Below are 117,687 nucleotides of genomic sequence, written 5' to 3' on the forward strand. Positions count from 1 at the left end.
ATGAGCTGAGCCTCAGGCCCTTTCATTTCTTTCCAAAGCCTGGGATCTGGGCACACAAAGAGGCTGGCTTGAATGGGCGGTGGCAAGCAAGCAGGGGCAGTTGTGTAATTTAAAAAAATGCTGATACTGCAATGGGTCTGTGGGCCAGTGCCCTAAGCTAGAAAAGATACAGGGCTGGAAAGATGCTGCAGGGTCTCTGTTCCAACAACCTATAATGATGAGGCAGGCAACTGCCTATCAGATCATAACAGATACAGTAGGTCCATATGTTGCAGGGTGGGCAATTCATGGTCTTCCATATATTTTGGCCAGTAATTCCAGTATCCAAGGCAGTAATTCTAGATACACCAGTTGCTGTGGGACATGGGCAGAAGGATCCTGTTTCAATTGTGTCTTTTGTGAGTTCCTGGTTAACAGCTGCTTGTCCATTGTGTGAACAGCAGGCTCTTCTTATGTTCCATCATCCCTCACCATTGGCTGTGCCAACTAGGGCTAATGGGAGTTATGGCCCAAAACATCCAGAAGGCACAAGTGGGCCATCTCTAGTATAACTGAAAACAGTCAACCTGGGATGCCCATCCAAGTTGTAGCCCAAAAGCTTAGACGTCAAGGAGGGTGCACCATGGATTTCTGCCTACCAACTAAGGGGCAAGAACCAAGGAGTTACTCCACAAAACTTTCAATGGAAGCAAGCTTCCTTCTTCTCTGCTGCAAAGTTTCCCTATCCAACCCAGTTGTATTTAGAACTTTCACCTTTGCTTATTTCCTCTTTGGGTTTCTGTCTCTTTTCACTGTGTATTACCTCCAAATTGTTGTCTTTCACTCCACTGCCACTGGTTGGCTTTTCTCTTCTTTTAACTGTATTATTTCATTTAATGCCCCAGCATTTGTCAAGCTTTCTCTCTTGCTGTTACATTCCTCCTCAGAGCGTATTTTAAGGAATGCTTTCCTTTGACAGCTTCTGAGTTATTTCATTGGCAGTAAACTGACACACTCACAAGCTTTCCCCTAATATCAGAGAACAATAGTGCAACCCTTTTTGTGGCACTGAAAGCAACATACCAGTCCAATGAAATCAGTTCAAACAATATATTCTAATCTCAGCAAGCTTTTATGCTAGTTACATAATTATACAGCAGTTATCCCATCACTGCAGGGGTTCTCATACAATGGCGTAATGAACCTCCCTAAGTCAAGAAGGAAATTGCTTTAACCTCTCAGAGGGCAACACAAACAAAAGAATGGCTGATTACTCATTTGTCAGTGCTTACTCAGCTAGACAAGAGAAAACAAAGTCCAAAGAAAAGGAGGGCAGGTCCAGGGAGTAATTTAAGGTCCTTTCCCCCAAGGGCATCAGACAGCAGAAGCTGGTACCTTAATTGGCTGATGGGGCAGCCTAGGGCCAAGTGTTGGGCTGACAGGCCACACTCTGTTACTAAGGAAACATTCACTTGCCAACAACAACATATGCTGTCCGTCTCATGGAAACTGTGCCTATCCCTGTAATTCACATACAAGGCCTCTGTCCTTCCTGGTTGGCTGACATGCCAACTACGTCCATGCTTGCGTAAGGTTTACTCCAAAACGGAGGAACTGAGGAAACAGCAGGAGTGACTGTTAGCAATTATCCATGTGTTCACACATATCAATTGTCACTAGATGATCCAAAATTAATAGGGAAATTCATGAGTAGTTGCTATTTTCTGCTGTTTCCGCACCTTTTTCCTAGCCTAGCCACATGCTGGGAGAAGACTTTTAGGCCCAGCTGTTTCTCTGGCTGTTGTATTGGCAGCAGGCAAAAAAGTGGACTGTCAAGGGAGAGGGAAGGAAGAGCAAAGAGAGGGAAATTGGTCTGTGAACTAGCTGGCAGTCAGCTGTGAGCTGAACTGAGCTCGGGAGCTGCTAGTTGGCATTGGCAACCACAGCCATATAGGCTTCCCGTATAGTTAATTGACACAAGAAGGGAGAATCAACTTACACACAATTGTGCATGTGTATGAGCTGTCTCCTGCTAATTCCGAACTGCTGGAGAATCTTCACTAGTAAAGTGAACCACAGTTCCCTCCATAGTCTCCTCTGAAAGGTAAGTGTTAAAACAGCCTTCCTGAAAACATGGTGCCTGAACAACCTTCCTGAACATGATCCAAGCATGACCACTGGAAGCTGTAGTACAACATATCTGGAGGCACCAGGTTGGAGAAGCTTAAATCAACTGTACTACTTCTGTTCTCTTTTAGATCCCTTTTTGGCAACGGTCGCTATAACACCAATGTAGATATTCACATCAAAATCTGAGAGATCACCTTGAAGCAACACCTACAAGTCATTCCCTGCTTCAGGTTATGGAAAGTTTCTGTTGTGCATATGGAATTTCAGGAACATGTGATGCTTTATCTGACCTGATGTATGAAATGAATGTACAAAACTGTGAGATGGTGTCTCTGGAATGGAAAATCACTTAATGACATGTCTCACACCACCAGGTTCAATCACTGAACCCCAAAAGCCACAAGATAGAGCGAATATTAATAACATAACATACAAATGTTATGAGGAAAGCTAGTGTGTCCATGCATAGATCTTGTATCTGAGAAAGTTGTCAAAAAGGTGAGAGAGGTTGTTTAAACTCAAGTGCCGTAATCAAATAAATAAACACAGGTTCCACAGGGTACTCTGGAGATGAGAGATGCTAAGCTGTTGCAAAAACATTAATGATCTCAAATATCTCGTATTGGGAGCTGGGGGAAGAAGAGGGAGGGACAGCTCAAAAATAAAACTGTTTTTGATTCCATGTTCAGAGTCTGTAGACTTCTGAGTACCAGATGCTTAGGACAAACAAGAGATGGTTGGTTGCCTTCTGTTGATCTCCTGGTGGGCTTCCCTGCAGCATCTAGCTGGACACTGTGAGAAACATGATGCTGGATTAGATGTGTTTTGGGTCTGATCCAGCAGGGCTCTTCTTCTGTTCTTTTGAGTTAAATTGTCATTGTCATAATGGTGAAAGCAGAAGGATTTGGCTTATGTAAACAGACCCAACTGGTGGGCAGCCTTATTTCATAGACCCACCATAGTTGCACTGGTGCAAATAGTGACATCATCATCTCCATAAATAAAATAATAATATATCCCACTTTTTTCTTCTTGCAAGGAACCGGAGGATCCTCCTCTCCATTTTATCGTCACAACCCTATGAGGTGAGGCTGAGAGTCCGTGACTTACACCAAGTCATCCAGCGAGCTTCATGGCTGCGTGGAGACTAGAACCTGGATCTTCCGAGTCCCTGTCTAACACTCTAAGGGCTGTATAACAAGAGGCAACATAGCTGATGGCAAATTTATGTACTGCTAGCTGCTGAGTAAGCTGTTTAATTAAAAGCATAGAACCCTGAATTGGAAGTGGCATTCCGTGGAAAAGAGGTACAAAGATATGTACAGTGTTAGGACAATTCCATGCTTGGACTGGCATTCCTGGTCTACCATTTGGACTAACATGGGGCTGGCACGGTTCCTATTGGATATCAAGTGCTCTAAATGAACAAACATTACATCTGAAAAATCTTCAACCTAGAAGCATCCTAATCCCTAATATGATGTATTCTCAGACCTTTAGGGATCCTGAACTACATTCCTGGTGTCTTGCTGGCATGTGGTGTGTGATGTAGTAATCAGAAAATGGGACACATCACTCCAGAGCAATCCCCAGTTCAACCAGAATGGCAGCCATGCTTCGGTCTGTGCTGAAGGAAGAAAAGGTGGCCAATATGAAGCCTCAGGCAAAGCAGGCAATCCTGTGCCCCCAAAGCCATTCCTGTCAGTTCCGGGTAATGAAAACAAGGTCTCCGGGATGCAGAAATTCACCAGGGATTTCGATGGATGGTTGGTGTTTGATGTATGAGGCGAGTTAAATTGGTATCAATAAATACTAACCCTGGAATGACGTTCTTTAATTATCAGCGCAGATTATACATCACTTCAAAGCAAACAAACAGCATGCATCGGGCCACAGAGGAGCCGTGTGCAAAATGCAAAGCAGGGGCTGGAGACAGCAGCGCCGCAGAGCAGCTAAGAATTGCAAAGTGCATGGTTAGGAGGGTGCACAATCTTGAAGGCACTGAACAAAAAAGCCTTAGGTTCAGTCTCCAGATCTATACCTCCGAGATGTTCTTGGTTTTGAATAATTTTATGGGAAAAGACACCGGGGTGGGTGGGGGGAGTGGATTGGATGGGGCAAGGGGGTGGTAATTTCTGGCAGGGAACTGTTTTTCACCTTTCCTTGTGGTGCTTGGCTTGCATGACCTATGTGGAACTACTGCCCTGGCTGTGTGCTTCCTTGCTGCTTGGAGTAGGCTCCAGACTCAATTGCACAGTCTGGCCTTGGAGGGCTTTTATTGGTCCAGCTGTTGAGCAGAGTATTAAACTAGGCTGATTTTAGACTACTGAAGTAGGCAGATTCCTTCCAGTTTTGAGATTATATGACTATTCTCTGAGAGGAGCAATTTGTGGTCATCCCCCCTCCACCCCAACTATTAGCCGAGAGGAAGCTGCTTCCAAGCTAAGCAGAAACTTTAAAGAATTTTCACGTCTGAAGTAAAAATAATGATAAAGAAAGAACAAGTAAAAAATCACTATAAATCTCTGGATAGAAATTCTTTTTTAAAAAATGGTACACTGACAGAGAGGAGAGGCAGGGAAATGGTGTTCCCCTCTGAAATATGTTGCCTGAAATACTGTTTTGTTTTATGGTAGCGTAGGCCTTGCTTATGCTTGGACAATTGCCCCCACCCTCCATGGCACCCAAACAGCAGTGAAATGGATCTCAGGGTTGACTAGAACAGGTATCTGTTGACCCCACAATGAAAGCACTCTCAAGGGGTCATTAGGCCTGTGCTCATGGACCATGAAAAGGTGTGTGTACTGAGCGGGCAGTGCTGGGGCAGATCAATAGGAATCTACAGGCAAAGTAACAGTAGGAAGGCAAAAAAGGAAAAGTAACCTTATTGACCATTAGGAAAAAATCCAACATCCATGTTGTTGTAATACCAACCAAAAAAGATCACCATAAAATCTGCAAGCTTTCGAGTTCCCCATATCTCTTCTTCAGGCAAGAAGTTAAAAAGGGGGAGGAATAGGGAAGGGACAAAAGTTTAGATGGTGTAGTAACAATGCCTGCAAATCCAGGTTAGTTAGTCCCAAGTGTAGTGGGAGGAAGAGCCTACAAGTCAGCACGCCATGCGATGGTTGCAGAACGGCTCTGCTGCCCGGTGGTTATAATGGGAACAAGGAGAGTTGCCGCCTCCATTTTGGGGAATATAAATCCAGCTATTCTCCGGAGTGTTCCGCTTACTTCTCTGGGGGTGTTTTTCACAGTGACAGGGCCACAGGCAAGGGCGATGCAGCGGAATGTACTCCCTACGGCGAGTGGGGGAAGGACGCCAAGGGGGCAGCGCGATATGCTTTGACACAAATGGGGAAAAGGTTGTTTTCTCCGGTCAGGGATAAGCTGGGTTTTGCTTCGCACGTTCTTTTAAAGCCGTGACAGCGGCCTCTAGAGATACAGACTGCCCAGGGGGCGAGGATCGAAGGGCAAGAGCGGCACTGGGAAGCAAAGACCGTGGCCAGCCGGGCTTTACGAACACAGGCGGGGCGGCGCCCTTCCGTGCGGGAAGGCCCCTGCAGCGAGCGGCTCTGCCCAGAAAGCAGACCAGCAAGTCGCGGCGTCAAAGGGCAGCGTTGCCTCGACTCCTCCCCGCTTAGCCCGGAGCGGAGGAAGAGGACGAAGCGGAGTCGCCGCTGCTACTACTGCCGCCGCCGCCGCCTGAATTCCTCCCCGAGCCGCACGCCGTCTGAACTGGGCCGTAAGCGCTGCCCGAGTCGCCGTGGGTTGCTCTCAGGCTCTCTGCCCGTCCTCCGCCATGGCCCCGTTACGCTTTGCCGCCAACCTGGACTGGCTCTTCCAAGAGCAGACGACGCTGCCCCAGCGCATGGAGGCGGCTGCCCGGGCTGGCTTTCGAGCGGTTGAGCTGGGTTTCCCCTACGTCTGCGACGCTGAGGATCTACAAGCCGCGGCAGAACGGGCCGGGCTGGAGGTGGTCCTGCTCAACACCCCGCCAGGTACCTAACCGAGTTGCCCAAGGCTGTGAGTTGCCCCAGCCGCCTCCACCACAGACTCCTCCCCTTCTTCTCATGACCTGCGTGGCAGAGGCCAAGTCCTACATAGGCAACCAAGAGAGCGCTTCCTAGGTGGGGTGGGGTGGGGTGGGGTGGGGTGGAGGGGAGGGGAGGGGAGGGGAGGGGAGGGTGCCACTCCTCCCGGAAAAAGGCTCTGTGCTCACCTACCAAGCAGAAATCAATAGCTCAAGCTTTACTGCATCTCGGTGCAAAGAAATCACGGCGCCTCTTTTGTGCCTGTTGTTACCCAGCTGTTAAACGCACAGATGCCGAGTCAGCCTTCCATCAACATAGCGCCCTCCAGATGTTTTTGACAACAACTCCCAGCATTCCTGACCATTGTTCAAGTGAGTTGATGCTGATGGAAGCTGAAGTCCATAACATCTGGAGGGAATAGGTTGAGGAAGGTTGCTTATTTTTTATTTTTAAGTGGCGATTCTATCCTGGTATCAGTTCAGATTTTCACTGTTTTCTGGTGCTACTCATTTCTGCAGCTGTTGAGCACGAATCAGTTCTACCACCTCTTACCCTGCTCCTCTGTGTCACCCTGGGCACACAAGATAATGCTCAGTATCACTTCCTTCCTGGACAGACTCTGCCATAATCCTTACTGCCTCCTGAGATGGTCTTTTCCGTCAAACTAAGCAGTGGCTGATGGGAGGAAACAGTGACTGATTTTAGGTGCCAAACCTAATGTTTTCCCAATTTCCCCAGTTGGGGGTCACACCAGGCCCTCTTGCTTGCCAAGGACTCTGGAGATAAATTTGTTCTGTACCTCTGTCGCCTCTTCCTGACCTCAAAAAAAATGAACATAGAGCAGTCATTGCACTTATGACAGTAGGTGTCATATTTATTTATTTATTTATTTATTTATTATATTTTTATACCGCCCAATAGCCAAAGCTCTCTGGACGGTTCACAAAAATTAAAACCACAGTAAAACACCCAACAGGTTAAAACACAATTACGAAATACAATATAAAAAGCGCAACCAGGATAAAACCACACAGCAAAGTTGATATAAGATTAAAATACAGAGTTAAAATAGTAAAATTTAAATTTAAGTTAAAATTAAGTGTTAAAATACTGAGTGAATAAAAAGGTCTTCAGCTGGCGACGAAAGCAGTACAGTGTAGGCGCCAGGCGGACCTCTCTGGGGAGCTCGTTCCACAACGGAGAAAGCCCTCCTCCTAGTAGCCACCTGCCTCACTTCCTTTGGCAGGGGCTCACGGAGAAGGGCCCCTGCAGATGATCTTAAGGTCCGGGTAGGTACATATGGGAGGAGGCGTTCCTTCAGATAACCTGGCCCCAAACCGTTTAGGGGTTTAAATGTCAATACCAGCACTTTGAATTGGGCCCGGACCTGGACTGGCAGCCAATGAAGTTGTAAAAGGACTGGCATAATGTGATCTCGCTGGCCAGTCCCTGTTAATAACCTTGCTGCCCTGTTTTGCACCAGTTGAAGTTTCCGGACCGTTTTCAAAGGCAGCCCCACGTATAACGCATTGCAGTAATCCAAACGAGAGGTTAACAGAGCATGGATAACTGTAGCTAAGCTATCTCTGTCCAGATAAGGGCGCAGCTGGTATATCAGCCTGAGCTGATAAAAGGTGCTCTTTGCCACTGAGTTCACCTGTGCCTCATATGTGGTGCATACTTCTTTTCTACCCGTTTCCTTCCAGCCCAGAAGGCCACCTTCTGGCCCAATTGAACCTACAGTCCTTACTCACCCCCACCCCCAATACATTACAGGAGATTATTTATTCTTTTCTCAGGAAACCAAGACAAAGGTGACAGGGGCTTAGGAGCAGTACCTGGCCGCCAACCTGAATTCCGGGAGGCCCTGGCTTTGGCTGTGAAGTATGCCAAAGCTTTGAAATGTCCAAGGTAGTATTTTAATAATATATGTTGAGCCAACAATGGGGTCAGTTTTGTATATAACACAATATCATCCTTGCCTTGGAGTTGTCGTTCAATGCAGGAATAACCAGCCAGCATTTTCTGTATGATTGTTGTGTTATTGAGGGATCATTTACAGGTTTCTTAACTACTGCACATTGGAGGTGTGGGGTGTAATAAGTTGGTGCCTTGCTCCTCACAGATCCATGCAAAAGCAGAGCCTCTTGCTTGGGTAAGACTCAAAGGGTAAGTGAATGTGTCTGTCTATTTCTTAACTTGTCTGGCAGCAGCCTTAATAGCTGTAGTAAAAGAGAGAGAATCAATTGCTTTAGTTCTTGTACCTTGGAAGTGAGGCAGGGCTGCTTTGGAGCTTTGTAGCCTGGACTTCCCCAGTCTGGTCCATGCCTTACCACTAGCCATTCTAACTGAGGCTGATGGGAGTTGAAGTCCAAAATATATGGAGTGCACCAGGTTGGAGAAGGCTGGTCTAGTGCCTTTCTGTAATTCAGAGTCAGTACAGGGCCATCTTTTCCTTGTGCTGTGCTAGCTCACATGCGAGGAAATATGGACATGTTTGCACTGTGATATTACAGGCACCAGTTAATACAGGATCCTTCCACTTCTGATTCACTGCACTGCTGTTGCAAACTCCCTCTTGTTCAGGATAGTTTCTTGTGTTAAATATGTGGTAAACAGCTTGGGTGAGGATGGCCTTTGGAACATAAAAAGAGAGAGGACAAGGGCAAAATAGAGACTAAAGCTGTAAGAGGAAAAATTCCTGTACTATTTCAGGGCGGAGGGAGGGGGGAAATGGGGTTAAGGAGGGTTGAAGGAAGATGGCTTGATGGACAGAAAATGGCAATTCAGTCCAGGCACAGGGAGCAGGAAGACATAAGTAGGAGAAGGAAACAAAGACTGGCAGAAGCAGATAAGCCTGCAGTGAACGCAAAACAGGGAATAAGAGGATACAAGGAAGGAGAGAGATTTCACACAAGTAAATGCTGGAGGTGATAGTGAATATCCAGAGACCTCTTACACAAATTCTCCCCCACTCCTTGTTTAGTGCTTTGACAGCCCAGATGCTGGAAAGCATCTTTGAGAAATATTCTAGATAAAACTAGCTGCTCTCCTGATAAAAGCATACTCATACAGTCACCAGCTAACGATGGTGTCATAAAACACACTTCCCGTTTTTAAAGGTTTTTTTATTTTCTAAAGGCAACACAGTGGCATCTTTATACATGAAAGAGCTGGACGTGGTAGTCATGCCCATCTCAGGTGAGCCTGAGCTGCTGGTGCTGCTGAATGGCGTGCTGAGCAGCGATTTGAATGAATGACCACATCAAGAGGATGTATCAAACTAGGCAGCTCAGTCTAAGTGGACAGCATGGAAGTATTGCTGCAGTTGCTGCTTCTGGCTGAAATGAGACTTCTCTAGTGTCAAAGCTGGTGGAGAGAAAACCTCTTTTTTCCCCACGATCAGTGACATCATCTGCCAGAGGGCTAGGGAAACTGTCAGATACCCCTTGCTCTGGCAAGTGAGTAAGGCGATAATGAGGCTTAAAAGTTTTACTGCTTGTGATAGAGTAGCATAGAAGAAGTCAGAGAATGAGAAAAGTAATCAAGCAGAGGCTGGCTGCTTCTTTCATTTTCTTTGATGGAGCTCCTAGTTCACACTAGCAATTTAAATAGTATCACTTCTTTGCAAGATTGTTCGCATTAGTAATTAAAAGCTAAAAATCTTTTGTTAACGCTCAAAGTGTTTTGTAAATTGAACCTATGTAGTCGGACTGAAATATTCAGTTTATGCATAGAATTGTGGTCATGTTCTGTAAACTGTTTTATTAGTAGCTTGTTTGTTTTGGAGGTCTGTGTTTTATTATCAAGATTTTAACTAGAATGTTAGCTGGACTATAAATAATAGACACGCAGGATCAATTGATCGATCCATTCATCCAGTGGGCATAACTATGGATTCTCCCTGGAGGTGTAGTTGTGGAGGCTGTCATGATGAACTCCTGAACTTAAGAATCATAGAATCATAGAATAGCAGAGTTGGAAGAGGCCTACAAGGCCATCAAGTCCAACCTCCTGTTCAATGCAGGAATCCACCCTAAAGAAATAACCCTAAAGAAATAACCAGTGCTACTGACATATGCTTAGGACATTGCCAGAAGTGCACAACAGCAATTCCAATTTTACACCTCCTCACTAAGCCATCCTGTCTCTAGGATTTTGGCTGAGAAAGCTTAACAAAAGTGCCATTGACTGTTGTTGCCACATCCATGAGATTACACTGTTAAATGACATGAGTTAATCTGGGAAAATGAACACTAGTCTGTTTCTTTAATCACATGCAGAAACATTGGTTTGAATCCCATTTTTATATCTAAACAAGACATGCATGGAAAGGGTGAAAAAACACATCTCTCCTACCAAATTGACTGTGTATGTCCAACATCATGGTTGATGGATACTAAGAGTGGGTGCTCATAAGCTAATAACTTAAGTCAAGTTAGGTGAGCTCAAATTAAATAAACAGACTGTATTGTTCTTGTTACAGAATTGAGATGCTCTTGTCATAGCTGTTCTAGATGGAAGGTAGTAGCCTGCCCCCATTGAGAAGCCTTGTGCAGTGATGTGTGTTGACGGTTCAGTGCTGAAGATCACTTCATGGGTCAGTGCATCTCTTCAAGGCATGATTAAAGCAGGCATGGGATAGCCTTCATTGCAGTCGCATCACACCAGCTGCCTTGATCCAAGGACACATATCCATCAACACTGCTGCTTCCGTCCTTTTAGTCCATGCCAGCGATAGTCGATAGGTAGTAGTCTTCTACCCTGATACAGTCCTATGCTTGTAGGATCCACATTATGGCTGGGCGACTTCCTGTGGGTGCTGAGCGGGAGGCAGTGTCCGCTGAGATGGAAGCCACCTTCATTGAGAACCTCAGATATGCTGCTGACATCCTGGTTCAGGTAAGGGCCGAGTTAGTAGACTGCACGGCTTCTTCACAAGGGTCAGGTACCCACTCAACACTGATCCCATAGGATACTAATAGGCCTTACTGGGCTCCAATAGCCAAAGGGATAGCAAGACCTGCTCAGAGAATGCCCTACTCAGTTGACTAGCCTGGGCAACCAAATCCAGGAGGGTACCCAAAGAGGAAGGATGCTGGTTAAGAGTTTAACATGGGGTAGGGGAGATTCAAGCAATCAAATAGTAGGTCCCAAGGTTGTGATTTTTAGCCAGATCTGACACACTAGAGGGGAGGAGCTTAACTTCAAAACTTTCCATCATGTGCAAACTGGGGTGGTGTAGTGATTAGAGGGTTGGACTGGGGCTCAGGAGATCTGGGTTCTAGTCTCCACATGGCTTAGCCTGCCTCACAGGGTTGCTGTGAGGATAAAGTGGAGAGGAGGGCCATGTAAGCCACCATGGGTTCCTTGCAAGAGGAAAAAAGGTGAGATACAAATGTAATCATCATGATAGGGCTCTGAGTGACTATTCTATTTTCTCTCGGGTGTTGCAGGAAAATCTGCTTGGGTTACTGGAGCCTATTAATAGCCGGATTAGTGATCCCCGCTACTTTTTGACCACCTCACAGCAAGGTAAGTTTACTCTGTTGTGGCTCAGACCCCACCTCTGCCTTGTACTCAGCCTTTGGGGTAGGTTACTTGTTCTTTGTCACAGCTCCCATGGCAGCCATTTTGTAGTGGTGCCCAGGATAGTCCCTCAAATTGCCAAATGTGGCCACAGCCCAAAATGTTTTCCTGCCCCTGTTTTAAAAGCTACCCCAGTACTGGAGGATGGGGACTGGGATTTAGAGATGCATAAATAATGGAAATAGATAGGTCCTCTTGCAGAATCTTAGCCAAACACTTCTGATACTGTAAACCTGCATTCCTTCAGCTGTGGCCATTCTGAAGAAGGTGGGGAGCCCCAACCTGAAGCTGCAACTGGTGAGTCTGATTGGATGTATTCCCTGGTAGAGCTTCTGATCCCACACTTTGGCTGCAAGAGGGAGCATTGAGCCCAGAGTAGCTGTCTTCGTGTTTGGTGCAGCAGCTGATTCCCAGCTAGAGGCCAGGGGAGAGGGTGGACTGCTGGTCCCAATACTGTGAGAGGGAGGGAAAGGAGACAGCAGTCTCTCTGCACCTCTACTTACCTTACACTGAAGGCCTGGTATTCTGTAAATGGTTTGCTCCACAGGATGTTTTCCACTGCCAGATCATGAATGGTGACCTGACTCAGAACTTGGAGACCTATTTCCCAATCATTGGTAAGGTGGTGTTCAACTGTTCCTTAGGGTTCATGTTTGTGACCTGTTTCCCTGCTTTTCCCATTCTTTTGCCTGAACCCCATGCAGTCTTGAAAAGTGGAATCCCTTGCAACTTGGCATTACGGATGTTGGCCAAGAACAAGTGCTAGACTTTGTTACAGAATGGATAGAGCTATAGTTTAAGAGGATGGGTATGGGTGAAGCAGGACCCTAAGCCCAATCCCTCATGTATTTCTGATGCCTACCATCTTCCTCTACAGGACACATTCAGATTGCCCAGGTACCAGCACGGCATGAGCCTGATAGTCCTGGAGAACTGAGCTACCCATACCTGTTTGACCTGCTGGACTCAATGGGCTACAGTGGCTATGTCGGATGTGAATATACACCAAAAGGTGAGTTTCCCTTTATCCTAGGTGAAGAGGAATAGGGATAGGTCTTGCTATATGAAGCTCACTGTTGCAGGTGAAAAACTTGAGGCAGGCCGTGCAACTCACAAGCAGGAGCACTTCTCTGTTGGTACTCATTTCAGAAGACAGCAAACCAGGCTGTGCTGGTACTCATTTCAGAAATCAGCAAATCAGGCCAAGCAGAGGCTTCAGAGCTGCTAAAGCAGTTTAGACTTGTAGGAGCCCAGGATGGCTGTCAAGGCTGCCTTTTCGTTTGATGTATATACTCATGGCTTTCCTTGCAGGACAATGCTGAGTTTGAAAGAAATTGAGACATGCAACATCATATCACTATAACGACAGTGCACATGTGTACGTAACAGAGTAAAGTTACAAAAAACAGGTTCATGAATTGGCAATAAATTGCTGAGCAAGGTAAGACTTTACAGGACTCCAGATTTTACACCTGTTTCGCTGCATCTTCTTCAGAACCTCGCGATAGTTTCTGAAAAACGTAATACAAATCATAACATGATACAAATGAAAATAAATCTCCAAACTGAAGTTACACATATGGAATTTTGTTCGTTTAGCTGGTATTTATATTGCCTTTATCTTACCAAATTCTGTATGTGTAACCTCAATCTGGGGATTTTTCATTTGTATCATGTTATGGTTTGTATAGCGAGGTTCTGAAGAAGCTGCGGTGGAACAGGTGTAAAATCTGGAGTCCTGTTAAGTCTTATCTCGCTCAGCAATTTATTGCCAATTCATGAATACACATACACTGATGTTATAGTGATAGGATGTTGCATGTCTCCATCCTGTTATATTTTTTTTTCAAACTCTTACAAATTATCAGTTATTTTACCCCACTGTTTTGGCTGTCATCTAGATTATTGTGCAGTTGTGTGCTATTTAGCATTGTTCTATGGGGTCACTTGCAACTGCTGCCTCTGTGGTGTTTCCTTGCAGGAGACACGTTGGAGGGGCTGAGCTGGCTGCACTCATACTGCCAGAATCATGGTTTGCTGCGTGGCGGAAGCTGAAGGGTTAAACTCAGCAGCAGAAAAAATGGAAGAAAGAGCACCAGAGGTGGACTGAGCGACAGTGCCCATCGCTACATGACAACAGAGAGAAAAGCCAGGTTGGAAAGGCCACACTTTGGGCACCAGCTCAGCCAACTAAAATATCCCTTTGTTACGTCTCTCTTTGGGCACAACAGTCCACAGCAGGATGCTGTCTCCTAATAAAAGTGACATGACTAGTATGTTTCCTGTTACTCCCCTCAAGCCCCAGAATGGCTAAGGCTCCACTCCGGTGTCACTTTGTGTTCCTGGACAAATAGCATTCTGGCCCACAATTCTCCCTTTGAGACATGCACCCTACCTTGCTGTTCTTTGGAATCCAATTTGTCTGCACACCCTCCTTCTCACTGCAATTATAAGGGCTGACAAATGAAGGAGTGAAAGATTCGGTTTCCACCCATGGATCACATTAAACAATGATGCTCACGGGAGGGAGAAGGCATGTCAAAGAATGGGGAGGAATTTGGTGCAAAGGGAGGAAGGAAAGCCCAGTCTCTCCAGATCTAGCGCTATAGTACCACTTAGTGGCCCCAGCTGAGATTGCTGTGATTTAAGGGATATCGTCTTCCTACTTTTTATCTGCATTCTCCTTGCACAGCACACTGCCGCTTAAACTATTTCTATTCGCACACACACATGCCCCAAAGTACCACCTAGGATCTACTGCTCCATTCTTCAAGGCCTTATGCTGCAGCATAAATCCTGGGCAGATATAAATGACATAATTCACTTGAGCCTGAACCAACTGCCTTAGAAAATAAATTAGTTCTCTTACAAGCCCAGGATAAGATTCTGGCCGTGGTCCCAACCATCATGGCAGAGATGCTGTTTTGGCAAGATGGTGGGAACTTACTCTGCTTCTCTCCAGGGACAATTGCAATAGCTTGTGTGAGAATCAGTGACATTGTATTTTTCGTTATAATTAAATGATCCATTTTATTTAATTTACTGTACATTCGCTTCATATAAAACATTCCCATCATTGTGCAGTACCCTCCTCCCTGTTCCTCAAACCCATCCAGTGAGTCACTCTAAAAGGCCTGGCATAGTCAGCGAGTCTTTCAGCGTCGGCACCAAGAAGCCTAAGGGAAGAGGGCAGGTCCACCCGGGTGCTGCATTGGTAGTTTCTTTGGGAAAGCATGTGCCATCCTTTCAGCTGGGCTGGCCATGCTGTGCCCCTGGCTCCGCGCAGTCCCACTCCCTTTGTGATTCCATCCAGCTCAGTCAGAGTCCTTCAAAGTGTTCTGACCGGTGATTCAGCCAGCAGTAGCTTCACGTCAGGCAGTGGCATCTCCTTCATTCCAGCCCCATGACAGCTGGGCTGTGCAGCATGTCCCAAACAGGAAGGATCAGCCAATATTAGAGCAGCCCTGTCCAGAGGTTGAAGCAAGCTGTGTTTATGACAGATTCCAGATGGTGGTATGTGGACACGAGCTGTGGCAAGGGGCTCTCGCTGTTCTGCGGTTGTACTGGGAACGGCTCCCGAAAAACCACCGTCAGGCTCTGCAAGTGAAAATACCCATGTTTTCAGCACTGCTGGCTGGGAGGTGCAGGAACCCAGTGCCAGGGGTCTGCCCATGTGCTGAGCAAACATTCCTGCAGTTCCCCTTGAGATGGCTTGCCAGTCACACTTGGGGCGGGGCAAAGGCAGGTCAGCCTGCATTGCTACTATCAGCACAGTGCCACGCCCCAAGGGGCAGCTGTGGCACCATAGGCTTTGTAGTGGGTAAAACAAATAGGAATTTATCGTAGGTGTGCAACACACATGTATGTGCGGCTTTATTTTGGTAACGATTGTAGGCCGCTTTCGCTTCCTTTTGTTATTGCTCAAATCACAAAAGGTAAATCTCATCTCAATCTTGCAATTACTGCAAACAAACACTGGATAAACGTCTTGTTCAGCTCTCAAAATAAAAAACTACCCTAGTTCTGATATTTCATCAAAAATGTAATGCGAAACAATCTGCAAAAGTTTCTTCTTAACCTGTGTAGAGATGGGTGTTTTTCCAAATTTGCCATGGTTATTTGTTACAAAATAACAAAAAGTAACCCTAAAATGATAATAGGGTTAATTGTACTTGAAAAAAGACTTGAAACTCCAGGAAACAAAAGTTCCTGTCATGGGCATTGGTTAAACACTGGAAATGCATCCTTGCATGTGAATGTATTAGGCTGACCTGGTTCATGTCTCTAACCTGAAGGAATTACCAAAAGATCAAAGAATTGTTGGTGTTGATGTTGTGTGAGGGGAATTTCAGGTTCTCTAAATGCTTCATATGCCGCTTGTGGCCTAGGGATTACCTCAATTTTACTTTGTGCATTTAAGAGCCAGTGTGGTATAGTGGCTAAAGTGTTGGACTGTGAGTCAGGAGATCCGGGTTCTAGTCCCCACTCGTCCATAGAAACCCACTGGGTGACTTTGGGCCAGGCACAGACTCTCAGCCCAACCTACCTCACAGAGTTATTGTTGTGAGGATAAAATGGAGAGGAGGAGGATTATGTACACTGCCTTGGGTTCTTTACGAGGAAAAAAAGGCAGGATATAAATGCAATAATTTAATAGTCCTAAGGTATTGTATGAATAATTTCTTCCTAGTCCTCCATCATTTAAAGTTATGAGAAAAGTAACATCTAGCCCTGCCATTCCATTATATTGTATGACATGTTGCAGAAAGAGGGCTTCAGCTCCTATAATTACAGGAGCGGGTTGAGCCACTTTTGGCTATCGGAGGAACTTCTCCTTTCATCACTAAGCTTTAGTAACCACAGATCAGGGATACTGTTTTGTCGGTAGTGAATGTTCAGGCTCTAAAACGCCACTTGAGTGAAAAGCAGCTACTCGTCCCACAGCAAAGAAGGGCCGAATCGTGACAGCATTGCTCAAATCCAACACAGGAAGCCAGGAACCTCCTGCTCAGGAAGAGCAGCCCCAGGCAGCAGGGCTTTCTCCCCTCAGAAGCCACAGGAGCTCTAACCTGGCAGATTCATCCTGAAGCCCCACTGCAATCTCCCTTGAACGGCTGGCTTACAGAGGGGAAAGGTTCTTACCGTTTTTCCTGAATGGGAATCAAGGAAAACAAGCACAAAACAGTCCGTGAATTTCTGGTTCAGAACGACCTGCAGAGACAGGAGGAGAGCGCTGCATCAAAAGGAGCCTCCGCACTAATGCAAAAGGCAGCAAGGCAGTGGCCTGGTTCAGACAACACGCTAAAAGAGGCTGCTGAACCACAAAATGGTTAACGGAATGCATTGACCTTAATGCATGGGATAACAAGCAGAAGACCTACAAACAAACACACACCTAAACCTGGGCTGAAACAGCCTTCCATTAAGTGAGGGAACAGCCCTCCGCAAGAGCTGCGTCGTGTAAGGATTTCTTTCCAGTGAGGAGCGAAGGGAGGCTGGCAGCGACTAGTGAAATGGTCAGACTTGACCAGGCTGGGTGATCACCCAAGCTAGGTGATTAACTTATGCCAAAGTGGTTAGAAGGGAGGACATCATTGGGCTAGAAAAACCTTACCAGGTACTGGGTACCAGCATCTGCATTCTGGAAATGGCGACAGCTCTGTGGGAAACGACTTAGTAGCACCTTGATGAGACTCTGGTACCAGGAGACTGTCATGGTGAGGAAGCAGCTCTGTCAGGGAGAGAAAAGGGGCATTCTCAGGAGACAGAAGCCCTTGCAATGTGGCATAGGAACATAAGAAGTTCAACATACCACATTGTGCAAGGGCTTCTCCCTTTACGCTTGGTTCTAAGCTAAACAATCCTAGACACTGTAACTTTTCCTAATAGGGCAGCTGTTTCAGCCTCTTGATCCTTTTGTTTACCCTTTTCTGCACCTTTTCCAACTCTACAATCTCTTTTTTTTGTTGTTGTTTTTGGTGCAGAGACTAGAGCTGTACAATATATCAAATGTGGTCAGTTCCTCAGACTCTCCCAAAAGCATCAATTCAGGCCTGGGAAGCTGCCTACATTTTCTGCAGTGAAGACGGATGAAAAGAATTCATTCAGCTTCTCTACAATCATTCCAACTGTCTCCTTAGCGGGTTTCCTGCCTCTGATATATTTAACGAATTCTTTATTGTTGGCCTTGATGGTATTAGAGATAGGCTCCTCAAAATGCTTTTTTGCATCTTTTATTGTCTGCTTGCATTTTCTTTGTGTGTTGGTGTCCCTTGATGTTCTCCTCATTTGGGCAAGACTTCCATTTTCTGAAGGAAGCCGCCTTTTCTCTAATAGTTTCTTTGACGCTGCTTAATAACTATGCTGGTGACGTCTTGGAAGTGCCTTGTAGGTTGGTAAACCTGCATGTGAACCGCCCAGAGAGCTCCGGCTATTGGGCGGTATAGAAATGTAATAAATAAATAAATAAATAAATAAACAACACTGGGATTTTCTGAGAGTTTTCTGCCCTTTGTGGGCTGTTGCAGGATCTGCAGTATGTCACAAGTGCATGTACACATGCAGGCAAACACACACACACACCCAGCTCAGCTACTCACCAACTGGGGATCGATGTCAGCAATGGATTTCCTGTGCACGGCATCCAGCAGTTCTTCCAGCTCACCAAGCGAGAGCTTGCCCAGCTTCAGTTTGTCAGAGGCAAGGGGCTCCAGCAGGAAGAGCCGCTTCCAGAGGTTGTCACGGCGGCAGTGGCACTTGGCAAGCTGCACCATGTTGCTGAGCTGCTTCTGGGCAGCAGCCACCTCCGAGGCAAGCAGTGGAAACAGTGGGGATGTGTAGAAGAGCCCAGGCCCCACCTTGACCTGAGGGCCGCCGGCATAGAACTCCCCACTGTCCTCCACCTCCTCCCAGGGCTCTGGGGCTTCCTTCCGCTGCCAGCCCTCCTCTGTCGTCTCCCACGCTGCACGTCCCAGAACTGGTTCCAGTGCCTCCCGCTGTAGGCGGGGCAGCTTTTTGAAGCGCCGCATGTCAGCAGTTAGTCGCGGGAACAGCTCCCTTTGGCTTGTCATGATCACGTAAAAGTGCAACCTAGGAGGAGGTGAATAGTTGCCATTGCTGCTCATTGGTAATATCCAATACTAGTCCTACTTCGAGAGTAGACCCACTGAAATAAATGGGACTTAAGTTAGACTAACTCTGGGTGTAGCTCACTCAATGTAACCCCAAGCATCTCCCAGATAGCCTAACTGTGGCCTAGCTGCTTCTAAGACGCAACCTCTTCTCCACTCACATTCACACACAGCCAGTCTACCCCAACAATCTTGTGGCCTCCACCTTCTTGAAATACCAGCCAGCAGCCCAGACTGTTACACTGCCACCAGGCCTCCAATAATTGCACACATTCTGTCTCCACATTTACTACACTGCTTCATGCCTGAATAGTTAAGGCCTCCATCTTCATCCCATGTGCCAAGTGGGCCTACTCCTGCCTGGCTTTACTCTTACCGTAGCATATGTCGCTCTGACTCACTCTGCTCCTCAAAGGGCGCAGCGCTGTGGCACACCAACATGGACACATCAAAGTCATCGTGGTGACGTAGCCCCTCTGAATCCTTGTAGGAACCTGAGCTGTAAGCACAGAATGGCACGAGGGATTTTCCATAGGGTGGATGGATACTAATGAAAAAAAGCAGCTGCAGTCCTTTTGACCATAGCATGGACTACAACCAGAGGGGGCTTGTATTGCAGCAAATAGTTTAACTGAACTAAAAATGTCTCCTGGAAATTACTGCAGTGATGTTACGTCTATGGCTTGACTCACCATCACTGTGTGATTCTGACATGCTGCTCTGTCACAAACTCATGCAACACCTTTTGGTTTATAGCATCATTGCCACATTGTATAATTTGGATTGGGGGGGGATCAAAAGAAGGTAGAAGAGGAAAATCAGACAGGAATAGCTCACTAGGCTTGGAGGTGAAGGAGACCAGAACACCCTAGCTGAGCCCGATGCTGGGGCCATATTATGCCCATAGTTCAACCCAGGAGTATGTGCCCCAGAACTGCCATCCCTACGCTATAATGTCATCCATGTAGTATGACAAACTTTAGATTTGGGTTCTCACGTAATCATGTGTATTTTGTGAATACTGGTAACTGCAGCAACCTGGTAATGAGGAAAGCCACCATTTGCGATGTGCTCCTCTTGTGCCATAAAAGACCTGCACACACTGATATGGTTTATGTAAGTGCAGTAGCCTACATTTGAAAATTCCCCATCTTGCCTCACCCTTGAATGCTCAAACCACCTTTTAATAAATTGCTATATCTTATTTTAGTACAACTGAACTAAAATACTAACATCTCATAAGAAATAGGACTGCTACCTGTTGAAGAGTCAATAGCCCCATTCAGACAACACGCTAAACCATGCTGCTTAACCACAAAATGGTTAATGGAATGCATTAAATTAACCATTTTGTGGTTAAGCAGCATGGTTTAGCATGTTGTCTGAAAGAGGCCAAAATGGGAATTCTGTGGTGTTTCGTATCAAAGACTGGGCAGCAAAGGATTGCAACCAGGAAGGCTTGGCACTTGGGTGCTCATCCCACCTCCAATAGCTAGCGTCCTCCTCAAAGAAACTGCTTAGTGCTTTGAATTAAGAGCCTGAAATGCAGGCAGGCCAAGGCCAGGCTTACTTGTGCCCTTACTGTGAAGTCAGTGGGGCTGCATTACACTGCAAGGGGGGCTGGATATTGAAGAGGATAATTCACCCTGCTGGAATGGGAGCATGGGAAAAGCAATAAAGAAATATGGTACCAAAGAGACAAGAGCAGACAGAATATGAGGAGGGAAAACAGTGGTTTTCAGTGGTTGTAGGTAATCTGAAAGCCAAGTTGCTCAAATGAGATTCTCGAAAGATCAGAGTAATAGTGTTAGGAAGGGGGAACCACACTGCCAATCTCTAGGCAAATGTCATTTCCTCAACTGTTTGCAGTAGTAAGAAGCGGGTGGTGAGATGGATCTTGGTTGCTTTGGACTTCTTGTGAAGAAATATGAGACCTTCCAATAGGTAAAATCTAGCTAAGGATTGGATTAAAGCAACCTTTAGAAAATGTACTATTTACAGTACTATTTACAGGAAGTGTTTTGAATGCTGAAATACTCTACAAGAGAGAAAATTGGCCTGAAGGGTTAAGGATGTAAAATTATCACCATGTTAACTATAGCTGTATTTTGACAATTTCCTTGTTTTACTTTAAAAAAGTAAAAAATAATATATATATATACATACACACACACACACACACACACACACACACACACACACACAGTGTAGTGCTGCTGAATTAGTCTCAGGAAAATGTAAGTAAAGGCTTTAGATTGTAAGCCTAAAGGCAGAGCTTGTGCTATTTTAAATTTCTGCGCAATACCTAGCAATAGTAATTAAGAAATAAATATCATCACCACAGAGCTGTAAGAGATGCTATACCTGATGCCCTTTTGAGTGACTGAAGTGGAGAAGATTGCTAATCAAACACAGCACATAGTAGTCTGTGAGCCTCTAATGACTGGTAATTGGCACTGAAAGTGTAGCAACTCAGAAAGCACTCACCTGTTCCAGATGGAGACTAGGGCGTACTCATTTTGCTCGAGGCCAGGATTCCCCTTCTTCCCTTCAGGGCTGGTCCCTGGCCTGGCCATGCGCAGCGGCTTCATATGGTAGGTGCTGGCATGGTCAGTGATATAGTTGTACAGCTGGTGGGCTGTGATGGTATTGGTAGGCAAGCCCAGGGCACCTGTTGGAGAAGAGGCAAGATATGACACTTTGGGCCTGGAGTCCTATTTGCTCCGTAAGCAAGATGAATTATTATTTCTCGTTCATGAATATATAATTCTTTGTTCTTTTAATCACTGTTCTAGCTTTAGTGATTGACTAATTAACCCAGCATATTGTTGTATGTTTATTTTCTTTTATGCCTGGTTTTATTCTTTTTATGTTTTCATTTAAAACCTTTTGCCTGTTTGAGTCCCGCTTGCTTTACAGTGGTTTTTTTTAAATTAGCTCTGACATTAAGCCCACAGTCTCCTCTCACTTGGATTTTAGTTAATGGGTTATAGTCTTTTATAAGGAGTGGGTGATGAGATTGAAATGCCTTTGTGTTAAGACAGGAAGGGACGTAGACATTTTTTATGACTCTGGGATGCTCATCTGTTGGTGTAAATCTTGACTGATCTTGAATGAAATACATGGTAAAGTTTGGCAGATAACCTGGAATTTGAAACCAGAGTGAAACCCAATTCCCTGTTGTTGATTTTTAATTGTAAGGTCTTGGGGGATAGGGACCTGCCTGGTTTTTGTTTTGCTTCTAAAACTCGAAAGTGCCCTATGCACCACTGAGAACACATTAAGGACAACCGCGCAGATAGAACCCTTGTTATCCCCCAGAATTGTAGCCATAGGATAGATTCAGATGGCCCCATAGAGTGCTAGCTTCTAAAATACCTCCCCAAATGCCCCGGGAGCTCTTACCTTGGAAGATGTGATTGCGTCCAAACTTAGGGATATCAGGGTGCTGAGCAATGAAGTCTTCCAGGAAACTGGTGAGATGATAACCTTGTCGCAGTGCCATGTGAGATCCAAGCAAGTACTGGTGTACAATACGCAGGTGGAAATCATAGCTGAATGAGTGCACGTGCATGAGATCACGTACCTTGTCACACTCCTCCGTGAAGAGCATAGAAAGCTAAGGAGGAGAGAAGAGAAGAATTGGAGCGACAGCCTAGCTGTTGTATTGTACAATGTTGGATGGGTGGGTTTAGGAATGGAGTAGGGATGAAAACAGCCTGACAAGTACCTCTCTTGCCTGGCTACTAAACTGCCCGTTGCACCAACCTTGGGCATGGGAAAAATAGGCACAGGAAAGCAGCAGGGACAATTTTGGGGGGCAAAGAGTAGGATATAAACTCAACAAACAATATGAACCCCAACCCCAACAGTGCCATAAAAGGCAAATTCCAGGGTACTGGCTCCCAGAGTCCCCATTTCAGGAGAATCAGGTAACAACCCAATACAGCTGGATATGGGCCCCTCTGTCCCCCTGAAATGTAACTCTGTATATTTGGAAAAAGAGCACTGAGGCTGTGCAAAATGGGATAAAGATCATACATACGCATCTGGAGCGATGTAACAAAACAACAGAGGGTAACAGAAACAGACCCTTTCTAATACCAGTATCTCCTCTGCCATCAGACTCAGGAAAGACTCTATGGGTCCAGAATCAAGTTCTTAAGATGGCATCACTCAACATACAGGCATGAAAAATTTAACCAGTCTCAGTAGATCTCGTGGAGCAGGAGTGGCCACCTTGTGGCATTTGAGATGTTTTGGCCTACAACTTCCATCAGCCCTAGCCAACACTGTCAACAGTGAGAGATGCTGCGAGTTTTAGGCCAAAACATCTGGAGGGTTACAGGATAGCCATCCCTGCAGTGGAGCATACTTAAAACTCAAAGTAGTCAAAAAACCACAAACTTCTCTTTTATTATTTATTTAGCACGTTTATATCCATTTTCAGCCCTTCCTTGGAGGAACTCATAGGATTATATAGAAGGGTTATGTGAGCGAGGAGAAAAACAAACTTAGACATTGCTGGCTTGATGTAACCTGGGAGGAAAATGCCTCAGTGGAGACAAGCAGCACAAATTTGGGGTGGGGTGGGGTGGGGGGAAGGGACACACCTGCTTTTTGACAAGGTGTTTAAACACAGGAAGGGGTATTGATAAAAGTATTCAATTAATTAATGCAGTTCCCCTAATTACAAATTGGGGTAACAGGTATTTCACACAGTGCCAACTGCAAGCATTTTCATTGCCTCTTCCGCTACGGTTTCTGCCCCCATTCTTAAGGATCCCAGATTTTTGGTGTTTCTTTTTAAGAAGCAAGCTTTTAGCATTCCGAACTGGAAGGATGAGCTTGAAAAGGTAAAGGCAGCAACTCCCAAATGCTCAGAAAACATGGGTCTTGAAGAAACTTCTAATGAGTGTCCAGGATTTAAGTAGCTTTTTCACACAGCTCAAAAGTTCCCCCATTTATCCCCGTGGATCCCAGTCCTAAATCTTCTACCATCTGCCAATATCCCATGAGCCCCATTCCTCCTCTTCCTCCATTGCAATTAAGACAGAACATTGCAACGTGCAGGACTCTTGGTGTGATTAATTCCTGCGGATGGACTGCCTTGTGGATGAAAATGGATTCTTCTGATCAAATAAACTTAACATTTACATAATTTGTTCGGTTTCCAATGAAGTTGTAGCATTTAGCAATTTGGGTTGCAGGTTTTTGGTTTTGGACTTAAAAGGCTGATTTAAAGATAGGAGCCTCTACATCAGAGATGTGGAACCCTTGGCCCTCCAAATGTTGACAGACTACAACTCCCATCATTCCTGACCACACTGCCTCAGACTGATGGGAATTGGAGTCTAAGAACTCCTGGAGGGTTAGAGGTTCCCCACCCCTGCATGGAAGCCACTGAAAAGCATTTTCCCACTTTGTTGCCTCATGCATCAGGTATAACCTCTGAAGGGTCCATGTCTTTGTACATGTACATATATGCTGCATGTGACAGGACCCCTTTAAATGCTCTGCAATCCACAGATGCTACTAACGCTGGAGAAGGCAGTTCATATAGTATAGTGTGCTCTGCCGTCTCCAGAACACTTCCAATGTTATTGACATACAGCCTGTCTTTGGAAGCCTGCAAAGGAAGGGAAAGGCCGAGCGTTTCCCGGACTGGAGAGAAGGAATGACACTCAACAGGATCCGTTTTCTGTGCCCCTGAGCCCAGTGCCACAAACATCTCCCCACAGTGCAGTACGAGACTCAGCAGGAGTGGGGGAAGGTATGACCAAACACAGAACAAACCCGAACAGAAGGGGAGGGTGATCTCTCACACTCAGTCCTCAGCTCCACCTAGTGAGATAACAGAAGGTGGCTGTATGTAGTTGGGCACTTGAAATGCCCCCTGGAGGGCTGCTGAACAGAAGCAGGGACCAGGATGCACCATACAGGCCCTCTCTTCCTTAAACCAAAGCTGCGAACTCCACCAGCTGCAAGAGTACTGTTGCCAGTGTTGCCAGTCCCACCTCCCAGGAAAGGTGCAGGCTAGTGCTTGCAGTCTTGGCCTCCACGCAAGAGATGGGGGAAGCTCCCAGCAAGAAACAAAGACAATCTAGATGTCCAGGAGAAGGCCAAGCCTTCCACTCTTCAGGGATCTCAAGAGACAATGTCCAAGACCTGAATGGATGAAGGGGTCTTAGAGGACAGTGAAGCCCAAACGTGCAGCAGGGATCAGCGTTTCTGCCGGCCCAAGCATTGGATTACCAAGCAGGCACAAGGAGTGGGATTCAGACCCGACCCTGAGCCACAGCCAAGGGATCAGCTGGCCTGACAGAGTCTTCAAACTTGGCCACTACACCCCTCAAGCCAATCCCTGCCCAATTATTTCAGTCTCATCTTCTACCCCTATCCAGTTCTGGCTCCCCAGGCAAGCCAGAACACAGCAATATTACCTGTGAGTTGACAGTCTGGCCCATGGGGATTCGGGAGCACTCCAGCGCATATTGCTTCACACAGAAATAGCAGCCCTGAGGAGAGGAGCAACTAATGAGATATTGGTTTCCATCTGCCCTCGACAGCCTCCCATCGCAGACGCCGGCGTTAAACCACTGCCTAGAAGAGCTAGTTCAATGGAGGCATCGCTGCTTCGGTCAAGGTTGGGCTGTCTCAGCTGGTATTTCCCCCTCTAGATCGCACAAGCTCACCCACAATCTTCCCTTCTTCTGCTGCACTCATAGCTCATCTCTGGCACCTGTGGGTCTATGAACACCTGCAGTGGCATTTCCCACAGCAGCACACTGGTCTGCTCTGCTCCGCTAGCATGGCAGGAGAGCACGGCAGACGGCAGGTTCCACTCACCTGGAAAGCAAGCTCCATTAACACGATGCCTCCAGGCAGAGCTCTCTGCAAATGGTAGACGGTGACCGGAGGGCTGGTGCTCTGGAAAAGAAGCATTCACACTGTTCTGGTGCAGGGAACAGCTCTCGGGGATGAAAGGGCCCCTAGAAAACACGCTCCAGCCCTCTGGAACGGCCCATCCTCCCTCCAAAGAATGGTCCCCCAGGGCTGAAGCTGCTATGCGGGCAGATCCCCCTCCCCAAAGCCAGGCTGGCTCACCTTTGGGCTCCCATCAGCCTTGGGCCTGGTGTAGGAGAAGGAGCCCCGCGCCTCGCTGCTCATTGCTGCCAGAGCTCTGATCCGGCTGGTGCTGCTAAAAACCGGAAGGGACAGAGGGAGGGGGAAGATCAACCATCCGCTATCCCCACTTCCTGAGGCCAGTGCGATTAAACAGACTTGAAGCTCTATGAATGAACCCACCACCACCACCCCTCCTCTTTGAGACCTCCCTCAAAGCAAGCACGCCTATGCCATGCATCTGCTGCTGCTCCCCAAAGCAGGAACATTTCCTGCCTTCGATTCTAGCCACCCCACTTCCCCCCACCCACCCCGGCTGATTCCCACTAACCTGCGGGTGGGTGAGGCAGGGCGCACCTGCACCAGGATGAAGCCCATGCTCTGCAGGTACTGGATATATTGCTGCAGGAAAGTGTGGCACAGCTCCAGCAGCCAGGCCTCATCCTTGGTCCGACAGGGCAACCCCTCGGCAGAGTCACAGCTGTGGCTGCGGTCCCGGCTGGACGCTGTGGAGTCGTTCGAGCGGTGCCGCTTCTGAGTGGCAAACGAGGAATGGGACAAGGATGTTTTCCTCAGAGAAGCCATTAGAAATGGGCTCAGAGGGACACTCCGGCTTTGGCCTTGCACCAAAGCTCAGAAAAAAAAAGCTATGACAACTAGGAGATAGCCACGGGGCAAGTCTAGCTAGCCCCGCTGGTTAGGACATGCTTTCTTCAGTAAGACTCCCAACTCCATCACCCAGTTCGGCCCAAAAGAATGAGCTCCCCACTGAGGCCCACCTGGCCCCAACACTATCATCTTTTTGGCACCAAGTAAAAACCACCCACCACTCCCAGGCGTTTAATGGTATATTATGAGGCGTCTATGTCTGCTGTTTTAGAACAGGCTTATTAAAAAGAAAACAGTGTTTATTTGTTTTTTGCTGTTTACATTGTTTTAATTTTTCTATGTCAATTTTTTTTAGATTATTTTTTATTAGGTTGCATTTTGTATTTTTATCAATTGTTAAACTGCCCAGAGAGCTTCAGCTATACGGCAGGATAGAAATGAAGTTATTATTGTTAATAATCACAACAACTACCAGCGGGTGGAAAGGCCCAACTTCCATAAGCAGAGTTAGGCCTCTTATTGACCCCTGGGCTGCCTTGGCAGAGCCAAAGAGAACAGAAAAACAGGGGCGGAGGAGCGGTTTCCCTCTCCCCACACTTCACCTTTCCTTCCGGCTTGCTTTGTTGGTCCGCCTGAATCTGCTGCCGGAAACTGGGATCGAAGAGTAGCGGAGTGGCACAGTAATGGACCAAGCGCGACGACTGCTTCAGGGTTTCCAGATCTGCAAGCTGCACACATACAGCCATCACACATACCTCCCGGCCTATTCCCTGTGGTTATACTGCCTAACAGAATCAAACACCTGGAGACTAGAAGGGGAGCTGCCATAGACACAGTCACCCTGAGCTCCATTCCCAAGGCTTTTGCTCCTGGCCACAGGGGCAAGTATGACACTGACCACCTGGTCTACAGAGCTCAGAGAACTGAACCTGCAGGCTTTTGCATTGGTGCTTATCTTTTTATTTCTGATCACCTGACATTAAGTCCCCTCCCTATTCACATGCTTGCTGAGGCTATGGGCATGGCTAGACGAGGGTTTATCCCGGGGATCGCACCGGGATCATCCCTGTGTGTCCACATGACGCACAGGGGATCCCGGGGGCAGGGAGGGATGATCCCTCCATTCCCCCAGGATATGGCCCTACAGTTTAACGCCGTTTTCCCCCACGGTCCCAGGCTTGTCCCGAGACCGTGGGACATGTGGCCGGGTGTAACCGCGAGGAGCCAGGACCTCAGGAGCTCTGTGCCCATCGGGGGTGGGGGGAGCAAGGATTTTTTTAAAAACACTCCTCACGTTTTGAGGTCGAGCACTCATGCACTCCTTCTCCTTTAAAAAACAAAATGGAGTCTGCGATGTCCTCTTCCTCCTGGGACATCTAGCGCCATGTGTCGACAGGGGGAGACCTCACAATAACCATATCGCGAGATCCTCCCCCCTCCGTCGCGCCACACCCGGGATGTCTAGCCATGTCAAGCGCCCGTCGCCTTAAGCACAATGACGCCAGCCTGCTGCTGCCTCAGAGTGAGGGAGGACGGTCTCTGCCAGTGCACTTCGTCCTCTTCATTTTGTCCTCCACTGACCCCCCCTTTGCATATCTGTAGTAACACACTTGTGCAAAGAGCCAAACAGGAACGAGGGATAAATATGAAGCAGCAGGGCTAATACACCGCACAGCAAACAGGTTTACTCACAGGTAGGTCTCCAGACTGCCATTTCAAGCAAACTGACAATGCTCATCATCCTATCTGCTCAGACATGGCAAGAAAACATGGCAAGAAAATTAGTACCTCTTCGTTATTTAACGAGGTACTGATTTCTTCCACTATGAACCTGGCAGCTGAGCCCTAATCAGAGATATTGTCCCTGTTCAGACAACACGCTAAGCCACGGTGGTTAATCATTTTAAGCTAAACATTATGGCTTAGTGTGTCGTGTGAACCATTTCTAACCATGGTGGCTATATAACCATGGTTTAAACACACTCATTAACCATTTGCTGCAAAAGGGTTAGTAGCCTAAGCACGGCCCATTGTTTGGACCAGGTGAAGACTGTAGCAACTGCTCCAGGCACGTCCTTGGATATAACTCAGGAAAAAATACCTGGTGCAGACATGACTCAAGTCTATCATATCCCTGGGGCAGGAAGTCCGTGACAAGATATGCCATGGTTTGTTGTAGACCACCTTGAAGTTTCAGGGATGGTGAAGAATTAATTTATTAAATAAAGCTTCACTTCACACCCATTTTACAAAGACTGCTAAGAGAACGCACATTCCAGCTTCATCCGTCTACCCCTGTATGCTTCTCTCATTATATTCAACGCTCACAATCACTTTAGAAGCAAAATGACATCTCTTAGCCACCCCACTCTAGATAGTCCTATCCCATGAATCTAGGTGCTAGAATAGCATCTGAGGCACCCTGCCTCATGTTCTTCTCTCACATCAGGCACATTTCTCAATGAAAAGGGATACACAGCCATTAGGAGAGTCAGCAAGGTCCAAGGACCAATTCATACATGAATGGCTATCATGCTACTCCCTGAACACAATGAAGCATGAAGTATCAATCTAAAATTATTTTGTTGCCACCTTTGAACGGTGGGAACCTCTCAGGCTCTAAAGGAGAGCATTGTGAACCAATCTCCTCAGATATGTTCCTGCTACAGTTTCCGCGATAGCAATGGCACTTTTTGGAGCTGCTGTGGTCCCAGATACTACAGCAAGAGTGCAACGCACGACGCCTGCACCTGGGAACAGCTATGGGATAGTGGGGAGGGAAGGAGGGATTGTGTGGAGGGCATTCACATGTGTGAACTAGCCCTCAGGTTAATATCATCAGATTGACCCATTTGTACTGAGTAAAAATGAGTTTACAACCACATAACTTGAGCATCCTTTTCAATGGGTGTGAAGACAGTAGGAATGGAAGTTATTTCCAGATGAGTGTGATCCCATAGGATTTCTGGGTCCCACAGTTTAGTCGTAAAAAGCCTTTCCGTGTGGAAGAACTTCCCTCTGTCTCACCTACCCAACCTTCCCTCTCACTCATCCCCAAGGACAAGGCCATCCACATCTTACACAGAAGTGACATCGAGTGCCTCATCCCAGTTGACATGGTTGACATCCCAGTCCTCCTGCCTGAACTTACACTGATGGGCATGTTGGACTGCGCAGATCGCTGTTGCCATGTCACAAAGAGGTTCTCAATCTTCATCTGTTTCTCCAGCTCTGTGGAACAAGAGCAGGAGCTGAGACCAGGACCAGAGCCTCGGTCCTTCATCAACCAGGTCCTCCTTTGCTGAGAACTCAGGGGCTTTCAGGGCTTGATATCTCGCGCACACCCACCCACCACAGCCTGGAGAGCTCCAGGAGAAGGAACCAATGTTGGCCCTGTTCTATGCAGTGCCAGGCCTTCCCTTCCCTTCCCGACACCTCATCACCACCTTGCAGACAACTGCCTTACTACATTCCTCCTTGGCCGCTGCTCAAGAGCAGTTTTTCCGGACATCCCAGTAATGTCAGGAACCCCGCTCCTTGCCACAGCTCCTGGGACACCCTCCCTTACTCCTGCCCCTCCACTGACCTTTCCGCTCAATGTTCTTGATCTCCAAGAACTGAGCTCCATGCTGGGCTACACGGTCGAGGGCAGCTGGCTCTGGGCTGATAATGATGGGCCGGTTGACCGAGACATCCCGAAGGGCTTCATCAAAGGGCACCATGTCGGGAGGAAAGTGCAGAGGCGGCAAGGTGCGTGCGGAGCTGCTGAGCCGACCTTGTTCTTTGCTGGGAGGGACGCTGGAGCTCCGAATCAGGGTGTCCACATCTAGGGTGGAGTTCAGGAAGGGATTTGGCTCCTAGAAACGAAGAGAGTCAGTTGGGGGTAGAGAGAGAGAGCTAGGTGAAAGGTCCATGCAGGAACCATGCAGGAAAGGTCCATGTGGAGCCAGGGGTACCTGTTTGCTGTCCTCGTGCCACGGAGTGTCCATGTAGCAGTAGTGGTGGAAGAGGCCCAGCTTCTGGCTGAGCAGGCAGTGCACCACATGGGCACGGGCATTCTGCCACTGCAGCAAGCGCGTCAGGGAGCTGCTCAGGGCGCTGCCCAAGTCCACAGACCAATTGTAGGTGTAAAGCACCAGCTGGAAGGGAAAGGCAGCCCAGTCTCAGCCTGCTGACCTAGGCTGCGAGCGCTCCCAGGTTCTGACTGAGCCCAGGAATCCTGCAGAGGCCAAGCGTTAGCCCAGCCTGACACACACGCACCTTTTTGTCAATGATCTCCATGAACAGGAACCTTTGCCGGGGGGCTACATCACAGCCCTTCTCTGCAGAGCCAAGCTCAGCGGCCTCAAAATGCTGGAATCCTTTGAGGGCTAAGGAAGGCACAGAGGAGATGGCAAAGTGGAGGTCAGGTCTTGAGGGTCTTGCCTGGACCCAGAGGCAGGAACAGATGCGCTGCCCAGTTCTGCCCACTTCCCCGTCACTCACCTTGTTCTGTGCTGCAGCGCCATTGGTGGAAGCTACGCCCCAGCAGGGTGAAGTGTCGAACCACCGCTGGCCGAGCGCTGGTGCTGGGTGTCAGGGAATAGGGCACGAAGGACATCCCTTGGGGACCACTAGAGCAAAGGGAAAGGAGCTACACTAAGGTGCATCCATATCCACCTGAGCAGGCGTGGAGTGTCTCGGGCTCAAATCTGGCCCTCCGGGGTTCTCTGGAAGGCCACCCCCTGCCCCTTCCCATGGCCTCACACTGCTTCCCCCAACCACTGATCTCGTTGGGTGGCCTCCCAGCTATGGTGCAGTCTTTTCCCTTCTTCTGAAAGGCCGAAATGCTTCTCCAAAGACTCAGTTGCTGGCAGTCAGAGCCTGAAGCTAAAATATGCGGGTACCTTTTGTAAGTTTTTGCATTTTTGGCCCCACCTCTTTTTGCCTCCAGCCCCGCCCACCATTGGGATGTGGCCCCAGAGAACTGCTCTGGAATGGAACTCAGCCCTTGGGCTGACAGAGGTCCCCCCACTCCTGCCAAGTCCCCTTCTCCCGCGCGACCGATTCCCTGCCCAGCAACTCAAACGACGCCTTCCCAGCTAATCTACCAAGCCGATGGTCAAGGCAGTCCCAGCACCTACCTGACCTTCTCAAACACTTTGACGGAGGTGTCATTTGCCAAAGTGGTCACTAGGTTCACGAACTCAAGCATGACGGAGGAGAGCAGGAAGCGGGACACGCTCTCCGTGGCACATTGTTGCACAGAGGGACACCCTGCACAGTGGGAGGAAACACCAAGCGAGGGAGGATTTGGGAGAAGTCCCCCCAAGAACGTTTGCTGTAGGGCAGCATGTATGACATATAGGGAAATAAAATACCCCCTTCCCTGCCAGCAAAACACTTTAAAAAAAAAGGCTGGGTGTGAAAACCATCAGTTACACCCATTCATTTAGAGAGAGGCTAAGGGCTGCTTGCTGTCCTGGGTCAAAATATCCAACACAGAAATAAGAGACAGAGACCAAACTCTCCCCTCCCTCAAAAACCCCAGTACCCAGCGCAGCTGTGCTCATACCATGTATGGAAAGGAGGAAGCGGCACCCACAGAGCTCGGTAGCAACATGCATACATACATATATTATATCATGCATTCTCCCAAACACTCTTGCTTTTCTGTATTATTCTCGGTCAAAAAGCTATAAACTCTTGTGCTCGGAGAAAAAGAGCCAAAACAAAAGAGTTTATATAAAATGTGTTCTGGTCCCAATACTCAAGTTATTAACGTTTTAAACTATTTTGGAAAAATGCAGGCTATGGTGGGGAAACAGGCAGGGAAGTGGGTCACTGAGGAAGGCGAGTTCACTCAACAGATGTACATGGCCCAGCCACATCTGTTTGGCTTTATGCTGGTTTCTGAGCTTTCATCGGCAGCAGACTTAAGGACTTACCCAGGCGGTTCATGAATGCCATCCAGGACTGGCAGGTCTGACTGAAAATTGGGTGCAGGATTCCTACGTCTCCCTCCTCGAGTTGGCAGGCCCAGCGCCTGTGAAGAGGACATCTGTTACTCAAGGTCAAAATCTGGGGTGGGGTGGGGGGATGGGATGGCAGAGGATAAGCAGAGCCCCAGAAACAACCAGGCCAAAAAGGAGATCCCCACTTGAAATCCTACACAATCTGCACATACCAGTACTAACATAGTCCTTGTTGTATGCAGGGCAGGCTCACTATAGGGTGGGAAGGGGGGGGGCAGGAGCTTTGTATGCAGAAACGAATGAAAAGGCCGGGTTTTGCACAGAGGAATTGCCCCTTCCCCGTTTCCCTGGAAGGAGAGGTGGGGGGAAAGCGGGGCTACCGCGCTTGCCTCTGGCTCTGGCCCTGCTCAGCAGCTGCAGCCATGCGCTCCTGGCTCGAGGGCTGCTGCTTGACGCACTCGGTCTTGTGGCGGCGGCGGGTGCGGCTCTCCTCAGGCCGCTCCAGCACGATGTCGTCGGTGGTCTTGGGGCTTCCTTGCTCTACCATCTCTGGTTTGCTCTGAGAATCAAGGAAAGGAACTAAATAGAAAAGCCTGGGCCAACATGCCGACGCCCCATGGTCTCAGAGGGCTTCGGGCCCTGGCTCCTGCTTGTCTAGCGTGCCTTTGCACGGCACCAGTTTGTACTATACTTAGTACAAACTGGTGTACTAACTGATACTAACTGGTATACTTAGTACAAACTGGTGTAATATATAGCACTTTCTGCATGCTTGAAGGAGTGCATACACTATCGCAATAATCCAGCCATACAGCCTTGCAAGGTGGGTTTGTATTACCCCAATACATTATTTGCAAGGGGGAGATTCTGTGGCTACCATCCGAAGTACACTGAACGGGGAGCGAGCCATAAGTACAGGATTGCACCGTCAGGCGAGAGCTCTGCCGCAGAGTTCATGACAGAGCATTTCATGGCTCACAGGTCAAACTCTTAGCCACTAGGCCAGACCTGCACAACTTGTGACCCACCAAGCTGGAAAAAGGGCTACCTGCCCGGGACTGCAAGACTGGGATGGGAGGGCTTCCAAGTATCTGGCAGGCAGCACAAAAGATGACTAGCGTGGACCATGTTTGGCTTAAGCGGGCCCCACTTCATGCCAGCCAGCCTGCCGTTTGTTACACTGGGAGCTTTAATCCAAAGTGCTTTGCTGGGACTCTCTCCTCTCCCACACCATGTGGCCCCATCATCACCCTCTTCCCCCAGAGTCATTACCAGCATGTCCCAGAAGCTGCGTCGCCCCATCCTGTTGGTGGGTGTGACTGGCTCGCCAACGGCGGCAGCAGCACCAGCAGTGGGCCCAGCGAAAGGCAGGGAGGGAGGACAACCCCTGCCTCCGGCAGGCCGCTTCAGCCCCTTCGATTCAGACATCGTCCGGTGCAGACTTCCTGAAAGCACAGTGCCCGTCAGAACCACAGTTAAGATCCACTCTGCCCCAGAAAAACCTACCCCAGGAACTTCTGACCGCCTTTTCTAACCCCCCAGAGGAGACATTGGTAGTGGCCATGGACCCTGCCTTGGGAAGAATTGCCTTCTGCCTCCTTGCTTTCATGAGCTTTGAAGCAATACGGCTCCTGGTGTCTTTCGGAGGCTGCTTTGGCCCCTGTGGGTTCTTGTTGCTCCATGTGTCACCCAGCAAGCTGGGACTTCACAAAAGACAACGATGCCTGTGGAAGAGGACCGCAGCTCGGCGGCAGACGTATGCTTTGCATGCAGAAGGACCCTGCTTCCACCACTAGCACCTCTAGGTAGGGACGGGAAAGACAGACTTCCAAAGACCCACCTCCAGTCAGTGTGCGCAGACAGTGCTGGGCTAGATGGATTAAAGGCCCGATGTGGTATCAGGCAATTCCTAGGAAACCACCACCCAAAGGCTGGTAGGGACTTAGGGCAAGACTTCCACAGGATGCCATGACTCAGGGCACAGCGGCTGGAAGCCGTGCCAGGGCCACACCAGGCTCTTACCCACATTCCCTGGATCCTCCAGCTCAGCGGACGGCTCAAAACACAATGGATTGGGCAGGACACGGAACTCCATGAGGGCATCGCAGAGGGCATGGCGCAGAGCACTGCGCAGCCGCTCGGAAAGCTGCAGCAAGCTGATGTTCCCCTTCTCCCAGATGTCGAGGCGCACCAGAGGACAGAGGGCTGCGGAGAAAAAGCCAGCATCCCGAGAGTGTCGCTTCGGAAAGCCACAGGCGTTGCTGTCCATGCCCAAGTTAACCCTGGAGGCCACCTGGGCGCCCTGACGTGCCCACCCTTGCCCTGCCCATAGATCCCCATCCTTCCCAGAGAGCAGACAGAAGTCCTGCCTCCCCACCTGGCTTCGATGGGTCAGGCTCAGCCTGGTGCTTGCTGACAGCAGTCAAGCTCTCGAAATCTGCCTCCTGCAGAAACGACGTGCTCAGCAGGGCTGTGGCGGGCTGCACCCAGCGAGCCAACGAGATCGGATTGCCACCGTCGTCCACAAAGGAAAGGGCAATGCACGCGATGCCTGTGGGGGCAGCAAAAGGCCTGCTTGAGTCCCAAAGGCCCCCAGCCCTCCATGAGCGCCAAGCTCCTCGGAGACCTTGTTACAGACACACAGCCATCCTCGGGCGCAACTCAGGGAGGTGAAAAAGAAACGGTATGCAGAAACAAGGTCGTGGGCAGGAAGGAGGGGTGGAAACCAAGAGCCAAGGAAGCCAGCACACACATGGAGAAGGAAGGGACCTGCACCCACTGGGAATGGGCTGCAAGCTTTCGCCTGCAGGAAGGGGACATCATCACAGGCTCAGCAAAGCCCAACCAGCACAAGCATCAAGGGAAACGGAAGACAGGTCGCCCCTCCCTCTCTCTGGGCATCATTTCCTAGTCCAGAAAAGAGCAGCAAGCAAGCAAGCAAGCAGCTCATCGCCTGCACTGTGCCAAGAGGAGGGTCCAGCTTGTGCCGCTGTGCAGGGCCTTGACAAGGGCCAGGAGTCCCTCTGGAAAGTGGGAGATCAGGTTCTGTGGGGCCAAGGAGGGGACGCCACTTGGGCTCCTTCCTCCTGGGCTGCATTGGATTAGTGAGAAATGGGGGCAAGGTGGTGGGGCTAGGAATGCCACTCAGCAGGCACAACCCCTTCGTGACGCTGTCATGGCATTGCCCATAAGGAGGATGCGCACGGATTCAGTCCACAAGCGGCACCGGCTGTCCACCAACACCCTTCTAGGCATCCAACTGGGAAAGCAGACGCCAGCCATAGGCAGAAGCAGGCAGGGTCTCCTGTGAAGCAGGAGGTGCGCCCTGCCCTGGCAGAGGCGTTGCATATACACCCTGCTATTTCATTCAAGGCTCACAACACGCTCCAAGGCCCCTATCTGCTCTTCTTCTGCCTGTTGCAGAATTTGCAGGGGAGGAAAAGGAATCCCAGCAGCAGTGCCTGCGAGATCACACCTGCCGAAAGGAGAAGAAAAGAAGCCACCTCCACAGGTGCAAGCCTCCTTGCCTTCAATGAACTCAGACTTCAGGCACCGCTGGAGTGGAAGCGTGTCCAACACGACCTTACTGCAGCCTTCCCCGACCTGGTGTCCTCCCAAAGTTCCGGACACCCACTCTACCATTCCTGACCATTGGCCACGAGGGCTGGGGATGACAGGAGTTGGAGTCAAACTCATATGGAGGGCATCACGTTGAGGAAAGCTGCCTCACTGACTCAGCAGCCGGACGAGAACAGAGGCCAAGGAACAGCTAGCAGTGGCCAAATCCTACGGCTGGAAGGCATCAGGTGGTCACAACGTTCACCTGTCTAAACAACTACACAGTAGTCCACATATCTACACTTCAGTCATAAGCCACAAGTAAAGATCCTGCCCCAAAAGGCACCTGACCAACAGGTAACGCTAGCCGGTGCAAGTGGGTCAATTCCCATACTACTGAAGGAACCAACCCGCTCCCTCAACCTCAGCTTAAGGCCCTAAGCAAACATGTCATGGGTGGGGGGATTTTCTGCCTGATCTCAAACTTGCCAGTTACTCAGTCCCGGAGCATGAAAGCAAAACCCATTCATTTATTTAGGGGTATTCAATTAATGAAAATCCCAACATGTCCAGCAGGGTCAGAAATCTCAACCTGTCATTAACTGCGACAGGAACTTCTCCCCCCAAAGTCCAAGATTGGCTGGAAGGAAAACCTTATCAACCCTGAGCTACAAAATAAGGCATCACAATAGATTACGCTCCATAAATTTATCCAACTGTTCTGAAATTTACAAGACTCTTTACTCCAACAACCGTTTCTAAAAATGCTATTACAAGGGTTTACGCACATTTCACTTTTTTATTTTATAAACATAGGGGGAAAGGGTCTACAAAGGGAATTGATTCCATATATTAATATAAACTACTTTTCCTTAGAAATTTAGACATGTCTAAGAGAAAAATAATTCTTCTATTCTCCATCCAAAACATAACAGCAAATATGCAGCTATTAATTACTATACCCACTGTGAATTCTTTAACCTAAGCAACTAATATGCTCCTAAACAACTCCAGCTGGGATTTCCTTAAAGCCAGGAGAAAGGGTGGGAGCTGGGAAGCCATCTGCTGGAAAAGTTCTGGGTGGCAACACAGAGGAGAGAAAATGTGGGTGATACAGTCGGCATCGGAGCAGAAGCCAAAACCACAGCAGGCACAAGATCAGGATGAGGACGGGAGCAGCACTGGGGAAGTTCAGTGGACCACTGGAATCTACAGGAAACTACCTTGAAACTGGGAAGGTGGAAACAGGTGCTGCACGAGATCCAACATGGAACCTACATGATAGAAGAATGTTCAGACACACTTTCGAGGTGGTGTGTTACCTGCACAACCAGACCACAGTGCAGGTGGAAAGGGAGGCAAGTGTATGGCAGAATATACACGTATGCATGCACACAGACACACGCACGCAAACAGATATAACACAAACCAGCCACAAATTGGTTGTATCAGCCAGTGACAGTTTCTAACAGCCCATGGGCTACCAACTAGAAAACCCCACCCCCACATGCAACCATATTAGATCCTGTTTGAACCCTGCCTCTCTGTTCAACAACGAAGTGCCCTCACCTACAGGTCATTTCATTTTTCTCCCCCTTGCTATGGCTTAGCTCCAATTAATGTGTAATTGGCACTGACCAGCAGCCATCATCACTGTATAATTCAGACTGGGTTCACACAACATGCTAGCCCATAGTAGTTTATTTTCCAGAAAAACTCATGATAGCTTAGTGTGTGGTGTGTGGTATGCCTCCCACACACACAGTGGGTTAACCCCCCCCCCAAATACTCCACTCTGAGAAACCAGTAAGGGTTATTTTACCTACGGTGGGTTAGCATGTTGTCTGTCACTCCAGTGTGGATTATGGAGATTGGCTAGAGAGCTGCTTGGCAAGAGCAGCCAAAAACGCTGCTGCCACTCTACTCCTCTCAAACAATCTCTATCCCCACCCAAAGGAAGCTGGGATACCTGCCCCACTGAGCAGGAGAACTACAGGAGGAGGAGGGCAAGTGAAATAAACTACTCTGTGTAGCTTGTTTGCCTGATTGTCTGACAGGAGCACAGTAAGTTGCTTGAATAACCATCTACCCAATATAACTTGTCACCCACCATGGGTTAGCATGATGTGTGAACCCAGCCATCAGGTCTTCTGGGGGAAGAACTCATAAATCCAGAAGCTCCTCTCCACCCCACCAGGGACAGAGCAGTATTAGACAGCTAGGAGCACACATGTCACAACATTTGGCTCCTATGGATCTAGTAGCAAGTCGATGACTCTTCAGAGCATCCTCTGGCTCCTGAGGAGCCTCCCTAGCCCATGAGCACACCCCAGGCTGCTAATGCCCGTGGAGAGGATGCCTAGGACGCCTTCCGCCTATCGATTGCTCCATCTGTGCAACAGGCTCAGGCTGTAGAACAGAGTGATGCTCGTTACCTTTGCCACCCGTGCCCTGGCCTCCAGGCTTGTTGTACAGGTAAAGATCCTGGTCGGGGCTACTACTGCTCTGGTGAAAATAGTGCTGAAAAGCAAGACAAGAATTGGTAATCAGACTATGGTTGGGATATGCCTTCTCATCAAAATGGGGAGTGTGGAGGAACCCTGAAAAGGCAGGTTCCCTCTAATCGGGATTCGTTGAGCAGCGGCGAAACATGCTAAGACACGGTTTCTCTCATTTTAGAAAAAGTTTATTACGAGCAGTGCTGCAGCGCTGCAAGGTGGCAACCCTTAGAGGACCTGAGGCAAAGCTAACATACTTATAGGGTAACATCCTCAGAAACAACAACAGAACCTCCTCATATAATAAACCAATCATAATACAGTAATAGGTAAGCTTTTCAACCAATGATAGGCAAGGATTGATATGCATGTGCAGAGTTCTAAGGACAGGAAAAACAAGGCGCGGATGGGTATTGCAACCTTGGAACATCTGTTCCTTGCGGTTACTACTCTTCCTGTCCTCACCGGGAGCTCACACTCTGACTAACGTGACAACATTTCTTGTTGGTTGAGCAAGTGTTACTCAGTATATTTTTGGTTACAGCTTGGATCAAATTGCTACAGAACTTAATTCCTAATAGAAGGGGCTTACAGCAAAACGGTGGGCACAGACAAAACAGCCCATTCACCCATTTCCTCGACGAGAGCAACCTTGGGAGTACTCTGGCTCTTGAGCACACAGCACCAGGCACAGGCAATCGCCCACTCACCTTGAAGTGGTTCCCCACGTTGCTGTCTGTGTACTTGGGTGTGTGCAGGAAGATCAACAGGTTCTGACGTAGATAGCAGGCCACAGCTGGGAGCCAGGGCAGGCAGGAAGGGGGGAGAGCAAACTGCAGCACTTCAGTGGGCGGGCTGCCAGGCGGCTGTATGAACTGCAGGGAGAAGATCCCGTCATCGGTATCTGACATGCTAAGCACACACAGCCCAGGGGCCTGGGGAGTTTAGCCAACAAATAAACTTGTCCGGGAAAAAGAAATGGTGGGAGCAGGACATGGCTTCCTTCAGTCCGACTGCAGCCACAGGAATTACCTCCACATCAGCCGGGGTGAGTTTGCAGTTCCTCACGAGCATAACCGTGATGATATCCAAGGTGGCCTCATCCAGACGCCTGCGTAGAACCTTCACCAGCTCATCTGTGATCTCAGGTCCTATGTGAGCAGAAGGACTACAATAAGGGGTCTAATTGCGACGTAAAAGACGCTGAAACAGGGAGGTGCGTCCCTCTCCAGTGTGATCCATTCACCAACAGCTTACAAAGCCAGACGACTGTTCCTGAGCCTACCCTCCTCCTCTGCAGCTTTCACCTCCCATTTGTTTGGCTTTGCAACTGCTAAGACAGCTACAGTTTCAGATCAAGGATCTCTGTGTGATAGAGTGAATTGTGTCACAACAGTATGGCCAGGCTTTCCCATGCATGGCTGCAGTGTATGTCCAGAGCAAAAGCCGGACGCAGAGAAATCCCAAGGGAAAAGAACAGGAATCGTATTATTAAGTTACTAATGAAATCAAGTATTAACAGCTTCTGGGAAGGTTGGTGATGGATAAAGGATGGCAATCAAGTAAAAGGCAACTCCCCTGCCCCTCCCAAGAAAGGGTTACAATGCAGAATCTTTAAAAAATCCTTAAAGGCAGGGGTGGGGAACATGCAGCCCCCACAGGCCCCAGTGCAACCCCACAAAATTCATGGGACTCCCTCCAAATTATTATTATTGTTATTATTTAAAGGTGGGTTTTTTTTGTGTTTTTTTGCTAACAAAATAGCGTTTGGAGCAGCTATGCAGTGCCAAACAGGTCAAAATTAGCTTGACTGCAAGCTAAATTTCACACTCTGGGCACTCCCCGTAGCAACTCCAGATGCCATTTTGCTTTCTGTTTTGTTTCTTTCTCCCCCTCCCTCCATTTGCGGCTCCCAGGGGGATGCAGTGTCTCGGGGGTGAAAATGCTCCCTGGACTTCCTGAAGTTGCCCACCCCTGCTTTAAGGGGCCACAGCTACTAAATCCAGTGTCAGCCTTACCTTGCAATATCACGGAACAGGGAAGTTTCTGGCAGCAGCAAATCTCTGCATGCCTCTCCCAGGACTTTCTCTTCTGTTCTCCGTGATAATTCTTGAAGGAACGTGTGACCTACCTGCCTGTGCCACTCCGTGAACCACTAGCTGGATGTGCCTGTCCACCTGGCTCACGGGCCGGGCCGAATCCACACTGCGGCAAGAGGCTGTCTCCAAGGACGAGCGAGAGCCCTAGCAAGAAGAACCAAAGCCACTTGAGAAGATGCAATGGTACACCACCTGCCCTAGAAAGTGAGCAGAGCTCACATGGTGTGCAGCCTACACACACAAACAGGCACAAACACACTCTCGGCACTAAGGGTGACTCACAGTCATGTCCTCAATGTATATGGGCTCCTGGCTGCGTGAAAGTGCCAACGAACGACATGCAAGGCTCTGAATTTCACCTTCCCCGCCTTTCCCACCGGCGGTGGTTTCGGAAAGTCTGCAGCAGAGTGACAAAGAAGGGAGGGCAATCCATGGCTGCTAGACGTGATGGATACACATTGCCTCCTGCTCCTGACAACTGCATACCAATTGCTGGGAACGCAAGCAGGAGGATGCGGTCGCACTCATGTCCTGCTTGTGCAAACAGAGAGGCCTTCGGTCTGATCCACCACGGCTGCGCTTATGTTTTTAAGGCAGACGGCATTCCAAAAGGCACAAGAGAAACAAGAGCACAGGGGAGATGAAGGGGCCGTGGCTCAGGCTGGCTCCTTTGCTCGTGGGGTGGGGCTGGAGAAGCAGCAACAAAGACAAGCTTTGAGAAGTAGCAAGGGGGGAATGTGCGAGGGCGCTGGGAACTTACCGTAAGTAGAAAACAGACTTGGTTGAACGCTCTTGGTAAACAAACATATTCTTCCTGTTAACAACTGAAAAGGCATTGAGCACAGAGCGCAGCGCTTGGATGGCTGCAGGAGAGAAAGACAGAGAGAGAGAGATGGTTGACAAGTGTAAAATTTGGCCCAATGCATCACTGACCACTCTCTCTAAACACCAAGCTGTACCACCCTTCCCCTTTCCATGTTATATCCAAGATATTAATCCAGGCTGTCTTCATAACCACTGCATTTCCCATTCCTGCCATACCAGCTTTATATATATATATATATATGTGTGTGTGTGTGTGTGTGTGTGTAATTTTCATGATGTTCATAACAGGTACTGAGTGTCTCTAACTGAAAAATATCAAACACCAATATTTTTCAAACCAACGTGTTCTTCATCAGGGAATTGCCATAGAATTGGTTCAAATACATGGCCTTCTAATAGATGGTAGGTAGCCTGTATTGTTTATTTGTTTTTAAAGTTGAATTTGATTTCTTGAAGTAAGTTAAAAATAATACAGCTCTTTCTGCCATCTTGGTAATGAAACCTTACTTCACTCAAATATCTTCTAATAAATCAGCTTCCTCAGATTTTCATAGTAAAAGCATTTTCCCCTATCAGGGAAGCCCCTTCTTGAAAAATTCTCTCATTGTTTTTGATTACATGAACTCACCCTCCCAGCTCATCTTACCTATTTCCATCATCTAAAACCAAAGGAGGAAAGCATCTAAGTCAGGTGAAAAGAAGGGAGGAACAGGTTCTCAGGATGCAAAGGATTTATTGATACAAAGCCTAACGTGTTTCGGTCGTGTCTTTTCAAAGGCCTTCTTCTGGGGGTTGTCAGAAGAAGTCTGCAGATTTTCTGCGTCATCTGATACTTGGTGCTGACGCAGCCTAGTGTTAGAGGAAAATCTGCAGACTTCTTCTGATAACCCCTGGAAGGAGGCTTTTGAAAAGACAGAGGCCAAAACGTGTTGGGCTCTGTATCAATAAATCCTTTGCATCCAAGAATCTGATTCTCCCTTCTTTTCACCTATTTCCATCATCCCCACATTTGTAGCCCATCCTTCCTGTAAGTAGAGTGAGGCAGCACCACCTAGACTGTATCCTAACTTAGACCCTCCTCCTATCTATTTTTATTTTTATCGTTATTTAGTAAATCTACCCTCTACCTCTTTTGCCAACCTATTGCTAGCCCCAATCCTAAAGATTAATTTATATCATCTGTGGGCTGCGTCTAAGGAGGCACTAGGACAGCCCAGGACTGGAGGACCTGGGGATACCAGGATACATCCCAGGTAGGAGTCCTGTGCACCTCCCCACCAGCCAGCACTGTCTGCACCCAGATACCTACCACGTGCGACACCCATATTGGGCCCCATCTTGAGCCGTGAATGTACATGGATGGTGGTGCTCCAGACTGCATCACAGGCAAAGTGTCCAGGGATGAATTGCATAGTGGCTGCAAGATAGTCACGGGACTGGTAGCTCTCCTCTCCAGGGTAATCTGCACAGGGAAGAAGGCTGTTCAGCAAGCCAGCTCTCCAGAGCTGTCCATCAGCCCAACTACCCAGCAGAGAGACTAACCATCATTCCCCTTCCTTCCCTCAGCGGTATGTACTTGTGTGTCTCAAGATCATAAAGCAAATACACACCTCTCAAGTAGACCAAACAGGGAACCTATTGGGCCAGTGCTGAAAGGCATGGCAGTACAAGACCAGCAATGGGGCAATAGTAGGGTAACCCTATAGAAAGGAGGACAGGCCCCTGTATCTTTTAACAGTTGTATTGAAAAGGGAATTTCAGCAGGTGTCATTTGTATGCATGCAGCACGTGGTGAAATCCCCTCTTCATCACAACAGTTAAAGCTTCAAGAGCCTTGCCCTCTTTTGTATCTGGTCATGCTAGGCAGGGCTCCTGCAGCTTTAACTGTTGCGATGAAGGGATTTCACCAGGTGCTGCATGCATAGAAATGACACCTGCTAAAATTGCTTTTTAAATACAACTGTTATAGACACAAGAGCCCTGTCCTCCTTTTCATATGGCCACCCAAGGCAATAGGTTCCCTATTTCAGTGAAAGGGATTCTCTACTCAAGGTACTGCAGGTCATGAACGGCAAAATAGAAGAGGAATCTGTTTCTGTGTTTTGTAAGAAGCCCAAGTGACTAATGCAAGTAGGGTATTGCAGACTGTCAATTACAAAGGTTCTCTTAGTGACAATGGGAAGGCAGATACTGCAAGCAGTAAGGCTGAGCATACTGGCAAGAAACAGCATTGCCATGCATATGCATGCAGGGATGTCTCATGAAGTCCTACCATCAGGCCCAACGCGCTGCCGATAGGTGTACGGTGTTTCGCTTTTCCAGATATCCTCCTCACTCTCAGCCACCAGCAGAGAATTGCAAATGTGACTGTCGTGCAGGTCTTGTAGCAACAACCGCTGCAGACGGAGGAAGCACACAGCAAAGATGTGTTTAATGCTGGCTTAGACCAGGTAGTCATAGCCATAGTTTTCTCTCAGTTGCCACAAACCGACGGTGGAGTTAGGAGTCTGTACCTGCCCCATATTCAAGGACAGCATATTCCCTGCAGGTTTGTAATCCTATGTTTTGCAAGGATTTGCAGAATCTGGTGCTGTTATCCAGCACCTGGGAAACCTAACTTTCATCTTTAAAATCTTGACTTTCCTATCTTCGTGATTAAAGTGAAAAGACATATTCATACATTTTGAGATCTCATGTATGCATATACAGACTCTCATTAGAAAAGGTCTGGGAGCTGGTTCTAGCATTTCTAGTGACAAAGGCTTTTTGAAGGCACTCATTATTTGCATAACTTAGAATTACATTTATAAGTTCGCACAACTCCCACTGGGAACTATTAGGGAGATACCTCAGCTTGATAGCTTCAACGTGCCCCTAGTTACCTGGTTAACAATGCGGCAGATCTCGCCAATTTTCTTCACCACATTACGGTGAAGATGTACACATTCCCCTTCTTCGTTCTGTGATGCTTTCACTGCACTCAAGCTGCTGCTGTGTAGAGAGGAAAGGGAGAGGTCTCAGGAGGGCTCTTGAGGGAGCTCCCATTTCTGAGCGCAACGGGCTATGTGAATAATACCTTTCCCTGCTGCAGGGCTAATGGAACATGGAAAAAACAGGGATGGGTTGGGTAGGAACCAGAACACCAACAGGTGCTAGAAATGTTTTGGCACTGGGAGGAGGAAATGCGGCTGGCAGGACCGGAACTTGGTTCAAGGGTATAACCTCGTCATTCTTTTCCAGCCTGAGCACCAAACTAGCAGTGACACAACCCAGCGAGCCCCATGCTGGAAAGAGCAGGGGAGAGTACAAGTGAAATCAGGAGAGCTCAGAAGCCAGTTGCAACTTTAGGCTCAGTCAAGGGAACGGGGGAGATGGTGCGGAGCTCTGGGCAAAAGCCACAGTCACCATTTAGGGAGTCAGAACCCCTGCCAGGGGAACAGGAAAGGGGAGGTTACCGTGTATGGGAATAGACTTCCACCCGGTCCTGGTGGATCTTTATGATCAGCCAGAAGTCAGGCATGAGGGGGCACTTGGGTTCCAGGTCGCTCATCACTGCCTCCTCACATTCAGAATCACTGCTGCCACCGTCATACCCTGGAAAGAGAAATGCCCCCCCACCCTCTGTGAGTGGCTCAGCCGATCCATCCTTGACAAGAGGCGAAGTGCAGTAAAGAGGCTCCTGGAAAGCCTGGTTATTCTCTTGCAATCCCATGTCCATGAAGGGCCAAGTGCTTTGGACCTTCATCAGAAGAATCCTATACCACAACCACATTCCCCTTCCTGAGGACAGACGTTTCTCTTCCTGCCACACAAAGACTGCCCAGCTCACCCACTTACCTAGGAGATCAGAATCCATACTGCCTTGGCTCGACACCAGGCTCTGCACCCGACTGGGACGTGGCTTCCCACAACCTGGAGGGGAAAAGGAATGGTCAGACGCTCTTGAGAGACTTCTCCCAGGACTCCAGCCCCCCCCCCCCACCCAATTTCTTCTTAGAAGCCAGAGATCCTTCTCAAGCCTTGACTGGAAATCTGCAGCCCAGGCATTAAGAAACAAGCCTAGAAAGAAAAAGGGTGTCAGCATGACACAAAGCAGTACGGCAGCTTTTGTTTTTGTTTTAATCCTGGCTGCTGCATAGATTGTTTGATGTAAGAAACTAAGCAAGATTGACTTCATAAAGAAACCCGAAAGTAAGGCATGTGGCAGCCTTTTAGGGCTTTGCAGTCTCATGAGCCCAACAGCACTAAAGTGATTTTGATTACAGAAAAATCAATATTGGAGCCGAGCTACAAGGAAAAGCACTTTAACAGACACCCCTAGGAGAGGAAGAGTGAGGGGGAACCGTTGCTGTTACAAGTCAGGCCTGGGGTGACTATGCCAACTTTAAGTCACCTGTTCTCCCAAGTACAGCACAGCATATGTTACGTTTGTTCAAACAATCCCAAAAAGCAATTTAAATACTAGGGAGTATTGCAAGGCATGCAAATATAGCAACAGCACATGGCGTACATCATGGAAGGCACCAAATGCCCTCTCAAGAACAATGAAGTAGGCAAAACCAAAGCGCCTTTAGGATAAGTAAAGGCATTTGTGAATTAAGAAGCGGCTTGTTACTTTCCATTCCAGAGAGACTGGTTGACCCACACAAAACAGAACCCTGGAGCAAGCCCTGACAGAGTGCCAACCCCCCTCCCCCCATTAATAAATGAGGAAGTTTATTAAGAAGAAGAAAAAAAGCCCCCCAAAGGGCAAAAATGGAGCACCAGGGAGAACAAATTCATTCAGGAGTATCACATACACAACCCCTCTACGTTTACTTAACTGCCTTCCAACCTCCAGCCTCCAAATACGGATTCACAACTGGGAAAGGCTCAACTGAAGGTCATTGAAGAAAGGAAGGGCAGAAGGGCCACAGGCGTTCAATACAGAGAAGCCCCATTCAGAAGACACCTTAAACCATGGCTTTAACCATGGTGGTTAAGGCAAAAAGCCAGGCCGTGTTCAGAAGACACCTTAAACCACAGCTTTAACCATGGTGAATAGAGCAAAAAGCCTTATTCACCGTGGTTAAAGCCATGGTTTAAGGTGTCTTCTGAATGAGCCCACAGAAGCCCATCAGTTTCAGAAGAGTCACATTCAGAGCCCCGTTCCCTACAAAAAACACAACTCCTATTGCACTTCATCTGTTGGCAAAAGTTTCAACAAATATGCCCTGCCCTTCTGCAGCTTTCTAGTACTATCTAAAGATGAGAATCCATCTTGGTTTATCCTTCTAGATAGGCCGCTGTCAATCACCTGCAGCCTTCCATCCGAGGCTGGAAACATTTGTTCCTTGAAGAAGCTGTGTGCTATCTATCTCAAGGTTCTTAAAAGTCTTTTAAATATATTCATGGATATATTCTTTGAAAACTCCTATACTGGTTCTGCTATATTATCACTATTTATTTACTTATTTTATTGCATTTATATCCCGCCTTTTTTCCTCCACGGAACCCAAGGCGGCGTACATAATCCTCCTCTTCTCCATGTTATCCTCACAACAACAACCCTGTGAGGTGGGTTGGGCTGAGAGTCTGTGACTGGCCCAAAGTCACCCAGTGGGCTTCCATGGCTGAGTGGGGACTAGAATCCGGATCTCCCGACTCCCAGTCCTGGCCACTACACCACAAATGAACAGAACATTGATTGAACTTTTTGACTACAGGTATTCTCGGGCACCAATCCTTGTTTTGTCCCATTCCAGACTGGTTTTACACTATTGTTTGTAATAACGTGGTCTATTTGGCCCAGAAGTAGAAAACTGCAGAATGTTTATTATCGTTGTTGAAATAGGAACAATGTGGGGGGAAAGCATGAAGACAAAAGTAGTTTGGTGGTAACCTAGAGAAGTATGGAAAGAACACCTTGCAAAGAACAGGAACTGCCAGGGGGTGGGAGGAAGAGGAGCCAGGGAAAGGAACAGGCCTGCTTGCACATGAAACATAAGGGAGCACTGCAAGACCCAGCTACAAGAGGACACTCGCCCGGACTCTCTTTTCTCAAGCAGTCCAACCAGCCATGCCTCAAAACTACTAAGCCTGCAAGGTGGTATCAAGAGACGCAGGGTTAGTCTGAAACAGCCTTGGCCAACATGGGCCCCCAGATGTTGTTGGACTACAATTCCCACAATCCCTATCCACCATGGCCAATGGTCAGGAATGATGGGAGCTGTAGTCCAACATCACCTGGAGATCCAAGGTCGAGAAAGCCTACCACCTAGCACAGCTCCTGTGCCATCATACGCTGTCTCAGACCGCTCGGCCCCTGCTCCAGATGTTTGGCTGGAGATGGCTCCTGCCCTTCCCTACCTGGGGTCACAGAGTCTGCCAGGCTGGCTACAGACGCTGCTGCCGACGGGTATTTCTCAGTGTTCCACTTCTCCGAGGAGCAAGGCAGAGGCTGTGGCTGGATCAAAGTAGCTTCCTCATCCAGGGAGCCACGCTCCAAAGGAATGGCCTGATCCTGTTGTGGAATCTCGTCCAACATCTGCATTGCAGGAAAGAGGCGGCAAAGCTCACTTCCAAAACGGAAGGCAACCTAGGCTGTCCCCTTCCCAATCGTCTTCCTTGCAGCTCAAGAACAGATGACTACAATGTATCTCAGATGCCTCCAGCCACCTACCTCACCATGCACGTGGCTGCTTATGCCCAGGAATTCTCCTGACTCCAGCCCAGCCTTGTTCTCACTTGCTGGCCATGCCCAGAGACCATGAGCATCCTCAGGGGGAGTAGAACAGGGCAGAGAGCCTTCTGTTTTGTTGCTGCTTTCGCACCGACCTCCGGTCATAGTGCTCTCAAGAGTGGCTGAAGAGCTGGGCCCACCTAGCGGGCCATGCAGGCGACTGACAGAAACGTAGTAAAAATCATTCCCCTCAGCATTAAGTAAGTAGCCAGGGAGAGTCATTCTCTGGAACTCCTGCAACGAAAACCATGACGTCTCAGTGACGAGGCGCAAGCAAACGGCAGCTACAGAGGTGCAGATTTTGTAGACATAAATCAAGACAGAGTAGCCAAGAACAGAAGTTCCATCGACAGCTCTTGGAGGTTGAGGTGAGCTGTAGGGTGTGTCGTTCAGATCTGAGACTTCATGGGCAGTGAGCAATCGAAGTCATTGGGGGGAATAGCAAAAGGAACAGTAAGGACGGAGACTCACTTACCTCACGAAACCTTTCCAGAGAGCTCTCAGGCCCAAACACAAACTGCAATGGGACAGCCTCGCAATGGCAACTTGGACGGCCTTGAGAACTTCTAACATGGGCAGCCACCCGGCTCAAAGTGTCCACGGTGACTGGACGTGAGTGGCGTAACGCTGACACAATCTCATCGTCCAAGAGCCAGCGGATCTGAGATAGTAAAAGTCTCAATCAGAAGCCCAGTCCAGAGCCAAGTGTAATACAGACCCCCGTTGCAGGCCTGCTGCTAGCAGCTGCTTCCCTCACACAGCACACAGTTAAAACTATGGAATTCGCGACCACACATTGTGAAGGCCACCAAGCTGGATGGCTTTAAAAGAGGGTTAGACAGATTCATGAGGAGAAGGCGGCTATCACTGGCTACGGTCGTAATGGCTCTATGCTACCTCCAGTATCAGAGGCAGTAAGCCTATGTACATCAGTTGCTGGGGAACATGGGGGAGGGGAGGGTGCTGTTGCACTCATGTTCTGCTTGTGGGTTTCCTGTGGGTATCTGGTTGGTCACTGTGTGAACAGCATGCTGGACTAGATGGATCTTTGGTCTGATCCAGCATGGCTCCTCTTACATTCCTGTTGGGTTTCTCTCCTTATGTTCCTACCATGGCTGCTGAGCCTGGCCCTTGGCCATGCCGCACTTCAGGATTGGGACATGGGGCATAAGAAGGGGTGCAGAGAGGAGGCATATTCCCTTCGCCTAAGAACAGCCTCATTCCAAGGACAGAAGAGACAGACTCACCTCCGTCATCGTGGCTTCAACAGCTTGTCTGTGCACTCCAGGAAGATTGGAGAGTGCGGGATGCCTTGAAAAGAAGGCAAGAAGGCAATGGTCAGGCATACTGGCCCGCTATTTGTATGGCCAACGTAAAGGTGATAAAGAAAATCAATACCCATCATCCACAGTTGATGGCAGCCTATCCAAGGTGTGTATAAGCTCCTCATCTGAGCGGAAGGAGGAGGGCCGCCCTGGGGAACGGGTGAACGAGACACTACTCTCAGAGGTGTACCTGTAGGAAAGAGAGAGAACAGTGACTGGGCTTCCCCCACCTTGGCTCTAGCCAATCTCCTCTGCCTATTGCAGCCTTGGGTGGCTTCAAGACTCCCCTACCCACAACCACCAGCCACCACAGCCATTCCAGCCGGCTGTAAAGGGAGAACTGAGAGAGCAAGGGAGCAGGGCCGTTCCACCAGCCTTGCTAGAAGAGTTAATTCCCTCCCCTTCTTCCCTCCCCATGCCTTTTTCCTTGTGTTTCAGGTCTTTTCAGATTGTAGGCCTGATTCAACTGATTCTGTGTCAGCTGTTCTGGCTCAGGGGCGGCATAAAAAATACTTTAAAATAAACCAACCAACCCACCCACCCACCCAGGGGCCGTACCGATTGTGATGCAAATCGTTCACCATTTCGATATCCAGGGGAAGGGTCAGGACAAAAATGTCAAGGGTCACGCAGAGGTCGGAAAGGTCGATGGCGTGCAGCGCCTTACAGCTCTCCAGGCAGCCCAGCACCTCTCCTACGAAGAGGGACAGGCATTGGACTTGCGCCCCTTGGCCAGATGCTCAAGGAGGCGGCTGGGCCTCAGCCCTGGCACCTCCCCCAGCGAGGTCAGGTCGTGCAGTTCCCAGCAGCCCGTGCCCCCACCCCCACCCCCACGTCCACTTGCTCCCATTCACCCAGGCAGGTGGGCAGCGAGCGAACGGGCATGGAACTGTGCTGGCTGCGCAGCTTCACGGAGCAGGTCAGGTGCACAAAGAGGGGCGGCATGTCCTGCTCCAGCAGCTCCTGCTCTGCCAGGGAGTCTCCCAGCACGCTGAAGGAGTCCTCGTCCTGGTTCACAGTGTTGGAGTCCGACAGGGAGTCTGTCTCCAGGAACTCGTGGTCCAACCGCTCCCGATATTCCACCTCCAGCTCAGGGTCGCTCTCAGTGCAGATGCCGCAGGCGGACGCATTCCCTGTTGTAAGAAGTCACAGGTCAGGTTCAAAGTGCAGAGGAAAAGCTGCCTTCAAAGACATGACGGAAGTGTACAAAATCATGCATGGTATGGAGCAAGTGGATAGGGAGGCCTACAATCTGGGGCCATGCCATGAAGCTGAGTGGTGGGAGATTCAGGACAGAGAAAAGGAAGCACTTCTTCACACTCCACATAGTTAAACTATAGAATTCGCTACCACGAGACATAGTGACAGCCGTGAACTTGGCTGGCTTTAAAAGGGGGGCTAGACACATTCATAGGGGAGAAGGCTATCAATTGCTACTAGTCTTGATGGCTCTATGCTGCCTCCAGGATCAGAGGCAGTGTGCTTATGTACACCGCGTGCTGAAGAACATGGTCAGGAGATGCTGGTGCTAGGTGAACAGATACCATCGACCATGGTATCCTCCTGGATCGACTCCGTGGGATGGGCATCGGAGGCGCTGTGTTACAGTGGTTCCGGTCCTACCTACGGGGTCGTTTTCAGAGAGTACCATTGGGTGACCAGTCCTCGGCCTCTTGGCAATTAAGCTATGGAGTGCTGCAGGGCACCATCTGGTCCCCAATGTTATTTAACATCTATATGAAGCTGTTGGGAGCAGTCATTAGGGGATTTGGAGCTAAATGCCATCAATACGCTGATGACACGCAGCTCTGGGAATCTCCCTGTGACAACTGAATCAAGTGAGGCTGTGCAGGTCCTGAACCAGTGCCTAGACTCAGTAATGGGCTGGATGAGGGCCAATAAACTGAGACTGAATCCTGGCAAGACGGAAGCCCTGTGGGTGAGTGGTTCCCGAGTCCGGGAGACAGGTTCATTGCCTGTTCTGGATGGGGTTGCACTGTCTCTGAAAGAACAGGTTTGTAGTTTGGGGGTACTCTTAGACCCATTTCTGTCATTGGAGGCTCAAGTAGCCGCCATGGCTCGGAATGCCTTTTACCTTCGGTTGGTTCGCCAACTATGGCCTCTCCTGAACAGGGATAGCTTGGCCATGGTGGTACAGGCATTGGTAACCTCAAGATTGGATTACTGCAACGCGCTCTATGTGGGGCTACCCTTGAAGCTGCTCCAGAAGCTGGAGCTAGTGCAGAATGCTGCAGCTCGGCTGTTGTCTGGAGCTGCCCCTTTCCAGCATGTAACTCCTCTGCTGAGGGAACTGCACTGGCTGCCTATTTGCTACCGGGCCAGGTTTAAGGTTCTTGTACTTGTGTACAAAAAGCCCTAAACAACTTGGGACCAGGATACCTGAGAGAGCGCCTTCTCCCTTACCAACCTGCCCAGGAGCAGGCCCTCAGAGGTCATCCGAGGGCCTGCTCCTGGTGGTTCCACATAGATCCATCCTCCGATTGGAGTCCACCAGGGGAAGAGCCTTCAGCGTGGTGGCCCCCCCCTCCTGTGGAATTCCCTGCCTCTGGAGGTCAGGCAGGCGCCAACCTTGTACTCCTTTTAGCGCCTCCTGAAAACGTCTTTATTCCAAGAAGCCCTTCCTTAATATGCAGCCTTGAATCTCTGTTTTTGCTTCTTTTAAATTTTGTTTTAACGGTTTTATTCTGTTTTTATTTTCATTTTATCTTGTACACCGCTCTGATATTTTTCAATGGGGAGCGGTATATAAATATTCTAAATAAATAAATCAATAAATTCCACCAACCAGATGCACAAGTGATTGGCACCACTGGCTGGCAGAGTTTCTGTAATGACTGAAGCCAGTGAAAGTACATACCGGTTGTCAGTTTCAGAAAATCAAGACATCTTGTGGGAGTATTTTGTCAGGAACATATTAAGTAATTTTATTATTATTATTATTATTATTATTATTATTATTATTATTTATTTATATAGCACCATCAATGTACATGGTGCTGTACAGAGTAAAACAGTAAATAGCAAAACCCTGCCGCATAGGCTTACAATCTAATAAAATCATAGTAAAACAATAAGGAGGGGAAGAGAATGCAAACAGGTACAGGGTAGGGTAAGCAGGCACAGGGTAGGGAAAAACTAACAGTAGAAAGTAACAGTAGAAGTCTGCACAACATCAAGTTTTAAAAGCTTTAGGAAAAAGAAAAGTTTTTAGTTGAGCTTTAAAAGCTGCGGTTGAACTTGTAGTTCTCAAATGTTCTGGAAGAGCGTTCCAGGCGTAAGGGGCAGCAGACGAAAATGGACGAAGCCGAGCAAGGGAAGTAGAGGCCCTTGGGCAGGCGAGAAACATGGCATCAGAGGAGCGAAGAGCACGAGCGGGGCAATAGTGTGAGATGAGAGAGGAGAGATAGGAAGGAGCTAGACCGTGAAAAGCTTTGAAGGTTAACAGGAGAAGTTTATATTGGATTCTGAAGTGAATTGGAAGCCAATGAAGAGATTTCAGAAGCTCTTCATTTTATTAGATTGCATTAGATATAGCTAGCTAGCTAGATGTTCAAGTGCACCTGAGGGCTGTTTAGTCACGCCTACATCAGAAATGTCAAGCTAGCTGGCCATGAATTAGTCATTAATAAAAAATATTGCGACAAAAGATTGTATAATTTCTTGGATAGGCATTTATTGCAGTATCGGCTCATCAATTATCTACAAAAGTGGATTTGATTGAACTCTAAATTTAGGCTAGTATTCATTACCACTTCTTTTTTAAACCAAAAACCAAACAAACCTTTTCCCATTTCCTCCTAAAGAAGGCAAGTTGGCCCATGTATTTTTTCTGTAATACTAGCTACAGATCTATAATTACAATGTGCCATAAAGCATTGCTAAAACTTCCTTCCAGATCATCCTGCACGCTCTGCTGCCGACCTCAACTGTCTTGATTGGTTAGATCTGAACCTTTAAGTATTCTTGCAAACAAGTGGGCTGCCCGGTTCTACATTTGCAAGGTTCTCTGTAAAAGGGGGCCTGGCGCATGTCCTAGGTGTCCTTAGGTGGCTGTTAGCTCAGTTCTAGTGTCAGGTTTTAGCATGTTTGTTGTTTATTCGTTCAGTCATTTCCGACTCTTCGTGACTTCATGGACCAGCCCACGCCAGAGCTTTCTGTCGGCTGTCGCCACCCCCAGCTCCCCCAAGGTCAAGTCTGTCACCTCCAGAATATCATCCATCCATCTTGCCCTTGGTCGGCCCCTCTTCCTTTTGCCTTCCACTTTCCCTAGCATCAGCCTCTTCTCCAGGGTATCCTGTCTTCTCATTATGTGGCCAAAGTACTTCAGTTTTGCCTTTAATACCATTCCCTCAAGTGAGCAGTCTGGCTTTATTTCCTGGAGTATGGACTGGTTTGATCTTCTTGCAGTCCAAGGCACTCTCAGAATTTTCCTCCAACACCACAGTTCAAAAGCATCTATCTTCCTTCGCTCCACTTTCCTTATGGTCCAGCTCTCGCAGCCATAGGTTACTACGGGGAATACCATTGCTTTAACTATGCGGACCTTTGTTGTCAGTGCGGTGTCTCTGCTCTTAACTATTTTATCAAGATTTGTCATTGCTCTCCTTCCAAGAAGTAAACGTCTTCTGATTTCCTGGCTGCAGTCAGCGTCTGCAGTAATCCTTGCACCCAGAAATACAAAGTCTGTCACTGCCTCCATGTTTTCTCCCTCTCTGCTGCTAAAAAGGGCCTTGCTAGATTAGGACAACACAGCTGATTGCTTCAGGGCAATGGGACCATTTTTGACCTGAATTCCAAAGTTCATGGGAACCTTCCAACTAAACCAGTGGTGGAGAACCTCCAGATGTTTTTGGACTGCAACCCCAAACAGCCTCAGGCAGCATGGCCAATAGAAAGGGTTGGTGGGAACATCTGGAGGGCCTCAGGTTCCCCATCCCTCATCTAAATCAAACAATGCTGAACCACAGGCTTTCCAATGACAACTTGTGAGTGTTGATCAGTTGAGCAAACTTGGAACCTTTTCACCAGAAACAAATGATTCTAGGAAAGTTGGAACTTAACTATTCAACTACCTTGGTTGACTGCATCTCTGTGCAAGAGAGAGAGAAATGTCCCTGGGGAATGGCAATAGCTTGGTGGTAGAGCACATGCTTTGCCTGCAGGCGGAACCAGATTTGAGCCCCAGCATCTCCAGGTAGGGCTGGGAAAACTCCGGCCTGAAACCCTGGAGACCTGCTGCCAGTCACTGTTATAATACTGAGCTAGATGGAGCAATGGTCTGACTTGTATAAGGCAGCTTCCTATGTTCCGTAGCTGGGAGGACAGGGAAAGTTTTTGGGGGCATGTACCAGGAGCCTAGTGCAAGCAACTCCACTCCCTCAGATCCCCCAGAGTACTTGGGCCAGGATGTGTGGCACTTCTTCCCCCACAGTCTGCCACCTCAAGAGAAAAAAGTGATCTAGCAGCAATAGTACCAAAAGACCCCAACACTCTCCCATAGCACATCTACATGCATACAGACCCTTTCTCTCGTCTAGTCAAGGATAAAAATGCAATCCTGCCTCACTAAATTACACATAATGTGACATCTCCAATTGTTATAGGGAGACCACAGCACAGTAAGGTGAGGGAAAGTATATTATTTATTTACAATATTTATATACCGCTCCATATCTAAAATAGATTCCAGAGCGGTGCACATAGGAATAAAACAGTAAAAAGAACGAAGAGTAGAAAGAGCAAATTAAAATGGTTCAATTTAAGTTCCTTTACCTTCATCAGCTGCCAGATCAGTTTCTGAGCTCTCTACGTCTTCACTGCATTTCCTATCTGCTTGGTCCCGTGAGGTCTCCTCCTAAGCAGGGACAACAAGCCAGTTGTCGAACAACTGCATCCCCCCATGTCCAGCTCTTAACGGCCTCCAGCTCCCTCAAGAGGCAAAGACACAAACATATTCGCCTACCTCTTTTTTGGCAGAAGGAGGGCAATAGAAGTAATAATGAGGATTGGATGGCACTGGCTTAAAATGCAAGCTACCAATCTCCAAGAACTTCTCCTGAAGAGGGGGAAAAGAATGTGGTGGTGAAGACAGCGTATTTTGGCCATAAAAACGAGAATCTCGTACCCCACCTAAATGTAGCAGCCTTCCCCTTACCTGGATGATCCTCTGCAAGTCAGGGTACACTTCGCAGGGTTGGCTGCTGTCTAGCAGCGAGAGGGGGAACTCTGGACAGCAGCTCTGGCTGGGCTCTTGGGAAGGACAGGCAGAGACATGGGATTCTGGTTCGCTAAAATCCTCTGTTTCAGCACTGCAGTGTAGATCCAAGGAAGTCAAGTCAGTCATAAGCATTCCCATTCCTACAGCACCAAACTCTTCCTACTGGGTTGGAAGCAACCCACATGCTCCCCTTAGACCCCATATATTCCAAGCACTCCAACAGGTTCGAAACAAAGGAGAATTAGGCACAGGTATAGATGCTCACAGGATTGCTTCATGCACAAGTATTTTGTTGGAAGATGTAAGCAGGGCCCATGAAAAGAACCCAAGAGAAATCTAGGACCACATCCACAAATCTAACCCTCAAAAATTACATAGACAGTTGACCATGAACACAGGAGCATAAAATGTTCTGCTTGAATTAGCTCTGCTCAGTCTAAGTGTGAGTGAAAAGTAGACCAGAGACTAAGTTCGTAGGTCACTATCATGGGGCATTGCAAATCTCCTGTAAAGATTTTGCTTATGTATTCCCCCTTCCAAATGTCTGCTCCAAATAACAATTTTCAGAGTCTTATTATAAACAATGACAGCCAGGATGGTGTAGTGGTTAGAATGTTGGACTGGGCTTGGAGATCTAAGTTCTAGTTTTCATTTGGTCACGAAGTTCACTGGAAGACTAATGCTCAGCCTAACCTACCTCACAGGATTGTTGTGAGGATAAAATGGAGAGGACCACCACCATGTAAGACACCTTAGATTCCTTGCAAGAGTAAAAAAAGGTGGGATATAAACATAATACTAATAATAACAACTATGGTTGCTGTTGTTATTGTTTAGAGCTGGACAGATGCTTAAAATTGCCTAATCTACTGCTTTAACAAACATTTCAAAAACTAATTTGATGGAGATTTAGCCAGTTGATTTTTTAAAGAAGTTCTATGCTATGAATAGATAAGGAGGAGGATCAATGGATAAACCCCTTAAATATAGATCAATGTACATTTATCGATTCAGGCACATGGAGACAGAAGAAACAGTAAGCGCTGGATGTGAATAATGAAGGAAAGTGATTTGTTGTGTCTGTTACGTAATCATTGCAAGATTTTTAATCAATGCAATTCTGTAAATTTATCCTAATTTAAATTTATTAATCCTTAAATTAATTTAAGGATTAATTAAGGACATCACTATCCTGGATGCACACACTGTTCATCAGCTAATAAAGTTTAAAAGTCAGGCGGGCAAAGCACAAGCCGTGCATCACAACCACCATCCAAGGCAACTGCTATTTGCCTCAGGCAAGCTGCTGGCCCATGCCACGTGATTCACCCAATGCAACTTGAAAGTGTAACCCGGCTATGGCTAATGCAACCCAAATTTGGGCTTTCCTCTCTGCAAACCAGTTTAGGTACATTTCTTCATTTTTATAGGTTTGTTTGAATTATCTTCCCCATGTGCAGAGAGAACCTAGAAATCTATCTGGGGTCATTGGATACTGTAGGTTTCAGAAACTAGCTCTCCTAGCTCTTGTTCTTCTTAGGCGAAATGAAAGGTGTTCAGCAGTTTCTGATCAATTATCAGAAACCAGAGGGAAGATTATCACATATTTCTCGTATTTGTTCTCGTGGCACCAGACCTGTTACAAGGTAGTTTCTGTGAGCAGCACTGACTCCATTTTGAAACAACCCAAAACCCCACCTACAGACTGAGAGCATTCACAGAAGGCCTAGGTCAAGTAACCATTTCCTGATAGACTTCTTCAAATGCATTCCCCAGAGACAAAGGTAGGGGTAAAACTAAGCAGAATATGAATGCTGGATGGCAAGAGTCATACCTGGTCATACACATGCTAATGCAGCCCTGTTGCTGAACTCCAGGCTGCATCAAGTACAGCCATCATCCCAAATCACCCTCTTTTGTTCCCATAGCAAGTAGATCTTTAGATAAGATCATACAAAAAACCTCAAGTTTGGGGGAAGAAGAGGAGGCTAGCTCTCTCTGTCTCTTGAACCAGAAACACAGCATACTACAGATTCCAGCTTTGGAGAGCAAGCTGCCATGAGTGAGTGCTTTGCCTGGCTGTATTCTTTTCCTCTTCACCTAAGACCAAGATTTGCAACACTCCCCAGTTCTGGTCTACAGGAAAGGTCTGCAGCCCAAGAAAAGGTATACTGCCTTTAAAGATTCCCTCTACTCTTTCCCCTGCTGTCTGTGTGTGTGTATGCTCTTAAGTCTCAAAAAGTCTATTTTTCAGTCTTGAAACTGCTTCTAAGCCTCTACTTGCTCAGCTAATTTTCCCAAAACTAGCTTGGAGCTTTGTATTTGTTTCAACCTCAATAAATGTGCCATTGTGGCAGTATCCCCTTCAGTGCTGTAAGTTTCTTGAGTAAGAATCACCTTACTTAGCCACAGACACTCTATTGCCAATGTCAAAAGATTCCTTATAAGCGGGTGTAAGTCTCATTGGAACATGTGCAAGTTTGTACACGGGTCTAATGAGAGCACATCACGTAACAGACCTCTGCCCTAAACAAATAAGTTTAGTCATTCATAACATGTCATGCATATAACTTTTTCTTTCCACTACCCTAATTCCTTTTTAAAAGACTCAATTCTCTGCAAGATTCACTGCATTTTCTTTCAGAAGTCACTCAAAGGCAGCATTTGCATGCAGTACTAAATCATAATGCAGCACCATGTGCACGAGCAGAAAGGAGGCCGTGCAAAGTGCTAGGTTCATGTGACTGGGAGGAAAAATAAGCCAGAATTCAGTTTCACTTCAGCAGTTTGTCATTATGTGTGAACCAGAAATTGTGATTTAAAATGAAGGCTGGTTTGTTGAACAAGGCAGCAAAACAACACAGGATTTTGTTGGTTTGTTTAGCAATTGACACGTGTCTATTTTAAACCATGGCTTGTGTTTGCACACAACAAGCCAGGAATCTGCTAAAGTGAAATTGAATTCTGGTTTATTCCTCTTCCTGGTCACTGCGGAGGGGGGTGAGGGAGAAGCACACAAGCCAAAGGCTTTGCATGGCACCTTTTTACTTGTGCACAAAGCACTACATCATGTGTGAACAATTGAAATTGTGGTTCCTAATAGAAGTTTGGGATTTCTATTCAAATAATCAGTTTTGCTCTACAACACTTTGGCTCTGAATAAGCTTTGTCCTTGATGCTTTAAAAATACAAAGGAAAAATATCTATACTATGCATTACGAATGTTCAAATGTTAGAAACTGAGCAAAAGGTCTACATATATTTGCTTATATTGTGCAATTTATTCTATTCCTGCAAGCTAAGCAGACCTTTTAAACGTTGCCCACTGACTGTTGGGAATTGTAGTGAGCACTAAAGGTGTCTCTGGGTGGTTTTTCTTCTTCTACCCTGTTCTTCACCTTCTTACTTGTCTGACTGAAACAGAACATGGCCTATTCAGTAATTCCACAAGGGTGTAACTGGGACATACTTTGAAGGAATTATTTAGAAGCCTCTTCTCATCTCAATTACGTACTATTTAAAGAGGAACACATGGTCTGCAAGCTGCCTGTGCCTCCTGGTCTTTTTTTTTTTTTTCAGTGGCTCTTGCTGCTGAATTTGCCACCAAAATATGGCTGGCAGGCATCAAAAATGCTGATCTTTAAAACACACACACACACACAAAAACAGGGTGGCAGGGAGCGTGCACTTTGCTTTAAAGCAAAATTATGCTCCAAGAAGCCCCAGGAGAGTGCGATTTTGCTTTAAAGCAAGACATGCACTCTAAGCATGTCAAATTGCAAGGAGAAAAATGCAGCGTTTTTGCTCCCGCCCCTCCAAATTTCACCAGTTAATTTAGAGGTACAGCATGGGTGTCTGTGCCCCTGGTGTGTTCAGTGGGGGGCAAAATTAACCCCAGGCATTTGAAAATTGCCTACTCCTAATGCAAGGGAACAATATATTTGTTTTTTGGGGTAACAGCTATGTTTTTGATCCCAATTTTAGTTAGAGTTCTGCTCCCTCATTTCTATCATTTCTTTTTGTAGGTAATAAAACTCAAGTTAATGATTAACCCCCGCCCCCCAAACTAAAACAGTTAAGATCATTTGCAGCTCAGATCTCACCATCTAAAGTTTTTGCAACCTCTCCCAGTGCTGTCATTACCTTTCTTGAACATTTGAGGTGGATGTGCTTTGTGCCTCCTCCTTTAAAGCCTTGAAAATGTTGAGTGGGCCCAGAACCAATTCCCTACTTGGTACCGCCCTGAGTTTATATAGGGAGATATTGCTTAGTGTACAGAGCTGGACTCGGGAAATCCTCTGATGGTTAAGGACTGGGCAGGAAGGAGATGAACCAGGGCAAAGTCATCCATTAGGGTAGGCAACAATCCACTACACCAACAGAAGAAGAAAAAAGACGAAATCCCTGCAAGATACACCCCAAGACAGCTTTTTCTGTTCTTTATATATAGGAACAGCCATCCCACCTGGAAACCGAAACTAGCACGCCCCGCCTTCGGGAGGCTGGCGTCACGTCCCCCTCCAGGCTGGTGGGCAGGCGCTGGTGGCGCTCACAGAAGGAGCGTACGTGACTGCACAGTGTAAGGAGGAAGCTAGTGATGTCTATTTCCTGCAGAAGCTCCTCACAGTAATCCATGGCTATGAGCAGGTCGGGGCAGCTGATGTTGTGACCCTGCTGCAGGCTCCGGAACAGCCCTGCAGATAATGAGAGAGCTCACCATTAGGTGGCCATACAGATGCCACGAGGGAGGCCGACACGTTAAGCAGCAGGAATGATGTGTTTTTAAGAGATACTAACTACCCCAGGTGTAGAAGAGCGAGGTGCAATGCCCCTCTTTTCCCACCCTCCCAGCAAGAGCCAGTGTGATGTAGTGGCTAAAGTGTTGGACTGGGAGTCGGCAGATCCGGGTTCTAGTCCCCACTTGGCCATGGAAACTCACTGGTTGACTTTGGGCCAGTCACAGACTCTCAGCCCAACCCACCTCACAGGGTTGTTGTTGCGAGGATAAAATGAAGAGGAGGAGGAAGAGGATTATGTACACTGCCTTGGGTTCCTTGGAGGAAAAAAGGCAGGATATAAATGTAATCAATAAATAAGATGCTTGCCCCTTACCTTTCACATAGCACTGGTGGGAATGTTCTTGCAGCAAGGTGCAGTAACTCACCAATTCCTTATGCTTGGGATCTAGCCAGGGAGCACTGGTGGGGCGCTCCACAGACTGGCTTCTGGAAGACAGAAGCACCCAGCAGTATAACAAGCAGACCACCCTTCTAGGGCAAGGCCCAAACCCTTCCCTCATTCCTCGTATCCCCCCAGTTCCTCCTCTGGAACTCAGACTCACCTTTTCTTGGGCTCTGGCAGCAACACTAGCACTCAGCCTAGAGTACAGGGTCTTATCTTGCCCCTGCCCAACGGATGGGAAATGAATAGCGATGTGTCCCCCTATATGCAGAGGGGCTGCTGAGTTTCCCCAAGAACGGTAGCTTGACCTCACCTGAAAAAAATATCCCGCAGAGGCTTATCTGGCCTGGCGCTGATCATCTGCTCCCGCAGCAGCTCCAAGGAGCAGCTGTAGACATAAACAGGGCAGCGGGCTCGGCAGCTCTCGCCCAGGTCAGGCTGAGATGGCTGGCGGCTGAAGGAGATGCGTCCTTCTCTCCTTGGAGCAGCATCTGGATCTCCTGAGTCCTGGCCAGTTTCTGCAGATGAGATACATCTTGGAAAAGGAGACACCTTCTCATGCCCATAACTCAGGTGAGAAGGAGATGATGCCCTTTATGCACCCAGGTATGGCACTTCGCACAACATGTGCAACTCAGAGCAGGGTGATTTTCATGCATTCTTTCCCCAGATCCAAGCACTGTAGGCCGGACCCTGTTGATCCCTGCAGTGACAGAATACACGCTTTGCACGCAGGATGCCCCAGGGTCCAATCCCTAGCCTCTCCAGTTTAAAAGAGGATCCTGTGGCCAGAAGTGTGAAAGACCTCTAACACCCACTAGTTCAAAAGAGCAGCAGCAAAACCACTCCCCTCCCACACTAATTTTTACTGCTGAAATGAAGAAAGCTTGGGGTAACTTGGAGTGGATTTTTATGTGGAAGGACTGCAACCTCCATTCAGATCTGGAACTCAAAATAAATTCCTGGCTACAGAATTCTTTAATTTGAAGTATATGACTTTTAAAAGTAGATCCTGCAAGCATGAAGTCTGCCCACTCGGCCTAAATTATAGGCTGATGAGCACCTACAACCACAGTGTCCACTTCTCCTACCCAGAATCCCAAACACGGAAGAGTAGCTGTGCTGCAAAAGCAAAGAAGCCAAAGCAAGGCTAGTACCATTGGCTGGTGTAACACTGACGGTTGGAAGCAACCCCACAGTTTCCGGCTCCTTGGCTCCTTGAGGAGGTATTAGCTCTGCATCTTTGGAAGGTTTTTCTGGCTCGTAAGTCATCAATCTCTGTATGTCTGGAAAAGAGCATCACCGTTCAGGAATGCCATAGGCACAGCAGGCCCACTGCAGATCACCGGTCCCTTCCTTCTCTCTCCTACCAGTGTTGGCATGGCATAACACAGCACAGCACAGAATGAAGAACATGGAGCTGAGGGGAAGGCAAAGATGCTGAATTTGCCATTTTTCTTGCCTATGTCTGATTTTTTCTTCACACAGCCCTGTGCTTAGTCTACAGAATACTGGCAACAACGGCCCCATCTTCGTATGATTTAAAGGCTAAGTCAGCTGCTATCACTTTTTTCAAGCCGTCATCCAATTCCCTTCTGGCTACAGAGAATCCTTTACCTGGGAATGTAGCTGGTAGGAAGGTGAGGAAAAGATGCTGTGGATTCACCAGTTTGGCATAGCATCGCCATTGGGGGGAAAAAGCATCGGATGCTGGAGAGGTATCATTTCTTGAACCCTCTGCATTGTCTGAAGCCTGAGAAGATAAAGACAATTTGATGAGGCATGACTTTCAGGCATGGCGGCACTGTTCCCTGCCCTAATGAAGCAAGCAAAACAGGTTGACATGTTTTGGGTGTCAAAGGCAGACTACTTCCTTTACTCATTCATACAACCCCTTAGACCAGGGGTCGCCAACACGATACCGATGGGTGCCATTGCACCCACAAGGCCAGGCTGAGATGCCTGGTGCGTTATCTTCTGCCTCTTCAAGAGTGATTCTTCCATTCACTTGTACGGAGGGTGGGGGGAGTCCTCCATGCTGAGAAATGACTGGAGGGGGTGGAGCAAGGAGGCAAAACGGCAGCCTCCACCAAGGAGCCCTAGGGCAACAGGGTCCTTGGTGGGGTGCATGATCTTTCCTCCCCTCCCGCTGATTTTTGGCAGTGGGTGGTTTGCTCCCTAGACAAGTCAGTGGAGATCGCTTTTTCTCACCCAAGCAAGTGAATAGAGAAATTGCTCTATTCAAGTTGTATGGTGACAGAGGAAGAGAGACCAACAAGAAAGAAAGAAAGAAAGAAAGAAAGAAAGAAAGAAAGACAGACAGACAGACAGACAGACAGACAGACAGACAGACAGACAGACAGAGAAAGGCCAGAGAAAGGAAGATAAAAGTGGAGCCGGAGAGAAATAGAGAGAGAAGAGAAGGCAAGGTGGGTAGCATACACATAGGTAGCACATTCATGCGCACATATGCACATGAACACTGATAAGACAGCACTCCTAACATCTTTGTAATTAGCCTCCCGTCCCCTACAGCAGTCAATTTGCAGTAGTGCCCAGGGCTTTTCCCCCCCAAAATGCCAAATGTGCCCATGGACCCAGATAGTTGCAGATCCCCTTTCCTTTTGTGTCATGTCTTTTAGATTGTAAGCCTGTGGGCAGGGACTGTCAAGAAATACTTTTGTAAGCCGCCGTGAGAGCTTTTTTGGCTGAATGGCAGCATAAAAAATCCTTAAATAAATAAATAAATAAAAATCCCTGCCTTAGACCCAAATGCAACGTCTTACAGAAATGGAACTGCGGCAATGGGCAAGACCAAACCATCCCCTTGAGCCAGTAAAACTATGCGGTGCCTTGGGAAAAATCTGTCAAGGGGACAGCCCACAGGCAGCATTTTAACACAGAAATAGAAATGGAAGCTCCCAAGCCAGGGGGCTCTCTGGCGATCGTAGCAGTTTGATAACGAGCTCAAAAGATTATTGCACCTGGCGTGTACTTGCAGAGGGAGCCATGTCTTTGTTGCCAACAGAGAGGTAAGCGTTCGTCGGACCCAGATTTTCAGGCGGCATGGAGGACTTTGTGGGCTCTGCAAGAAGAGAAGAGAAGTGCTTAGAACCAATCAGAAGAACAGAGCCAGGCAGAGCCAGCTGCCCACACCTCTCTCTTACCTTGGACCACGGGGAGCATAAATGGGGGTGGGTGCCCATCTCTTTCTCGATGCAGCACCTGCTCCATGAAAGTGATGTGATCTGGGCCGGATAGCATGATCTCCCTGTCACTGAGGTCATGCTGGAGACAGCCATGTAACAGGCCAAGAAGCATCTCATTGGGCAAGACCGAAGAATCCTTTGCGATCCCATCCTCCTCTGCTACAGGACAAAAACCAAAGGGATGAGTAAGTTCTTTTGATGGTGTTCCAGCGAAACAGATCAACCTGCCAGGCATACAGGTCTGACAGCCTCATGAGGCTAAGGCAGACAACAGCATCCAGCCTTCCTGCCCAGCAAAAGGCCATAGAAGTGGTTTTCTAGGGAATTCCCATTAATTCAAAAAGCATCTCACCTTCCTTATGTTCCTTTACATCTCACATCCAGCAAAAGCCCTGGCAAGGTTGTGTGTGTGTGTGTGTGTGTGTGTGTGTGTGATTATTCAGAAGAGGGAGTGTATACTCTGCATCTGCTCAGAGGCATTCTGCTTTATACGTTCCAGAGTTAAGGAGAAACACTGAATGTTGATTTCAGGGCTGAACCCTGAACATGTCCCTCCTACTGTGAGATGTGCAAAAATGTCTAAAGCCTAAGGTAACTTGCCTCCAGTTAGCATCAGGAAAAACATTTCAATCTGCTGACACTTGGGCAGTAGCTTCATGAGATCAAACTGGAAAGGAATCTCATTCACACGGGAGCCACTTCCAGCATCACGACCTACAGCAAAGAGCAGGGTTGTAATCTTGACTAAGCCCACAAGAACAGCTCAGCCTAGAGATGCCCAGAAAGAAAGCACCTGATTGGACAATCACCTTCAGCAGTAGTGGGCCTTGGATCGCAGGCAGGGAAGACCCAGTCCTTGTTCTGGCACAGTTGGCTGATATACTCAAAGGCAAGCATGGTATGGATGCACATCAGATCTCGAGGGTAGAGCTGGAATATGGATCTGAAGTTAGAGACAGGGCTGGGCAACCAGGCCATTAAGGGCAAAAATGGGTTCACAAAGGCCACTCAAGAAGACACAGAGATGCAAAGACGAACTGGGACCAGCTATACACATGAAGGCCATATATACACTACCAATTCCTGGGGATCATCTCCAGATCATTCTCCAATGAGAAAGACCGAGTCAAAAGAAGCTCCTCTCCAGTCATAGCCCAGTTATCAGTAGTTATAGCCACGGTAAATGTGCCTGTATAGATTGTTACGCCAAAAGCTCCACTCTCCCACCAAGAGGCACGTGGACAATCTCCATCCCACTTCCCCTCTAGGCTGAGGGACCAAAACCCAGCACCAGGAGGCACCAGCCGTCAAGACAATGGTCCCTGCCTCACTACAGGAACACACCGCTTTGGGGATTTTCTGATAAGAAAGGCCATGCAAGTGCCGCCAGCTGTCCAGTGAACCATCCACACAGCCGCTTTGTGGCTCCACCCAGCACTCCGTCACAAGGTTCAGCTCCATGTCCACCTCGATGGCCTCCACCTCTGTATCATTGTCGTCATCTGTAGAAAAACTTGGACAAACAGCAAGCAAAGTAACGTCAGCAGGACTAGCACACATCTGCCCAAAATATCAATTGCCCAATGATTGGAAAGATCTGGAATGACCTGCTCTTTCCCATGACCTGATGAGGTTGCTGAGCAGCCGAATTAGGCGAGATGAAAGTGTACATATGAAAGGTGAGGGCAAAGCCATTGCTTAACCCATTTTTTTAATTCTCTCTGTAAGATTTCCAGCATAGTTCTTTCTTCCATTCCTTATTAAAATTATTGATCTAATGTATCTTTTCCTGGTAGTCATTTAGGGATGATCCAAATCGTGCTCAGTTTCCCATTATGTGAGTCGAATCACATATCACAATATGGAAGAAAACGTGCATTCTTGACACTTTGGATTTTGGTCTGCAGAGTCCTGTGTTTCTGGACTTGTTCTGGTTAGATGCTATGGTACTCAATTAATGTAGTTTCAATCTAAAACTCACATGTGAAAAAAATGTAGGTTATCCAGCCACTAACATCAGATGTGACAGAACAGCATGTGGGTTATCTCACCTATGTTCCTTTAAAAAAAAAAACAACTTTGACGCTTGGGTCTATATAACTCACTACCACCATTTTAATAAAGTTCTCAATTAGACCTCACCATTAGGAAATGCTGGGTCAGCTATGGTTGCCCACCATTCCTAAAACGAGTGTTTCCCAGCAAAATAAAATCCCAAATAGCTTTTCCTTCAGAACAGATTTCCCTGAGCTCCACCCCACAAACAAGAACAGGTTTAGGGTTTTCTCTAAACTTCTTTACAAACAGGAAAAGATGCTGTACACCAGACTTTCTCTGCCTCGCATTTTTCTTGCTGCTTCTGGTTTCTAGGTTGATTCAGAGGTTTCAGGGACTACTTGCTTAAGTCCCTCTAGTCAGACATAAATCAGGAACCTAAAATATGTTATACTGTATATAACCTGTCTTGCTCATAAAATGATTATGTTTGTTATATTAAATTAAAAATATAGTTTATTCAGACAATAATTACACATTTACTAAATAAGTTCTTATTGTTCTATAATCACCCCATTGCTGTGTAAACTGCCCAGAAGTTCAGATAAATTCTATATTAAGTTCCTGCTGGAAGACAAGTCCCCAAAAGTGACTTTGGCTATTGCTAAATTTCCTATAGAGGTGGCCAGGATTGGAGCTCTTTGTGTATTAGATAAAAGCTGATAACAGTTTTAATTTGTCTTATGTTTTATGTCTGAGTTTTGTCCTTGATGGATCTATGGATCGTAATAAAGTGATGATAATGATAAATCAGTTCACATTTAAAGGTTTTTAAATGTAATAATTTTATGAGCAAACCAAGTTATACTGAACTTTAGGGACATAAAGGCTGCTTTATGTTCCTAAAGCAGCCTTCTCCAATCTGGTGCTCTCCAGGTGATTTGGACTATAGTGCCCAGCATTCCTGACCATCGGCCAGATTGCCTGAGGTTGATGGGAGCTGAAGTCCAACATATCTGGAGGGTATCAGATTTGGAAAGGCTGTCCTAAAGCAACCAAGTGACTGTAGATTTGTAAATACTTTAAAAAAAGGAATTGCTATTTCCAAAGCCCCAACTACCCACTTCAAAGTCACATGAAATTTTACATCTTTATACAGCACTCCCCAAATCAAGAGGTTCCCAATACTACACTTAAGCTTTCAAGAGACTAACACAATACAAGAAATGCAGTTGTCAATGGAGCCTGGCTCCTGGCTCACCTCTTCGTGGTGAGACAAGTATATTTGTTGATAAGTATTTGTTGTGCAGCCTTTACATATTCCCTTATTGTGCCCAACTTCCTTCACTATCTTTATATTTTGTGGAACAATTACAATTAGACATCACATGCCGTGCAGTTATGGGGAAACTGGAGCATGCTGATCAACTTTTGTGTATTATGGAGCCAGTGATCCTTCTCCGAATTGTCCATACACACCTTGAAGAACTCTGGGTTATAGGCAAGCACTGCTGTGGATGCCCCAGGAACAAAAACATTGCCAGTAAAGGCTGTAGAAGAGCTTGCTTGTAGTCCAGAGGAGATGGGGCTGTGCTGAGGCAAGTAGATTTGGGCTACCCAGTTATCTGGGTACCAGAAAGGCATATCACAACGGGATTTGGCACAATTATTGAAAATAAGTGAGATAGTAAGAATGCGAGATGGTAGACACGAGAACCTCAACATTTGTAATAGAACTTTTTCCCTTTTTACAATTAGAAGTAAAATTATAATGTGGAAATTAATATGTATTTGGTAAATATGTATCTAAAAGCTTTGTGTAAATGTATAGTCTTATATTTATATTAATGATGATAATAAACAATAACACTAATTTAACAATAGGGATCTTTGAGCTCGGGTAACACCATGCTTCCAACATACCTGCATAGGATGGACATCTCTGCCCTCCTAGCCTCTTGCCACTGTACATAGGAGCAGGCAGAAATCAAGGCTGGCATCAGCATTCACACACACATCCCCCCCCCATGTCTCCTGGAGGCCCAATTTCTCAAAATAGCTCTAGCAGCACCCAGGTGTTCCTGTTCCTGGAAGCTGCCTATAGTGGCAGGACACCTTCCCCTCACCTGTCTTTGGTAGAAGTGGAATGTGGAGGGAACAGCACATATTGGACAATGCAGGTGTGCTTCTCATTACCACTCTCTCTTGAGGAATCACTCTGTGGAAGGAAACTTAAATGAGTATGTCCTACTCCTTTGCCACGTCTTTCCTAATAGGCTGCTCTGCAGTCCTGAAGCAGCTAAGCGGGGCCGCTTGCCCAAGCCAGAATGAGGAGTTCCTTGGCTCCATGGTTCACGGAAAAGGTGCCCGGAAAAACAGAACTGGGAGCATGTTCATCAAGCAATCATCTTGTGGGGAAGGCCTTTCCTGCCCTTGCAAAACCCCACCTCTGGGCTGCAGGTTTTGGCCAGCCCCAACTCCCTTCTGCAGAGGCGATGTTGTGATATGATGTTGTTGTTATTTCTATTCCATCCCATAGCTAAAGCTTTCTAGGAGGTTTACAAAGATTAAAAACCACTAAAATGTGGTATACAAAGTTTTAAAACTAATTATGTAAAAACCAAACAGACAACAGATACATAGACAAAACAAATTTAAACAATCAACCATGACCTTAAGACAAATCCAGGTCTGGATTAAAAAGACCTGGTGCTGGAAAGTTAACAGTATCGGTGCCAGGTGAACCTTATTGTGGAAATCATTCTGTAATTGGGAGGCCACCACGAAGAAGGCCTACTCCCTTGTTGCTTGCCATCTTCCAAGCTTCCCTCAGAGGAGGCACCTGGAGGATGACCTTAGATGCTCAGTATAGTGTACAGGTACATTTACATCGGGAGAGGTCCTCCATCAGTATTGCGGTCCCAACCTGTGTATGTTATTTATGGTATTCCTACCCACAGATCTCCTAGATAAGCACTATCAATGGCCTTGGAAACAGTTTTGGTATGCTTAGGGGAAGGGCAAAGGGAATGCATTTTGGTATGTCAGGGTGTTACATTCAGGGATATTAGGCCTGACATACTGTATTTTCTGGCGTATAAGACTACTTCTTAACCCAGGAAAATCTTCTCAAAAGTTGGGGGTCGTCTTATATGCCCAGTATAAGATGACTTTTTAACCCAGGAAGATCTTCTCAAAAGTTGGGGGTTGTCTTATACGCCCAGTCGTCTTATATGCCGGAAAATACGGTATGTCTCTCGGTATGCACCCCATATACCACAGAAGAGTTAAACCTTTGCTTGGGAGCATGATCGTTTTGTATCAGGAAAGAGAGCAGGATTGTCAAAGAACAAGGGGACAACACAAAGTGCTTACCTTCATGGGCAACTCTAATACCATGCTGATAATTCCATCGCCACTGGATGCAAAATGGAAGCCTTCAGACAGACGAACCCTGTTCATCGCAGAAGAGTATTATAGAAGGTTACTAGACTCTCACATCCTCCCCACCCGCCACATGCCTCTTATTCTGAAACGTCCTTCTCACGCAATGCAATGCCCTCTTGAACATTCAACCACGCTTTCTTCTTACATCCATCCATCCTTTGCTGGCAAGGGCAATGGATCTTCAGCCACAGGAAGAAAGGAATCAAGTACAATAGCTGCCCTTTACCTCTACTGCCAAGCTTTGCAGGATCCAATTCACCCTCTGGGACAAAGGGGACACTTACTCTGTGAGAGTGGACAGCAGCTGTGCCACCGCTGTGATGGGCACTGCGGGTACCAGCCCCGACTGCACACACCAGATCCAGCGCTGGTGATAGAAGTAGCGAGACAAGGAGGCCAGGGTGGAGGAAGCTGTGCGGTTGGCCACCAGGGTGAGAGGGCCCGACATGGGGGGAGTCTCCAGGGGGAGGAGAAGGCAAGGAACACGGTAGTCAGAGGGCAGTTTCTCATATCTAGAGAATGGAGAGAGGGAGAGAAAGAGTGGTAAGTGAGGGGGCAACTGAACATGCAGATAGCCTCAACTGACCACACTTTGAGGGACCGGTGAAAAATATCTGCATCTTCTCATCTTGAATCTCACCAACCTTTTAGGAAGGGGGGGGGACCTGCATAAAATCTGCATAACCAATGAACTATAAGTGGTTGGAGGAAAGTGGGTGAAGCCAAAAGGAGGAGGCCTGGCCTTCTGGGGAACCCCAGAGGGCCAGACTGAGACCCCCAGGATGGCTAAACGTGGCTCCTGGGCTTGAATTTCCCCACATCTGTCATAGATTTTTGCTTTTAAAAGACAGAGAGTGAAAACAGGGATCCCCAGGATGCTAAAGCAGGGGTGCTGACCTTCCAACCTGGTGGCCAAATATGGCCCTCCAGGGCTTCCCAGATGGCCGTGCCCCCTTCCCCAGGCCCATCCCCTTCTTGCCACACCATCAGTTGTATGGTAGTTTCCTGGCTATGGTGCAGGTCCCCCTCCCCCGAAATGTCTTGCCTAAGTTACTAAGAGGAAGAGCTTAAAGCAAAAGCATGCTGATATTTTTCTGCATTTGGCCCCCATCCCCTTTTGTCTTTAGCCCTGCCCCTTTGTCAGCCGCCCCCCCACAAATACTGGAACGCAGCCCCCCGAGGGCTTCTCCGAAACTGAATTTGGCCCTTGGGCTGAAGTTCCCACTCCCTGATAAAGTCTGTGTTATTTCCTGCCCTTGTCCGCAACTCACACATTCCTAGGCAGGAAAGTGACCGAATACCAGAAGCCCCAGCCTGCAGGTTACCCAAGACTTCTGCCTCTGCAGCCATCACACACCCTGGCTTGCTTGCTCCAGACTCAGAGAAGCCCTAAGGAAATGAATGTCCTCCAGCACATCTCGTCCCCAGTACCTGATCAGGAGTTTCTCCAGCGGCTTATGCAGCACTATAAGGCAAGGTCTGTCTGAGAGGGTTGGCTGGGCCCCAGGCACAGGAGGCGACTTTGACGGGGAGCTGCCACCAAGGGCCTTCCTCTTCACTTTCGGAGTTGCCTCTTTGCTCTGTACTCTGTGTGGGAAGCGTAGCTGCAGGATACGACCTCTTAATTCATCTACGATCTGTTGAAAGCGGAGCCATTAGGGATACGCAAGAGCAGCCCTGGGCATATGAACAGCAGCTGCCTCAGTGCCTGAAGTCCTTCTTCGGACAGGTTGTTCTCGCTCTGTAAAAGCCGCGATGCAGCCTACGCTCAGCCCCAGAATCCCTCCAGTGTACCTGCCTGCTCTTGGCAGCCATGTTCCCTGACGTCTCGGAAATAAGAGATCAGCAGCCCTTCAAGAGGATTTCCTCTAGAATTCTGTTTACCTAAAACTGCACCTGGAACGGACCACATCCCTGCCTCTTTCCAACCTGTCCAGCAACACCTGGATTAGCTCCAGAAATACCGTAATTCTCCTTCGAAATATCAATTTTGGAGGAGTTTGCTTTTTAGAAGCCAACCACTGGGGGTGAGTGAGAAGGAGGGCCCTACAGCTAGCTCTGTGCAACAATGCTGCTGTTACTTAGCTCTGGAAGTGAAGCTTCTAGTCTGTAAGCACAAGGAGAGCTTCAGATGCAGTTAAAAGTACAGGGGCAAATTGAATTGCAGCTCAGCAGTGCTGAAGCTTTACTCCATGTGACAAGGACCTGCTGGGCCAATGCTTGCTGTGCAAGGGTATTTTCCTGCAGTTTTGCTGACTGCTCCCCGGGACCCAAGGAAAGAAATCAAGCACTCACTTCGTTCCTGATCTTCGCAAGCGTCCCGATGGGGAATCCCAGCCGAAGAACCATGCAGGGGTTTTTGGAAATGATCCGCACCACGTAAAACGAAAAAGGAGGCTGATCCTCAGAGCTGCAAGAAGCGGCACAAGAAAGAGCAGGTGGGATGGCTGCAGTTTGTACAGTGTCACTGAGACTCAAGCAGGGCTGAGCAAAGCTGGTAATAGGCCCGGGCCAGATGGGAAATGTAGGCCCCATTTCAAACTGCTCGTTAAGTATTTTTAATCAGTTCTAAATACATACGAACTAGAACGATTTATAAAAAAAGGTAATGGCAAGCACTTTTATTCAAGATGTACAGTATATAAGACATCACTTCTTCACATCCAGAAATGCTTTATGTGCTTTTCTTTGAGTAAATTCATCATCAACAACAGAAAAATCAAGCAACTTTGCCCAGGGGGACTCGGAGTAGGACCCCTCAAAATCATTGGGGCCAACTGACCCCACGGCCCCCGCCCCCCAGCCCTGATCTCAAGGTAGACACTGGCAAAAGCTCTGCTGTGAAGCTAGTAACTCCTCTCCTCCCACCTGAAAGAGAGAAATGGAAGGTCAACAGAGTTCGCGGGCGGGGTGGGGGAACTGGGGTTGTTCTGTATTCAGATATGAGACAAGACAGCCCAACGACATCCTCACGCAGCCAGAAAGCCTTGGCATAGATGAGCAAGATGATTTTGGAATCCTACCCAGAATCCCTCCCCAGACTTTGCACCCTCCTGGACAGCTCAAGCTGACCCGTTTCCCACTCTGTATCAAACCCCTCACCTGCGCATGAGCTTGACATAGGAGTAGCCTTCTACCAGCACAAAGCTACTCCAGTCGCGCAGCAAAGAAGTCAGTGCTGAGTGCGAGATGCGGCACTGGATAGTGCTATAGCGCCCATTGTTGCCTGGGGTGTGCAAATGCTTTGGGACCGGCCTGTGAAACATATCAGAAGAGTGACCAGACATTACTCAAAGAACATTGACGGCAGGGGTGAGGGGGAGATGACAAACCAAATTCACATACATAGCATCATTTGGATGCTACGAACATGAACAAACAGGACTACAGGCTCAGAGGCATCTGTAAGTGCCAGCGAAGGCATGATACAGGTGGGGCCCTCTCTGTGCCCTCTTCCCCAACCCTAAGACCCACGACCACAGCAACCCAGCCTGCACGTACATGTCATGTTCCAAGAGGATAACAATGCGGTGCATGTGCAGCCACCTCTGCCAGAAGTTGGCATCCATCGACAGGATGGGCTTCCAGTAAGCTGCAAACTGCGAGTGACAGGAATCTGAGCTGCTATGCTGCAATGACAGTACCTGAAAAGGGGGGGGGGAGGAGAAAAGCACTCTGTGTGTTCAGAATCATAGAACGGTAGAGGTGGAAGGGGCCTATAAGGCCACTGAAAGACGCTTATGTCAGTTCAAAAAATACTGTTGAGATTCGTGTCGACATTTTGTGATTCTGTGTTTCTACAATTGTATATCATTATTCTAATGTGTACTATGAGTGATTATGGTGGTTTATATTATAAACCTTTGTTTGATAAAAGTATTCACCCCTTTTTTAGTATTTTTTAGTATATTGTATATTACTATAGTAGTTGTGTGCCTTTGGTACTCGTTGGTTGCTATCACGGAACCCATCTTAAAGCATACCTGACAGATGCCTGTCCAGCTGCTTCTTAAAGGCCTCTAGTGTGGGAGAGCCCACAGCCTCCCTAGGTAACTGATTCCATTGTCGTACTGCTCTAACAGTCAGGAAGATTTTCCTGCTGTCCAGCCGGAATCTGGCTTCCTGTAACTTTTTCCTTTTTCCTCAGTGGAAGAGGGCTCCACACTTGCCCCAGAAGAGTCACACTAGACCAGTGGTTCCCAATTTTTTTCAAGTAACTGCCCCCTTGGTTCCAGAAACTCATGCCCAGGGCCCCCTACCCTACACTATCAAAATCATTATTCAGATTAGCGGTTTTTAATGACCCACTAAAGAAGATAATAACAATAAAATTCAAAACAGTAACAATTAATTGAATATTTATTCAAAATCCAATTACATTTTTTTAGTTTATTCAATTAAACTTTATCCAGTGATATCATCTTTTCAAAGTTTGATAATCATTTAGCAAGAATATTAGATATCACATTTAGTAACTAGGGTAGAGTACCTCACTATTCTTTAAATTCTTAATGTGATGGATGGGCTTTACGAAGTGATACCAGTTTCCCAATGTCTGGTTTAAAGTCACTTAACATGAGTCTTAAATCACCACGTTAAGTAATCTGGAGTCGATTTCTTTGCTTGGAGAAAAGTAGGCAGACCACACTAAAATCACATTCCACCAAATATGGTGTTGAAAATGCAACTAGGAGCTTCTGAACCACTCTCCATAGTGCAGGATAGCAGGGCACACCAAGCAGGGTATGTCTCATTAGCGTTTTGGTGCTTTTGAAACGTTTCAATTCACCGTTAAAAGGGCTCTTCTTAAATGGTATTAATACATGTGTGGATTCTTCCCCTATATGGCTTGGGACCAAACTACCTTCTCCCATAAAAATGTCCCTGGGTTTTAAGACATTCTGGAGAGGTGCTTCTCGGAAAAGACCACCTCAAGCGCCCCCTCCCCCCAGCCGCCCCTTTGCCTCTTAGCGCCCCCTGCTGCCCCCTTGCCTCTTAACGCCCCCTATGCAATCCCACCGCCCCCCAAGGGGACAGTACCGCCCACTTTGGGGACCACTGCACTACACCAAGCTTCCCCAACTGGGGCCCTCCAAATGTGTTGGATCACAACTCCCACAATCCTCCAACTTGGGAGATTTTGAGAGTTGTAGTCCAACACATCTGGAGGGCTCCAGGGTGAGGAATGCTGTCCTAGGCAGCTAAACGCAAAGTTGGTTAAGTTATGCAGTCCCCAAAAGAACTCAGAATTACCTCCATCAGAAGTTCCAGTTTCCAAGCAGTTTTAATTCCCTCACCCTGCTGTCCCATCAGAGATAATGGTTCTTGTTGGTCAAGAACCTAAGCCCTCTCACAGCCTTCTTACTCAATAGCCTTAAAGAGCACATATTTGTACATGGCTTACGGAGAAAAGGCAAGACCCTGGGACAGGTGCAATAAAATTGGTAAGATACTGCATACCACCTTTTGTCCAAAGTGACAAAACAGAATGGAAGATACCAGACTGAGCCTATGCAGGAGGGTGACTATTTTGCTGCTGCTCCGCTCCTCGTTATCTCCCTCACCGGCAGGATTCAATACCTGGCTCTCCCATCCATTGATAACAACCTAAGGATGCTCTAAGTGAGGAAGGGAATGCTTCAAACAGGTAGCAGCTAAATTAGACGTAAGAACTGTGTTTCCATTCTTTCAAGCAAGGGTCAGAGACAGCAAAGAATATACCGGTGTAGTGGAACCTGGAGGAATGTAGAACAGTGGCACCCCGTTCCTCGTGCTTTCAGGGATGGTGAAGTGCTCCGGAACACTGTCAAAGGACTGCAGATGAACCAGCATCTGGTCAGTTTGATTGATGCTGAAAAGACAAGATCAACCCCAACCTTAAGAAACACAAGGTTTTACATCACATCAGTGCTAAGTGGACCCCAGCCCCCAATCTGGTAAGGCATCTGTTGAAGGCCAGTATCCATACATAACACAGCACACCTTACTTCTATTTGCGGTGCTCTGCAAAGGGCTGTGCCATGTGTTATGAGGTTAATATATTAAAAATGGCATTTTTTTCTCTTTTGTAACTCATGTAATAATAATAATAATAATAACAACAACAACAACAACAACAACTTATTTCTTATCCGCCTCTCCGATTGTGTGTGTGTGTGTGTGTGTGTGTGTGTGTGTGTGTGTGTGTATTAGAGACAAAATCTGTAAAAACAAAGTCTGTAATTTTGGATTTGAATGGTTGTTTGAGCTATTTTTCCCCACTTCAAAACTAGCTACCCACCATTTTGTTGAAACATGGTGCATAAATCAGCTGTGCACATGCCGCACCTCAGAAAGAGGTCCCCTTGTCCCCGCATCTGTTGCTACACGTATACATATGCAAGTTCCCGGATGCACGTAAACATGGACGTACAGCAACAGATGGGAAAACAAAATGCTTAAGGGAAGCAGTAGCAGCAATGCTCTGTAGCTCAGAAATACATTTTTTATTCCAAGAGCCTCATTTCGACACAAGTTCAAACAGACAAGAGGGAAGGGATTTGTATTGCCCAACCCTTTGGAAAGAAACTATTAAGGATTACCATCCCACAAAGTGGGGCAAGCCAAAACAAATCCTGCTGCTAGGACTGACCTTTGCAGGGTATTCCAAAAGCGGCGTATCACAGTTGTGCGGTACAGGCTGGTGATGGGCTTCCGCATTGTGCAGCTGATGTCATGCAAGATGTCATAGCTGCCCTCCATAGTCACCTCCACCCATGTGCTACGCTTCGAAGGGTCCAGGGGCCATGGGGCCACGGCCAGGTACTCAATTCTCATGTTGTGCTTCCACAGCAAGACTAGCTTCACTTCTAGCTGAGTGCCACCTATATGCATACAGGAAGATTGTGAGGAATGGAATATGATTAAACATCCCGTTGCCCCAAACCCCACACTAGGCCTCCACCAGAACCTCAAACAGAACTGACTCCAAGTGCCTTCCTCTCAATTTAAGCTTCATAAAAGGGACTCTTGGCCGTTCCTTTCTTTGCCAGGCTAGTTCCCATCTTCCGCCACACATTTCCCTCTATTGTCCGTTCTTCATGCAGCGATTCAGGGGCCCAAATGGAATCTCCCACCAGAAACCATCTCCCCTCTTCAATATGCTGCCCAATTTGCCCGAAGTGAACACTTTTACATGCCCCACCTACTCCACTTAGTAATGCAATGCCCTGTACAATCTCTGCAGAAAAGCAACTAGGAAGACCAAGCAGAGTTCTTCCGTTATTACACCCAAGAGAAAATTAGCCTCAGCAGCAGCTTTATGAAGTTCACTCCTGGCCCCGGTGTTATGCAAAGGAGATTACAGGGTGGATAAAACGTGTATTATTCCAACGGAGTAATCAAAGTCCAAATACATTTGAGGCCAATTAGACCTTTCTTAATCTATGGGTGAAGCATCTACGGCAATAGCAGCGCTAGTTTGAATTCCTTTTTCATGTACTTGTGTTTGGCAGTAAGTATTTCCTTGTGAAAGGGTCATGCATCTTAAAATGGATTGGGACTTTGAATATTTTATTTATTACATTTCTATACCGCCCAGTAGCCAAAACTCTCTGCGCAGTTCAAAAAAATTAAAACCACAAACGCAGCATAAAACAATATAAAATATAAAAGCTTAAAACTACAATATCAATGTACAACCAGGATAAAACCTAGCAGCAATGCAGAGATTTAAAATACAGATTTTAAAACAGCAGAGCTAAACGACTAGAATGCTAAAATGCCTGGGGAAATAAAAAGGTCTTCATTTGGCACCAAAAGGAGTACAATGTAAGTGCTGAGTGAACCTCTCTAAGGAGCTCATTCCACAACTGGAGTGCCACAGCAGAAAAGGCCCTCTTTTTGGTAGCCATCCGCCTTTGGCAGGGGCTGCAGGAGAGGGACTTAGGGTCCAGGCAAGTACATATGGGAGAAGACAATCCTTCCGATAACCTAGCCCCAGGCTATTTAGGACTTTAAATGTTAATACTAGCATTTTGAATCGGGCCCTGAGATGGACCAGCTAGAGAAGTAAATTTCTGTGCACTTCCATAGTCACTGTTGTATCAGGTTTGCAGCCCTTTTTGTAGCTTGCTACTTATCACATATGGCAACAGTCTAAGGGCACCATTATGCCTGTGTACAGAAGATACTGGCCGGAATGTAGCTTCAGGCACAGAATTTAGCATCATGAAAATATCAGCTCCCCCACTTCTTTTTTTTAAAGGGTATTTCTAATTTCCGTTACCATGGGGAGAAGGATTTTTCTTGGGAGACTTCAAAATTACATAGGAACAAAAATAATCTGTGTATTATTTAACCCAAGATGGGCCACAGCGCCCGTAGGTTGCATATCCATCTCCACTCAGGAATTATTGTGTTGTGCGAACCCAGCAAGTGTGGGGAATAACGCTCACATAACCTGTGGCCTACTTTTGGATTATGCGCAGGTTGTTTAACCCTCCCACAACCCACACTCACCAGTTTCGCATCACACAACTCCCAAGTGTGTGTGTGTGTGTGTTGCATATTCAAAATGGTGGCTGCACATGCCGCAGCCTCACTGTAGGTTAAATAAACCATGCTGGGGTGTCATGTCACACAAACAGCCCCATTGCCCCACCATAAGTAGAATATTTCTACCTCTGACTGGTTGGTGCTGTTTCTTTTATTGCTGGTGCTAGATCATGCATGGTTGGTGCTATTTCTTTTATCGTTGGTGCTATTTCTTTTATTGTTGTGTTTTTAATTATTTGTGTTTACATTACAAGAAGAGGCCTATCCAAGGATCCCTTGCAGAAGGGATATAGTGAGCATAAGATGTTCTCAGTATGTTCAGAGTAGATGGGCATCAGATGAACACTTGCCTAACATGAGAAAGCAGGATTAAATTACTAAAAAGACTCACTTTTTGTGACATTGACCTCACGGATACTATAACCTTCTCGCAGCCGCACAGAGACGATACTGATAAGATCAGCATGCACCTCCTTCTCTGTATGTTTCTTCCGCCTCATAGCCAAGGCAGGGTTGCTGCTTGCGGAGATAAGGTGTTCATTGAAGAGTCTGTGCTGGGACACTGCAACAATAGGAAACCATCATACAAAGGCCACCATTCCTAACCACATCATTCACTCCCAACCTGCAATCACCATCATGAGCAGACTACAGGACTGAAAATCCCAGCTGGAACACACCCACGAGGCCTGGAAACTCATGAGCAAACTGCATGGTATACTAGCAACATGTTTAACTGACCACACTTTTCATAACAAAAATCCCTGATCTGGAGTAAGAGTCAGGACCATGGTGTCAGGGGTGGGGAAGTTTTCCTGTCAAAAATCCTCCCCTCCCCACAGGATCTTGTCCTTCAGAGGACAAGTAGCTGCTTGGGGACAGGTTAGAGAGGGGTTTTTCAGCAGATTGAGCTTCGTGGCTGCTGCTTTTATTTAATTATTTTATTTATTATTGCATTTATATCCCGCTTTTTTTCCTCCAAGGAACCCAAGGTGGCGTACATAATCCTCCTCCTCTCCATTTTATCCTCACAACAACCCTGTGAGGTAAGCTGGGCTGAGTGTGTGTGACTGGCCCAAAGTCACCCCGTGGGTTTCCATGGCTGAGTGGAGACTAGAACCCAGATCTCCCGACTCCCAGTCCAACACTTTAGCCACTATACCACACTGGCTATTCCAGCCATCCCCTAACTGTAGCTCTACAACACACTGGCTTTTAGTTATTAAAAAGGTGTGGCAAGTCCTAAGAATGCTATTTTAACATACTATTAATACAATACAAAATGTAATTTGGCTCTCATCCATAGTATTGGAGATGGGGCAATTTTGTTATTAAATACATTCCTAAAAGGAATGCATTTAATCAGTTCAATTAATTGGCTCTGTCAGGCATATTTGTCTAATGCCATGTCTCTTCACAAGTCATGATTTCAACAGGGACTCTTCCTTGGACCTTTGCACTGCATAACTAGGGGCAGTCTATGAATCTCTGGTACGTTCTGGTTAATGTTTTCCAGAGACCACATGGTTCCACCCCTTCCTTTTGAAAGTAACCTCATCAGAGGCAGACCAGGGGCTGAGACGTAGAGCTCTGAACATTTAGCATTGTTCAAGCAAGTACAAATGCAAGTACTGAAGAAACCCAAATAATTTCCCTTTAGTGTTATCCTGTACGCATCAATGGAGAGGGCCACTGAGAAAACAGGAGCAAATCTGGTACCTGAACTTCCGTCAATCTATATGAAGCCATCATCATCTACAGGAATACTCACCTGGAATTAATAACTGGCTCTGAAGCATCCCATTAGGACACGGGTGGGCAACTACAGGACATCCAAGGGCCATTCCTGCCGACCTCTGGGGAAGGGGGTTTCACATAAAAAAACCCAACCCTCATGGGTGGAAAAAAATATGGTTTTTTGAAAAATGGCATTTGCAAGAGCTATGGAGTGCCAAAAGGGTCAGAATTAGCTGGTCTGCAAGCTAAATTTTACCCTCTTGGCACTCTGTAGCACTACAGGTGCCTTTTAAAAGAAAAAAAAACACTCCCCCAAATTTCAGGGGTGTTGCCCACCGCTGCATTAGAATGCAAAAGTGATGGCTGAAAGGGACACTGTAATCCTCACTGAACTTGAAGAACAAAGCTACTAGATTTTGTTCTGACTTTATACTGTTAGTTTTACCCTACCCAGTGCTTGTTTGCTTTCTCTTCCCCTCCTTATTGTTTTATTATGGTTTTATTAGCATGTAAGCCTATGCGGCAGGGTCTTGCTATTTACTGTTTTACTCTGTACAGCACCATGTACATTGATGGTGCTATATAAATAAATAATAATAATAATAATAGTTGTCATCAACACCTTTGTAACTGTTTTTGTTTAATGCTGGACAGCTTACTGTTTTTGAGAAAGGGACTAAGCACTGACAGCCCCCACAGTCCTGCCTATTCATTCCCTCACCCAAAACCCACCAGGCCCACTACTATATTGTCCCATAAATCAACCCAGCCCAAGGTTCTTGTCCCATTTGTACAAGTGAAGACAGAGTGGATAAAGTGAGGAAACAAATGCTCCCCGCTCCGTGCAGGGTAAGCTCACCACAGTAATACTCAGGGTTCAGGGATTCCCCACTGCGCAGAAAGGAGTACAGCAGAAATGCTTTGTGATAGACATTCAGGTCCAAACTAGAAGGCTCCACCTCAGGACATGTGGAAAGATATGCGCCAAATGTTGCCATGGCAATGAACTTCATGAGTTCCACATTGGGGACATGACCAAAACTGCAGTCATAGGAGTAGACTCCCCCAACCTGTGGGAGAGAAGACACACACAACCATTGACAACTGCCACAGGCATAACTCCTGTCTCTTATTCCATTTCAGCCCAGTCATCAGGGCCATATGCCAAGGATGTATGTGTGCATTGCAACAAGTCAGGGGTCTGGAAACAAAGCCCTGTGAGGAGAGACTGAAAGAACTCGGCATGTTTAGCCTGGAGAAAAGAAGATGGAGAGGAGACATGATAGCACTCTTCAAATACTTGAAAGGTTGCCACACAGAGGAGGGCCAGGATCTCTTCTTGATCCTCCCAGAGTGCAGGACATGGAATAACGGGCTCAAGTTACAGGAAGCCAGATTCCGGCTGGACGTCAGGAAGAACTTCCTGACTGTTAGAGCAGTACGACAATGGAACCAGTTACCTAGGGAGGTTGTGAGCTCTCCTACACTAGTGGCCTTCAAGATGCAGCTGGACAACCATCTGTCAGGATGCTTTAAGGTGGATTCCTGCACTGAGCAGGGGGTTGGACTCGATGGCCTATAAGCCCCTTCCAAATCTACTATTATATGATTCTAAGTTTCCAGACACAGGCATGCTGTTAATCCACTCTGGTCACCAAAGAGAAGAGGGATGGAGTGGAGAAGAAGTACAATTTTACATGTAGCACATTTTTTAAATGATTATATCACACATATCTGCATAGGTACAATCATCTTGCTTCTCAAATTACAAAAATTGGAATGGCTGTGCATACTTATATCAGACTTCCCCAAATTGGTACCCTCCAGATATTTCAGACTTTAACTCCCATCCACCCCAGCAACCATGGCCAATGGTCAGGGAGTTGTAGTCTAAGACATTTGGAGGACAGCAGCTTGGGAAAGGCTGACTTATGCAAACTTAACTTCACACATTGCCTATAAATGAAATGATGCAAGCTCCAGTTTTAAACTGCAAAGCATAACAATTCAAACAGACTATAAAGATATTATAGATGTTAACGTTATTGTCAAGTCAAGCAGCTGTCTCTCTCAAGCTTCAGGAGCAAGGATCATGTGTTTCAAGCCACAAATATTGCCAGCAACTTAACATACTGGCTTGTTCCTACTGTAGATGCATTAGCGAACTCCTGAAAGTTAACATGCCAATGCCTTGAGGACTAGTCTCCTGGGGAGGGCCTGGCATCTATGTTCTAAGCTACCTTCTCTAAGCAGGGACTTATGGTACTTTTCTTTCCAGGACCCTGGTCAAAAAGCAAGTAGAAACATATATAGGAGTAGTCAGGGGATGCAAGACCCACTTCTGGCCTCCTGTGACTGTACTCAAAGTTCCAAAAGAATGTAGTAGATGTGAGCTCACTCATTCTACAACAGCATATGGGCTGATCACAGGTCAGTTCTGAACCAAAGTTTTGTTTTTCTTTGGCAAATTGAAATACCCCCTCCCCATGTCTTACAGAGCAAAATAACAATGACATATTAAATAACCACATGTTGACCAGTACACAATTTTTCTTACGTTCATTTTTTGTATTAGTAACAGTGCAGTCCTAAATGTGACTATTCAGATGCAAGCCTCCTTGAGTTCAACAGGACTAGCTCCTAGGTAAGTGAGCGTAAGATGGCAGCCTTAACTATCAGACCACTGCGTTGCACATTAGTTAAACTGAACTAATTGTATGGCCAGACCCCGGGGTACTATCACCAACAGAGATTAGAATTCCCATTTCACCTATAAGCATGCTTCGAAAAAGTAGATACATCCAAAGTGCAAGCAGCACTTCTCTCACCAACAGTTTCATAAAATTCCAGTGGTGCCTGCCTGAGTTGACAAACCAGGCAATAGCGTAGATTGCCTTTAAGGCTTGAGCCAGCCCTGATCACAGGGCATGTGCAACTAAGTAACCATGTGCCTCCAATCAGCATATGCCCACAGCACCTGAACAAAGGAACAGGCCACAGTCCCGCTGCGCAGTTGGTTGAGCAGAGTTTCACAAACAGCTACATCTGGGACACTGGTGACACCGTCCGTGATCACAATAATCCCTGTAAACAACAAAATGCACCATCAGCAGTAGATAGGCAAGAGCAGGTATTCTACCGTGGAAGGAAAGAACTAATCTCTGAGACAGATTTACAATCAGGAGAGATTACTTTAACTAGAAAAGAGTGTGCGATGGCTCGTTTCAGACGTTCAAGGGGATGCATACGGCACAAAATTCATTCCAAGGAAGACCCATGTTCCACAGACAGGGACTGGCCTCCGTGCTCCACTGTAGTTCATGCACTCTAGTCTAGATGACTGTTAACAGGCCAACAGGAGTCACACAAACTTTGCTCTGAATGTGCATGGAACAAATTTTGACTGCCCAGCCCACCCAAGAGCAAACAATTTGCAAAAATTGAAATGTTTTTCTTTTTCAATCAGCACACTGTTTTCAATCTCTAAATTCCTTAACTGTTGTGAACTGAGAGGTCTTCAGCTATTAAGTGGTATAGAAATGTAAAAAATAAATGCATAATACAGTAACCTAAGCTTTATCACCCTTTACACCTAATCAAGCTTTCCGTTTTGCTACACCTATGGATCTGCTGAGTCATAATCTCTCAACCATCCTATCTCCTGCATGTGGCTTCTTCTGCTGCATACATAGGAGAGCTCGGCCATGGAACAGCATAGTTAACTGGGGAAACTTAACCAACATAGGCTGGCCACCACTCCAAGGCAAAAAACTCAGCACTGAGTCAGCCTTCGTTCCAGAATCATAAAGACCAAGACTCAGAACCTCATTACGTGACCTCCCTGCTAAGTTAAAGTGCCTCTGCAGTCTTGTTACTCCTACACTGCGCTAGACTCTATCTTCCTTCTCCTGCTCTAGCTCCCTTGGGCCATCCACATGCCACAGGTAGCTTTTGGAATGGTCACAAAAATAGCTAGCCGTGCTTCTTCTCCTGGCAATCCCACCTTGAAGGGGACCATAGGCTAACCTGCACTGGAGTTGGAAGGCAGCAGCTGCAGTGCCAGAATTCCCTGTCGAATCATGCTGACAAGCCCAACATCAGCAGTAACCATGGAAACACCCAACTTTCTCCCCAAGGGCTCCTGAGGATCACACAGACGCTCCTGGTTGAGGGATGACAAGTCCACCTGCAACAAGAAACGAAGTTCCTATCAGACAGACAAGCTGGAGCATGTTCAGAGGAGGGCAACCTGGATGATCAGGGGTCTGGAAACAAAGCCCTATGAAGAGAGACTGAAACAACTGGGCATGTGTAGCCTGGAGAAGAGAAGATTGAGGGGAGATTGAGGGGATGATAGCACTCTTCAAATACTTAAAAGGTTGTCACACAGAGGAGGGCCAGGATCTCTTCTCAATCCTCCCAGAGTGCAGGACACGGAATAGCAGGCTGAAGTTACAGGAAGTTAGATTCCGGCTAGACATCAGGAAAAACTTCCTGACTGTTAAAGCAGTACGACAATGGAACCAGTTACCTAGGGAGGTTGTGGGCTCTTCCACACTAGAGGCCTTCAAGAGGCAGCTGGACAACCATCTGTCAGGGCTGCTTTAAGGTGAATTCCTGCATTGAGCAGGGGGTTGGACTCAATGGCCTTATAGGCCCCTTCCAACTCTGCTATTCTATGATTCTTTGACACAGCACAGGACTTCCCCTCTTTGACTGCAAGTGACACAAGCCCTCCCAACTCCAAAACCTCAGTACAGCCTGTTTTTATTTAATCCTCCCCCACCCCACACATACATACAAATAAGCACGAGTTGAGCCTTCTGTACATATAGAAGTCCAGGAAACCAGGCTTCTAAAATGAATACATGAGGAGACCCTGGAGAGCGTTTACTTAGTAGCCTAGAAGATAAAGGCCACATCCCCAGGTGTTCCAGTCCACCATCCTGCAAATCAGAGGGAAGTTCAGTCTCTTCTAAAGTTTAGCTATGCATAGAAGCAAGTATGTGACCAAGGCAGGCAGGGGTCTTCACAATGAGAATGATTTGAGGTTTCCCAACTTGTATTTGCATTTATATTTACTCCTGCAAGTTCTTGGAAGAAGGATGCCAGCAGGGAAATGACACAATCAACAAGATGAAAGAACTCATTCCTGTACCCCCAACAACTTGCCTCCCAACTCTTGTCTGGGAAATCCATATGTTATCAACTTTTGCTGACTGCCAGCGTCAGCACATGCTCAATAAAACAGTTTTAGGCACAGCGCCTGCCTGGGGCTGGCACCTCTAACACACCTCCCTACAGTCTGGGTGCTCTTCACCCTTTGCTTAGAAAAAGTTTGCGCTGTTTCCCCCCAGCAAATTAATATGGGGAAATGCTCCAGGAGTCACAGGGGAAGCGAACTTAGTATAGAACAGAAAGGAAAGGAAGGGACCAAGAAAATACTGGCAAACATGCCATGCAAATCAACTGTAAGTATTTCTCTCATCTAGGTTCTTCCAGTTGCAAAAATGGGGGCTGACAGCAGTGTTGCATTTGTCATCAGCAATGCCACAAAGGAACAGTAGAGCACTTACGTCATGGGGCTCCAGAAAAGATTCAAGTATCTTTTACTAAGGAAAAATGTGGTTGCTCTGCTGAAAAAGTACTCTCAGGATTTTCTCCAAAATCCTTTCTTGCCTTTAAGTCACTTCTGTTAACACACATGCAACTAACTCAGGCCATAGCTAGACCTAAGGTTTATCCCAGGATTACCCCGGGGTCAAACTTGTTCATCTAGGTGCCACACAGGGCATCCAGGGCTCAGGCAAGGACGGACCCGGGATGATCCTGGGATAAACCTTAGGTCTAGCTATGGCCTCACTCTGGTGCTGCTGCTAGTGTTACCCAAGTACCTGCCAGACAGAAGTCTTCTCCACACAGTCTGAAATTGTTCTGATACTCAAGAGAAGCTTGAAGAAGCTTCCTATTCTCCAGCTAACAAACCTCCTCTGCTTTTGGTCTCAGAGTGGTCCAGTTAGACAGCCTTCCTCAACCTGGGGTGCTCCAGATGTGTTGGACTGCATCTCCCAGAATGCCCCAGCCACGCTGGGGCATTCTGGGAGTTGTAGTCCAACACATCTGGAGCTCCCCAGGCTGAGGAACGCTGAGTTAGCACATCCATTGGGTCCCCCACTGATGAGCTCTTATGTCTTTCCCCCTAACAGAAAGTGACTTTGCTACATTGCTATTCAATACTGTCAGATATTATCTATAAAGTTTGAGCTACCATCACCTGCCATGGTACTATCAAGCACTAAAGTCATCAGCCTGTGATTTAAGCCCTTTCTAGACCTGTGGGTGTAGCGGGAGGGAGAAGGGCCAATCCCGGACTTACTTGCTTCCAGGATCGTCACCCTGTGTTCACATGGTGCCTGTCACTTGTGCTCCAGCGAAAATTAAAGTAAAAAAAAGAAGCCCCAACCCCGTACCCCGTCCCACACACAATGTCCCTTCATTCCTCCTGGCCCGGCTCCTTCCCTCTGCTAACCCCCACTACTTGTGGGGAAGAATGAAGCTGGGACAGGTGCCCACACCTCCTGCAGTCTTGGGACAATCTCCCAAGGAAGAATCAGGTTTTCTCAGGGATTATTTATCCCTGGGAAAACCCGCGCTCATCCCCTTTGCCCCTGGAAGTTCCTGTGCGTCATTTGGGACTTGGCCATGACCAGCCCGGATTTTCGGGCTGGTGTAGAAATGGCCTAAAGTGGGGAATTGCTTCCAAATGACCAAGCAGAAAAGCTGTTGGAAGGATTACTTAATGTTTTTAATTAATTTAATTAATTAAAATGTAACTAATGTAATTAATTTTTGTGAACCGCCCAGAGCACTCCGGCTATTGGGCAGTATAGAAATGTAATAAATAAATAAATGTTTTAGAGTGCTCAGAGCGTTATTTATACATTATCCCTGTGTTCCATACCATCATGTTGTAAAGGAGACCACTGTTATTATTCCCAAATCTATTCGTTCATGGCAAAGGCAAAATATGAATAGGGAACATACCGGTTTGCTGTTCAGTCAATATGCCGTAACAGCAAGAAAGTTTATTCTTTTTCCCCTCCTACTCAACTGATCAGTTTGCCATAAATGACAAAAATATACACGTGTGCAAGAAGGCTACTAAAAATTTGAATGGAATAAATGCATTTGCAAGAATGTACAAGGATACTACACAAAGCCATCTTCTTCAGAAACCCCTCTCTGTAGAGAAGAAACTGAGGTTCAGTTCTTCCATCATCCACACGCTGTTCCTTTGCAGTGCTTCCAGCATAGTTTTGATGGGTGGGAAGAGACAGGCCCACTGCATAAAGAACAGGAAAACTCCTCCCCATCATTCAAGCAGTAAAAAGTTGCTGTGGCCCACTCACCTGAGTTTTGGGCTCATATTGCTGCTGGAGCATCTCAGCCACTTTATTTTCAAAGGCGCACAGCTGCATATATACTTGCTGCAGGAAGGCCTCTGTTTTGGTCTCATCAAGAAGACAACCCTGGAACAGCACCTGGGCCAGAGACAGTGTGAATCTTTATTCATTCCAATTAATTATTCTGTTGTGCAGTGAGTGAAATACCAACAAAACCTTGGATAATTTGAAAAGTGGACTGCACCAATTCCCAAGCAGACGAATAAATGTGCAAATAAAATACTGCAGATGATGCTTTGAGCCAGAAATGCTATTTTAAAAGGGGATATAACTTTGTGTTGTCTCTTAGTAGAGTCTCTGTGGAATGAGTAAAACACCCTCAAGTTGTAACATCCAGGAGAAAGCACTAAATTCTATCCCTGGAGAAAAAAGTTCAGGCTCAAAACACATTGAAAATAAACCACCCACCATATCTTATTATTCCAATAAAACACAACATCAACAGTAAAGAGCAGGAACATGGTTCTAAATGTGTATTGGTTCCACATTTGGGTTATTATTGTGGAGTATCCATTTTATATTCTGAACTGCTTTGCAAGTTGTGAAAAAGCAGCACATATGTTTTGCAAGACAAATAAATAAATACTGAGGCAGCAGACTCCATTTGTTTAAGATAGGTGCCACCTTGAGAAAGAGATTCTAGAACAGGCTGGGGAAGCAGCTCTTTCTTGAGGGAAGTCACAAAAAAGCATTAAGATTGGCTTGTAGTACAGAGCACTATACTGGGTTCACATAATACAATAAGCCATGGTGGGTTGTGAGCTTTGTTTCTGTTTACAGCGTGAAGGCTTTATTAAGGACACACAAGACAATCTGGCAGTATAGCTTGTCAGTAGCTTCTAGGTATGGGCTACAGAGAAGCCGGGCAAGAATAGCAGAAAGCCTGGCCAGACCTTGCAATCTGGCTAGTGCCACCTTTGGCCTCTCTCCTCCCTCATTAGTAATGTCCTCCCCTCCTCTGATACAGAAATGACATTTTGGAATGCCATGAATGTGTTCACCACCATTTTTTCTCCCAGTGCTTTGAAAGTACTCAAAATCATCCTCATCCTCATCCTCTGGCCCTTCAGAAGTGTGCAGATTTGCCTGTTGGCTACCTACAGTCTGCAGTAGTACATCCACCTTGTCAATTTCCTTGTCAATTGCCTACTTCGCTTTGATGCTTCCATTGACAGTGAACTCTGAAGCCTTAAATGGGAGTAGGCAATTTGCAAGGAAACTGACAAGGTGACTGTACAACTGTTAATTGTGAACCGTCCAGAGAGCTTTGGCTATTGGATGATATAAAAATGTAATAAATAAATAGCACAGACTGTACATAGCAAGTGTTGCGTGCAAAGGACCATGAGAAAAATTTAAAAATACATTTCTGAACTTGAGTGGCAGCCAAAAAGAAAAAAAAAACACTTTATAAAAGAAGGGAATTGCTCCGAAAAGGGGTTGTAATCGGGACGGGGAGCCAATAAAGTCCCACTTGTCAGTAGCATCCTCTTACAATATGTCTTGAACTGACATTTCTCAGTTGTCATCCTCATGCAAACTCACACTTCAGCATTTATTTTGACCCCAAACTCAGTGGCTGAATGGAATGGAGCTATTGAGACAGGTGAATGGGTGTAATTAGTGCAGGAGTATGGGTGTATGTACTAACTGCAAAAAATATTTTTCTGTCATTCACAAGTGCACATTGGCGAAAGACAGAAAAATAAAAATAAAAATCCCAAACTTATTTGCATACTTCTGAAGCACACACACACAACCAAAAAAGGGGGGGGATAGGTTGAGAATGGAAAAACTGCACTGAAAAGGGGTAGCAATCAGAGCAGGGTGGGAAGACAGAAAAGTTTCCCTCCACAGGGACGTGAATGCAAGAGGGGCTGTGCCACAAAGGACATTGGGATACATTCAGGGAGCAGGCTGAAGGACTAAGGAGGAAACAACCCACAGCAAGCCACAGAGCACCAGAGCACCTTTTGGGAGTAACATGGTTTAGTAAACAAAGAACCAATGCATTGTGGGTTATTTTCAGGGTGGGTTATTGTGACGTGCAAACTGGCCCAGGTCAACTTTTGGTACCAACACACACAAAAAGTTGTTGCACTTCAAAGACTGATTTGTTTTCACAGGCAATAACTTTTCTTATCAAGTTCACAAAATATCAGGAGGCATACATGCACACTGATAGATAATCAAATAAAGGGAAAACTAAAGATACGGAAGGTGTTCTTAATAACCTTGCATGCTTATCCTCATAGCTGGAAGGCTATGCATGAAGACAGAACTTTTCAGTAAACATGAACACTAACAACTGCTAGAACATTGTACAAAAAGAAAAGCATTGCTCTTTGTGATGACAGAACTACCTACAATTATTGTTGAACCCTAATAATTGTAGCCAGAGGGAGGAATGCTGGCAATTAAGACTTAATCAAAACCTCACAATAATAAGAGCTGACCATATTCTGGTTTTGTGATTATGCACACAAGCACGCAAGTCAATAGTGTCAGAGGAAAACCAACATCCTGAGAATCTCTGTTTTCATTTTTGCTAGATGTGAAAGATAAGCTTGAATGTATGCGAACAATGCCTGGTGAGTCTCAGGAAGTAAGGAGTGGCTATGAAGGATTTCTTACAATTACATGGCAGTGCTCCAGTTTTTCTGCATAGCTCCTTCTGCCTCCCTATGCCTAGCAGAAGCAGAACTTCAGCTATGGGGCAGTATAGAAATCTAATAAATAACAACAACAACAACAAATACCAAATATGATCTGCTCAATTTGCATATTGTATACACATTTCAGAAAAGGATTTTCATAACAGTCTATGAGTTGGCTTGTTTGTAGATCTACTCCCAATAGCCATGCAATGCAAATGCATTGCCCAACATGACATGAGCAGAGCTTACAACAAAAGCAACAGCTGTAGAAGACGCAGCCCTGAAATGGCAGCATCCTAAAGCACCGAGAACAGAGCTTACAGTTGAAAGGGAGCATGATGAGATTCAGACACAGAACTGCCCATGTTTGCAAGCGAACTCCATCCAATTTTTAGGATGGAATTTTGACACTGTGGCTGGAACTACAGACAGGATTGCAACAGTTGGAGACTTGCCCGTACCTCCTGCAAGTCTTCCCTCCTTCTCCTGCACCAATGTAGCTTAGTTTGTATCCCAAATGAATTTGGATCAAATTTTCAATTCCCGCATAACAGTCCCAGCTACAACTATAAAGTGAGCTTCTCTTGACTGATTTCCCATTTGCCACATCAATTGGACAATTACTTGCAAGAACCCTAGAGAAGATTGGGCATAGAGAGGCTACCAAGAGAAAGAACATAGGATTCTTAGAAAGATTGCAACAGTGGATAATTATGGGTGTGTGCATTGCATGTGAATATGCATGCATGTGCATATGTACAGTATGTGCCACCCTAGCATACACCCAAAATGGCCCCCTGGGATGAGAAGGTTGTATACCAATGGGCTACAGCATATAGAAACTTGAAAGATGTTCACTTATGGCATGCTCTGATGAGAAAGTTCTTTAAAGTTTTGCAAACTCCAGCCCACAGGCATCCTCTGTGCTGTATTTCTTACAGGAAATTTCTTACAGCCATTTTTTACTTCCTATTTAAGGCTTTTTGATACCAGATAGGAAAGCAACCTCTCATATTAGTACACTGGAGAAAGAGAAAGCATAAGAACTACCTGGTGTGTCTGCAGGCCAATGATGGAAGAATATGCTTGGATAGTGATGAAGATCTCAGGTTGGTAGATAATGTCTGAGCCTGGGATTCGAAAGGGTTTTAACAATCCCACTAAACACCGGGAGAGGGCATAGAACACTTCATCAAAAATGATCTCCCCTGTAGAGTCGTCCTGAAGAAAAGAGAATTGAGAGAGTCTCAAACATCAGCCCAAGTTGTCTCAGAGACAGGAGTTTCTAAGCTACATGAAAGCATGTTATATAGATTGTATTTTGGAGACACAATATGAATATTTTCAATACTCTTTACTACTGAGAATCAACAAGTCAAGGTAATCAGCAGAGAAACCATGTGTACAAATGCCATCATGAAAGGAAATAGATCCTAGCAGATTATTCTCCAAGTGAGAGAGCTCTCTCTGACAGGCCTTGATGAGGAAGTACTCATAAACAAGTAAGAGAAAAGGACTGACAAACACCCAGACAGCACAGGTTGTGGGCAGAGGGACTAATGCACTTACCACAATCCCTGTAGACAGGCACACTTACCACAATCCCTGTAGATGGGCTCAGGTCCAGTTCAATCACAAAACGGTACTGGCGTGCAAGGAAAGTGACTTGTGTGGAAGGCACTAGGAGGTATGGCCTGGGCTGCACAGGTTCATCAGGTTGCCAGCTGTTTGGCAGTATGCTGAGAATATCCAACTCATTGTCTGATTTAACCTTCAAAACACACACAAACTTAAATCAAAGGTGGGCAAGCTGTGGCCCTAGGGCTGCATGCAGCCCTTGGCCGAACCTTATACAGCCTAATTTTAAAAGCCCTCTGTGTATGTTCAGTTCTGATCTCTGGCATGAGCAATCTGACCTTTTGTTGGCAATCTACTGAATGGGAAGGAAGAGACAGAGAGAAAAGAGGGTGACAAAAGGAGAGTGCAAGGGGGTGACCCACCCATTTGTGGTTGTGTCCATGCCCATCTATGACTTCAACCCCACCTACTACTGACATGCAGCTCCCAACAGATTACCCATGAAGGAATGCAGCCCTTGACCGGCAAAAAGGTTGCCCACCCCTATTGTAAACAGAAGCAAGACTAAAAGCAAAGAGTGGAAAAAATCACAGACAATCTACCCATCGGTAGATTTTTCTTCAAGTCATACCAACCCAAAGCTTTCCTGCTTTCTCCCACTGTAGGAGTTTATTATTCAAAAGTAAGCCATGTATACAGCTCACTCACCAGTTCCGGTTCAGGCACTGCACAGATAACCTGATGCAAACGACCAAGAAACCAGGCCAGGCGCACATTGCGTGAAATTCGGTAGTCCTTCTTCATCAAGAGGAAGACCTGTCCAGCCTCCTCTACCTGTAAGTAACAATGAAAGAAAAGTGCCATCTTGCAAGACTGGGAAAAAGACAAGGACACCAATGTGGTTCTATGATGTGCTAAGAAAACCTTGTCAGCACTCATTGGTTCTTTGATGTTATACTGTCAAAACAGAATGGCAAAGATTACATCAATTCACAAGTGCTTTATGATGCTATATGGACTGAAAAGGCAAGAACTACAGAATAGGCAAAATGGCAACTTTGCAATCCTATGCATGTTTAGATAGAAAATGTCCTACAACTCTCAGATTCTCTAGCAAGCATGGCTGAGGAATGCTGGGAGCTAAAGGACTTTTTTCTGCCTAAACATGCATAGGATTATGCCTTTATAGTGTGATTCTATGCAGGTTCACTTAGAAGTCCCACTGGCCAGTTGCTGAAATGGCTAGAGAAAGAGACAGAAGATGTAACTTGACTTTATTTGATGGAAACCTAGTCAAAGTAGTAACATTGGAAACTTGTACAATAGTGATCATATTTTCAAGGTTTTGTAGTTGTACTCAACTGCTTTTTCTTTTTGTAAACAGCTGGGCAGAAATATGTTAATCACTGAAATTATTGTCAATATGTTGTGTCTACAATCCTGTAGTGAATAATTTCTTTAATAATAAAAAAGTTATTGAATTCTCAATGAGCTCAATGGGATTTACTCTTAAATTAGTGTGCATATGATTTCAGCTTGTGTTCTCTGAAACTGGAAAGCTTCCATATTCTTACAAACAGAAGGCGGCCCAGTGAAGATATTATAGTACCCAATATTTCTTATAGTGTTACCAGTTCTCCTGTGGAGGGCTTAGTCACTGGGACAGGCAGGATGTTGGGCTGAATGGACAGTCTCAATTAGTTAGAGCATTCTTGTGCTTCTTGTCACAACAGATTAAGGCTGCCATCCTAAGCACACATACTTGAGAGGAAGCGCTGCTTAACTCAGTGGCAATTCTGAATAAATGCGTGGTATGCATATTCATTTATTGCATTTTTATACCGCCCAATAGCCAAAGCTCTCTGGGTGGTTCACAAAACTGCCCAGAGAGAACTGTTCAAACTGTTCTATGAATTATGTGAACCGCCCAGAGAGCCCCGGCTATTGGGTGGTATAGAAATGTAATAAATAAATTAAATAAATAAATTAGAGACGGAGCAAGCTACCTTGAGGTGAGCATTCTGCTACACATGTGCTATCAATAACTAGGACATTTCTAGGAAGAAAGGCTGCCTATGTTCACCAGCCTTCCACAATCTGGCATCCTCTGCAGCTCCCAGCATTCCTGAGCATTGGCCATGCTGCCTGAGGCTAACAGTAACTGAAGTCCAAAACATATGAAAGACACCAGGTTTGGGAAGGATACCCAAATATCACACAAACTTTTTATCTGCTGCTTTGTACAGGTGTTTCGCAGACACCAATCAGTAGCTGTGTGTACTGATGCCTAGCTTGTGCAAATTGCCGGGCAAAGGATAGGTGGGCTTGATTTGAAGCAGGGGATTGGATTAAATATCTGTTTTAAATGACTCACGCTCTCAGTCCCCCTCCATCGGTAAACCGCAACTAATACCTAGGCCAGGCTTCCCCAATCTGGTGCCCGCCAGATGTTTTGGACTACAACTCCATCTGGCTAGAGGATTATGGGCGCTGTAGTTCAACACATCTGGAGGGCACCAGGTTGAGGGAGTATGATTTAGGACTAGCACCTAGATTGCACACTCCTGTAAGACTTCCCCTTGCAAATGCACGCTCCACCACGCCCTCGCTCTATAAACGGGAGACCTAACGCATGCTCAGAGAGTACCCCCAAGTAAGGGGGCTGCATTTGCGCCAGCTCCCCCACCCACCCCACAACCCCAGCTAGCTACACCTTTGCTGGCTCACATCCCTGCCTACGAAACTTGAGAACGCCCAGCCAAACATGTGTCGAGCTGCACGGAGCAACCAGCCACCGCCACACCCCTCGGGGCTTTGCACCCACCACCCCTCAAACGAGCACCCCAGAGGCGGCTCACGGGGCAGAGCAGGCTGCGGGTGCATGCGGTACCTCTGAATCAGGTCTCTCAGAGGCCGCCATGGCTGGCACCTTCCCACTCCGGGACGCTCCGCCTCATGACGCTCTGACCCGGAAGAGGAAGCCGTAGGTGTGAAAAGCCGCCATCCGGGAGAGGCTTTATTGGGCTGTCTCTGGTCGCCGTTACTATGCAGGTGAAGTGAGCGAGAGGTGCTTTGGGGGTTCTGGGAGGGTATCCAAATCTTTAGCATGTGGGGAGGAGGGTATAGTGCTGCCATCGCCTCCTACTTGAGAGGTAAAATATTCGGTAGAGCTTCCTGGCGGTAGTGGAACAGACCGCTCCAGAACGGCTTTGGCTACAATCAATCCTGTCCACATTTAACTCAGAGAATGTTTTATTGAACTCGGTGGGACTTACTGCAGAGTAAACATGTACAGGATTGTGCTGTCAGAGGTTTTTACACAGAGACTGGATGACTACTTATCGGGGCTCTCTAGCAGCGGACTTCCTGAATCAACAGGAGGGTGGACTATATGACCTTTGAGGTCCCTTCCAACTCTTGAGATTTCATAAACCTCAAACTCCTCACTCCTCTCTCCCTTCCCCCCCCCCCCGTCCCAGCTCTTCAGTGCTTCATTAGGGTGGGCCAGAGTAGACCTCCCTTGTAAAGTGCTAGTTTAGTTATTACCCATGCCTTATAGAACAGTGGCTGCTCCTAAGTTGTTTGTGAGGATGGCCCAGTGGTTAGCCCAATGTATATTTTGCAATGCATTCTGAGGTAACCGAATACAATGAAAGGCAGGCTTGTATCTTTATACATTATCTATAATAAAGTTATCAATTTTGAATAAGTCGTATTTTATAAGTTAGAGGTGTTTCTGAAGGATTTCTTGCCTTGAAAAGTGGAATATATATATTTCAAATAAAGGCACAATCCTATGCATGTCTAGACAGACAAGAAGTCCCACAATTCCCAGAATCCCATAAGCATGATCAAAGGGCAACAAATCAAAGTTATTTCCTGTAAGATTCGAAATGTTTGCTTCAAAATCCCACCTGTGGTGATGCTGCATAGTGTAAATCAACTGAGTTGTCATGATATGTCTAGATGTAAAGAGATGATGACATGACTATCCTACAAGGAAAGTCAGTATGAAGGTGGCTGGCCATATCACTGAGGGACTGTTTGCCCCTTTCATTGGAGAGTTGATGTATTTAACCTTACCTTCTGTCCTTTTCAGAGAGAGGAGAAGCAGCTTGAACTGTCCCTGGAGGCGCTTATTAGTCAAGTAGCTGACCTGAAGAATTCTTTGGTCAGTTTCATTTACAAGCTGGAGCATGAATATGACCGTCTCACCTGGTAAGAGTCTGGGACAACGTTTACGTGGCCATCTTATGGGGAGCAGGGGAGCCATTCCAGCATCTTAGGACACATTTCAACATATATTTGAGCCTATATGCTGTAGTTTAACACAGTGTCCTTACTAGTCCACCCTAGTTATTGATGGTGAGGACAAACATCAGATTCTAGGATTTGATCTGTATGAAGTTGGCAGCTAGGGCTTTGCACACTTACTTGGGAGCAAGTCTCATTAAATTCAGTAGTGCTTCTATTAAATATGTATAGGATCCAACTATTCAGCATATATGAAGCAGGTGGTCTTTTTTAAACCAGCATTATGTGAGGTATGCAGTTGATGAGTATGTAGAATCCTTTTAAAAGGTTGTGTTTGATTTGATATTTACCATAAATATCATTAAATTCCCTAGGAATAAATTCCCTAGGAATAAATTACCTAGGAATATATCAGAAGCAACTAATTTGCTCAGGGTTTACAGGGACTGGGCAATGTCCTGCAATCCCCCTCCCCATCTTTTCAGAGGGTTTACTGAGACTGGGTTGAGTGTAGAATCCATGTGGTCTGTTCTCCTCTACACCCATGCCCACAGTTCTGAAAGTTATTCTGCATAGAGGAGTCACTGCATATCACTCTCACTTCAGTGTGCTGCGGTATCCGCTAAAATTAGAGGTGGTTATTTTTATTTATTTATTTCATTTCTATTCCATCCAATGTTTGAAGCTGTCTGGGTGGTTATGGCCATGCTGCTGTAATGATGTGCCTTAGAATGAAGTTTACTTTTTTAATATGGCCAAAATAATTATCTTATCTTCCCTCAAGCATAGTCAAGGATGCTTTTTATGTGTGCCTCATGCAATTCTTATTTCACCATTTCTGCCTCAGGCCTTCGGTGCTAGACAGCTTTGCTCTGCTCTCAGGGCAGCTAAACACTCTGAATAAAGTGCTGAAGCATGAGAAAACTCCATTGCTGCGCAACCAGGTCATAATTCCATTAGTGTTATCACCAGATCGTGATGAAGAGATTATGGTAAGGATCTGGCTTACAGCTTGCATCTTTTCTCAACTATGTGAATAATTTCTTGTTTCAAGGGGCAAGTGAGAAACTGAGTGACAGGTTGAGTATGGTGAAATGAGAACAGTAGCAAAATAAATAAAGACAATACAATCATACCTATTTTCCATAAATCCAAATTATTTGGTGCATGTGTTTTTAGATTTATTCATAGCTATGATTGGGAAAGGAGTCAGATGTGAATAGTGCAAAGGTTGCTCGCTTTTTGCAAAAGGGGAAATGTGGAACAGCTGTGAAACCAGAAAAACTGCCTCTGTCAGCTTCTCTGTGCTCCCTGCTGCCCCTCTGTGCTCTTTTATAAGCAGAATGAGGTGGTAGAGCCCTGGGGTGGTGGAACGCTTATGTAACGTGCTGTACCATTAGTAGAACAGGAGACAGAAATAAATTGTTGTGAGTAGATTATACCACTTGAGAAGATGGCAGGTGGAACAATCCATTTTTATTGATTTCCCCACCTGACATCTCTAAGTAGAAAACTAGTATAGCAGGGAATGGAATGGGCTAGAATCTAATTATTATTTTCTTCACATAGTTTTTTGTTTTGTGGGAGAGCATTCAAAAACGGTATCTCCCACAGGTGTAAGAGTTTGCACCTTTGAGTCCTCATGCTTCATTCTGTATTGGGATCCATCTCTTTCCTTTTCTGCTTCCTATCAGCCAGGGTTGTATAGATACTGTATGACAAACATGAGAATGTCAAGCCAAGGCAATAGGCCTGTAAGTTCAGCTTCGTATTGTCTGGCTTTGCTGCAAAGTATGACTTTGAACACTGATAATCTGAATGTTCTAGCGGCAGACAGAAGGACGAGTGCCGGTATTTAGCCATGAGGTTGTGCCTGATCATCTGCGAACGAAGCCTGATCCTGAGGTGGAGGAGCAAGAGAAGCAGCTGAGCACAGATGCAGCTCGCATTGGTACTGATGCAGCGCAGGTAAGGTTCTCCATTTGATTGTTAACTTCTGCAGCTAAATCTTTCTATAGGCACTCATTTGCATCACTTTCCACTTCCCTGTCCTCTCCTTTAATCCTTTGCATTAGGAATGACCATCTGACTGTCCAAAGTATTTTTAATCTAGTCCCAGGTAGCCCTGTCAAATGTTAATTAAGGCGTGCTTTAAAGGTTGCCGTCAGCTTCATTTGTAAAGCAAAGAAAACTTTCAAAAGCTGAGTCAAAGAGGTAGATAGTCCTCACTGTCATGTTACATTTCTCTTTGAGGTTTGAATGTAATGCTTTACTTGAAGAAGCAAAGTGTGATGTAAATATTGTTCTATTGCTGTTTCATGCATATTTCAAGAGAATAAGTGCCTCCTGGGAAAAGGTTTTAGGAAGCAGTGAACTCAAATAAGTTGGGTACTATAAGGTAAAATAATAGTTTACAATGACCCCGTGGTGATATGGAAATCAGGAACATGGTGTCCACTAAAGGATTATCTAAACTTCTTCTAAATTCATATTTATCAGATGTTTAACATGAAGTAGGTCCTATCAAGATGGTGTGAAAAACTGACTTCATAAATGTTTGTTTCCCTGTTCCTTAAGATCTGAGGATAGGCCTTGGAGGAGATTGCTGTAGTTCTATGGAATGAGATAATGAGAAACAAAGGTAGCATCAATTATCAGACTGACATATTTTACTATGCAAATCTTATGGTTGCAGAAACAGATTCAAAGCCTAAACAAAATGTGTTCAAACTTGCTGGAGAAAATCAACAAAGAAGAACGAGAGTCTGAGAGTGGAGGTATGGCATTGGAGGATTGGGGTGGGGGGGATTGGCTATAGGGTACACAGCCCAGAAATAGTAGTCTTAGAAATAGAGAGTAGTCGCCAGTATACCAAGATTAACAATGATAATAAGAGTTTGGTCAAGAAAAAAGACTGAACACTCCATTAATTTGGTGGTGGTTTGCCCTATGAACGTTTCTCCATCCTGCAGGTTTACGGCAGAACAAGCAGACATTCAACCCCGCTGATACCAATGCACTGGTTGCAGCTGTAGCCTTTGGGAAGGGACTGTCAAATAGGCGTCCACCAGGTGTGGCAGGACCTGGTCAGTCTGGTCAACCAGGTGCCAATACCATCATAGCAGGTGCTTCCACCATGCAACAGGTACAAATGTCTGGAACACAAAGCCAGCAACAGCAAATGCTTGGAGGAGTACAAATGTCACAAGCAGGCCAACCAGGTAAATAAAAGCCTTTAAATTACATTGGAGAGTCTCTAGAGTGCAGTAGGGAAAGTGGATTGCAAGAGATATTGAAGAGGAACCAAATGAAATTAAGTGCATACCTTTGTATAAACATAGGTTTTAGAAAACGACAGCCACAAAGGAGGCCCTCATCAAGATATGTAGTAAGAAATGTTTTAAATAAATAAATAAGCATCCTATCCTTTCACGTCATGTGTAGTAGGGCATATGATAGCTTATGGATTCATATTCTCATTTTCCAGGAGGCTGTGAGCTTTGAGATGGAACATGCTGTCACAGAGCAAATTACATGTATTGTATAGGGCTAGGGCTATAAATGGCTACTATGCCAGTTGTTACTGAATGACCATTACTGGGGAACAACAGCAAAAGACGGCTATAGTCCTTATGTACTTGTGACCACTGTGGCAAACAGAATGCTGGACTATATAGTTGTTCTTATTGATCAAAACAAGTCAGATTGACTTGCACGTGAAGATGGGGAGGGCATTGCAGAAGTGAGAGAGTAGCTCTACTTCATCCAGGAAGTATATTCGAGGAAGATCCTGATCTGTTCCCTGGGGACGAACTAAAGGACATTTCTTCCAGATGTATTGGTCTCTTTATTACATTGCTAAGCCCAGTTTCTTTCCCATCTCCAGGTAAGATGCCCAGTGGTATAAAAACCAATATAAAATCTGCTTCAATGCATCCCTATCAAAGGTGAGTCCAAAGTATTCTGGCCTGTTGCTGCTCCTGGACTTTATTTCATGGACATCATTTCTTCACCTCACTGTCAACAGTGACATTCCCAGTGGAAGTTCTATCCTCTAAGATCTCATAGCGATAATTTATTTAAGCGACTGCATTGATCACCCGGAACACAGGATTTACAGAACTCTTCATACAGCGTGGCAGAGGCCTTTCCTTTTGGAGGAACACATCTGCAAACTAGCCAGGCCTGGAGAAGGAGCAGATCTTGGCTTTTCCCCCTTACGTTTATAATAAGCCTGAATGCCTTGGAGAGAGCACTTCTTTTGGAATTGGATGATGATGGAGTTGGAGTTAGGCAAGATGTACTCTTCAGTGTTTTATTGAATAAATATCAAGTGATCTGCCTTGTGTAGCCTTGTGTGTTTCTAGGTTGAGTCATAGGAAGAAGCTATGTGGCTTTGATTTCTTTTTTTATAGATTGCTTCAATCCAGTGCCATTGGGAGAGACCATTAAATCATTTGGTTTGATCCCTACAGATAATATTGATCCCCAGGCATTAATCAGATAAATCCAAATACAAAATGTCTTCCACAGGAAGGGCAAAGAGGCATTAGTGCTAGCATGCACTGTGATGGAGCAAGTAATCTAGATGATTTGAAAAAATGAACCATACCCTCCACTGCAAGGGAAAGTTAAAATCCTCACAGGCTTCAACTAATTTCATGCATTGAAAAACACTTCCCTGACCCTGAACGTGTAACATATTCTTTGTATTGCATTGGCACCAAACACACTATTTCAATAACTCACCCTAGATCCATGAGGAAAAAAATCCTGATGATGCAGTCAGTTATGTTCTCAGCCTATGATCCAACTCATAGGCTCTCACATTCCATTTCTCATTAAATCCAATCAATTTTTTTTGTTTCCATGACTGCCATTGTGAGACCTTTCTAGAGTGTCACCTTATAGAAACCTATTTTGGGCCTAAATATGCATAGCTGTTTAGATTATCCAGTTTGCTTACTCCAGTGACTTTTATTTTGTGGTCACAGATTCAAGCACTTGTGTGCATAACTCTACTGTTTATGGCACCAAATCTGTGTGAGTGGCTACAAGAGCAAATTAGTGTAACTAGGTGAAGGAGCTGGTTTTTCTGACATCCTACTCTTATACATTTTAGTGGAAACATGGTACTGTCTGGAGAAACTCCCAACCAAAAAATCCTGATGTATGTCTTTGAGTCTAAGCCTATACAAAAGGATAGTTGTCATTTCTGTAAAAGAAGAGGTCCTGTAGGAATAGATGGGCAGGTGAAGGGGTGAATGGCAGAAGCACAAATGTAATAACTCAAGGATTTGATATCTAAATAGCTCTTGTTTTTGGCCCTTGCCTACTGACTTCACAGTTGGTAGTTTTATAGAAGAAAAAGCTTTCCCAAGAAAAATGATCTATTTTACTTTTCATCTCCTTTCAGTACAGTGTAGCACACCAAGTTTGTGTATGTTTCATGGGATTTAAAGCAGAAACACCCACAGCCAGAGAAATGGTCCATTCCTGATGCATATATTCAATAAGACTTCCTTCCTGTTACTGCTTAAGGGCTAGTGATTTGTATTATATTACTTGAGATTTGTATTATGCCTCTTGGCGATTGCCATGGATCACTGGGAAAAGTTGGCACCTGAAAACTTGATCAGGAGTTCTGTAAATCCTGCATAACACTTCATCTATTAGACTTTGGCCTGCCTCTTATGGATCAGTAACTGGTTAAAGAACAGAAAGCAGAGAGTTTAGTTTGGCGCTAAAGGAATGCTTACATTAACCTTGTTATTGTAACTCTTAAGGTCATTTAGGAATAAGATTGAGTTATAATTCCATAATGGCCTTAAACCTTGGGATAGGGTTGTGCTGCAAATCTTCCAACATACAGTAACTTACTGTTGTGTCATGTTTACGTTTTAAGTGCACCTTGGCTACTACTGCAAGCTAAAACAATCCAGTCCAGCTCAATCCCAGAACAATTGTATGATAGTTTCATACTGGAAGGTAATGATACCTATCATTTGCTATGCCTGTTTTTGCCTTCTTGCATTGAGTAACAGTTCATATAGATTTCTCCGTTTCACAATGGAGGCTCAATTGACTAGTGACCTCTCCTGTGCTGCAGAGCCCGGACAGCTGTTTTCTGGGGAATTATGGGAAATGAAACAGGTTGAAAGATGGCTTCAGCACAATTGCCATAGGACCTGTCATAAACCCACCTAAGAGTGCATAATTGCACCTACTGCATAGCAGTGAAGATTTACTTTACTGCTTCCATTGCAATTTCAAATAGCTGTCCAGCAGAGCTTTTTCTGGTGATTCAGAGTTCATTGTCATCTAATCCCATTAAAATTTTTGGGGCCTGAGTATGCTCATAGCTGTTCAGCCAACAAGATGCCCATTTGAGCCAGTTGAGGATGGGTTGGCCAGGTGGACCCAGACAATGGTGAATGCCTGTTTGTGTGATGGAATGGTGCCCTCCATCTTAAAGGAGGCTGTGGTGTGTCCACTCCTGAAAAAGCCCTGGATTCAGAGGTTTATACCAACTACCACCCCATTTTTGGGCAAGATGATTGAGAGGATGGTGGTTATGCAGTTGCAGATGTTCTTCGATGATACAGCCTACTTTGACCATTTCAGACCAGGTTCCAGCCTGGTTTTGGGACAGAATTTATTTATTTATTTATTACATTTCTATACCGCCCAATAGCCGGAGCTCTCTGGGTGGTTCACAAAAATTAAAACCATTCAAAGTATAAAACAACAGTATAAAACCATAATATAAAATACAATATAAAAGCTCAACCAGATAAAAACAGCAGCAATGCAAAATAACAAATTTAAAACACCATGTTAAAAAGTATTTATAGATTGTTAAAATGTTGGGAGAATAAAAAGGTCTTCACCTGGCGTCTAAAAGCATATAATGTAAGTGCCAAGCGAACCTCCTTAGGGAGCTCATTCCACAGCCGGGGTGCCACAGCAGAGAAGGCCCTCTTCCTGGTAGCCACCTGCCTCACTTCCTTTGGCAGGGGCTCACCATTGGTTTTGGTTGCCCTGATGGATGCCCCTCTGTGGGAAAGAGACAGACTGAGTGCAATTCCATTGATCCTGCTTAATCTCCCAGCAACTTTTGATAGTATCGACCATGGTATTCTGGATTGGCTCCACAAGGTGGGGGCATAATTTTACAGTGCTTCCACTCCTACCTGGGGTAGGGGTTTGGTTCCAGAAAGTAACATTGGATGACTGCCTGGGCACACTGGCAGCTATTCTATGGAGTTCTGCAGGATACCATCTTGTCCCCAGTGCTCTAACATCTGTATGAAGCAGCTGGGGTGGTCATTAGGTGATTTAAGACAAGTATGCTAACAACACCCAGCTCTATTTCTCTGTAACATCTGGATTGGGAGAAGCCATGCATGTTTTGAACCAGGGCTGAGCACATTCCAAATTTATGGCTGGTGGCAGTGGTGGATTGGATGAGGGCCAATGAAGACTGAATCCCAACAATACAGAGACTTGGTAGGTGGGTATTTCTCGGGTTCAAGGATCGGGGAGTTTGCCTATATTAGATGAGGTTGCACTCCCTCATAAAAAATCAGGTATGTAATCTGGGGATGCTACAGAATTCATCATTGTCATTTATTTATTTACACATCTAAACAGGCCCAAATGACTTCTGTGGCAAGGAGCTCCATTACCAGCTCCATTTGGTATGTCAGCTACAATTAGAGGATATTTTGGAGGATCTTGAAAAGAGTGAGTGGTTTTTCATGTGTTTGTAGGGAGAAAGAGAATGGAGGGGTGCGTATGCACGGCTTGTGTGTGTGAGAGAGTGCAACAGAGAGAGAGAGATTATGTGTGGTGCATTGGGATGGGAGAGTTTATGGGTGGTGAGCTAAAGTGGGAGAGAAACAGTGATGCAGGGAATGAGTTGACAGGCAAGGGGGTGGAGAGAGAAAAATTTTCTTCTGTGAAATAAGTTTGTTGGTGCTAAAACCTGTGGATTCAATAGCAGTGGGGGGACGTTATGTGTGTTGGGGCTCAGACCCTACCTCTGCCTTGTACTCAATCTTTTGGGCTGGTTACTTGTACTCCGTGACTAGTCAAGCCTGCCATGGCAACCCAGGACATCTTAAACTGCCAAATGTGCCCACGGGCCCCAAAAGTTTGCGTATCTCTGTTCTATGTGGAATAACGTAGGAGCAGAATGTGAGCAGTAAGATGGGAAGTCTCTGGTTCTTCTCATTCATAGCAGGATCCAAAATTGGCCTACAAAATTAAAATCCGTAGACAATCAGATCACAAGCTAAATATTCTAAAATCAATACACACCAAAAGGTAATGAGAAGGATAAATCATGTGCTCCCTTAAAATACTGCCTAAACATCCATAGTAAATGTCAGTCTAAATACTACAAGCTTATGTTAAAAGAAAGGACTTAACTTGTTTCTAAAAATGGAAAGTGATCTAGCCAAATAGGCTTCCCTTAGAAGGGAATTTCACAGGGAGACTAGCACAGTGGCACTGGTAGCCAGCCACCTGCCAGAATTCAGAAGATTCGGGCATCTCCAAGAGCAGAGCCTCTTTAGATGATGTTGAGATCCACATTGGAGGATGTATGCCTTCAGGTAGCTGGGATCCAGAGTATGTAGGCGTTTAAAGGTTAAACAAGCCATTTGAATTGAGACTGACAAGCAACTAGTAACCAGAACACTTCCAGGAGAACCAGTGTTATACATTCTCTCTCTTACGTCAGTGCCAGACAGCAGCTTCCTCACCACATTTCCGATTTCTCTTAAAAGGCAGCCTTATTTTTTATTTTTTTATTTTTTTATTACATTTCTATACCGCCCAATAGCCGGAGCTTTTGCTAGAGCCCAACTTTGGCTTGCATCACAGTAACCAGGTCCTTGTTTCCAGAACAGCGAGTAGCTTGCATACCACTAGGTCATGTTTGGAAAAGGTATCCCTTGCAAAGATGCCATCTGCGCATCTACTAACAAAGCCAGGTCTAGAAGAATGCCCTCACCATAAGCAACATAAATCTGATTCTTTAGGGCAGTGGTGGGCAACTAGTGGCCTTCTCTATGTTTTGGCTTATGACTCCCAGCATCCCTCATCATTGCCTATGCTGGCTAAGACTTATGGGAGTTGTAGGCCAAAATATCTGAAGGGCCACAAGACAGCCTTATAAATAATTCCACGAAAGTTACTAGCCTGCCAAAAAAAATTTTAACCTGCAAAAAGGATAGTAGCCTACAGTTCCATGCTGGCTGTAGAGGAGACAAATTCCATCCTCTTAAGCAGGGTAGAAAAAATAATATGCTTTCTATCAAGCAGACTGGTGGAGGATGGATGGAACAATTTGTCCCCATTCCACCAGCCCACTGCATTGCCATACTGGTTGTGAAAGAAGAGACTTTCGTTCCTCCATGACTCGCATGCAAACCAACCAGACTGGCTGAGGAGAGATGGAGTGATAGGTACTTCCTCCACCAGCCTACCCACTTCCCTACATGGAATTCCATGGATTCTTGTCACCTATGGAAACCAGGTGAGCTGTTACATACAAGGATGTATTATTATTATTATTATTATTATTATTATTATTATTATTATTATTATTTCTATACCACCCCAACAGCTGAAGTTCTCTGATCAGTTCAGAAGAATTCACAAATAATACAAACCAAAACATTATACAACATTGCATAATGTAATATTATAATAAAACATAGTCTGAAACCTTTTAATATATAAAATTTAAATCCATTTAAACAGTTAAATATGATTTCAATAAAGAATTTCAATGATAGACCTGTTCAAGATAGCTGATGAAAGTGACTACTAACTCAGCCATTAGGTAAATCCTTTCCCCTCAATCCATCCTCATTTGGAGTACTTATGTGTAAGGAAAGGAAAGGAACCTCTCATGCAAGCACTTGAGTCATTACTGACTCCTAGAGGGCCGCCTGCTTTCGCTGACGTTTTCTTGCAGACTTTGTAGCGGAGTGGTTTGCCATTGCCTTCCCCAGTCGCAGTTACCTTTCCCTCAGCTAGCTGGATACTCATTTTACCGACCTCGGAAGGATGGAAGGCTGAGTCGACCTGAGCCGGCTGCCTGAGAACCAGCTTCCGCTGGGATCAAACTCAGGCCGTGGGGAGAGTTTCGGCTGCAGTAACTGCCACTTACCACTCTGTGTAAGAAGTATACATAAAAAGAATACTCATGTACAACACATGAGTAGAAGGAGTACTTGTGTATAACACAGGATTGCTGTGATGCAATGTTAACCTCATTGCAGGACTGTTGCAAGGAGATTTGCCAGATAATATGGGAAGCACTTAACTCCTCTCCTTTATATTCCCATACACATTTGGGGTAGTTTCCTTTATTTGTTTAAATTCCCACAAACAAAGCACTATTCTGTTGTCTTATGCATTTTAGGCTTCAAAGGTCTATGTACCAGTCAAAGTAGTAACATTGTTCTTTACAATAATACCTTAGCAACAAACAATAATCCTAAATACATCACTTCCTAAATACTCCTGGCCATGGTCATCGCTACAGGCAGTTCTGTGTGTGCTGGCAAAATGAGGGCAAGCTTGAACAGAGTGGAGGCTGCCAGAGCTTGATTTCAGAAACAATCAATGAATTGTATGGCCCGATAAATCACTGTTAGGACAATACTTCCTCTGTCCTTTTAAACCACCCTCAAAACCAGGATCCCTTTCAGGTCTGAGTCTGTTTGACTACCATAAAAACAAAACAGATCACCATACCCCTTTCTCTTCCTGATATGCCCCAAGAAGGCACTGCTTAGTGATTCCCTCCTTATTATTATTATTATTATTATTATTATTACTATTATTATTTATTTATTTATTTATTTATTTATATAGCACCATCAATGTACATGGTGCCTTCTCACTCTCTCAGCCAATCAGCTCACATACACAAATCCACCATTCTATCGTCTTCTCATATTATTTTCTTATATTATTTTCAGCCTATCTGACATTTTCGTCATCTATCAAATAGGTTTCTTGCGGGGGGTGTTTTAGTGTGCAATTCGGAAAAAATATGTGCTGTTGGAAAAATATATGTGCAGTTGGAAATCTGATAATGTACAGTTGAAAAAAGTGGTGAAAAAAATAAGAGACATGTTATGTGTATGTGTTTATTAAGAACTCAACAATAGACTAAGTCAGGGTTGGCATGTAACTCAAATTGTATAAGGGTAGAATGTGCTCAGTTCTCAGAAAGCAAATGCCCAAACCATTTAAACAAAAACCTAAACCCTTTTTCTTTTTGGACAGAACCTCCTGTTCTTCACCTTCATCTTTGGGCAGGTAATGCTTTGTCGCTGCTTTGTAAATACCCCTAAAGTACTCCTGTTTTTATGCTTTAGGCCTGTCTTGTACCCTATGTTCTTTCTTCTGCAGCCAATGCCACATTGGTCTGGGGTCCCAGTCGGACAGTGGTGACATGTTTGTCGTTCAAGCAGGGGGAAGCCTGGAAAATTGTCCTCTAGCAACACTCTCTTTGAACTAGGGGTTGTATGTCTGTAACCTGCTCTAAAGCCTAAACTTTTCTTTAAATCAGAATTCCTTGGATTTACGCAAACAGGAGGGAGGTATATTGTTTACAGATCCAGTCCATTTTTTTTGTAGTAGCTGTTGAGGCCAGACAGACACTGGTGTTGCTCCAGCCTCAAGCAATCACACACACAAGCTAGACCAGGCCAGAGAGCCATGATGGAATCTGGCAGCAGCCGGCCTTGTACATAACATTCCAGCTTCATAATAAATAAGTTTGCTGTACCTCAACTCTTTCCTGGGTGGTTCCTGAATACCATAGATTTTACAGAAGGAGGATCCATCCCCTCTGGCCCTCTCTCCCTTTGGGGCAATCTACCAAACACACAGCTCTGAGGCTTGTATTGGGATAAGCAAACAAAAGAAATTAACAGCTAACACAACTTATTTTGTGGCCCTACCAATAACGGGCTCAAGTTAAAGGAAGCCAGATTCCAGATGGACATCAGGAAAACTTCCTGACTGTTAGAACAGTACGACAATGGAATCAGTTACCTAGGGAGGTTGTGGGCTCTCCCACACTGGAGGCATTCAAGAGGCAGCTGGACGACTATCTGTCAGGGATGCTTTAGGGTGGATTCCTGGATTGAGCAGGGGGTTGGACTCGATGGCCTTGTAGGCCCCTTCCAATTCTGCTATTCTATGATTCTCACTTTACCTATATCAGAGTCCTCCCGAGTCACTCTTTCCAGAGACTGAAGCTGCCCCTGGAGGTCAGAGAACTTAACTGAACCCATCTTAATTGCCTCTTTGCTATAGGAGGTCAGAAAAAATGGAGATTCATCAACGTTTTTCTGTCTCCGTCTTCCTGTTTGCTCAGGAAGTGACTCAAAAGCCATTCCCATGTCATTGGTCCTGAGAGAAGCTTCTCTCTTGCAAACAAACTAAGTAGCTTCCCTTAACTGCTGTGCTTCCATGTAAACAGGCTAACCACTTCACTCCCACGAAATTCCATAGGATTGTAGTGTTCGCTTGAAAGGGTTCCCCTGAGGTGAGGTTTGGGAGTTAAGCAGTTACAGTGTCCAAATAGGAGTCATTAAATCATGTAGTGGGATAGAAAGCCATCATCATTGTTCAAACCACGTTGTAAAGTGTCTGGTTTCTGGATAATTCCAATTCAGCCGGTTCTTGTTGGATTCTCCATCTGTAGTGTACTTGCTGTAATGCGGTGGTTTTCAAATCAGCAATCGTTTGCCCTGAAAGGTTGAAGTGTTCAACCACAGGATTCTGGGTTCTGCTTTGTCTTATGATTTGTGTCCATTTATTCTTCTTGTGCAGAGGTTGACTTGTTTGTCCTATGTAAACTGCAGAGGGACATTACTGGCATATGATGGCATATACTACATTGGAGGATGCAGGTGAAAGAGCCCTTAATGGTGTGACTGATGTTGGGTCCTGTGACAGATGCGGGGGTCAGAGTTGGCACTTGGGTCTATTGCATGGTCTGGTCCCTCTGTTTATGTTTCTGTCCTGTGTACTGTTGCAGGTTAGCATCCGCTTGTGAGAGGGAAGTGTCTGTGCTGAAGATGGGTTGGAGTTCACTGATGATCCGTTGCAGTGGTTTTCAATTGGGGGATATAGGTGACAACCAGTGGTGTACTTCTCTTGGTCTGTTATTCTTCCTGGGTTATCTGTATTGCCCTGTCAATCTGTCTTTAAGTTTAAGGTGCTACTAGTGTTAGTGATAATCTGTCCAGTCATGAAAGAGAAATAATGTGTTTGGCTTGGGCGGGGGTGAGGGGGAGATGTCTGACACGGCATTTGTGCAGTTGGAAAATTTGCTTTAAACCCCCCCTGGTTTCTTGTAAAACCGCCACATCAGTGTTAAGCTCTTTTAACTTAGAAAGCACCCTCTTCTGCTTATTTAAATTCCACAACCCCTTGATATTCCATGAAATCACATTGAACATCGAAATAGAAAGGGGGAAGCCCCACATTATAATAATAATAATACATTTCTTACCCGCCTCTCCTTCTGGATCGAGGCGGGAAACAACATAGAATACAAAACTATTATAAAATACATAAAACTGATTAGAACATATAAAAACATTATTAAAATAACAGCCAGACATCTTAAAATTCAACTGTAAGGCCAGCCGGAAGAAATCAGTTTTTATAGTTTCTTTATATTCAGAAAGACTGTTGAGTTGGCAAATCTCTCCCGGCAGGCCATTCCACAGTCTGGGAGTGAAAGAAGAAAAGGTCCTCTGGGTAACAGATCTTACCAGTTTTACAGAAGCTACCTACTTTGAAATAACGTAATATATAAACTATTAATATACATTTCAGTACAACTTTTTCAAACAAAAAAATATTTATTATGTTAAATCTTACAAAACTCTTAAGGTTAGAAAACACACACCAGATAATCCAAATAATGCCAATATCCCACACCAACCAGCCACCCTTACCTCCCAAATATACTGAAAATGTAAAACAAAGCAAAACAAAAACAGCATATCAAGAAAGAACTTTTTGCTTTCTGGTAGAGACAGCAAAACAATCCCCTCGCCCTGCCCCCACTGAATTTTTAGATACAAACACAAATAAATACACAACTGAAAAATAAAAAAACAAAAAACAAATTGGTATTTTGAGAAATGTTTTTATCTGCCTATAAACCTAAATTAAGTACATTAAATGCATATAATCTATAAGTAAATATTAAAAGTATACAAAACTATATGAAGGTATATAAAGGAAAATTAAGAGAGAGGTACAAAGCAAGAGTGAGAGAAGAAAGACTTTCCATACCGAGGCAACTGCAATAGCCCATCTGCAGCTCAATTCTGCAAAACATCAAACGGACTCCCACTCCAAGTCGATGATGGGTTCTATAGCCCTTCGACGTCATGCTTGGCTGAGGTCAGCCAACTTGACAAATGAGACGAAGACTAGAATAGAAAGTCTGCCTTTTGACGGAGAGGGGCTATTCAACAATAAGACCGACGAGTCCTTAGATTCGATATATAAGGCTCGCACAACCGCCAAAAAGATGGGTTTCTCACAACCCCAACCACAATTTAAGCAAAGGCGCTGGACTAGACAACCGTACCAGCAGATCCAACAGCGCCCTCAGTTTGACAAGCATACTCCAAAACAACAACAACAGATGCAGAGAAAGAGACCTTACCAAGGTCGATACCAGCAAAGCAGACATCAGCCGGATTTCTCAAAGAGGCAGCGGCTTTGACTTCTCCGTACCAGGCCTACTACCCTTTACAGACCGTCTAGCACCCAAGTACCATCAATGGGAGTTCATAACATCCGACTCCTGGGTGCTCACTATCATCAAGACGGGTTACGCCATCGAATTCGATGCCCTTCCTTTCTCTTCGGGAGTGAAGATAACAGCACCATCCCCTCCTCTGCTGCTCGAGGTACAGACCTTACTATCGAAGGGAGCCATCTCTCCCGTACCTACAGAGGAACTCAACCAGGGATTTTTCTCCCGTTACTTCACGGTCCCGAAGAGAGATGGAGGTCTTCGACCGATCTTGGACTTAAGACAACTGAACAAATACATCACCCCAAGGAAGTTTCGTATGACAACAGTCACTTCTATCCTCCAACTGTTGCATACAGGGGTTTGGTTTGCGGTAGTAGACCTGAAGGATGCGTATTTCCACATCGCCATCAGGAAGTCGCATCGAACTTACCTACGGTTCTCCATCGGCGTCGAGCAGTTCCAATTCAACGTCCTCCCTTTCGGCCTCGCGACGGCACCGAGGGTCTTCACGAAGGTGATGGCTGTCGTGTGTGCCCACCTGCGAAAGAAGGAAATACATGTTTACCCTTACATAGACGACTGGCTCCTGGTTGCGGAGGACAGTCACACGCTCCAGGAGAATATAGCCACGACTCTAGAACTTTTAGAATCCCTTGGCCTGTGGGTCAATCAGGAAAAATCTATTCTGACTCCTCAGCGGACGATAGACTTCATAGGAGTGACTCTGTCGTCTCGAGATGGAAGAGCTTACCTCCCGTTAGCGAGGGCAAAAACACTTCGAGACCTAATTCTCGATGTCGAAACCCAAGCAAGACCTTCGGCATGGACAATCCAACGATTGCTGGGTTTGATGGCGGCGACTACCGCTGTCATCAGATTCGCCCGATTGCGAATGAGGATTCTTCAAGGGTGGTTCTTGAAGACTTTCGATCTTCGACGCAACGCTCGCAGGACTTACCTTTCGATACCGAGTCAGGTTCGGGCGTCGTTGAGATGGTGGCTTTCGATGGGAAACCTCCTGGAAGGGATTCCTTTTCAGCAAGAAGCACCATCGCTTACCATCACGACAGATGCTTCTCTCGATGGATGGGGAGCTCACTGCAATTCGCTCACCGTCCAAGGTCGATGGTCCCCTCGGCAGAAGGGGGATCATATCAATCACCTGGAACTCTTGGCTGTGGAAAATGCTTTGAAAGCGTTTGCCCAGATCATCGAGGGCAAAGACGTTCTGATTGCAACAGACAACACCACTGTTGTCTGCTACATAAACAGGCAAGGGGGAACGAGGTCATACCCCTTAACCCGCTCTGCACTCAGGATTTGGAACTGGTGCATAAAAAGACAGACTTACCTGACTGCGATCCACGTAGCCGGGAAGGAGAACATCGTAGCGGACTCCCTAAGCAGGTCTTTCCATATCGACCACGAATGGGAGCTCGATACCAAAGTAAGAAACAACCTCTTTCGGTATTGGGGCGATCCGGGGCGATCGATGTCTTTGCCACTGCAGAAAACGCAGTCTGTACCAACTTCTGCAGCAGAGCAGGAAGCGGAAGGAACTTGCTAGGAGACGCTTTCGCAAGAACGTGGACGGGGGGACTATTATACATCTTCCCACCTTTCCCACTCCTGACAAAAGTCGTGGCCAAGATAAGAACAGACGGCACAGACTGTATTCTGATCGCGCCGTGGTGGCCTCGACAACCATGGTTCCCTCATGCTCTTCGACTGTCGAGAAGGGACTACATCGAGCTACCATCGATACCGAACCTTCTGTCTCGACACCAAGGCAGAGTTCGACACCCAGACCTCTCGACACTCAAGATGACGGCATGGAGAATAGTACCATAACCTCCGGTATCGAACAATTAACGGTACACAGTATTTTGACTGCATCGAGGAAACCTTCGACAAGGAAATCGTATGCTGCTAAATGGCAGAGGTTTTCTAAGTTTGCACTGCAAATGAATCACATCGCTGAGGCTTGTCCCGTCTCTGTGATTCTAGAATACCTGCTCTCACTGTTCCAAGGCGGTTTAGGACTTTCGTCCATCAGGGTCCATTTGGCTGCCATCACTGCCTTTCATGAAGGCGTAGAAGGATTCTCGCCTTTCTCTCATCCTACATCCAAGGAATTTTTAAAGGGTTTGAAAAATACCATACCGACTATTAGAAACATCGTACTGGCGTGGAGCCTGTCGGTTGTGCTCCATGCACTGATGAGTAAACCCTTTGAGCCTATGGCCACAACAGACTTAAGACTCTTGACTTTCAAGACTGTGTTCTTGGTTGCCATAACTTCAGCAAGGCGTGCAGGGGAGCTTAAAGCTCTAAGAATAGATGCGCCTTATACGATTTTTCACAATGACAAGGTTGTGTTGCGTACAGACCCATCTTTTTTACCAAAGGTTGTGACGCCTTTTCACTTGGCTCAGGACATTATTTTGCCAGCCTTTTTTCCAAACCCCACAACGCCTGCAGACACTGCTCTCCACATGCTGGACGTTAGAAGAGCTCTCTCTTTTTATAGAGCTAGAACTGAAGGATTTAGAAAATCCAAACAATTGTTTGTATGTTATGGTGAGCCTTATAAAGGACTCCCGGTGTCATGCCAGCGATTGTCACGCTGGATAGTAGAGACAATTGAACTTGCCTACTCTATCTCTAAACTAGAAATAGATCGACCTGTGACAGCTCACTCAACCAGAGCGATGTCGACGTCGGTGGCCTTCAGCAGGGGTGTTCCACTTCAGGACGTTTGTAAGGCTGCGACTTGGTCCACCCCTTCTACATTTGTCAAGCATTATAGCTTAGACACTCGATCCAGACATGACTGTTCATTTGGAAGGGCGGTGCTCTCGGAAGTGTTGAAATAGTACACCAACCCACCTCCAAAGGTATGTGAGCTTGTTACTCGCCCATATGTGTGATGCATAGAGACCACGATGAAGAAATGCAGGTTGCTTACCTGTAACTGTAGTTCTTCGAGTGGTCATCTATGCATTCACACAACCCACCCACCATCCCCTCTTGGTGGTGTGATATTTAATAATGACATAATAGACTATAGATTTATTTTATCTTCTTTAATAAATTACACTCATGTTTATGGGGGCACAATGTCGGACTCCTGTAAACTGAGGGAAGGGCGGGAACCCCGTGGACATGCGCGATAGCGTGGGGGAGGGGTTCCCGCCCAAAAGCGTTTCCCTAAGCTATTGGAGATTCCGGTCTGGTCTCTGCGCAGGCGCAAAGCCCATATGTGTGAATGCATAGATGACCACTCGAAGAACTACAGTTACAGGTAAGCAACCTGCATTTCTTTGACAGTGTCAATAAACTTATAGAATAAGGATGTTCTAGTTGGTGCTATGTGCCTGGACTTGACAAAGTCCCTTGCCAAAGACTTCTCAGCAACAGTCATTTTATAAAAGGGTTAGTCCTATGGAACTACACTGTATTTCCACAGGGATCTATGTTGGAACTGATGTTCTTTTATTTCTTAATAAATGATCTGGAGTCTGGGATGAGCAGAGGGTAGCTAAGTTTTTAGATAGCACACAATTACTCAAAATTAATAAAAAAACGCAAGTAGACTACAAAGAGACTGGGAGCCTTTCTACACAAAGTTTTTATTGTGTACTCCTGATTGCTTATTCACAGTAGTTTGAGGGTCTTTTATATGATGTGATCACCATCCAGGGTCTTTCCCATTTTTTGCAACCGTTATCACTTTTTTGCCTATTGAGGAAAGTCTGCTGTTATTTTGCACAAATCCACTATATCACAATGCCATCTAGTGGCTGTATAATGAAGCAGAGAAAAAAGCACACATTCACAATGCCCTTTTCCAGAGGGTAGCCCTGATAGCCTGTAGCAGAAAAAATTGTTATCATAGAATAGTAGAGTTGGAAGGGGCCTATAAGGCCATCAAGTCCAACCCCCTGCTCAATGCAGGAATGTATATTACTATAGTAGGTGTGTGCCTTTGTCACTCGTTGGTTGCTATCATGGAATCCACCTTAAAGCAGCCCTGACAGATGTTGTCCAGCTGCCTCTTGAAGGCCTCTAGTGTGGGAGAGCCCACAACCTTCCTAGGTAACTGATTCCATTGTCGTACTGCTCTAACAATCAGGAAGTTTTTCCTAATGTTCAGCTGGAATCTGGCTTCCTGTAATTTGAGCCTGTTATTCTGTGTCCTGCACTCTGGGATGATCGAGAAGAGATCCTGGCCCTCCTCTGTGTGACCTTTTAAGTATTTGAAGAGTGCTATCATGTCTCTCAATCTTCTCTTCTCCAGGCTAAACATGCCCAATTCTTTCAGTCTCTCCTCATAGGACTTTGTTTCCGGACCGCTGATCATCCTAGTTGCCCTCCTCTGAACACGCTCCAGTTTGTCTGCGTCGTTCTTGAATTGTGGAGCCCAGAACTGGACGCAATACTCTAGATGAGGCCTAACCAGGGCCAAATAGAGAGGAACCAGTACTTCACGCGGTTTGGAAGCTATACTTCTATTAATGCAGCCCAAAATAGCATTTGCCTTTCTTGCAGCCATTTCGCACTGTTGGTTCATATTCAGCTTGTGATCTATGGATGAGGGACTTTGGCAGGAGCTACACATTGGCGTGCAGACAGGGGGTTCAGGGGGTTCAGCTGAACCTCCTAATCCGCCGCCGTCGCCATGTTTGCCCTGCCTACGCCATAGCAGAGGCTGCAAAGGCCATTTCAGGAAGCCCAGAAATGAGGGCCTCTCTAGGCACTTCCAGGGCTTGTCTGCACTTCTTCTGGGTCGTCGCTATGGCGATGACCCAGGAGGAGCCTGAATCACTGAGCAGCAGTGCCTAGACAGGCCTCTCCAGGCTCTCCCTGGGCTCCTAGAGGCTTCTCCTTGGGCAGCAAAATGGCACCGGCCGTGCAAAGGCCTGGATCAGCACATGAGATGGGCTGGTTGGAAGGGCTTGTTTCTGGAGCCCCCGCCCCAACTTGAATGTTAATTCCTGAATCAGAGGAGAATCAGAGGAAAAAATCCCCTCCTTCTCCCTTTGCCTTGGAACAGGTAGTATTTGTGTTTCCGCCCTTCTTTCCTTCTCTCCACAAATGCCAATAACTTGACCAGGAGAAGCAAGGATAAACCATCTGCCTTTATTTTACTTTTTTTTTTTTTACTATCCTGTAGTAAACATGTAATATTAATGATTTTTTAAAATTAATAATCCTCTGAAACCTGTTCATGATTTAGCTTCTCTCAATTTGTTAATGAATTCCAATATACTTTCCATTTTTATAACTTGATATTTTGTGTTGCATCATTTAGAAGAAATAAAGAATGATCAATGAAGGGCAGGGATGTGAACATTTTATTTTAATGTTTCAGTTCAATAGGAGTCCTTTTTAAATTTAACTAAGAGGAACGAAGAGTTAACAAACGTTGTAAGGAATCCTTTTGCTTTGTTTCATCTATCCATTGATGTTGGTTCGTTAAAAAAATCTGTTGCATTTGCAGTTTCATTTCATTTCATTTTTGTTTAAAATGCATGTAAGTTAATAGTCAGTGTGGTGTAGTGGCTGAAGTGTTGGACTGGGAGTCAGGAGATCCAGGTTCTAGTCCCCACTCAGCCATGGAAACTCACTGGGTGACTTTGGGCCAGTCACAGACTCTCAGCCCAACCTACCTCACAGGGTTGTTGTTGTGAGGATAAAGTGGAGAGATTATGCATGCCACCTTGGGTTCCTCAGAAGAAAGAAGGTGGTATATAAATGTAATAAATAATAATAAAAATAGTCTTTCTAGGCTGTCACAAGGTAGAACTCATGAATGAAACATTTTATATTATGACATAATCCATGATACAGTCTTTCCCCTACCTGGTTGGATTTGTTGGATTCCAACTCCCATGATGGGAGTTGTAGTCCAACAGATTTTGAAGGCCACAGTTAGTGGAAGGTTGCAATAGTACATTTGTTGCTGTCATGTGCTTGATTGATTTTCAGTTTCAGTGTTTTTATGTTTCATTGTAAACTGCCCTAGGAACTTTCCTGTAGGGTGTGTGAACCTTTCCAGAGGAGTAACTGTCTTAATCTGTTGTAGCTTCCAAATTTCTACTGTGAAACATTCCCTACCCTCCACGCACCAGGAGTTAATTCTGGCAGTTCACAATAAATGGTAATACTTGCTGTTGAATTCTAAGGAGGTTATAGGTTATCTCTTAGGAACAGAGAATGCTGTGGTCAGGTGTAAATTAATTTTCTAGGATGCTACAGTAATTTTTTCTTGTAACAGAAACTTTCTAATTGGAGCTCTTTAGGAAAAAAAATACTGAAAACTGGACAGATATTTTCTTTTCATGATCCCATCTCTCTTCTTGCTTTAATTCCTTTCTGGGTTTTTGGAGGGACACTGGCAAGTTTGCAATGTTTAGGAGAAAATCACATTTTATTCCTGTAGTCATGCCGGTGTGATAAGTTAAAGGCACGATCTTCTGCATATTTAGACGAGAAAAAGTCCCACAACTCCCAGAATCCCCTAGCATAGCTGGCTAGAGAATACTGGGAGTTTTAGGGCTTTTTTCTGTCTAAACATGCATAGGATTTACCTTGAGTGAGTTTAGAATGGGAAACTCTGCACATATATGGAAACATGAAAAAAATGAACAGGGTTGCCATTATTATTATATTATTATTGCTGTAGCATCAGAAATGTAGCAGCTGTGCAATGTGGAAGTGAAACGATGCATTTTAAGATATAAAAGGGACTGTAAGACCATTACATCCAGCATCCAAAATTGCTTAACAATACCATTGTAAGCTGGTGCCTGTCAGGGCAGAGAGGTGCCCACCAGTCAAACACTGCATTTTGCCATTGTAGGCAGTGAGGCTGCTTGCAAGGGGTGAGCAGGTACCCTGGCTGCTGACATGTTCAATAGAGTGCCAGAGGCCTTCCTCACCTGTTGCTTCTTCCAAGCTAGCTCAGGTTTTGCTGCCCAAAAGGGATTTGAG

General features: G+C 46.1%; 3 protein-coding genes across 3 annotated transcripts; 2 read left to right on the forward strand and 1 right to left on the reverse strand.

The window, feature by feature from the left end:
* Positions 1-5,769: 5,769 nt before the first annotated feature.
* HYI (hydroxypyruvate isomerase (putative)) lies at positions 5,770-14,734 on the forward strand. The gene is made up of 8 exons (XM_063140130.1): positions 5,770-6,110; positions 7,943-8,054; positions 10,931-11,045; positions 11,600-11,678; positions 11,980-12,029; positions 12,280-12,349; positions 12,610-12,744; positions 13,714-14,734. The coding sequence occupies exons 1-8, from the start codon at positions 5,912-5,914 to the stop codon at positions 13,785-13,787; spliced, it is 834 nt and encodes a 277-aa protein (XP_062996200.1). The 5' UTR covers positions 5,770-5,911; the 3' UTR covers positions 13,788-14,734.
* A 215-nt stretch (positions 14,735-14,949) lies between these two features.
* On the reverse strand, positions 14,950-94,552 carry SZT2 (SZT2 subunit of KICSTOR complex). Its single transcript, XM_063140141.1, has 72 exons — positions 94,507-94,552; positions 92,325-92,450; positions 91,636-91,809; positions 91,089-91,259; positions 87,328-87,459; positions 83,945-84,104; positions 82,896-83,002; positions 80,778-80,988; positions 78,573-78,743; positions 76,278-76,509; positions 75,368-75,497; positions 73,148-73,290; positions 72,749-72,901; positions 71,942-72,056; positions 71,078-71,283; positions 69,931-70,158; positions 69,575-69,653; positions 68,326-68,417; positions 65,549-65,717; positions 65,014-65,134; positions 64,805-64,918; positions 64,163-64,360; positions 63,980-64,080; positions 62,613-62,748; positions 62,153-62,281; positions 61,309-61,513; positions 60,927-61,039; positions 60,280-60,508; positions 55,752-55,905; positions 55,560-55,652; positions 55,370-55,451; positions 50,431-50,709; positions 50,135-50,270; positions 49,650-49,766; positions 49,499-49,562; positions 48,727-48,912; positions 48,192-48,485; positions 47,879-48,056; positions 45,368-45,442; positions 44,986-45,124; positions 44,413-44,518; positions 43,803-43,926; positions 42,840-42,992; positions 41,466-41,568; positions 40,988-41,102; positions 40,738-40,849; positions 39,639-39,757; positions 39,317-39,481; positions 38,544-38,628; positions 34,928-35,101; positions 34,573-34,755; positions 33,823-33,995; positions 32,931-33,109; positions 32,524-32,621; positions 31,720-31,852; positions 31,082-31,209; positions 30,857-30,966; positions 30,553-30,735; positions 30,183-30,453; positions 29,748-29,827; positions 27,199-27,324; positions 26,319-26,521; positions 25,970-26,063; positions 25,712-25,792; positions 25,306-25,380; positions 22,268-22,481; positions 21,350-21,533; positions 19,239-19,361; positions 18,332-18,821; positions 17,347-17,463; positions 16,875-16,943; positions 14,950-15,329 (listed from the first exon to the last, which is right to left on the reverse strand). Exons 1-72 carry the CDS (start codon positions 94,534-94,536, stop codon positions 15,186-15,188), a joined length of 10,686 nt encoding a protein of 3,561 aa, XP_062996211.1. The 5' UTR covers positions 94,537-94,552; the 3' UTR covers positions 14,950-15,185.
* Positions 94,553-94,598: 46 nt separating this feature from the next.
* Positions 94,599-100,212, forward strand: MED8 (mediator complex subunit 8). Its single transcript, XM_063140153.1, has 7 exons — positions 94,599-94,667; positions 95,716-95,834; positions 96,718-96,862; positions 97,698-97,838; positions 98,566-98,647; positions 98,843-99,091; positions 99,757-100,212. The coding sequence occupies exons 1-7, from the start codon at positions 94,662-94,664 to the stop codon at positions 99,819-99,821; spliced, it is 807 nt and encodes a 268-aa protein (XP_062996223.1). The 5' UTR covers positions 94,599-94,661; the 3' UTR covers positions 99,822-100,212.
* Positions 100,213-117,687: the final 17,475 nt, after the last annotated feature.

The sequence above is a fragment of the Elgaria multicarinata genome, chromosome 1 (genome assembly GCF_023053635.1).
Source record: "Elgaria multicarinata webbii isolate HBS135686 ecotype San Diego chromosome 1, rElgMul1.1.pri, whole genome shotgun sequence".
Lineage (NCBI taxonomy): Eukaryota > Metazoa > Chordata > Lepidosauria > Squamata > Anguidae > Elgaria > Elgaria multicarinata.

What these genes read in the sequence shown, in the direction of transcription:
- SZT2 (XM_063140141.1), bottom strand. Translation starts at nt 94,536, where the DNA reads ATGGCGGCCTCTGAGAGACCTGATTCAGAG. An exon ending in TGGCCTGTTCCTTTGTTCAG is followed by an intron (nt 80,989 to 82,895) that starts GTGCTGTGGGCA and finishes TCTCTCCCACAG; the next exon opens with GTTGGGGGAGTCTACTCCTA. An exon ending in CTCGCTGCCCACCTGCCTGG is followed by an intron (nt 50,271 to 50,430) that starts GTGAATGGGAGC and finishes CCCTCTTCGTAG; the next exon opens with GAGAGGTGCTGGGCTGCCTG.
- MED8 (XM_063140153.1), top strand. An exon ending in GAATATGACCGTCTCACCTG is followed by an intron (nt 95,835 to 96,717) that starts GTAAGAGTCTGG and finishes TTTCTGCCTCAG; the next exon opens with GCCTTCGGTGCTAGACAGCT. An exon ending in GTCACAAGCAGGCCAACCAG is followed by an intron (nt 99,092 to 99,756) that starts GTAAATAAAAGC and finishes TCCCATCTCCAG; the next exon opens with GTAAGATGCCCAGTGGTATA.
- HYI (XM_063140130.1), top strand. Translation starts at nt 5,912, where the DNA reads ATGGCCCCGTTACGCTTTGCCGCCAACCTGGACTGGCTCTTCCAAGAG. An exon ending in CCTGCTCAACACCCCGCCAG is followed by an intron (nt 6,111 to 7,942) that starts GTACCTAACCGA and finishes TTCTTTTCTCAG; the next exon opens with GAAACCAAGACAAAGGTGAC. An exon ending in TTTGACCACCTCACAGCAAG is followed by an intron (nt 11,679 to 11,979) that starts GTAAGTTTACTC and finishes GCATTCCTTCAG; the next exon opens with CTGTGGCCATTCTGAAGAAG.